Source organism: Sceloporus occidentalis, unplaced genomic scaffold (assembly GCF_023333645.1).
Source record: "Sceloporus occidentalis isolate IW3139 unplaced genomic scaffold, rSceOcc1.0.p SCAF_5, whole genome shotgun sequence".
In the NCBI taxonomy this organism is placed as follows: domain Eukaryota; kingdom Metazoa; phylum Chordata; class Lepidosauria; order Squamata; family Phrynosomatidae; genus Sceloporus; species Sceloporus occidentalis.
Window position 1 is genome coordinate 138,068,472 of NW_028316985.1, and position 102,935 is coordinate 138,171,406.

At 39.8% G+C, this 102,935-nt stretch overlaps 1 protein-coding gene and 1 long non-coding RNA gene across 2 annotated transcripts; one reads left to right on the plus strand and one right to left on the minus strand.

Annotated features, from left to right (window-relative positions):
* Nucleotides 1-7,134: 7,134 nt before the first annotated feature.
* Nucleotides 7,135-49,873, minus strand: RXFP1 (relaxin family peptide receptor 1). Its single transcript, XM_089527016.1, has 18 exons — nucleotides 49,711-49,873; nucleotides 41,120-41,275; nucleotides 33,052-33,141; nucleotides 31,165-31,270; nucleotides 28,843-28,914; nucleotides 26,418-26,489; nucleotides 25,925-25,996; nucleotides 19,384-19,455; nucleotides 17,459-17,533; nucleotides 17,106-17,177; nucleotides 16,788-16,859; nucleotides 15,619-15,690; nucleotides 14,572-14,643; nucleotides 13,884-13,955; nucleotides 11,879-12,108; nucleotides 10,572-10,982; nucleotides 9,996-10,214; nucleotides 7,135-8,396 (listed from the first exon to the last, which is right to left on the minus strand). The coding sequence occupies exons 1-18, from the start codon at nucleotides 49,757-49,759 to the stop codon at nucleotides 8,095-8,097; spliced, it is 2,286 nt and encodes a 761-aa protein (XP_089383142.1). The 5' UTR covers nucleotides 49,760-49,873; the 3' UTR covers nucleotides 7,135-8,094.
* Nucleotides 41,089-61,809, plus strand: LOC149312877 (uncharacterized). The gene is made up of 3 exons (XR_016281439.1): nucleotides 41,089-41,182; nucleotides 41,664-41,743; nucleotides 61,737-61,809. It is a non-coding gene; the product is annotated as an uncharacterized LOC149312877 (long non-coding RNA).
* The last annotated feature ends 41,126 nt before the right edge of the window (nucleotides 61,810-102,935 follow it).

A 102,935-nucleotide genomic window follows, 5' to 3' on the forward strand; every position in this document is an offset into this window, starting at 1 on the left:
GGAGTTGGAGTTCTGGGAGTGGGAAAGGACTCCCATTTTTGTCACGTGACGTGCACTTTCCCCTCGTTGCATGCTGGGAGTTGGAGTTCTGGGAGTGGGAAAGGACTCCCATTTTCTGTCACGTGAGCTTAGCTTTTCCCGCTTTGCATGCTGGGAGTTGGAGTTCTGGCAGTGAGAAAGGACTCCAATTTTCTGTCACGTGAGCTTAGCTTTTCCCGCTTTGCATGCTGGGAGTTGGAGTTCTGGGAGTGGGAAAGGACTCCCATTTTTGTCACGTGAGGTACGCTTTTCCCTCGGTGCATGCTGGGAGTTGGAGTTCTGGCAGTGAGAAAGGACTCCAATTTTCTGTCACGTGAGCTTAGCTTTTCCAGCTCTACATGCTGGGAGTTGGAGTCCTGGGAGTGGGAAAGGACTCCCATTTTTGTCACGTGACATGCACTTTTCCCTCGTTGCATGCTGGGAGTTGGAGTTCTGGGAGTGAGAAAGGACTCCAATTTTCTGTCATGTGAGCTTAGCTTTTCCCGCTTTGCATCCTGGGAGTTGGAGTTCTGGGAGTGGGAAAGGACTCCCATTTTCTGTCACGTGAGGTACGCTTTTCCCTCTGTGCATGCTGGGAGTTGGAGTTATGGGAGTGGGAAGGGACTCCCATTTTTGTGACGTGACGTGTGCTTTCCCGCTTTGCATGCTGGGAGTTGGAGTTCTGGGAGTGGGAAAGGACTCCCATTTTCTATCATGTGAGGTACGCTTTTCCCTCTGTGCATGCTGGGAGTTGGAGTTCTGGGAGTGGGAAAGGACTCAAATTTTCTGTCATGTGAGGTGCGCTTTTCCCTCGGTGCATGCTGGGAGTTGGAGTCCTGGCAGTGGGAAAAAACTCCCATTTTCTGTCACGTGAGGTGCGCTTTTCCCTCTGTGCATGCTGGGAGTTGGAGTTCTGGGAGTGGGAAAGGACTCCCATATTCTATCACGTGAGCTTAGCTTTTCCCGCTTTGCATGCTGGGAGTTGGAGTCCTGGGAGTGGAAAAGGACTCCCATTTTTGTCCAATGACATGCACTTTTCCCTCGGTGCATGCTGGGAGTTGGAGTTCTGGCAGTGAGAAAGGACTCCAATTTTCTGTCACGTGAGCTTAGCTTTTCCCGCTCTACATGCTGGGAGTTGGAGTCCTGGGAGTGGGAAAGGACTCCCATTTTCTGTCACGTGAGGCGTTCTTTTCCCTCAGTGCATGCTGGGAGTTGGAGTTCTGGGAGTGGGAAAGGACTCCCATTTTTGTCACGTGACATGTGCTTTCCCGCTTTGCATGCTGGGAGTTGGAGTTCTGGGAGTGGGAAAGGACTCCCATTTTCTGTCACGGAGGCGTTCTTTTCCCTCTGTGCATGCTGGGAGTTGGAGTTATGGGAGTGGGAAAGGACGCCCATTTTTGTGACGTGACGTGTGCTTTCCAGCTTTGCATGCTGGGAGTTGGAGTTCTGGGAGTGGGAAAGGACTCCCATTTTCTATCACGTGAGGTACGCGTTTCCCTCGGTGCATGCTGGGAGTTGGAGTTCTGGGAGTGGGAAAGGACTCAAATTTTCTGTCACGTGAGGTGCGCTTTTCCCTCGGTGCATGCTGGGAGTTGGAGTCCTGGCAGTGGGAAAAAACTCCCATTTTCTGTCACGTGAGGTGCGCTTTTCCCTCTGTGCATGCTGGGAGTTGGAGTTCTGGGAGTGGGAAAGGACTCCCATTTTCTGTCACGTGAGCTTCACTTTTCCTGCTTTGCATGCTGGGAGTTGGAATCCTGGGAGTGGGAAAGGACTCCCATTTTTGTCACGTGATGTGTGCTTTCCCGCTTTGCATGCTGGGAGTTGGAGTTCTGGGAGTGGGAAAGGACTCCCATTTTTGTCACGTGACATGCGCTTTCCCTCGTTACATGCTGGGAGTTGGAGTTCTGGGAGTGGGAAAGGACTCCCATTTTTGTCACGTGACATGTGCTTTCCCGCTTTGCATGCTGGGAGTTGGAGTCCTGGGAGTGGGAAAGGACTCCCATTTTTGTCACGTGACATCCACTTTTCCCTCTGTGCATGCTGGGAGTTGGAGTCCTGGGAGTGGGAAAGGACTCCCATTTTTGTCACGTGACATGTGCTTTTCCCACTTTGCATGCTGGGAGTTGGAGTACTGTCAGTGAGAAAGGACTCCAATTTTCGGTCACGTAAGCTTAGCTTTTCCCGCTTTGCATGCTGGGAGTTGGAGTCCTGGGAGTGGGAAAGGACTCCCATTTTTGTCACCTGACGTGCGCTTTTCCCTCATTGCATGCTGGGAGTTGCAGTTCTTGGAGTGGGAAAGGACTCCCATTTTTGTCACGTGACATGTGCTTTCCGGCTTTGCATGCTGGGAGTTGGAGTTCTGGGAGTGGGAAAGGACTCCCATTTTCTGTCACGTGAGGCGTTCTTTTCCCTCTGTGCATGCTGGGAGTTGGAGTTCTGGGAGTGGGAAAGGACTCCCATTTTCTATCACGTGAGGCACGCGTTTCCCTTGTTGCATGCTGGGAGTTGGAGTTCTGGGAGTGGGAAAGGACTCAAATTTTCTGTCACGTGAGGTGCGCTTTTCCCTCGGTGCATGCTGGGAGTTGGAGTCCTGGCAGTGGGAAAAAACTCCCATTTTCTGTCACGTGAGGTGCGCTTTTCCCTCTGTGCATGCTGGGAGTTGGAGTTCTGGGAGTGGGAAAAGACTCCCATTTTCTGTCACGTGAGCTTAGCTTTTCCCGCTTTGCATGCTGGGAGTTGGGGTCCTGGGAGTTGGAAAGGACTCCCATTTTTGTTACGTGACATGCGCTTTTCCCTCGTTGCATGCTGGGAGTTGGAGTTCTGGGAGTGGGAAAGAACTCCAATTTTCTGTCACGTGAGCTTAGCTTTTCCCGCTTTGCATGCTGGGAGTTGGAGTTCTGGGAGTGGGAAAGGACTCCCATTTTCTGTCACGTGAGGTGCGCTTTTCCCTCTATGCATGCTGGGAGTTGGAGTTCTGGCAGTGAGAAAGGACTCCAATTTTCTGTCACGTGAGGTTAGCTTTTTCTGCTTTGCATGCTGGGAGTTGGAGTTCTCGGAGTGGGAAAGGACTCCCATTTTCTGTCACGTGAGCTTAGCTTTTCCCGCTTTGCATGCTGGGAGTTGGAGTTCTGGGAGTGGGAAAGGACTCCCATTTTTGTCACCTGATGTGTGCTTTTCCCGCTTTGCATCCTGGGAGTTGGAGTTCTGGGAGTGGGAAAGGACTCCATTTTCTGTCGTGTCAGGCTTTTTTCCCGTGGTGCATGCTGGGAGTTGGAGTTCTGGCAGTGGGAAAGGACTCCATTTTCTGGCCTGTCAGGCTTTTTTCCCGTGGTGCATGCTGGGAGTTGGAGTTCTGGGAGTGGGAAAGGACTCCCATTTTCTGTCAGGTGGGGTGTGCTTTTCCCTCCGTGCATGCTGGGATTTGGAGTTCTCGGAGTGGGAAAGGACTCCCATTTTCTGTCAATCACATTAGGTGTCCTTTTCCTGTGATGCATTTTGGGAGTTGGAGTTCTGGGAGTTAGATAGGACTCCGATTTTCCGTGGGTCACGTGAGGGACCCTTATCCTGCGGTGCATGCTGGGAGTTGCAGTTCTGGGAGTGGGAAAGGACTCCCATTTTCTGTCAATCACATTAGGTGTGCTTTTCCCGTGGTGCACTTTGGGAGTTGGAGTTCTGGGAGTTGGAAAGGACTCCCATTTTCTGTCATGTGAGGTGTTTTTCCCCGTGGTGCATGCTGGGAGTTGGAGTTCTGGGAGTGGGAAAGGACTCCCCTTTTTTGTGAGTTACATAAAGCGCGCTTTTCCCGCCGGTGCATGCTGGAAGATGGAATTCTGGGAGTGGGATAGGACTCCCATTTTCTGTCACTTGAGATGCGCTTTTCCCGCATTGCATGCTGGGAGTTGTGGTTCTGGAGTTGGGAAAGGGCTCCCATTTTTTGTCACGTAAGGCGTGTTTTTCCTGCGGTGCATGCTGAGAGTTGGATTTCTGGTAATGGGAAAGAACTCCAATCTTCTGTCACGTGAGGCGCACTTTTCCAGCAGTGCATGCTGGGAGTTGGAGTTCTGGGAGTGGGAAAAGTCTCCCATTTTCTGTCATGTGAGGCACGCTCTTCCCGCTGTGCATGCTGGGAGTTGGAGTTCTGGAGGTGGGAAAAAACTCCCATTTTCTGTCACGTGAGGTGCGCTTTTCCCTCTGTGCATGCTGGGAGTTGGAGTTCTGGGAGTGGGAAAGGACTCCCATTTTCTGTCACGTGAGCTTAGCTTTTCCCGCTTTGCATGCTGGGAGTTGGGGTCCTGGGAGTTGGAAAGGACTCCCATTTTTGTCACGTGACATGCGCTTTTCCCTCGTTGCATGCTGGGAGTTGGAGTTCTGGGAGTGGGAAAGAACTCCAATTTTCTGTCACGTGAGCTTAGCTTTTCCCGCTTTGCATGCTGGGAGTTGGAGTTCTGGGAGTGGGAAAGGACTCCCATTTTCTGTCATGTGAGGTGCGCTTTTCCCTCTGTGCATGCTGGGAGTTGGAGTTCTGGCAGTGAGAAAGGACTCCCATTTTCTGTCATGTGAGGTGTTTTTCCCCGTGGTGCATGCTGGGAGTTGGAGTTCTGGGAGTGGGAAAGGACTCCCCTTTTTTGTGAGTTACATAAAGCGCGCTTTTCCCGCCGGTGCATGCTGGAAGATGGAGTTCTGGGAGTGGGATAGGACTCCCATTTTCTGTCACTTGACATGCGCTTTTCCCGCATTGCATGCTGGGAGTTGTGGTTCTGGAGTTGGGAAAGGGCTCCCATTTTTTGTCACGTAAGGCGTGTTTTTCCTGCGGTGCATGCTGAGAGTTGGATTTCTGGTAATGGGAAAGAACTCCAATCTTCTGTCACGTGAGGCGCACTTTTCCAGCAGTGCATGCTGGGAGTTGGAGTTCTGGGAGTGGGAAAAGTCTCCCATTTTCTGTCATGTGAGGCACGCTCTTCCCGCTGTGCATGCTGGGAGTTGGAGTCCTGGCAGTGGGAAAAAACTCCCATTTTCTGTCACGTGAGGTGCGCTTTTCCAGCAGTGCATGCTGGGTGTTGGAGTTCTGGGAGTGGGAAAAGTCTCCCATTTTCTGTCATGTGAGGCACGCTCTTCCCGCTGTGCATGCTGGGTGTTGGAGTTCTGGAGGTGGGAAACGGCTCCCATTTTCTTTCATGTGGGGCGCGCTTTTCCCGCGGGTGCATGCTGGGATTTGCAGTTTTGGGAGTGGGACAGTTTCAGCATCTTAAACCTTTCACTGATACTTGGCTTCTGTGCAACTTATTTCTACTTCAACAAAAACAAAGTGCAGCTGAAGTAACCTATGTGCCTTCCAGTAGATAAGCATATTTTTGTTTATTATGTAGTTTCTATACTTGTGTTCAGGATTTTTATTGTCTATGAAGTAGAACATCTAATCTTTCATCAGTAAATTAAACCACCGAGGAAAACAACACCTATAGTATATTTTCCCTTGGAAACCTATGAAGACATAGGCAAAGAAATCCTGATTCACGGTGACATGCAGTTACCAACTGTTCAATATAAATACCGTGTAAAATTTATTTAATAACATAACTGCTTCAAATAAAAAAAAACCTAACTGGTATTCTCTTAATAAAGTATATTTGCAGGAGATTGGAATGGCCTGTCATCTTTTTTCTAACATTTACAATTAAGTAGCCAGTGCTGCTGATAGACATTTTGTAGTTCTTGTGATTAATTCAATTTCACCTTGGCAGTTGCCATGCTACAGTTTCTGCAATTGTAGCCTATTCTTAAATTTGGCTGAGAATGTAATTATGTGGATGTCAACACTGCTAGCAACAGACCTGTAGGTATTTTGAACCTCGAAAGCAGTGGTTCATAACCTTTTGCGAGAGACACCCTTTAAATATCTTTTGTTGCTGGGGCTCCGTAAGACTTAACTCAAAATTTAAAACCATAATAATAATAATAATAATAATAATACAACACTGAACCATTTACAGTTACGCCATCTATGGAGGACTTTTCTCCTGTTCTTCCCAGCAGTTTATAGGTGGAGCTGCTTGAACAACAATGTTCAGGCTTAGCCAGCCAGGCTACTCTACTGTGAGGAAGAGGAGGGTTCAGCAGCCTTCAAGCTTTCCTGGACCCCCTATGAGGACATTGTGAGAGAGTCTGCATGGTGTGGTGGTTTGAGGATTGGACTATGAGTCAGAGACCAGGGTTTGAATCTCACCTCCAGCACATAACGCCACTTGGTGACCTTGGGCAAGTTATGCACTCTCAGCTTCAGAGGATGGTAATGGCAAACCCCTTCTGAAGAAACTTGCCAAGAAATCCCCATTATAGGGATGGCATAAGTCAGAAATGACTTGAAGGCACACAACAACAACAACAACAACAACAACAAAGGGGTCCATCGACCACAGGTTAAGAACCATGGCACTAAAGTCTTATTGAATTCAACAGATCTTTTTCCAGATGAGTTTGCATAGCATTGAAGCCTTAATGCCTTCATGCTGACCTAGATTAAGGATATAAAGAATATTCACACTTTTGAAACGTCTCTACATTTCAAGACGTATTGGCAAAAACTTCATTTGCACATAAAACCTCCAGCATGATGTTTTTGTCCAAAGCGTTTAATTAAAATGTGTTTGTAAGCCATGTTAGGTTCCATGCCAGGAGAAAGACAACATATTCAATAACTAATTGGTCAAAATACATTGACTTTTGCACAAGCTCTCACCAAACACTTTTGAAATTGAAAAAAAATGTTTTAAAATTCATGAAGGCTCTTCTAGACTTGTCTAGCTGTGGAAAGATGTTTTCAGTGCAAACATAAAATAAGTAAAGCTTTATATTCCTAACTCTGAGTAAGGCAGAGAGAAAATAGTATTACTCTGAAGACAAAATAAAGCAAACTTAACATTGCCTTCCTAATTAGAAGCAAAACTGAGGTAACTAATCCACATTTATGTTAAACCATATCAATGCTTTGTACATTCCTGTTATTGTTTAAAACGAAGAAACAGCACATACCTATTTTTGTGTTAGCTTTAACAAGTAATGCATAAATCAGTGTCTACAAAAACAATTTAAATAGTATACTGTTGATCTTTCAGGGTTTTTTAAAACACGCACACCATTGTTACAGGTCCATTCCCCAGAGTGTACTTTATTTTCAAACACAACGATATTTATACATATTAATAGAAATTGGATACAAAATAACCTTGGTTTATAGCCAAGTTCAAGGTACTGCAAAAATCTGTAAACGTTCAAGTGCAAGTATGCAACTTTTGTTCTTTTACACTTCAGAACATCCAGTGCAAACATGAATAAATTCTTTTGCAACCAGTAAGGCCATTGCTATTTTCACGGTGCTTTATATTGCAAACCTGAAGTCATAAAAATGTGGTTTCCCATATAAATCACTGTTGTGCAAGGATAGAAATCTTGCCAGCTATGTAAAATCGATTACCTTTGTTCATTCTCCAGATATTCAGTAATCCAAGTCATTTTAGCTTTTCTATGTTACAAAATGCAATCCTATATTTGCCTTGCTCCCAGACAAGAGGATATAGATTTGTAACCTCACGAAAAACACTCCCTTGCTTACATTAATATTGCTTATTGAGATCGTGGTTGTTTTTTTCTGTGTCCGTAAACTTTACAAGTTAAATATTACACTTGAAATTGAAGCTGCAAAACAATCCTTTGGCCATTTTTATTCCTTTGAAGTTCTGCTAGCCCGCTCGTAAGTACATTTTACCCACCAGTACATAAGTAGCAAAAACAAAACAAAAACCTGTATCAAAGCCTAATACATTTATTATAGTATAAGCCTTTGTTGACCATAGCTCATTTTGTTAGTCTTCAAGCTGTCACAATAATAAGTATCTTCCTTCCCACCCACCAGCACCTTAGGATAGTTCTCCCAGAAAGGCTGTTAATAGATTCATATAGTCATATATCTTGCCATACTTCAGTCTGGAACAGTGAGTCTGCTTTTTAGGTGGTCAAGTTTTCATGATAGGAAAGCTGAATGTGCAAATTTTCATAGTCATGTAATGACTGGAATTATCTTCACGTGTATAAACTTTGTCTTTCTGAGTGTGTAAACATCGATCCTTCAGAGAAATCTGTATAATAGGCAGGTTTTGTTAGTTTTGGTGAAGTCTCTTCTATAGGCCACATCTCAACACAAATAAATGATGGTCCATACATTTTCTGACTATCTTTGCTTCCTGAGAACCTTCTTTGCTTGTAATTGTGCCAAATTTGATGAATCATTTCTTTGAAAGGTCTAGTGGTCAGCGTATACAGAAGAGGATTTAAGGCGCTGTTTATTGGCAGTATAAAAATCACAACCCAGGAAGTTATAGAACCTATAGGAAGAAGAATATTTGCGTAATAGTACCTGTAAAGACCCTCCAAATCCATGGACTCAAGTACAATCGGCCCTTCTTATACACGGATTTTTTATACATGGATTCAAGCATCCATGGTTTGAAAATGTTCAAAAAAAGTATAAATTTCAAATATCAAACGTTGATTTTCCATTTTTTATAAGGGACACCATTTTACTATGTCATTAAATTTAATGGGACCTGAGCATACATGGGGGATTTTGGAACCAAACCCCAGCATATAACAAGGGTCCACTGTATCCACGGTCTGAAAATATTAAAAAATAAATAAATTATAAATTCCAAAAAGCAAATCTTGATTTTGCCATTTTAAATAAGGGACACCATTTTACTAGCTATAGTATCTAACGGGACTTTAACATCCACAGATTCTGGTATCCCCTGGTGTCCCGGAACCAAAACACAGCTGATACCAAGGGCTCCTATATTTTAATGAAGAATTTATTTGTTGTAATTATGGGATCTTATTCAACCAGTTGCTCTTAGTATGAGTCTATGCGAGCTTTTGTATACTACCAAATATTCTATTAGACTAAAACTATGGAGAAATTCTACTTTCAAGAGAGTGAATAGCTATTTTTCTGGTACCCTAAGATGCATGGAAGTTAATAGGAATCCATTCCTCTAATAATGGATAAAGAGTGTTGAAAGAATTTAAACCTAGATGGTGCACTGGAGAAATTGGCTCAGGGAAATGCACGATTTGCACATATACATAAATATGCATTAAGAACCCCCACCAAAAATGATCTGGTGAGGACTGAGCATGTCAGTAGACGTAGGATGTTGCATGTCAGCTTGAAAAGAGAAAAAGGCAATGGGTCAGGGAGAATGGTTTGCTTGAGTTCCTAATCATAGAATCATAGAGTTGGAAGAGACCGCATGGGCCATCCAGTCCAACCCCCTGCCATGCAGGAAATCCAAATCAAAGCATCCCTGACAGATGGCCATCCAGCCTCTGTTTAAAGACCTCCAAGGAAGGAGACTCTATCACCCTCCGAGGGAGTGCATTCCACTGTCGAACAGCCCTTACTGTCAGGAAGTTCTTCCTAATGTTGAGGTGGAATCTCTTTTCCTGTAGCTTGCATCCATTGTTCTGGGTCCTGTTCTCTGGAGCAGCAGAAAACAAGCTAGCTCCCTCCTCAATATGACATCCTTTCAAATATTTAAACAGGGCTGTCATATCACCTCTTAACCTTTTCTTCTCCAGGCTAAACATCCCCAACTCCCTAAGTCGTTCCTCATAGGAAATGAGGAACCCTTCCAGACCTTTCACCATTTTAGTCACCCTCCTTTGGACACACTCCAGTTTCTCAACATCCTTTTTAAATTGTGGTGCCCAGAACTGGACACATTATTCCAGGTGGGGCCTGACCAAAGCAGAATAATGAACATGACTGGTGGAGAGCTAGATCTACTGGAGGGAGGGCAGTTGAGGATACACTGCAGCATTTTGTTGCAAGTTGAACTTCACCTTTTGTGATCTTCTATTTATGCTTCCCCCCCTTTTTGCTGTGAAAAATAAAACAGAACAATAGCAAAGGAAATTGTCAGTACCTGGAATTTCTACTTGAAGTAAAGAAAGTAGTTTTAGTATAAATATGGGTATCCAGCATAGTGCATCTGTTAATACGATGAAGAAAAACCGTTTGGCAAGCGTAATCTCTTTCTTCACATGATTCCGGATTTCCATTGCAGTAATAGCTGTCTGATGAACACTATAAAACATACTTCCATAGGAGAACACTATGATGATGAATGCTACCAAGTTAACACCTGTTGCAGAAGACAAGATGTGTTGTAATTTTATTTAGGAGCTTGCTATAGCAAATTACAATATAAACTCATTGGATTATAACTATAGAAGATAATGGTTTGCCAGTGTAAAACTGGAATTTAAACAAAGCACACAAATCCTTACACATACAAATTTACTCCTGCTTCTCTCCAAACTTTTGTGATTTAAGCAGCTAACATAGGAGAAGAACAAAGCTTTTTGTTGTCACTGCTGCTATACCAATGAGAAATGGAAATCCTTGAGGTTAACGAGTAGATCCTGATCTACATCCTGCCCACACAGTTACTATTCTGCCTATTCTGTAATAAACTAGCATGGACATGAAATTTACTTACCTAGGAAAATGATGACAGAATAAATCTGTCCTCCAGTGCTTTCAGACTGCTCAGAATGAAGGGGGAAACAGACCCCATTAGTACCATAGTAATTCTGAAAAAAGTCCTTATTGCTTAGTGGAATTAAAGCCACTGCAAACCCTATAAGCCATATGAGAACCAAAATTGAAATTGTTCTGTATTTTCCTGGCTTCAAGAATCTAAAAGGATAAACTATGCAGATGTATTTTTCCAAAGTTAGGTAGGTTAACAGTAAAACTGAGACTTCTGTGGATAAAATGGCTAAAGATCCCAGCAGCTGGCAATGGATACTGTCCATCCATAACTGAGCATGCTTATTGTACTCTCCGCGATATTTCAAGTCAAAAGCAGCAATCACAAATAAATATATGCCCATGAGGCAATCAGCACCTATTGGAAAAAAATGTGTGTTAGTTTTTCTTGTTTGTGAGTATTGAATTTTATTATTAAAATGCTTCTTGCAAACAATAGAAATCTCTGCAGATGATCAGCTTGTTGGGAATACTTGGTTGATAAGGAAGTACCACTCCGTTGTCAGATAGCACTTTCATCAGTGGGCTGCATTTCCACCTTAGAAAGCATTTGTATTTGTAGCTATATAGCTGACTGTGGTTTTTGCTGGTGGCAGTTACTGATATGGTGTGTTGTGGGCAAACCTTAGAAAGTTATGTCACTTGGCACAAAGCCTAAAAAAGTAAATCAATGCTGTTGATGTTACAAAAAACATTTGAATAAATTACTGAAGAAGATGAATTGATTCTGAAGTGTGTGGGGGGCAATCTTTGATTTTCAAAATCCAGAGCCCTTGGTTTCCCCCAACATGGCTACAGATGAGGCTCTCAAACTACATCACCAAAGAACTGGCATTGTTAAGTTCCATTAGTGTCTACATTGTGATGAAAAACAAAGCCCTACCACATCCCTCCTTTTTTAAAATCATCAATTTCTGTTTGTCATGCAACTGTTACGATCAGAAAGCCTTTCTCACCAGACAAGGTAGCACCTCCAACAGCTTTCTTTCCAATTTATTTGTAATACCATAGTCATAATTATATTGATGATGAAATCAGCGGCACATTTACAAAGATTCCAAAGGCCAAGCCTGAGCATTTCCCAGAAATACTACACAATCTTATTCTGTCTGAGGTTTGGTGTTTATGGTTAGCCATTTGGGGTCTGGGAACTAGTATCTATTTTACTTTATTTTTATGACATGCAGTTTTGTTAGACTGCGACAAAATTATAATCCTTTTTATGATGCTTCAATCATGGAGGAGAATACTCACAGCAGAGTGACATTATTGATAAAGCATGGAGTTTGTTTTCTGATCGAATGTAAGGCCGCATGCAGATCACAAAGATGTTTCCAAAGCAAGTAACAGCAGATACGACCCAGACAAATACTCTCTGTATAATGCTAGCCAGTAGGTTTTCAAAGGACGAGATTCCATCAGTATTTGGTTTACAACTGCGTACATGTGGGGCATAGCCACAATATTGGAATTTTTTAAAATATCTGAGAATATAAAAAGGAGAGTATACTTTTTAGTATCAAGTTAAGGTAGATTTGTAACAGAGAAATACACTCCTGATAGAACTTATAAATTAATCTAAATTTTCAGTGTATATCATATAAACGTACATAAGTTATATAGGATTTTAAACCTTTTGCAGAAATTACTATTACCCATACTTTCCAACAGCAGTGTGTTCCAGGAGTAAAACATTCCCATTTCTGAACACCGAGATGAATACGCTTGCACAGGAAGAACTGTGTGTAGTGTGAAATGCAAGACAGTTTGCTTAAAAGGTTCATGTGGCTCAAGTTTGATTTTCTATATGCAAGGTTCCAGTAGAAGCTGCTAATGAAATGTGAGACGCTGTCTTATATTGAGTCAGACCAGTAATCAAATAGGGTCACTGCTATCTATACTGACTGGCAGCAGCTTCTAAATTTTCAGATCACAGTCTTTTCCACACTAGAAATGCTGGGAAATGAAGCAGGGACTCTAGAATGCAGAGTATGTAGTGTACTGCTGAGCTGCTTAGTAAGTGAAACACAATGTGTGTTTCTGTACAATACATTTCCATCTCATCACATAAAAATATACATTGATAAAAAAAATAAACCACAGATTTAGAGCAAACATTTAAATATCAATCACTATAACTGAATCACCAAAAATCAAACATAACAAATCACCAGAGAGGAACTGCTGGACCTCTTACTCTTTCCCTCCACCACTCCCTTCTCCTTTTATGTCATGTCTTTTTAGATTGTAAGCCCGAGGGCAGGGAATCGTCTAACTAAAAAGATTGTATGTACAGCGCTGTGTAAATTTACAGCGCTTCATAAATAAAGGTTAATAATAATAATAATAATAACCAGACAGCAAGTCTTTGGTGCTCCAGATGTTTTAGCCTACAACCCCAAATTGTGCTCATAATAACAGATTGTGGAGACGGCGAAAGATCCCACCCCACCCCAATTCAGAGGCAAGTTAAAGTCAAGATAAAACCCTTATATAAGTGTGTAACTAGTATGCTCTGAGGAGGCAAGGCTCTTAAGTTATGAACCTGTTCAGGGCATCAGATGTCACCTGGCCCGATTTTAATGCCTGTCATAGAAAGAAGGGGGTGGTGGAGAACACAGTAGTGGCATGTAAGGAGCATCTTCCACCTACTGGCATGCATTGAATAGTTGTGTTTAAATACAATGAAATAATAATAATAATAACAACAACATAAAAACCAGACAATTATTAAGATAACTTTATGCAACATATTATTAAGGAATATGGTATGAAGTAATTTAACATGGGATTGTGCAACACAGAATAAAGTTAAAATTCCATAAAATGAGTAGTTACAGTAAAACTAGTACAAAAGTTGTAAAACAACTAAAATAAATTCCTGATGCATTTTACATGCAACTGCACAAAATTTAGTGACTTTGAAAGACTTTCTGACCTGAAAGAAGTAAAGAGACTTAAAATGTATCTGAATGGGATGCTGCAAATGCAGAGTGGTACTACCCCACTGCTGGAAACAAATGCAAACATCCCAACTCACTCACTCCTTGGGAGTGCCTCCCAAAAGCTGACATATTTGCATGGATTCCTGTTTTGATGAATATGCGTAAAAATCCTATATAACTTTAAAAAAATTGACATTGCACTGCACAGAATGAAGGCAGACTTCTGTCTCTTACAATAATTTGCTATGGGAGGTTGTTAGAATTCCGATACATATCTGTGATATTAAAATAAAAAAAATTTATAGGATACTTACATATGAGAAAGCTCTCTAAGTGGGTTAAACATTCTTCTTTGGATATTTGTAATCTCAACACCTTCCAGGCTTCTAGATACATGGATATAGAGGGGACAAATTTTAGGTATATCAATGAGGGAAAGGTTTGGGAGAAATGGCTGAAAGCACATGAATATTTCTTATATTTAAAATGTACTGCACAAACAAGAGGAAAAGTAAAAACTACAGAATATAGTTAATAATAGCCTTTCAGTTCAGTTCACAGTCAAGGCTATGATGTCCATTTACTTTGACAAACTGATCCACTACATGTCTATGAAAAAATAAGACCTACTGGATTAAATGGGGCACACTATCAGGTATGTCAATGTAAGGAGTGTAATTTTCTTTGGCTTCACTGGCTTTTTCCAGTAAAGGTACTTAGTGAGATACCAGCTGCTTTAGAGACCTAAACAATAAGGCCATCAACAGTTGTAGAACTGTAAATAATTCAATTTATAAAATATTCTAAATAGCAAAATATCCTTGCTTTTTTACATAGTTCCTAATTTGTGATATCTAAAAATGATGGGGACTACATTAACAAATATCATTATATATGTCTCCCTTTTCTAATAAACTTTGTCTAACTATAATTTCCCCTTAAAAGTATCTGTGCATAGGCTCAACATAACGAAACTTTAGCACAAGGACAACACACACTTACAGTGAATTGAGTTTTGTAAGATAATCAAACTGATCTGCTAGAACTTTCTGGATCGGATTGTATGAAAGATCTCTGCCAAAGAGAATGGAATAAATCATGACTTAAATTAAAATTTTATAGTTACCTTACATTTGCTAAATATTCCCATGCCTTAGTTACACTGATAGATAAAGCGCTATATAAGAACTACCTGTTATTTTTTTTTTTACATTGACCTGAATAACAACTCTTGAAGGAACTGTAACTTATTGAATTCATCACAGGGCAATTAAAAATAACAGCTAAACTAGACATTTTAATTGAAAGTGCATCTCTGTTGTAAACAGTTCCTTTATCTACTCAGTATACATACCTGAAGAACAGTTCATAAACTGGCAGAGAGCTCTCTTCTGGAGATATGAAAGTTATTTTTGAATAAAAAGCTTGAAGTATTTATTCTTAAATATAAAATGGTTGGATGCTCTGGAGGAGAGTTTGTCAAAAAACATTCTTTTGAGCTGTAAATATAATGAGAGCCAGTGTGGTATAGTGGTTTGAAAATTGAACTACGCTTTTGGAGATCAGGATTTGAATCCCCACTCGGCTATGGAAACCCACTGGATGACCTTTGGCATGTCACACTCTCTCAGCTTCAGAGGGAGGCAAAGACAAGCTCCCTCTTAACAAATTGGCCAAGAAAACCCCGTGATTCAGTCAGGTTGGTTTAAGGTCACCATAAGTCAGAAATGTCTTGAAGGCACACAGCAATAGTAGATATAATAATTTTTATGCAGGGGATCCCTGAGACCTGAAAATTATTTCAATGATTTCTTGCAGTAAAAAGGTTGAGAAAGGCTGCTTTGGAGTAATGGGATTTGATCATGCCATCTTGTTAAATTCAGCACAATTAAATCTAAACCAGAATTCACCCCCAAAATAATTGAAATAACTAATATGTCAAATAACATTAGTGTACCTTTTCATTTTAACATGATTTCCCTTTTTTTCAGGAAAAGAAAACAAAAACATTTAATGAATATAGTAATTAAGTTATTTAAAAAAACTTACAATTTTGAGAGTTCTTTCAGCTCCTTAAATAGTTTTGGAGGAAGCCATTCAATCTTGTTGTTAGCCAAATCTCTGCGGAGGAAAAAACCCAGAATTTGGTTCATACTGCTGCAAATTTTTAACATCTTTGGCCGGTTACAGACAGCCAAAATAAAGCTGCTTCGAGTCACAGTGGAGGTATGGTGTTTCAATGATGCATACGTCCTAAGAGTCCAGAAGTCGCACCAAAGCCATGCTCCAGTCCTTAGGGCTGGAGCATGGCTTTGGCGCGACTTCTGGACTCTTAGGACTCATGCATCATTGAAACACCATACCTCCACTGTGACTCGAAGCAGCTTTATTTTGGCCGTCTGTAACTGGCCAAAGTTTACAACTTAAGGAGCAACTGAATTCCATGTTATTTCCAAGTAAAATGAAATGGGTTGCCGTTTATGTGGACACTCAGAGAACCTGGTAAGTGAACTAATGTCAGAATGAAAAATAAGACATCTACTATTAGCTGCGGCAATTTCATATTTTATAAGATTAGGCATGGAATGAGTAATAGCATTCCAAAGCAGCTCTATGGAAGTCCATTGGGACTTGGCATGGAATGTGTAAGCAAATCTTTCCACTTATAACGTGGCCACAAAAGTTCTCATTTTTACCTAGGCAGACTTAGATCTAGCCAAATAAGCCCCTTTCTTCCTGGGTGCCACAATCTCAATCCTTATTATTAACCACATCCCCAGCGACTGTTGTTTGAGGGTTTTAAAAACAACAACAACACAGCTACATGAGAGGTAAGCAGGCATCATATATTGTTTTTTGTGGGTTTTTTTGGGCTATGTGGCCATGTTCTAGAAGAGTTTCTTCCTGATGTTTCACCAGCATCTGTGGCTGGCATCTTTAGAGAAACATCATGAATAAACCCTTCTAGAACATGGCCACATAGCCTGAAAAACCCACAAAAAACTATGGATGCTGGCCATGAAAGCCTTTGACTTCACATCCTATATTGCTTCATTCCTTTACTTGACTAATTTTCAGAGAGGCAGCTTGAGTCCAGTGCTTATGCCTGACATCCTTTCTTACAACTACATGCACTATATAACTAAATACAGTGACAAAAAGGGGTGAATTTGCTCTGAGAGAAATAATAATAATAATAATAATAATAATCCACTTACAGTTCAGCTAATCTTTGAAGAGCAGCAAAGCTATTTTCATTTAGAGAGGTGATTCTGTTTCTTTTCAGAACTCTGAAGGAATACAAAGATATATTCAGTGTATTTTACAAAATGATTTTCAACAACAGCATTCTGTAGTCTAAGAGAGTTAGCTCAGGCCCCTGTCTCTGTGCCTCCTGTGCTAATGGCTAAGCTGATGTTTATATGGACTCCTTTCCATGGTATTAATCTGTTTTTCCCCATGAAGACCAATGCAAATACTGTAGGTATTTAAGATCCCCCCCCTTTTTTGTTCAGTAACAAATGTTTCTTACTTACAGCACTGTTAAACTCCTACAGGACATGAAAGTGGCATTTCTTAAATTGTTAATATCATTGCCCTCAAGGTCTCTAGGAAAGAAGAGAAAACACTATGTTAGTTCTGATAAAATTCTGGTATTATTTTCATGTCATCTTTCATACTTTCAGGACTATTCTAATTGTATTCCACCATCGCCATCTAAATTTTAATGAAAACAAAGCAACTGCTTTTTAGAAACTCAAAGAATTGCTACATTTTATTTTCTGCATTGTAGAAAAACTTTGTGAATAATAAAGAGATGCGTAATGTGATTTAAATAAAATTTACATTTTGGAGGGGGAGGGGAAGAAATGAGGAAAAAAGGACTCACAGCCAATTCAGCCTTGACATATGTTGACAAAGATGTCTGTCAGGCAATTGGGCAAGCGTATTGTACATCAAATCTCTGGAAAAAAGAATAAGAATATTATTAGGCTGATGGTAATGAAAATGTGGTTTTTGGGATATATATTTCTGAGATTGATAGACGTTTATCTGTTTTATCTGTTGCTGACACACACACACACACACACACACACACACACACAGCGCAACAGATAAAACAGACAAACTTCTAAACCTTCAATGTGATAAATTTTAATGTGCCCCAAATCAGAATTGAATGATGTGTGACTTATATATGATTTTATGTATAGTAATTTTTTAAAACGTACTGGTAGGTAGCACATTTGTATTCCGTACAAATGGTTCCCCAGATGTGAGAGCTGTTATCACTTTACTGTTAGACATATGGTCCTAACTCAACATTTCCCGACTTGGTCTTTAATCCTTGTGAACTGCACAAGGACAAACAGCACAATCTATCAGGACTGAGCAATGAACCTGTACTGAGTTGACAGGTGCTGTTTGTATGTGTTATGAAGGCAAGAAATCCTTTGATAACAGTCAAGCAGTTCAAGTAACCAGGAGAAAGTACAGAAATGCATTTCATAGCATTTCTGTTATATTTGTTTACACTCTGATGTGGTTTGACACCTTCTTCTTGAGTCTTCTTATGATACCAGTGCTTCTACTTACATATGAAGGGCCAATGGCAAGAAAACAACAACAAAAGAAACTGATATTACAATTCCAAGTGAATGACAGCCATACCAGCTTTGAAGTAAAGTTATTCACGGGAGACAGAGCTACTGTAGCACTTGAATCCTAACAATCAAGAAACACCAATATACCATTTGAAACAGCACATTGCTAGAACTTCTGTTGACTAATTTATTCAATAAATCATCTTTGTGTATTCTGTTTCATTGCACTAGTAGACCAAAACACCATTATATTCCTGCAGAAACAACTGGGTGTCTATGGGAATCCATACGCAGGATATGTGTGATAGTAACTTTCCATTTATGTCCCCCAGCAACTGATACATCAGGAGGCATATTGAATAAATTATTAGTTTGGAACTGGAATGCTTAAATACTTGGTTTGATTCATAGTTCTGGGCTAACACTTGAAAGGATATAAGAGAATAAATTGCATAAAGGACATAGATCAACCCACTTTGTACAGTACAGTACAGTATATCAGGCATTATAGGAAAATGTAGCTCTTTAAATTTTATGGTAAGAAATCGAAAAGGTGGAGCATAAATTGGGGACAAACTCCTGAACTGTAGCTATCTTGTAGCAGCATGCTCTGCTGCAATAGACTTTTTAATATAAATACTTTTCTTTTAACACCATTGTTCCTAAAATTAATGATATGAACTGAAACAGTCATAGTCTGTGTCTGTGCAAGAGAAACATAAAGAGAACAAAAAATACAAAGAAGACAATGTGGAAGTAGGGAGCCAGTAATTCAGCACAAATTGTTCATACTGCTATATGAGTGTTAAAACTCCATAGGGGACGATTCCTTTCTATAATGAGAAATTTCCATGATGAGCAATTATTAATAATCTTTAAATATCCTAAACAGTTAAATTGTGCTATTTCACATTCTGTCCCCTACTTTTATTTGAATTTAATTGTAATCTCATTAAGACTGGTAGAATGGTCAGAAAGACTTAAGTGTATTATTGGTGTCTTCAGCTGATGGAATATCATCATCATCATCATCATCATCATCATATCACTTGTAATCATATAGAAACCAACACTTATTCTCAGTTTCTGGATAAGCAGTTCTAAATTACTCTTGTATAACTCAGCACCTGATACAAACATTGCACAACATAGTTCTTTATGCTTTAAAAATATGTTATTGTGTTTTTAAAATTATTTTTTAAATACTTACAGGAGAATAAGTGAGTTCAAACCATAAAAGGTTAATGGGGTGACACATTTCACTGTATTGTTTTCAATTATACTGTAAATCAGGAAAAAGGTACATCTTAGGCAAAATTTACTATTATTTGAAATTAGCATTCCCCCCCCCCCACACAGTTTTATCCATTTTAAAATATATAAATGGCTTCCCATAATATTCATTTTCAGAAAATGAATACTTAAAGTGGAACCATATCACCACTTCTCGTGTCAGGTCTGTAGGACTACAACAGCTTCCCAACCTAATGTCTCACAGAGTACATAACAGTTCAACTTTAATATAGTTCAACTTGTAGCTTGTACTGAAAGTATTTGTATGATTTTGTTGTAAAAGGCAATCATATTTTTTTTAAAAATGCTAATTTGGGGGAGAGCAGGTAATTGGTTGATATTGGCCTTGTGAATAAAGTTGGGTGAGAAGCAATACAGGTCTCTCTATTAATGTTCTCAGTTTCTTGACAACTTTACTTCTGTTCTTTTTTCAAAATGATGACAGGAACATTTTTAACTAGATTCAAAGTACTTTATTTTTTGAAAAATAGTCATGTGAGCAATTATCTTGTCAGTTTATGCCATAATTTGATTAGCTCTTTGTCATTTCAAAGAATAGTATTATGAAGTTGCAGTATATCACAGAGCCCCCCCATAGGATAATACTTCACAGAGGAACTATTTGTCTTCAGAACACTGACAGATCTGTCATTGACATCTCCAACTCTGCCGCTTGCTTCTAAATCAAGATTACTAGTAAAATGAATTTTCTCTTAACATAAAAATGATAATAATGTCACGATTTCTAGCTAATCTGTTTTTCAACAAGTGTAGAAGCAGACCTATTCAGAGGCACAAATGAGAAAGGCAGACAAAACTGTCCAACTACATTCTCTGACCAGACTAAACATTAGCTGAGATCCATTTCTTTCAAAAAAAACAAAAACAAAAATGTGAATGAGCAGTTGTCCCTAAAGAATGCTTCTACAAAAACAATGTGGACAAACTGCAATCAATGTTTTAGTGCAGCACCAAATTTCCATGAGTTCCTTTTTTTTTTTTTTTATTTTTTTTTAAGTAAGGTGCCACATCTAGAATTGCAAAGCCTTTTCAAAGAGGAGTGATCATCTAGGTGTAAAAGGGCTTTTCTAAGATCTTCAGAAAGCATTTGCCAAGAGATGCGGGAGAGATAGTATTGTAAATTTCTTCATTTGTCTGTTTGGAAATAGGTTTCATGAATTCAATGGCACTTCTTTCAGCCCCTATTAGTGTTATCTTAAACATTGTGATTAATTAAATAAAAACAACACTTCTGTGCCTTGCCATACTGTTAGCAGTGAGATTTCCCAGGAGCACAGCACTAACTCAAGACTGGTTCTCTTTGAAAGAGTGCTGCTAAAATCTTATAGTGTACTGTAATAAATCAAGTTTATTTGCAAGTGTACAGACTGAGCAAATATGGAAGTAAAGTATATTAAGCACTCCATCGAGTATATCACACAAAGGAGATCAGGAATTTATTCCATTGATATCCTGGAAAAAATAACGTAATTATGCGAAACAATTTTACACGACATCGCACAAAACCTGCCATCAAAGTGGTCACAAAGAAACATTAACATGTATCTTTTTACTTTTGGAATTTCAGCAACAATGCATTTCCATTATCATTTTATTTGTGCAATTGCATGTGATAACCATTCGTCAATTACTTGCCATTTTTGCTTTATTTGCGGGATGCTTTAAATGCACTTTAATCTCTCTTTAATGCAGAAATTAGCCCCAGTGTGATAAACTCCTAGCATACATCCAAACTCGTCTACTCTCACATGAGATCTCCACAGAGGAAAGGGACAGCACCTCAAACAATGGTGCCCCTTACCCTATCACGGACTCAGTCTGTACAAAATGGCGGCGCTCTGTTCATATGGGCACCGCCATTTTGACGTAGCGGACGCTCTGCGTCCACACGAGGCGCACCAGAAGTGACGCCATGAGTGCGCCCTTTGGCACTCACGGCGCCTCTTCCGGGGCCTGAGAAGGAGCGCGATTTCCGTGCTCCTTCTCTGCAGCGTCCGGGAGCTGCGCCGTTTAAAGGCTGCGGTTCCTGGACGCTGCAAGCGGAGGCAGAGCCAGACCGCTGCTTCTCAGCGGTCTGTAATGCGTCAATGTTTTCTTACAGAGTGCCTCTCTCATGTCCTATGGGGGAAAAAATTTCCAGTAGTGGAATAGGACAATCTGGAGTGGGTTACTCTTCCTTGCTACTCCAGTAGGCAGTTTCAGCCAGTCAAGTGCCAATGGGCATATTTCTTTAAAGAGAGAGGTTGGAGCTGCATATAGCTTGTGGTGGGTAGTTCCCTGGGCAAGTGTAGGTGGGGTCAAGGAAAGGGATGGTCAGAGCATTCCTTCTCTCTCTATCTGTGTCTCCCTCCATTTCATGCATCTTTCTCTTTCAGTCATACAGAGAAACACACCACAGTGATCCTAGTGCAGCCAACAAACAATGCAAATTTAGAAACACCAGTCTTAGGTGTTTATCAAACGGGGTCTTTGCAGCTCAGATCTGGGGCGTCTGCGGATTGGGCAATTCCCATTCACGTGATAACGAGAATGTATTTTCATATTTGGTTGCTGTTCTGTTGCCCTTCCGAACTGACGGGGAATCAAATCGAAGGAAGTCATGTGATGCGGATTCAGGCAAAGCGGAGTCAGTGCAAATTGTATTTCCACACCGGTGCATACCATGGGGGATTCAACGATTCAAATTGGGACCCTTGCGCATGCCCAATGGGGCCCTGAAGGCATCCTGAACCTTTGCACTTCTGGGGTTAAGAAGGGAGCCTGGCTCCACTTTCACGGGAATGACAGCTTCCCTTTTATTCCTCCCTTCTATTTTCCCATCCCTGGCAGCCAAATTCAAAGGGTCCTCCGTGTCAGAGCCCCCATCCATTTCATCCACATCTACATCTATCCTCTTGTCATTCTCCTCATCTATTTCGGCTACATATATCTACATCCATCCTCTTGTCATTCTCCTCATCTATTTCAGCTATATATAACTACATCTATCCTCTTGTCATTCTCCTCATCTATTCCATCTACATCTCTCCTTCCCTTTGTAGCAGTTGCCTTCTCTTAGGTTGCATCCACACTGGGTAGATAATCCAGTTTAACTCCAGTTTAACTGTCCAGGCTCAGTGCTATGGAATTCTGGGAGTTCCATCTCTCCCTCCAGCCTCATGTTTCATTTCCTTCACATCTATAATCTCTACGTCTGCATCTGCATTAGGAAATAATCTATTTCAAAAACATTAATATACATCCTTATATATGTTGAACCTCTGAGACCAAATGCATCTGAGGCAGCAGACTTTAGGAAAGCTCATGCTGCCAACTTCTTTCTTTCAAATAATAATAATAATAATAATAGAATTCAAAGACATATTTTGGAGCACCTAGATGCATCCGAGGAAGTGCTGCAAGAGGCAGCAGTGGAGGGCGAGCAGGGTTTGATCCCTTACATGGGTGTAAAAAAAAAACCAACTGCGCAAGTCACACTGTCTCAGCCTCAGAGGATGGCAAGGGTGAACCCCCTCTGAACAATCCTCCCAAGGAAACTCCTTGGGCAAGTCACACTCTCTCAGCCTCAGAGGATGGCAAGGGTGAACCCCCTCTGAACAATCCTCCCAAGGAAACTCCTTGGGCAAGTCACACTCTCTCAGCCTCAGAGGATGGCAAAATCAAACCCTCTCTGACTAGGGTTGCCATAAGTCTGGAAATGACTTGAGGGCAGACTAGAGTATGTGAGTGTGTGTGTGCATGTGTGTATATATGTGTGTATGTGTGTGTGTGTGTGTGTATGTATGTGTGTACATATATATGTGTGTGTGTATATGTGTGTGTGTATGTGTATATATATGTGTGTGTGTGTGTATGTATATATATATGTGTGTGTGTGTATGTGTATGTATATATATGTGTGTGTGTGCGCATGTGTATATATATAGTGTGTGTATGTGTATATATATATATATGTGTGTGTGTGTGTGTGTGTGTGAGAGAGAGAGAGAGAGAGAGAGAGAGAGAGAGGGAGGGAGGGAGGGAGAGAGCGCTGGCTGGCCAGGCTGCTCTGCAGAAGGTGCAGCAGGGAAGGAGAGGGAAGGAGAGAGAGAGCTCCAATGGAGCTATGATCACTCCCAAGCTCCGGTTGCCCTGAAAGCGAAAAGGGCCACCGGAAGCAAATGGGGCAAATTGCAGCAGGGCATTATGGGAGATTTGCAACCCGGGGGTCTTGCGAGGGTGTTCAGAAACACAATCAAATTGGAATTCCACACCAGACCAATTCGCACTGAATTTGAACCGAGCCCCAATGCGAATCGTGTCAATCCACTTATTTAGCGCACTCGCCAAAACTCGTCAAAATGAGGAGCCAGTGTGGATTCAGTTCAGAGGTCCCGCGGAAGGGGCTCACATTTAAAGCAACCAGGTATGAAAATACATTCTCGTTATCACGTGAATGCGAATCACCCGATCCGCAGACGCCCCGGATCTGAGCTGCAAAGACCCCGTCTGATAAACGCCCCAGTTTCATCAGGATCAATGTAGGGTGAGGAGATTTTAAAGCTTGATTGCACTGGGGTTACTGGTGGGAGAGAATTTAAAGCATCTGTTACCCGCTCCCAATGCCATAAGAGCAACCACTCCTTGCTGTTTACAGCAGAGCAGGCAAAATAATCTGTTGATTGTCATGCAGACAATGGAGTTTATCAGACTCAAGTTTTGGACCCTGCAATTGCGCTAAGGAAGTGTAAAGACCGTTGCGAAATTACTGTTTCGCGCGATGTCTTACCACATTGCTTGCTTTTCCGTCATTCCCCCATAACGTTATGTTAGCACTACAGTTGCGCTACAATTGCGCGAAAGTTGCGATTTCTGTGATGGGGCCCCTTTCATTTACAGCCTCCTAGGTGTCCTTGCAGGATGGAGGAATGGGGCTGGGATGGATGACCCCTAGGGACCCCTTTCATTTGCAGCCTCCTAGTTGTCCTTGCAGGATGGAGGAATGGGGCTGGAATGGATGACCCCTAGGGGACCCTTTCATTTACAGCCTCCCAGGTATCCATACAGGACAGAGGAATGGGGCTGGGATGGATGACCCCTAGGGGCCCCTTTCATTTACAGCCTCCCAGGTGTCCATGCAGGAAAGGGGAATGGGGCTGGAATGGATGACCCCTAGGAGCCCCTTTCATTTACAGCCTACGAGGTGTCCTTGCAGGAAGGAGGAATGGGGCGGGAATGGATGACCCCTAGGGACCCCTTGCATGTGCAGCCCCCCAGGTGTCCATGCAGGACAGAGGAATGGGGCAGGGATGGATGACCCCTAGGGGCACCTTGCATTTGCAGCCCCCCAGGTGTCCATGCAGGAAAGAGGAATGGGGCAGGAATGGATGACCTCAAGGGGTTCCTTACATGCAAGACAAGGCCACCCCCCTCTAAGGGGTTGTCCTGAAAAAGGAAGGCCACCGGAAGAGAATGGGGTCAAAAAGCAGCCCAGCATCATGGGAACTTTGCAATCAGTAACTTGAGCGTTGCGTTGCGCTGCTGCCTACCACACCAACCATTTCGCAACAGATTTCGCGAGGATAACGGGAGACCATGGCCTGGCTTCCCTTTTTGCCCGCAATGCCCAAAAAGGGGAGGAATGACGCTTAAACTACGGTAGCGTTGCGCAATGGGCTCCCATAGAAATGAATGGCATCTGGAAGGACGTTGCGCTTTCACGTTATTGCGCAACGTTGGTGACGCTAACACTGCGCAATAGGCAGGAAAAATCACCAAAAACTCACGTCTGATAAACCTCAATGAGTGATCAGTTGGGCAGTGGAGGACTACATGGAGCACATATGCTTGCATGGAGAACTGCCACAGGATGTGAATTCCCCATTTGTGTTCTAGCCCTTAAATAAGTTCATTTAACAACTACTTCTCATGAAAACAGATCTGTTGGCAGTTTCACTAATAAATGAAGAATTTGGCAACATTGGCAGGACCACTAAGGAGTTTCCGACAATATATTTAGATTCATTAACATTGTCCTGTCCAAATTCACAACAGAATAAATTTCCCAGTGAACATTCAGAGCTCAGAAACAACAGTATCAAGTCACTCTCTCTCAGACTCAGAGGATGGCAATGGAAAACCACTGTGGAGAAACTTGCCAAGAAAACCCCATTATAGGCTTGGCTTAGGGTCACTATAACTCGGAAAAAACTTGAAGGCACATAACAACAACAAAAATATGAAGGTGGAGATGAGGAAAAAAATATTTCACATACCTGATGTTTGAAGAGGCTCAGATTTGGATACAACACATTCTATAAGTTATACATATAATATGCATCTCCATCTTAAAGAGCAAGCATGCTTATTCAGAGGTTATTTCCTCTGACTCAAAAGACATCTATTCCCTATATTTATTTGGGATTGCAACATTAATCTGATACAAAGCTGGTACATACAGCCATTCTAGCTTATGTAAATCTTCAAAGACATAGGGTTTCAAAAAGGTGATCTTGTTGTGACTCAGATATCTGAAATAAGACCAAAGACAGCACAATGGTTAATAACATTGGATTAGAAGATCGTTGAGCAACTCTTGGTTATTCATTATTCATTCTTATTTTTGTTTTTGTCCTTGATCCTTCCAGTGAGTTGGTCAGAATGGTATTTGAAACTCTGTGATAGAACTGGATTTCTCACAGCTACGTCTGATGTTCTTGGCATATATCACAATGACTTTGTAAACAAACTTACCTTTAGCCATGTATCAAGGGTTATTGGTTGACACCCTCAAGCTGTCAACCAATTCATTGGATAATTTTGAAAATGTTATTAAGAAAGGAGAGATGGCATTTTGTCTGTAACAGTGAAGCCCCTGAATGTACTTTCTGAAATTATTTAAGTGATGGTATATGGATTTTTCTATCACTAAATGGCTGAGTCAATACCTACAGCTTTGTCAGATTGTAGAGTCCTTTGAAAGCATGTCCCGATACAACACTTATGTTATTATTTTGGAGATACCTGTGAAGATAATGACAGTTGCTGATCATTAAAAATTCTTTAGATAGCAAAACCAACATATCTACATTTTTTAATAAAAAAAAATCTTAGTTCAGTTCCTCAGAGATCTTAGCAAGACTGTCAAGTGTGCCTTCAAATCATTTTCTGACTTATGGAAACCCTCAGATGAATTTATCACTATTTGACAAAAGATTTGGGGAGAATAAATGAATAGTAGGAATAAGACAATTTACATTGTCTTATAAATGTCTTCTCCATGCATTAAATGTATGCACATGTGTGGATGAAATGTAACTATAAGTACCTGAATGACATATAATTCTGATTTGGCTACCTCCCTGGAATTGTGTGTTTTCTTATGCAGCAAAAAGCTTTGGCCTCTCGCTAGTGAAGCCTGCTGCTGTGTTTGTTGTGGTATCTTCTTGAATGGCTGATAATGAACTGAGCTGACATAGGCCTCACTCCTATAACACAACCAGCTGGTATTCTGAAGATGGATCTTGAAACAGAGCAGAAGGAAATTGTACTAATTCATTTCCAGGCTAGAAATAAAGGTCCCAGTTTAGGGTTTCAGCATGATCCTTGCTGCTAGTTACATTTATCTGCTCCAGTTTCAGAGCTCATTATCCTGTTATGGGCAGAGGTTTGCTGCCAGCGAATATATCTGGGAAGGAATTTTGCTCACAATAATGACTAGATTGTGTCTGCCTTCTAACTTTGGCGCAGGACAGACCGCCCAAAAAGGCCTGTCTGCTGATGGCCTACTTCCCTCTAGGAACTAGGAGATGGATTTGTTATGGGATGATCCTCTTAAATTAGGGCTGGGAAGATTTTGGCCCTTAGAGCACATACAGCCATCTCTTTTGCAGCCTCCAAACCACCTCACCCCATTTTTTCAGGTTCAGGGTAATTGTCTGTTATAAAGTTGCCCCAAAGTAACCAAAACCTTATACATAGGCAGCAGTTTTCTTCCCCACCCAAACTGTTCCTAAATGCTTTCCTTCAGTTGAAAATGGCAACTGGAAGTGGCATGTTGGTCAGGTGACGGGTTAAAAATAGCCCCTGCCATCTGTGCAGTTTCCCAGCCCTGTATCAAAATATTTTGCATATATTAATGAATGTCCCAGTCTAGCTTGAATGTTGCTACACTTTCCTACAAGATTTCAGTTGATTCAAGTGACCGTGAAATTCTTGTTATGTCCGTTCACATTCTCCACAGCATAAATCTGGAAGATAGCCCTCTCTGAGATGTTATGAGCTATAAACAATAAAGTTGTGGCCATTGCAAAGCTACACCAGTTTGTACATAGTTCTTGTTCTTTCCCTCACATTCTAGACTGCAAACATTACTATAAAATGTAATGTCTTGTTTTGCCCTAAAGAAATATTAATGGATTTACTTATTACATGAATTACATTACTTCATCAGATACACCTTTTCATTCACCTTTGCTCTATATGTGCACAGAGAGACTTGGAATTCATTTACTAGAAGGGGAAATTCATCTCCTCTTCTGCAGTTTAAAATAATAACCATTATTTTAAAACAGATTATTTTAAAGAATAATGTAATGGCTATTAAATCAAAATTCCTCCCCCCCTCAACATTCCCTTCTCCTTTTGTGTCATGTCTTTTAGATTGTAAGCCTGAGGGCAGGGAACCGTCTATTATCCCCTCTGTTGTAAACCGCTCGGATTCCCAGTGATTGGGCGGTATATAAATAAATCCTATTATTATTATTATTATTATTATTATTAAAATTCATTTTCACATTTTCTCCCAGAAGAAAGGATACCTATCTATATAGAGAGATTTTCCCCTTGTTTTGCTAAACTTATCTTCTTTGTTGTGTACACCTGTATAATAAAATCTAAATTATACTTCATAATACACTGTGGCACTCTAGAGTTTACAGTTCTTATAGGCTTTTCTACTCCAGATTTTGAAAATTCATATCAGTAGGTACATCTTGTTAATTTCAACACAACTTATATGTACATAGGATGATTAGAATCAACATTTTACAGTACAATTCTGTAACATCTACTTATAAGTAAATCCAGTTGAATTTAGTGAGGATTGCTCCCATATAAGTAGTTTACAACCTCAGGGTGAATTCACACTGTTGGTTCAACAGACTTCAAACACCAAATAGAGCTATCACCTCTCAAAAGCCTGTTTAACAGAAGACAGGAAGAATAATGACAGGAGCAAATCAGACACTCAATATCCTAGTTATCACATGAGAAATATAAGCTGTGAACTCACCCTTAGTCACTACACCACAAAACAATAGGTTTTGTGGCTGATATTTGCAATAGGTTGATATTTGAAGTTAAAACAGTGTCTTACAGGTATTTTAGATCCTGATATTTTTTGAAGCCATTGGCAACCAGCTTTGTCAGCAGATTCCTTTGTAGGGATCTGTAATGAAAACAAAAACAATAATATTAATGGCTAAGAGTATACATGGAACTATTTTCAGCTGACTTATGCCAGAATACTAATGGGGCATGATGTTTGCATAAAAATAGGTGTGGAAGTGGTTGCACATTCTCAGATGTTGCACATGTACAGTCCATAGTGCAGTCAATGGTTCATAAGCACACACAGACACTGTGGTTTCTCACTTTTCACTTTATGAGTGGGGCACTATTTCATTGTTGCACATCTAGTGAGCTCAGGGTGTAAGCACCAGTTGTATAATCAGTTGTGCAATTGTAGCATTCAGTGTGATTACACTGGCATGTAATTATGCTACCCTAAAAGTTAATAGGATCTTGATCATAACTTCCATTTTAGGGATAATGAAGTTATTCCATTGTCAGGCATTTCTCTAAATCAAAATAGTCCATAGAGATTAGCTTCATCGGCAGGAAATTCTGTAAATCAAATTATTCCATGGAGATGGCTGTGCAATATTAGTTTAAACCATCATGTGAATGAAAACACTAAAGCTGATGGAAGCTGAAATTATACTGAAGAATGTCAACTTTCCAGATTTTCTGAGTTAGCCAGTAATTGCCACCAAATATTTCCTAAAGGCAAGTCTTGCTTCACATTTTTTGCACTGAACCATCATAAACCCTAGAGGGCCTTCCAGTACTGCAAATAAATTGGGCAATGCACTCAGGGTTTTCTTAAAGCATCTGTTAATTGCTCTATGTGAGACAATGGCCCTATACAGACAGGCCAAAATAAAGCTGCTTCGGGTCACTTTGGAGGTATGCTGTTTACATGATGCATGCGTCCCAAGAGTCTGGAAGCTGCACCAAAGCTGTGCACCAGTCCTTAGGACTGGATCATGGCTTTGGTGCGGCTTTTGCGCTCTTAATATGCATGAATTATTTAAACAGAATACTTCCAAAGTGACTCGAAGCAGCTTTATTTTGGCCTGTCTGTATAGGGCCAAGTACTCTTTCATGACTAGATAGAACTACAGTACATTCTGCTCTAAGAATCCTAGACAGCATAAAAATTAAAACTAGTGTCTTGTGAAAAAAGAGACAACAAGTCCAAGATAAACAACTGCAGCCCGGGTCCTTGGTTACTCTGAAAACAAAACCTTAAGTATACTTTTAATTGCATATTTTCACATGAAGTAAGCCTTGCAACTCTTAGTGTTTGAGTCTCAACAGAAAAGTGCCATTTCAACTACTTTCAACTGATATTTGATTTAGAGCACAATCCTATATATTTCTACTATATTTTTTCTACTTTAAATGTTGTTGTGTACCTTCAAGTCGTTTCCAACTTATGGTGACCCCTAACAGGGTTTTCTTGGCAAGATTTATTCAGGGGGGTTTGCCTTTGATCTCTTCTGGAGCTGAGTGAATGGGACTTACGCAAGGCCACTCAGTGAGTTTCCATGACAGTGCAGGAATCCGAACCCTCCTCTCTAGATTCACAGTCCCATGCTCAAATCACTAAACCACGCTTACTCCTACTTTAAATGTACAGCTCATCTATTGAATTACTCCAATGAAAGAATCAGAGGTTCACACTGCTGCACATTTCTTGCTTTACACTGTTTTTGACAAATTATTTTTATCTTTCCTGCTCTCCTCATACTTCACCACTGGCCAGGCTAGCTATGTGTTTAAACCATATACTTAAACAAAGTATAATAACATGCTCCCCTGAAGCACATAGCTTGAGAGATGCCTTTTCTTTCTATCTGCAAGGCCTGCAAACATCTGTCACTGGAATCTGGTTCAATCTGAGCCTGAAGACTGAACAGATCTTTATACAGGGAAGCCACTGAAATCCACAAACACCTGGACAATTTCAACAGGAAAGAGGAAACCTTTAACATAAACAAGGTTTGGCTACCAATCCTGAAATATAGCAAATGAGAAATCTCCCAGCAGACAATGAGCACTATCAAGCAGACACTAATCCTCTTTTGCAGACCCTCCCACCCTGAGGCCTGCCATTAGCAACAGAACAATACACATGCAAATCACTCCTGCCTTCCCAGGTCACACAATATATACACCCAACTCCTTTCCAGGCAAGCATTCTCTGAAGATGCCAGCCACAGATGCTGGCGAAACATCAGGAAGAAACTCTTGTAGAACACGGCCACATAGCCTGAAAATCCCACAAAAAACTATGAAAAATATTATTATTATTGTTGTTGTTGTTGTAAGTGAAAATGCCTTCTTTACTTACATCATTGTTATATTTGAAGAGACCAAAGGAACGGTGTGCAAACTGGCATCATTGCAGTCTAACTCTAAGCCACGGCACAAACATTCTTTGGGCACAGAATCAACCACTAGATAAAGAAAATGTCATAGATAAGGCAGGTTTTGGAGAGATGGGAGATACTAACTAAGGGCAAGTATAGAAAAAAGAAAAATAAGGTTAAACACATACACCATTGTATAATATAGTACACCACTTATGTCACACACACACACACACACACACACGGACGGACGTTAAGACCCTCTTCAGGTGCTCTACTGGGGGCAACACTTTCAAGGGAAACAAGGTTGTTCTGCCACCATAAAAGGCCACCACAGTAGTGACACCCCAGCTTCAGGACACCCCATGTACGGGAAACTTGACTGATGCCTTCATTCACACCAGCGTTTTACATCTGAAGACACATGAAGTACCTTTTCCCCGATGAAGACCTTTGGTTGAACTATGTTGGTCAATTTCCACAGAATAAATAACAGCTTTGAAACACAAAGTTTGAAGTCTACACTTTCCTTCTCTCTGCAAGCCATGCTAACCAACTACCACATATGTTTGTGCTGTAGGAAGTTGCAGTATGGTGCTTACTCAAACAAGATAGGGGAAACTGAAGTCCAAATTCTCTTTCGTCTGTCAGAAATAGTTTCAAATAACTATTTGGCACATGGTGCCTTTTTAAAAAACTCATTTTGGTGCTTTTAGTGTAGCAGAGATCCAGTATCCAATCATATATCAAAATAAACATCAATACGAGCCCATTTCTCCACATTTCAAATGCTGTCATGACAGAGACATTATATTCCAAATGACTGCAAAGAACCACCCTTTGTCAACTTCAGAGGAGTCTGTGGCAGGCCACATACTAAAAGAGAAACTGTAGACATAGCATTGCACAGTTATAGCAGTTTGAGACCATTTTAACGACCAAGGTTTCATCTTCAGGGATCTTGTGGTTTGTAGTTTAAACAAGCAACAGTTCCCAGGATTCCACTGGAAGAAGTGATGACAGTTAAAGTGATATAAAACTGTTATAACTTTGAATTGTATTGGTAGTCTAATTTTATTTTAAATTTTATATGATGTGAATGTATAGTGCTATATGTTTCAACTTAAACCATCTTAGGACCTTATAACATGGGGAGGCAAAGCGACCAAATCCCATGGATAAGCAGGGTTTAAATCTCGGGAATATTCCGCAAAAGTGGGATTGATTTCAGACACATCGGGCTAATTGAGCATTAACATGAGATTAACCTGTGCAGAAAGTGGGCAAAATCGCTCTGCTTTTTACTTTCAGAATGCTCAATTAGCCCAACATCATCTGAAAACAATCAATATTCTTGGATTTAAATCCCATTTATCCATGAGATTTGGGCACTTCCCTCCCATGTGATAAGGTCCTTAGTTTCATGGCTGGGGGAAGGCAAGGAAGAAAGTAAGAAAGCAATCATAATACTAAATATAATTCTGCAGTATAGATACATCCTGTGTCCTTAGGAAGAGTGGCTAATGTATCCTATACAAAGATGTACAAAGTGACCACTCATATTTCCTTATGGAGGCCAATTAAAAAAAAACAAACCTCAATGAAGCTGGTCTCAATAAATTTTAAGTATCGTATTTATTAGAATCTATCTACCTATCTCTGAATGATCTATCTATCTATCTATCTATCTATCTATCTATCTATCTATCTATCTAAACAGCTTTATAAAAGAGAATTGAAATGTGCATGTATCTTTTGAAGCTTATTTCTGTTTCACCATCGTTGAACCAGCTCAACGGTGACATCCTTCCAGGGTGCAATGGTTTCAGCTTCTACAGGCAGGCATGCATCTACCCACCCCTACTTACAGCAATCTTCAGTTTCCTCTTCAGAAGCATATTGGGATAACCTTATGTTGTAAATCACATCCAGTTGCTGAGGCCATCCACTGTTATCACCTATTAAAAATTATACAGAGAATGATAAAGTAATCATTATTTGATATTTACAAATGCACTTTAAAGGCTAAATCCAATTGCCAGTCTTAATCAGTAGTGTGGTGAAGACAGGACTCACAGGATTGAAGACTTCAAACATTTTGATTCACAGTGACTTTGATATCATCTGCCACCTCCTAAGATCTTCCTGCTCTTTCTTTGGGCCTGAACAGACAGGCCAAAATAAAGCTGCTTCAGGTCACTTTGGAGGTATGCTGTTTAACTGACAAACACTTCTTAATCGGCCAGAAGCTGTGCCAATGCACTCCAGTCCTGGAGTGTGGCTTTGGCGTGATTTCTGGCCTCTTAGGATGCATGCATCATTTAAACAGCACACCTCCAAAGTGACCCGACGCAGCTTTATTTTGGCCTGTCTGTTTGGGCCTTCAGTCTTGTTGCAATGCCCACAGTAACTGAGGGGGAAATAGATTTTTCCTAGCAATGATGTGTGTTGCTATGCACCTGTTATAATCTAAAATATTTACAAAATATCTGTTCCTGGTTGAATGTAAAACTGTTAGAATTTGTTTTCCCAATCTACACAACCATCTGCATAATTAATTAATTGTTGTTGTTGTTGTTAACTGTTGTCAAGGTGACTTTGACTTATGCCAAGCCAACCTCCAAATTACCTTCTCACCAACAGCCTTGATCAGATCTTGCAAACTCAAGGCTGTGGCTTCCTTGATTGAGTCTATAATAATGAGTCTAATAATGTGGTCTTCCTCTTTTCCTACTACCTTTTATCTTACCAAGCATTATTGTCTTTTCTAGCAAGTGTATGATTTATTCTCATGATATGTCCAAAACACATTTAATCATCTTGGTTTCTGGGGAGAGTTCAGGCTTGATTTGATTTATTTGTCTTTTTAGCAGCCCATGATTTCTGTAGAATCTTTTCTAGCACCACATTTCAAATTAGTTGATTTTCTTCCTACCAGCTTTCTTCGCTGTCCAGCTTGCACAGCCATATATAAAAATGGGAACTATAATGGTACGGACAGTCCCAACTTTACTATTCAATGATACATAATTATACTTCAAGATCTTGTCTAGTTCTTTCATAGCTGCCCTTCAAAGTCCTAGACATCTGATTTCTTGATTGCATACCATTCTGTTTAGTTACTGAAGCAAGGTATGGAAAATCTTGAATTATTTCAAAGTTTTCACATAGACTTAAAAGTTATGCGAAACATATATGGTCATTGTGTTTATTTTCTTAATGTTTAACTGTACACCAGCTGTTGCCCTTTCTTCCTTGACTTTCTTCAGTAATTGTTCCAAATCTTTGCTATTTTCTGCTAGTAGTATGTATATCTTAAATTGCTGATATTCCTTCCTTCCTTCCTCCAATTTTCACACCTCCTTCCTCCAAGTCTAATCCTGTTTTACTGTGCTATGATATGTTCAGTGTACAAGTTGAACAAATAGGGTAATAAAATCCACTCTTGTCTGACCCCCTTGCCAACTGGAAACCATTCCATTTCTCTGTGTTCTGTCCTGATGGTAGCTTCTTGTCCTGAATATAGTTTATGCTGCAGGACAATCAAATGTAGTGGCACACCCATTTCTTTAAGAGTGATTCATAGTTTTTCATGATCTAGGTTACTGCTTTAGATATGTTTAGCTAAATCGTTTTAGCCAAGAGCATGTGGATGTCACAATAAAGGTTGCCATATTAGGCGTGAAAGGCCTAGAGGGTAAAGGAAAGTCGAAAAGGGTGAGTGAATGTAGTAAGGTAGTTATGAATGAGAAGGTGGAGTGGGAAGAAGATGATAAGGTGGAATGATAGGAGGTAGATTTAGGAAACGGAAGAATATAAGAGGAAGAAATTACAGGAATATTTGGGAAGGAGATCCTAGGAAGGGAAAGAGAAGAAGATGTGAACTAGAGATGGAATGTAAGAAATATACTAGCAACAAATCAGTACATAAGAAATACTTTTCTTTATCCATGAACTGTTCTGTATCTGTGTTATGATGTTAAGGATATAATATTTTGATGAGACGGATGTAATATTTTAATTTTAAATTGTTTAATAAACTTTTCCTTAAAAAAAAAGGTTGCCATATTGAAAACTAGAGAGTGTTCCTGTGCTTGTAATGGTTGGGTAGAAGAGAGAATTTCAGCAAATGTTGCTTGTTATGCAACCAAGTGACACCTGCTGAAGCTTCTTCATCTACACAACCATTAAAGGTACAGGAACCCAGTCTACTTTTCACTTTGGCAATTGTCACAATAGATACATAAAAGTAAACAGTTTCACTTTCTATCTTCTACGCTCATATTGTTGAGTGGTGGCAGTGGCGGTGCTTCCAAAATAGAGAGAAAATGGACAAGGAATACTTTTTGAACAAAGTCACCATGTGGCATGTTCAAATACCCATAGGAACTGGGCTACTAGACCAGTTTAACTATCAGACATATAGTAAAACCCAATTCTGGCAGCAGCCACTGCTTCTATATTCCAGTGTGGATGATAGTCCAAAACACACTGTAGAAATAATCCAGTTTAAGACTACTTTAACTGCCTTGGCTCAGTGCTGGGGAATCCTGGGAATTGTAGTTTATTGTGGCACCAGACCTCTCTTACAGAGAAGGCTGAATATCTCACAAAACTACAGTCCCAGAACTCCCTAGCATTGAGCCAGGGCAGTCAATATGGTCTCAAACTGGATAATTTCTTCAGTGTGTTTTGGATCCATGTGTATGATACATAGAGAGGCAATTGCCTAATACAAGAACAATACACCACTCTCATTCATCATATTCGTGTGATTTTCTAATCTACCAATTTCATTCTCTGAATTTTATAAACATATACATTCAAGTTACTCTTTCTGGCATGCACAAGGCAGCAATCTATGTAAGAAAAAGGACTCCTTTGGTATTCTGAATTCTTAAAATTTAGGGCTAAATTCACTGAAAAAGTCTTCTACACAAACATGACTGAATGAAGTAGGAGGCGCAAAATAGACTAGATAGGGTTGCTACTATTTATATTGGATATAGACTTTTAAGGTTGCAGTCCTATAGACATCTACCTTGGGAGTAAGTACCATAGAAGTCAATGGGGCTTAATTATGAGTAGACATACACAATGTAGGCTTGCACTATGGATCTTGCAGTCCACCAAACAACAGGCCAACCACAGCTGCCCTTTTCCATCCAGTCCTCCTTGCTTTGATCAGCAGATCTCCATCAAGTCAGTGATCATAAAGGCAACACTTTTGACTTCATTACCAGGAATATCAAGAAATACACAAGTAAGTGCATTTAGGGAAAGAATGCAATCACTGAGGTAAAGCATATTGGACTCATAAATCATGGTGGTCTTATTTATCTTTGATTTACAGATTAAAGATTTGATCACACATTGATTAGATTAGAAAATGTTCTCTCAGTACTGCCAAAGGTGAATAATGACCATGCTGGGTTTCTGATTTCATATGGCTAGCGGCAACTCAGATGCCTACAATATTATTTCTTTCTAAATTATTTAATTGGATGCAATATTGGCCAGATATTGGCTTTGATCCAGAAATACCCCACTGCTAGCAGAAAAGATTTTCCGCCAGCAGTAGAGCTGTTTCCAAGTGAGCAGAAGCTCATTACATGCCCAGTTATCCCAGTTTCACAGATGTTCTTCTATTTGTACGAGACTTTTCATAAATATTTTCCCCAAAAGGTTGGCCTACTAATGTTCCTATGCAATAGTTTTTATCCAGTGCAAGTGGAACAGTCAGGCAGCACATATTGTTACTTACAACCAATAAGTGAGAGCTCCCTTTGTTCCCTGGCTTTGCATGGTATATGCCTATGGAGCTATGGTTTGCTGAAGCCACATCGAGTGGTTAAACTCAGCCATGAGTTTAATATTTTTTAGACACAAAACTTTCTCTACAGTGGAAAGTGTGGACATGCTACCCTGGGGGGAAAGCAATTTGTATTTGACTCTTTCTTCTGTGTTCTTCTCTGATGACACAATAATTCAAAGGCAAGAATAGGTGCTCTGCCAAAAACAGCTGGCTCTCTACCAAGAAGCAATTCTGCTGAATTACACTAAATATGGGATGATAGCCAGGTGTCTAATCATTGACATTGTTTTTGAAGCGTTCAGACCATTTTGGACACATGAACTTTTCCCAGAGCTCCTGCTGTGGATCAAACAGGGGAGGAGCCCTTTATATTTTGGAGCAGCTGGGTGACATTGATTGGGAATGGGAACTGAGTCTGTGGTGTGAAAGACCACTGGGAATAGGATGGTTCCTGAGGATTCAATTCATAGAATCATAGAATTGTAGAATTGGAAGAGACCTCAAGGGCCATCCAGTCCAACCCCCTGCCACGCAGGAACCCTCCATCATAGCATCCCTGACAGATGGCCATCCAGCCTCTGTTTAAAGACCTCCAAGGAAGCAGACTCCACTACACTCCGAGGGAGTGTGTTCCATTGTCAAACAGCCTTTACTGTCAGGAAGTTCCTCCTAATGTTGAGCTGGAATCTGTTTTCCTGGAGCTTGCATCCATTGTTCCGGGTTCTGTTCTCTGGAGCTCCCTCGTCAATATGACACCCCTTCAAGTATTTAAACATGGCTATCACATCACCTCTTAACCTTCTCTTCTCCAGGCTAAATATCCCCAGCCCTCTAAGTCATTCCTGACAGGGCATGGTTTCCAGACCCTTCACCATTTTAGTCGCCCTCCTCTGAACATGCTCCAGTTTCTCAATAGTTTGTGATGCCCAGAACTGGACACAATATTCCAGGTGGGGCCTGACCAAAGCAGAATACAGTGGCACTGTTACTTCCCTTGATCTAGACACTATACTTTTATTGATGCAGCCTAACATTGCATTGGCCTTTTTATCTGCCTCATCACACTGTTAACTCATGTTCAACTTGTGATCTACTTGGACTCCTAGGTCCTTTTCACATGTAGTCTCGTTCAGCCAGGTGTCCCCCATCCTGTATCTGTGCATTTCATATTTCCGCCCTAAGTGCAGTACCTTACATTTCTCCCTGTTGAAGTTCATTTTCTTAGCATTGGCCCGGCTTTCTAGTCTATTCAGGTTGTTTTGAATTTTGATCCTGTCCTCTGGAGTATTAGCTGCTCCTCCCAATTTAGTGTCATCTGCAAATTTGATAAGTATGCCTCAAATTGAGTATTTGAGAGTCAGTGTGGTTTAGTGGTTTCAGTGTTGTATTAGAATTCTAGGGGAACACAGTTCAGAATTCCTTCCCATTTATGGAAACCTACTGGATGAATCTGGGCAAATCACACTCTCTCAGACTCAGAAGAAGGCAATGATAAAACTGTTTGAAACAAATCTTGTCAAGATAACAGAGTCGCCATAAATCGGAAATATCTTGAATACACAGAAAGTAGCAGTAGTGACAAATCTCTAATGTACACAATACATTTAGATCTTTTTCTTACACAGTCCACTCACAGAGGAATCCCAGTGTCAGATTTTGAGTCAGGACCAGAGATGGGATATCAGAAGGAGAAGAAAAAACATACTTAAAGGCCCGCTCTGCTTGTGCCAACAGAACAGAAGGGAGAGAAAACATATTTCTCTTTTGCTTTTCTACCTTCAGTCCCCCCTCCCCCATGTTTTCTCAGCTTACCAAATGGTCTGTGCCAACTTGAGGACACACTTAGTTTTCCCTCCACTCTAAGGATGAATCTTTAAATCTTTAAATGCACAGCTGCTTCCCTCACGCTCAAGTAAATGCCTAGTGCCTAATGCCTACTAGGTTCCATGTCAGTGGAGCAGTGCATCTACTCCAGGTTAGGGCCCCATACAGACAGGCCAAAATAAACCTGCTTCAGGTCACTTTGGAGGTATGTTGTTTAAATGATGCATGCATCCTAAGAGTCCGGAAGCCACGCCAAAGCCATGCTGAAGGACTGAAGTGTGGCTTTGGCCCAGCTCCCGGACTCTTAGGACACATGCATAATTTAAACAACATACCTCCAAAGTGACCTGAAGCAGCTTTATTTTGGCCTGTCTATATGGGCCCTAAGTCTGAATTCTAAGGCAGCTGTCCAAGGTGCTGAATCCCATTTCAAAATAGGTTTGGTACTTTGAACAACTCCTATAAAATTCAGACTAATACCCAGAGTGGATTCATCATTCCACTGGCATGGGAGCCACCACGTATTACTGAAAATGCTCCCAAACCCAGAACGCCTTCTGTTTGCTCTCTCCAATTCAGAATTCCTATGTCAGAAAGTCACAAGCTGCAGTCCTTTTGACCAGTGTTTTCACTGGCTGGGCAATTCTGGGAGATGTAGAAAAAAGAAAGAAAGAAAGAAAGAAAGAAAGAAAGAAAGGAAAACAATAAAGGAAAGAAAAGGTCCAAGTTCTGAGGTAAGGAGATCTCATTTTCATTTTCCTATCTAGAGCAAGTCTTTCTATGTTCATAATTTAGTATTCCCACCACATTAGTAAGTATGTGTCACAAAAAAAATGAGGTTATAAATTTTTATAACCTTGTGGCATTTGTAATGGATATTCTCAATATTTTCTGTACACTGAAGAAAGGATGGCCTGTTTGAGACTGAAATCACAGAGGGAAAAATCCACAACTACTGAAATATGGAGTGAAGTTACATTAATATACTCAAATTCAAAGCATTATACTTCAATTGTACAGAGACTTTAGACAATTCTCTTACAAAATTCTCTTTATATTTTCTCTTTATATGATATCCTTAATCAGGCTTTTAACTTTTTATTTCTATTGAAGTAATGACCTTTTCTTTAAGCAGTCTTCTTGGTATATTCACTCAGCCACAGGACTATTGCACCACATTATCTGAAACCACCATGTGCAATTTTGCACTTCTGACCGAGTTTAACATGCTAAAACACCCATCACTAATGAGAGAGAAATGTGCCTTTTATGCTTATAGTCTAGAACAGACTTATTCAGAAATAAATGCTAATAAAGTCAACATCACCATGCAGTTCATAAGATGAATTTAATTTAGTGGTATATAACTTCAAATAGATGTGTACTGGATTGTTCTCTTTATATAATTTTTACAACTTGAGTCTCTCCTATCTAGAATTCCAAATTCCAAAATATTCCAAAAACCAAAACTTTTTCATGGGTGGCTGAGATAGTGGCACCTTTGCTTTCTAATGGTTCAGTGTACACAAACTTTGTTTCATGCACATAATTACTGAAAATATTGTATAAGAGTACCTTCAGGCTTTGTGTATAAGGTGTATATGAAGCATAAATGAATTTTGTGTTTAGATTTGAGTCCATCTCCAAGATATCTCATTATGTATGCATATGCAAATACAGATGTTCCAAAATCCAAAACACTTCTAGTCCCAAGCATTTTGTATAAGGGAGACTCAACCTATAGTAGCAATTTGATAGCCATTGTTTTAGTAATAAGTGTTCACTTGATAAGTATGCTGTCTTCTACTACAAAAAGTTGTTTTTTTATATACAGTTCTTCTAATACAGGAGAAATATTTCTAAGTAGCTTCTATATTAGAAGAAGAAATGAGATTAGGGTTCCTATTCTCTGACATGTTATTAGTGTATTAGTGATGTATGGTGAATGGGGCTCCTTACCATCTTTTCTATTATCATAATTTACATTATAACTAGGGCAACTATGCAGATATACAAGAATTTGCTCCCCTTAAGAAACGTTTATTATACATCAGATTGAGACTGACAGCCAGCTGAGTATGGTGTTTAGGACATTGCTAAGGCTAGGGTTGGGGATATCCAGGTTCAGATCCCAATCTGATCACAAACTTCACTCACAACACATAAGAAATTTGGTAATTATTGAGTTTTACAAACATTACTCAGCTCTAAAAAGTGTTTCTCTTTGAAAATATAGATTATGCTGATCATGGCTTTGTGAACTCATCACAGTGAAAGCTACTTTGTGATGAACTTACCACAGTTGTCTTCATCAGCTTGATTCCCACAGTCATCTATCCCATTGCAGTGGAGGAGCTGAGGTAAGCACTTTGTGGTATTCCCACAAGGGAAGTAGCCAAGGGGACATGGGACACCAAACCCCAAATCATGAGTTCTTGAAGCAGCATGAATAGCTATTAAAAAAAAAAAAACACCAATAAGACTTTATTTAAAGAAGTTAAACTTTGACCAAGTGATTGACTGACTGATTTTGATTTGACTGACTCATGAATTATTCATCAGTCTGCAATAATTTTCTATAAAAAAAAATAGGCCATGAATTTCAGATATAATAATTTTTCAAACCAAGAAGTGTATCAAGCCATGGCTGCTGGGTTTTGTCGGGCTTTGTGAGTCACATTTTCTGCAGGCTTGCCCATGCTAGCTAGGGGATTCTGGGATCTGCAGTTTAAAAATAGTAACTCTTCAAGGTCTTGACTTTCACTTCTCTTTGTATATTATGTGTATCTCTATCTGTGTGTATCTTGACAGGGATTAAAATTCTACTCATTTACCTAATAGAAACACAGCTGTATGCTCTGGATGTTGGGCACAATGGTTGAAAGGAGATGAACCATCTATACAGAAGGATTCAGAAACTGGTGAGTTGCTGAGACAATATATACTCAAACTAAAGGTGAGCAGTTGGTCCCATCCACTACTAGATGTTTCCTTGGTGTTCATGAAAGGGCCACAGTTCAATAGAAGGATACATGCTCTGCATGCAAATTGAGAATATAGCCACCATAATTTTCAAACCATTTATTAATGGTGAACAAGTAAAAGGAAGATTTTGCCACTGTATCCATAGGCTGAATTCTATATATGAGCATAGGCTTCAAAATCTGAATTAAAAAAACAAACTTTGATCAATGAAGCCATTTAAAGCCATAAGCAGAAGTGAGAGCAAATATTTACATAAGGAAGCCATCTGTACCCTATTGGAGAATTTGCAACATTTGCTACAAAAAAGGATGAAACTCAACCAGAAAAAGTCTGTTTTTATCTAGCATTTGTAGCAAATATTTCCTCCCCTAGGAAATAGCATTCAAAATGTTGATCAGCAAATGTCATAATAGGGTAGTCTAATTCATGACATGCATTTCAGAAGTGGCCTGTGAGAGAAACTGTTTATCCATATAAACATATCTGAAGTGAATTTTTGAATCCTATTGCTCAAACAGAGAGAAAAAAAGAGGAGGAAATGGAGACAAGCAAAGGAATATTTAAACAGATGTGAACAGACTGAACAAACACTTTCCTTGCTAATTCATCTGCTAGTTGAAACACAGTTATAAAGACTCAGTATAATTGTGAGCCTAATTGGGAGTAAAGACGACTTTACTTTTCCTAGACCATCTCTTCTAGATTCAGCATTTCTAATAACTATTACCCCACCTACTCATTCACCCATATTATTTACCTCATTGGCTTCTAATGATCTGCTTCTTCTGGTCCCTTAGAGCAGTGGTTCCTGAATTATAGTCCTCAAATGATGATGGACATCAGATCTTAGAAGTCCAGCTTACATGATCAATGGTTGGGGGATTTTGGGATTTGTTGTCCAACAGCTTCTGGTGACCAAATACTCCTCAAGGGGGAACATGCACATCCAAAAAGGATGCAACCAGGGTTCTTGTCAGGAGCAATGATGCCATCACAGCAGGATGAAAAGGGCTATGGGGAAAGTCATAGCCCTCCACATCATCTGCAACAGTGGCATGACTTAAGGACTGGCGTCTCCTCCATCTCTTTCAGGCTTGTGACACTGCAGTTGTTAGAGTTCCAACTCTGGGAGTTATTACCTTTAAGGTTCATTAAGTGATATTTGACTTCCATCAATCAGCAGAACAAATTGTCAATCACTTTGCTAATCAAATATAATTTCTAGGGTCCACTCCATTGCTCCAGTTCATTATAATGATTGACTTCCTCAATGAACTTTAAATAAGTCTCACCATTAGCTCCTATCTTAGTTCTTTTACTTTTTTGAGTCCCCCCCATGACTCTGCCTTGACAAGCTAGTTTTTTAAAAATCAATCCTATTTACACTAATCCTGTATGAGCAAATCATTAGTTTCTTCCTTATGATCAAGCAATACTTGAGACCAAAATAATACTGCAGAAGATCCCAATGGAAGTTTTAATTCCATATATGAAACTTGGGCGGGATACAAACCGCCAAATAGTACGTCATCAATACATACTAGGGTTAGGAAGGGGCGGTGCTTCCGCACCCCCCTAACCCTAATACGTATTGAATACGTACAAGATGGCGGTGCCCTGTTCATACGGGCGCAGCCATCTTGACGTATCGGACGCTGAGCGTCCGTACGCGTCGCGTCCTTTGTGATGTAGCGAGTGCGCCCCTGGCGCCTCGCTACGTCACAAACGCAACTCCAAAAGAAGCTCCATTTTGGAGCTTCTTTTTTGCTCCGTGCGGGAGCCGCGCGGTTTGGCTGCTGCAGCTCCCGCGCAGAGCAAACGGCGGCGGCGGGGAAGCGCCGCAAAGCGGCGGTTTGTATCCCGCCTTTGACTAGCACCAGGTGAATTTAGAATGAAGAATTATAAAATTTGATAATGGTGGGATACAGACCGCCCCTTCCCCTCACAGTGGCAGTCCCGGAGGCCCTGATCCACCGCTTTTCCATGCCTCTGGGAAGCAGCAAAATGTCGCTTCCCCGTGGCCTGGAAAGTGGTGTCCTTGGGGCGACAGCGGCGGGGAAAGAGAGAAAGGGGCCACTCGGCCTCTTTCTCTTTTGTATTGCTGGCGCAACCGCTTGGATGCGACATGGCCATTTGGCAAATAGCAATTAATGATAAGTTAACTAGTGAAATTAAGTTTAGAAGAGGAATAATCAAGAGAAATGATTTCGAAGCAATATGGGAAACATTTGTACAAAAAGTTTTAGGAAAAGAAGGAGGTGTTTTACCACCAGAGGAAGAGTTACAATTCTGGAGATAGAGTAATAAGAAGACAGGCTCGGGTGATGGGGAGCACTTGGGGGAAGGGGGAAATTATGAAAAATATATGATGAAAAGAAATATGAATTAAAGTTAGATAAAGTAGTAAAGAATGGAATATAAAGGGATATATTATATGTATGGGGAATATAATGTAAAAGTCTTTTTTATATATTATTGTAAGGTGAATTTAATCAATATTTTATCAATTTATTATAATAACATGTATTAATTTCATTCTACCAATAAAATAATTAAAAAAAAATAAAAAAAATGGATGCGACATGGCCATTAGGTCAAAATGGCGGCGCCCATGTAGACAGGGCGCCACCATTTTGATGTCCTGGTGACGTACTAGGGTTGCGGGGCATATATAAGCAACGCCCTGAGGCAACCCTAGTACATTGCCAGGACGTGCTATCAGGCCCATCTGTACAGGGCCAATGGGTTTTAAAACTGAGCCAGCAATCGCTCATTGACTTGTTGAGGCTCAGACTTTTTTTTTCATTTTATTTAATTAAAACACAAATAACAAATAATGACACATAATAACAAACTAACAAGCATTTTACAAATAGACATTACGTACATATATCTATACATATTATACATATTATCAGTAATTCTCTAAAGCTAAACACTTCCATCACTTCCAGGAAGCCAATTGGTATCCCCCTTTTTTTAGTTTTAGCAAATACTACCAAGAAAAAAGAAAAAACTGTATTAGTACATATATCCTTTACAATATCTTTTCCCAGAAAGATATATTCCATATATGAAACTTTGACTAGCACCAGAAGAAATAAGAGTAAAGGGTAAAATTCATATAAAATTATAAAAATACATTTTCCCTTCATCCATTCAATCGTTTAAGCCAGAGAAAACGAAAAACATCCTATGTTTTAATCTCTTCATTGAATATTAATTATTATATATATGCTATATTTCGCCTAACTCCCTAATTACACTGCTTTCATTCCATCATATATATTTAGACAATTCCATTCTTCCTTAACCATATCAACATTTTTATTTCTCAGGCTGGTGGTAAGTATATCTAGACTTTTAGCTTCCCTGATTTTGACCAACCATGCCTCAGCTGTTGGGGTTTGCGGGTTTCTCCAAAATTGGGCATACAAAATTCTGGCCGTGGTGATCATATACAAAATTATACATGAGGCTTCCTTTGCCTTTTTGTTTTCCAAAATTCCAGTCATATTTAACAAAAACAGTTGCGGGTCAAGTGGGATATCTAATTGTAAAAAATTAATCATCAATAATCGTATAGATCTCCAATATTCCCTGGCTTTGATGCAGGACCACCATAAATGGAGATAATCACCTTCATGCTTATCACATTTCCAACATGTTTTCTTCACAGTTTTATATATCCTATTCAATTTAACAGGAGTCATATGCCATTGATACATCATCTTAATATAGTTCTCCTTAAAGTTTTGACATAAAGTAAATTTTCTAATTACTCTCCATGATCTTTCCCATAATTTCAAGTCTATATTTTTTCCTAAATCTTGCAACCATTTCACCATGCAATTCTTTACTATTTCATCCTCAAGATCTCTACCTTTCAGAATTCTATAATATCTTGAAAGATGTCCTTTCTCTTTATTTTCTATAATTTTATTCAATTCATTAGATCCCATGATAATTCCAAAATTGACACAATCTGATTTAAATCTTTCCGCTATTTGAAAGTAACTAAACCAATCTATTATAATATTCTCAAATTTCAATTGTTCCCTTGTTTTTAAGGAGATCATTCTATCATTTCCCCTGAAAGCAATATCAGAATATCTAAGCCAAGTCCTATTACAGATTTTAGACCTTTGCTGAAATGCTTCCTGAGGAGACACCCATTTAGGCATTTGTCTAAAAAACAAAGGTTTTACGTTATTCCATATCAACAATAAAGATCTTCTAATGAAGTGATGTTCAAAATCTCTGTTTTCTCTTACTTTGTTATACCAGAGGAAAGCGTGTAGACCAAATCTCAACTCATTACCTTCTAAAGATAGTAATCTTTCATCTTCTAACTTGAACCATTTTTCTAACCAACACAACCCAGATGCAAAATAGTACCATTTAAGATTAGGGAGGGCGCAGCCTCCCCGATCACAATTGTCCGTTAGAATCCTCCATCTTACCCTTGCTCATTTTCCTTCCCATAGAAACTTAGACAATTCTTTTTGCCATACTGAGAATACTTTCAAATTAGATATTATTGGTATATTCTGAGGCTCAGACTTTTTAAAGTACAACTTTCTCAACACAGTGGTGGAAGAATGCCATAAAATATTTTTGATTGGATATCTGATTGGATATCATCATCTGGTTCTTCTTCAACCAGATAGCACACAGCTGCCTTACAACCCTTACCCTGAACTGTTGGAGCTCTTAGTGAATGGCAGGCCAGTCCAAATACAATCTCATCCATGATTTAATTGTAGGTGGAAGGGCTGATGGTTATTACTGAGAGCTGCATTGTTGTCTCCCAGCTGTACCCTTCTGGATACTGGGTACAACATCAACATAGACTCAAGGATCAGGAGAAGGGATTGTACTGTGCTGCAGAAATTCCATCTCCCCCTTTAGGTTTCATGTTTATTCCTGTGTCTGTTCCAATCACCAGCATTTACCATTTTCATGTATTCATAATTTGAATATGATGAAAGGTGCATTTAAAAATTATTTTTAAAGATCATTTTCTTTTCTGTTTGTTCCTTTAAATAATATTTACTTTTCACCGTGAAAATGACATTTATGAAGATGTTTCATGCTGGATGTCTTTATTTCCAGTTCATTTCCTTACATCGTCTGAGTAACTGACATGACATTTGCACATCTCTTTTGTCATGCAAATGAATAAATGAATGACTTCAAAAATGGTTCACAGACCTGTTGAGAAAATGGACTTGGATAGGAAGAGTTCTGGGAAACAAAATTAAAGTGGAGGATTCACTGCTTGAAACACGAGTTTTAAATTTATTATGCACTTAAAATGTGCTACCCAACATCAGTTGAGGAAAAAGTCTTTCTAGCTACTCATGACAAGTAGTGGTGTGTTCTTACATACATATATATTGGAATATCTTGAATTACATCTCCTTGATTATTTGGATTCCATACATATGGAGTTAATAACATAATTCAGCAGCAAGATACTATAACTAAATAAGGGGAGCAATGTTGTACTTTGCTGAAGTGGGAGGAAAATAACTTTAGTGAAAATGAGCTATAAATATGGTGCAAAATCTCAGTCACTGTTGATTTTGTAACCCATTTTTTTCAGAATAATGGATTCTACATTTAGATCTCTTCATTTATAACAATTTTAAATCTGAAGGGTTGCTTCATCCTATGACAGGGACCAGCTCCTCTGATCTTCAGCCAAGCATTTTCTTTCCATTTTAGCAGTGGAAGGATAGATGATCGATACACTTATTCAGAATCCTTTGGAAGATCTGATAAATTGAATCTTCTGTTTTGTTTTGTTGTAAAATCTGTTTTGATCCTGCTTTTGTCTTATTCCCTTGATCTAGATTAGAAGTCAGCAAACTTTTCAACCTGAGAGTAACATACAAAAATGGCATTGCACTGCAGGTGGGTTTAACCCCAGCACCAGTCTCCAAATAGAGCTGACCACAGTTGACTGCCATTATGTCTGTCATTCATGTCTCCATTTTCAAGATCATCTACATGTACATTGCAGAATTAATGCAGTCTGACACTGCTTTAACTTCCATGTCTCAGTGCTATGGAATTCTGGGATTTGTAGTTTTGTGAAGTTATTTAGCCTTCTCTTTTGGCACCAGAGCTTTCACAAAATGAGAAAATCTAAAATCTAGAGCTCTGGTGCTAAAACAAACCACAAATCCCAGAATCCATAGGATGGAGCCATGGCAGTCGAAGCAGTGATGTGTTTTGAAATACAAAAAACAAAAACAAAACAAAAACAAAAACCAGTAATAAGATGAGATGTATCTTTTTACTCCCTTCTTTCTCTCCTTATTCCACTTCGCAAAAAGTGGCCAAGGGATTCTCTTCTTCCTCATCCCACCTTGGTTCTCTCTCATCCTCCACTCCATTCTCTCCAAGAAGTCTTAGATTTTTACAAGTCACCCAGATCAAGATAATCATGAACTACTTCAATTTTCACCCAGATTTTTGGTGGAATTTCACTACACACTGCTGCATAGTACATACAACCACCCGGCAGAAGTTATGAAAGAGAGACTTCTTTGGTGTGCACTCCATTGGAAGTAAGAAAGACAATACATAAGACACAGTGATGCTTTTGAATACAGAGGTGCCCCACTTTCCTTCCCAACAATAAATGCAAAGGGATGTTGTAGCATCTTTGCAACTGACAGAAAAAGAGAAGTTGGTCCCGTAAGCCTCCATAGGTTACGTCTACTTCCTCAGACACATGAAGTGATGTTCCTGAGAATGGATTGTCATAAGCAAACTGTGGGCAAGAATAGCAATAAAAATGCAAAACCTGTGGGTATGGTGATGAGGTGACAAGTTCAGTTTTAATGGCAGAAGGAAGGATGTTGCCTAGGTGCTTCACTCCATGCATCTGAGAGAGCAGAGTTCTTCAGAAAGGTAAACACTGGTATCATAAACTTTCATAGTTATAGGTCTAATCTTCACTGCAGAAATAATGCAGTTTGATGCCACTTTAGCTGCCATGGTGCAATACTATGAAATTCTAGGATTTGCAGTTTTTTAGCCTTCTCTGTCAAAGAGCTCTGGAGCTACAACAAACTACTGAACTCAGGATTCCATAGCATTGAGCCATGGCAGTTGAAGAAGTATAGTCAACTATAGCTATAAATGTCTATCTGTCTCTCTGATTTTAGAAAAATAAACGAAATAAAATATATTGGTTTTAATAACAAACCTGAATACTATAGAATGTGTCTAGACTGGTTATTTACTATCTGATGTGCCACTTAAGAACAGAAATTAATGTTATCAGGATAAAGCACATTCATCACAGAGATCTTCAAAGCAATTTCAAGCTCCTAACAGAACCTGGAAGCCTCCTTTCAAACTAGAATATTTAAAAAAACACAATGAAGCTTTATAAAAGTAATCAATGAAAAACTTCTGTTTTTCTCCAGTTGCTATTACACCCTGCAGTGAATCCAGTTTTGTCCTTGATAGGTTCAACCAAACAGGTATACACATTACTTTGAAGCAGAATATTAATACCACCCAGTGAAAAAGTGCTCCTAAGAAGTAATGAGTTAAATACAAATCAATCTGAATGCAGCTTGCCAGTCAATCTGAAGCTGTTTCAAAGATCTGAGCTGGGTTCCCCCACCCCCCTTCTGAACCAAGGGTACATTTACACATTATTAAAAGAATGTTACATGCTGACATCCTAGGTAGGGTATAACAGCTGCTGGACATACTTAATACTTGCATTGCTAAGTGCTCTGAAATGTCAATATCTCAAACACCAGGAATTCATCAGAGAAACATTCTTTTTTTGCAATATCACAAAGAGTAAAGAACAATCAGTTCATGGAGTTTGCTTCCTATTTACTTCAATAAAGAAAGAAGAAAGGTTACTCACCATTTGTTTCAATGGCAAAGACTATGTAGAACAGGTAATCAAGTGGCATCTCTTTCTTGTAACACAGAAACAGAGAACTAATGTTGTCCCCCAGATCCCATGCAAAGCCTCAGCAGTTTCTACTGTTGGTTAGGCAACTCTGCACAGGAAGCTTCGTAGCCATTCCTTGCTTTCCCCTGTCTTTCTCCTTTGCAACTCCTTCCTTTCCCTCCCTCTCTGTGAGGCATAGGCACACACTAACCAACAGAAAAAAAGAGAGTGAAGTGGGGGCGGAAAGTTTCAAGGAACGAACAGTCTCTTCTTCTCATTTATTCTAGGTTTCTCTTTCTGTGCCCCTGGCAGCCTAAAGATGGGACAGTACCACTGAAAAATGAATGCTTTGATCAAGGCTACCATGGCCAAAACAATATGTCATTTGATTAAGTGATTGGTTAACTAAGAGGGTGTTCCCACTTGCCTATAAAGCGGATCATGAAGCGAATTAAGAGGTGTCGTTCCCACTGATGCCCAAATTAGTTCCTCAATGCCCCAGAATCGTTTCCACTGCGATTCGATTCAAAATCAAATTATATCGTATAATTCGAATTAGATGCCTATAAACCAGTTTAAAAAAATAGTAGGTTATAAAGCGGGTTATTTTTGAAAGCGGTGTACGATTCGCTGTATCCGAATGGGAACGACAAGGGTGTCTGATGCGGGAACCTGGAGATGGGAGGAGCAGCACTCAAGGGGCTGGCCTGGGGGTGTCACCCTCTTTGGTCTCTTTCTGCATCGCCAGCACCATTTTCTTCAATTCACATAGACTTTCCCCTGGTGGATTGCAACCTCCCCTCTGCTCCTCATTCATAGACTGATGTGTGAGAAGAGCCATTGAACACCATTTTAAACTATTATTCTTTCTTTTTTTGCCTCTGCCTGAGTGCCTGAGCAGCAGATGGGCTTTGCAGTACATGCCTGCTTGATCGCCCCCCCAGACAGCCCAGGGAGCAATGGGGGAGGCAAAGCGATTTTGGGGAAAGGAGGCTCCTTCCAGAGGAACTATGGGATGGGCTTTGCAGGACATGCCTGCTTGATCGCCCCCCAGACAGCCCAGGGAGCAATGGGGGAGGCAAAGTGATTTTGGGGACAGGAGGCTCCTTCCAGAGGAACTATGAGATGGGCTTTGCAGGACATGCCTGCTTGATCGCCCCCCAGACAGCCCAGGGAGCAATGGGGGAGGCAAAGCGATTTTGGGGAAAGGAGAGCCTGGACGCCCAGGGATCTGAGGGGGGGGGATCGAGCCTTATCTTCTCTCTTCCCCAAAGATTCTCTCCCCAATAATGAAGCCTGCTGCCTTCTCCTCCTTGATCCAATTTGCCAAGCCTCCTTCTAGTCTGGGGAGACACAACAGAAGAGCCTTGGATGCAGCCAATTTTCATTGGCTGCCCTAAAAATAAAAAAACCCCTCGACTTGTGACGTTTGACGCCTACGGGCTTGATCGACAGCTTGTGGACACAAATGGGAATGGGGAGCAAGTTAATCTGTTTTAAAAGAAAGTGATTTAAAATAAATGGGAACGAAAATAGGGTCTAAATGAATCGAGGTAATTTGCCCCTTTTGGTAATGGAAACGATGGAAAAAATTCGAATTATTCCCGGAACATAATTCGAATCAGAATCACGCCAATATAATCCATTTTATCTGCCAAGTGGGAACACCCCCTAAAAGTTTCTTTTGCTGTTGTCATCTAATACCAGTTGGGGAATGATCATTAAAGCATAATTTTATTTAAGTGGGACTGTTCTTTTTTGAAAAAAGCAGTATTTTTTGCACAGAACCTGCTGCATGAAATGAAAAGAAAGTGAGCCTGTAGCTAGAACACTTGTGTCCATAGGAAGAGCAATTCTGTGGGGGAAGAAGAGGAAGAAATAGGTGGAAGAATCTCTTTTTCTCTGTGCCCTCTTGGCTCATGCTGGAAGTATAAGTTGATGTCCGCTGTTTTTCAAAAACAAATTGTATTTTTTTGCTGTTTCTGATGGCCAATGAGTTTCATTTGGCCCATGTGATTTTTAGCTTAATTTCCTAGACATCTTTGGTGTTAAATTGTACTGGAGATCATACTAGGATTTTGAAATGCCCTGAAACTATGATGTCCTGCATTTTCATCAATGTTGAGCTGTAGAAAATGATGCACAATGTATCTTTGAGTACAAGCACTTGTGAAGCTTAGTAGGGGACTTGAAATTCATCACAAGGTCTGTTGAGATGCTCTGGGGTTCTTCAAAATCATGTAATATAACCTCCTGCTTTCCCAAAGAAGTTCTTTCTTTCTGGGAAATGGAAATAATGGCAGGAAAAGAAGCTGAATTCTTTACTTTAGCTGGTATGGTTAGTCCCTGCTTTTAGCAGTTTGGGGGTGGGGGATCGGTAGGGAATATGAGCTGGGGAAATATTTATTTTGCAAGAATCTAATTCATTCACTAAAATGGTTCAGTGAAAAGTCACAAAAATCCAATGGATCAGCAAAGACAGTTTTTGCCTTGTAAAGCGTGTTTTTAGTAGGAGTGCACCAGCTACTAATGTTAAAAAAAGAAGACTCCTTTCATACTGTAAAGCCATAGCTTCTTCGGTTGTTTGTCAACCACACTGCATCTTATTAATTTTACTTTGTACTTCCTCCTAATTTCTTGAATACTTTTGAAACTGAGCATCTATTATTATGGTTGTAAATGGCCTCCAAATACCCTAAAGTGATTTGATCCCCTTGATTGTCCTTTTCAAATTCCTTTGGAGTTCTTTTGAGAAGCTCTTTTTTTTGGAATACATGTGATCATGATGGAATTTCTGGCGAAAACATGTAATTGTGACATGCTTTAGAGAAAAAGCATGGTAGGTTCCTCTTTTCAAAGCTTATCCTGCACTAAATCAAATATGAAAGCAATCTCCTTTCAGCAGCTTGTAAACTCATTTCAGAATCAAACTTTTAAATTCAGAGCATCTTTCAGTTGGTTTATGAGCGCCTTAAAAAATCCAATACTTTCTAAATTTAATAGCTGCACAAGAAGTGGAAAGCAACAAGAGTAGTTCTCTTTGGTTCCATTCTGTGAGAAAATTCAGTTGTTGAAATGCCCAGCAAATTTGTGCATAAGAACATTATTTTAAGAAATAAATCTAATGAAAAGATGAAAGCACTGTTCTATGATCATTAAATGGAGACAGAGCAAGTAACCTCAGGTTTCAGAGGCAAATCAGATACAAAAGTTATTTCCATGGGATAATCTATGAACAGGTGACCACCTCTATCTTCAGAAAAACAAGCCATTGACTGTAAGTTAATTTTCAGAGTTTTCATTTGTAAAGGTTTTAAAGATGTTTATTAGGTCTGGCTTTTAACTGACATTTAAATGGATTTATATTTTGCATTATCCCAGTGAATATACATTCTTGAGGAGTCTGAAGGAGGAAAACAAGTTGTTTCCAAGTAAAGTATAATTTATTTTTTAGCATGGAATGATCACTTGCATGTTTAGCTTTTTCTCAAATTTATAAATGAGGATTGTAGAATATTACTTATTAATATGATGTGAGGGCAACAGGATAGCTTCAAAACAATAAACATTTTGAGCGTACTAGAACTGTGGAAGATGAATGTTTAGAAAACCTGTTGAATTGAATTAATATGAGAACTGTCAGCTCAAATTACCCTTAGGCCTTATTGTTACAAGAAAAGTCAGATTACGTTTAGCTTGTAACAGACAGTACTAGACACAAATGGGAGGAAAACAGATTTGTGTCTTTTTCTTCTTATGCAAATTTAGCACAAGAACAAGACAGCTGGTGCAGTCGTGTGTGCCACATAGGTTTGTCAATACCCTCAAAAGGACATTCTGGTATCAGTCCTGGGACTCAGGAGCAGAATTAAATGGGATCAAGTGGTAGATCAGAAACAGTATATCCAGAAAGTAGAGCCTAGTGGTAAAGAAGCGCAACACATGGACATACACAGCACTAATAATGTCAGTTATTTTAGTGTGCCTATCAGTCTTCTGCCAACAATCAATGCATGCATCCATGATACCCAAGGATATAAACCTGTGTTGGTGAACCCGTTGCTGACACACGAAACCATCTTGATGAGGCTCAAGCAATGATCAGTTATGCATATAGTATAGACTAATAGAAACAGTCCATATGTCCAAAAATAAATAAAATAAAAGAGTAAATACATTAACTTTTAATGGATTTAAAACATGCCCTCTACAAACAAAATCCAATGAGTTTTTTTTAAAAAGAAAACAACACAATGGATATAGTCATCTAGAACTGTGACTAAAAACAGGCTGAAATTAATAAAGAAACATATACTATTTACTATAACTAAAATAAATCATGTAACTAAATGTTGCTTGATTACATAATTTATTCAGCTACAGAATCTAATGCATTCTTATGGTCAAATGTTGGATGTTTAGTGCCAATTTTCACACTCCTGGCTCGTTCCTGTTGGAAGATACCATCCCAAAGCAATTAACATTTAAATAATAGTGTGCCCTTTATCTTTTGCCCCGAACAATTTATTTATTGGCTTCGAAGAACAGTTTGCAGCAAGGATAAAAGATCATTCAGACATTTGGAAAATCAGTCCAGGAAGCTGTGCCTGATGCTAATGATGGTTCATTTGGCTGCCTTTCTTCTCAATGTAATTAAGGAAATAAAAGACCTAATTTGGTTTCAAAGTCCATTAAAATAAATCAGAGGGAGGCTTCTACTAAAATAGAACAAAATGATCACTTGGATAGGCAGACCATGCAAAATGTTATGGGATGGGTTGGTAGGCCTGATAAGAAGCATGAAATAGATGGGAGATGTGAGCCCCAAGTGTGATGTTCCTCTAAATGTTGTGGGATGATGAGTTTTAGGTACCTGGCTGTATTTTGCATGGAACCAGAGATTTAGGGGGAGTGATACATTCATTGCAGTAATTCTGTTTTAGTAGAATTTTCTAATAGTTGCACTTTCTTTGAGCCATATGAAAATATTTTAAATATTTCTTCTTGTTGGTAACTGTCCTCAACTTGAAGACCCTACATATGAGAGATCTCCAAGTCAGCCAGTTCTTAACCATCCTGCTCAGCTCTTGTAGATTCATGGCTCTGGCTTCTCTGATTGAATATATCCATCTGCAATGTAATCTTCCTCTTTTCCTATTGCCCTCATCTTTACCAAACACGGTAGTCTATTCTAGTGAAGCCTTTCTTCTCATGTTATGCCCAAAATATGAACAACCTTAGTACAGTTATCTTTGTTTCTAGGGAGAGTTCAGGTCTGATTTGTTCTAGGACCCATTTATTTGTCTTATTAGCAGTCTACAGTATCCTCAGAACTCTTCTCCAGCTCTGCATCTCAAATGAGTTGTTTTTTTTCTTGTCAGCTTTCTTCACTGTGCAGCTTTCACAACCATACATAGAAATGGGAAATATGAAGGCATGGGCAATCTTAACTTTAATATTTAATTGTTTGTCTTTACATTTCAAGATCTGGTCTAGTTTCTTCATAGCTGCCCTTCCATGTCTTAGGAGTTTATCCCATACAAAAATAAAGAGACTTACCCCTGCTGTGATACAGTTGCTTATGGGATGCAATCGTGAATTATCACACAAAAAATGCAGCTGAACGACTGCATCCTGCCTACATCCAGGCTCCCAGTTATGCTCAGCTCTGATTTGCAAATACTAAAAGTTCCTGTTTTTGGAAAGCAGTGGACTAAGAGCAGCTGGGAGCTAGGATGCAGCCGGGATGCAGTTGCCTCATGGCATCGGCGGCATTTTTCATGAAATAATTCCCAATTACATCCTGTAAATGACTGTATCCTGGCAGGGGTAAGTCACTTTATTTTTCCATGTGATAAACTCCTTAGTCTTCTGATTTCTTGGCTGGGGTTTCCATTCTGATTGGGGATTGAGCCCAAATATGGAAAATCTTGAACTATTTCAATCTTTTTATCATCTGCTTTAAAATTATGTAGATCATCTGTAGTCATAATTTTTGTTTCCATTGATGTTCAGCTGTAAACCTGTGTTTGCACTTTCTGCCTTGACCTTCAATAATCTTTCCATCTCTCTGATATTTTCTGCTAGTATTATGATGTCATCTGTATTTCTTGAATATATTAGCTAGATGTTTGTTATATTAGCATTTTCAATGGATCTTATCCAAAGTTTTAGAAGGCCAGCCAAGGTGTCTTAAAAAATAAAAGACCACCATAGTGACATGCCGCGGAGGTGAATGGTAGCACGAGACGGAGGCTCCGCGCTACCCCCCTCAACTACAGCAAGCCTATTAGTGGCGGGGATATCCTGGAATGGGGGAGTCCCAGGATACGAGGCTCGTTGGAAACACAAAATCTTTCTCTCCAGTGACGGAATCCCAAGGGATGAAACCAAAGGAAGAAAGAATGGTGTTGGAGGGCATTCGTTGCTGTGGTGTGTTTCCGTAAGGTAGCGGCCGAAGCGGCAAACTTTTTCTGGCAGAGTGGTGAGGAGGAGTGGAGAGTTAACCTGTTGTGGATTAGTTATCCTCCCTTGACTCTTTGTAATTTCAGAGCAATATCTCCACGTCATTATCAATTTATAAAGAGATAGCCCTATCTCAAAAGAGCAAAATTAATGCACTTTGTTTTTTCTTCTTCTATCGGAGTGCCTCCAAGGGATACCGCTGTGGAAAACTTGCGGAGGATACTTACTTTCTTCATTCCACCTTAGTTTGGGCAAGCGTTATATTTAAAAGACTATCTATTGCCTGAATTACTCGTTTCTGTTCCTTTTATAAGTTTTACAGCTGCAGTGGACAATTTTTTCTTGCTGTCTAAAAAGTGTGTTAAAGAAGGACAGTAAATTGTAAGCTGCCTCTTCAGGAGCTGTGTTTGAGTATTTTGTCTTAATCAACTTTAAGAGCCCGAAGAGGCGACATTTGGATTAAAAACTAAAGTGAAGTGAATCCATATCTCTTAATCCAAGGAAGAGCTGTGATGAAATAGAAATAGGACTTGAAGCGAAAACAGGAGATGGGAGACGAAGTGGACTGTAACTGTATTTGCTGTTGGATACAAATTGCTATTTTTGGAAGGAAAGTTTAACTTTGAAACTCAAAATAACTGTGTTACTTTAGTTTGATACATAAATTCCTGTAGCCACAGATATTTTTTCTTTTTGTTCTGAATCCCATCGCAACTGGTATCTTCAGATAACTGAATTCCATTGCACCTGAGGGGATAAACCGCAGCTGTAGCAACTAGAACAGCTGAAACAACTTCACCGAAACAACTTCACCGCGTTCTGCTGCACCTTTGAGAGAGACAAATAGCATGAAAGACCGGAGAACAATTCAAAGAATTATTAATTTAATAGCGACTTAGCGAACTAATACTTCTCTGAGAAGGTGAAGTAAAGAACAACATTAACTCCGGAAACTTGAGAAAGTGAAGTCTTTTCTTAGGGTGATGTGTGATTATGTTAATTAATCTTTGAGTTTAAAAAGAACGCATTGGTTTGGCTTCGCTGATACACTTTTGTTTAGTGGAAGATATAGCGCCTCCTTCTTGTTGAAACAAACCTGAAGGTTAGGGATACTCAAAGGAACAACTGGTATAGTGCATTACTGTGTATTGCTGAGTGAAATTTAGTGAAATTAGAAGGCAAACTGTTATCATGGGGTAATACATTAATAACATTGATTCCTAAAGAAGGCAAAGACGAAACTATAATTAATAACTATAGGCCAATAGCCTTAATGAATAATGATTACAAGATATTTGCGTCCATTTTGGCAGGAAGACTAAAAACACTGTTAGAGGAAATAATCCATAGAAACCAGAACGGATTTATACCCAGTAGAAAAATTCAAACCAATACAAGAAATATTATTAACATCCTAGATTATTATAATACCCACAACGAAAAGAAAGCTGCTCTCCTCTTCATAGACGTGGAAAAAGCGTTTGATTCCGTGAGGTGGGAGTTCATGTTTCAATTATTTAAAGCAATGAATATGGGAACCAACTTTGTTGCCAACGTAATGGAAATATATGATAAACAATCAGGGAGGTTAATAGTAAATGGAGAACAATCAAACACCTTTAATATTAGTAGAGGGACGAGACAGGGCTGTCCCCTGTCCCCCCTTTTATTTATCTTAGCCTTGGAATTTTTACTAAATAATATAAGAAACTCAAATAAAATCAAGGGTATCAGGTTAAAAGGTAAAGAGCTTAGAGTGCAAGCCTTCGCTGATGATTTAATGGTGGTACTGGAAGACCCTCTTAGGAATATTAAAAACTTAATGATGGAATTAAACCAATTTGGAAGATTAGCGGGTTTCAAGATAAATAAAGAAAAATCTAAAATATTGGTTAAAAATATCACTAATGGTGAGAAAACATTATTAAAGGTCAAATCTGGGTGTGAAATAACCAAAAATGTGAGATATTTAGGAATAAATATTTCTGACAATAATATGAACTTATTTGATAATAATTATAAAACTCTCTGGAAGGATATTAAGCGAAAAATGAACAATTGGAAACATTTGCACCTATCTTTATTAGGTAAAATCAATGCGGTTAAAATGTCCATACTTCCGAAATTGCTATTTTTATTCATGAATCTCCCCATCGATATCAATAATACAATAATAGAACAATGGAATAGGGATCTGAGAAACTTTATATGGAAAGGGGGCAAGCCCAGAATTAAATGGAATTATTTAAAAGAAAAAAAGCAAAACGGGGGCTGTGCGCTGCCTGATATTAAAACTTATAGATTAGCTTGCAATCTATCTTGGTTGGAAGATTGGGTGAGATTAAAGGACAACGATATCTTAAACTATGAAGGAGCAGACCTGCGGTACGGATGGCACGGTTACCTATGGTATAACAAAAGCTCAGTGCATAAAGATTTTTACAACAACCCAATAAGGAGGGGACTATTTAAAACCTGGAAGATTGTCAAAGATAAATTTTATTCCAAAATCCCGGGGTGGGTTTCAACACAGGAAGCTTTCGCCAACAGATGGGACACGCAAAATAACTGGGTTAGATACAGTGATATACTCGAAAACAATGTTAGTATGGGCTTAACTTTAAAATCCAGAGAAAAATTGATAGCAGAAGGAATCATAATAAACTGGTTCACTTATCAAATTAAGAACAGATTCATTCAGGATATTAAATCTCTTGGTGTAGATACCAAATTACTGGAAATTGACAAATTACTTATGGAAAATGATGAAAAGAAGATCTCTAAATACTATACTTTGTTGAGAGAAAGGGACTTTGAACAAGAGCCAATCAAGCAGTATATGGTGGACTGGGCGAAAGATATGGGGAAAGAAATACCACTGGAAGCGTGGGAAAAGGCCTGGACCCGCACAAATTCCTTCACCCAATGTATAAGTTATAAAGAAAACTTTATTAAGATCAGTAACAGGTGGTATTACACCCCAGCAAGACTTAAAAAAATGGGTAAGCTAGAGTCTGACAAATGCTGGAAATGTCAGGAGGCTAAGGGGACAATGTTGCATATGTGGTGGGGTTGTGTAAAAGTTAAAACTTTTTGGGAAGAGATCCACAGCACAATTCAACAAATCTTTATTATTAGTTATAAAAAGAGACCAGAACTCTATTTGTTGAATATGACCTTCTTTATTAAAAATGAGGATGAACGCAAATACTGGAAGGTAATACTATATTTGATAACCACTGCTAAATTGATCATAGCAAGTCATTGGAAGGATACAAAGGCATTACAAATAGAAGAATGGCTTTTTAAATTAAATACTATTACACAACTGGACTTAATTTCTAATAGTCTAAAAGGGGAAAGAAATGAAAAAGTGCAGCTGGAATGGAATAAAGTGGTATCTTACCTAAAAAAAAGGTGGAAATTGGAGGACAGGCTGGCTGAAGCTCTTTTATAACTAACAATTAAGGGGGGGGGGGACTCTTTACAGTTACATAGATATGTAAATAATATATTTATGCATGACCGGCTCGTATTTCGATTTGTCATCTTAATTAGAGTTATTATTATTATTTTTTCTTAAATATGGTTGGGGAAGATACTATGAATACACCATATGAATGGTTAAAATAATGGGAGTAATATATCAACTTGTGAGTGTATACCCATGCTGGCATGAAAACATGTATAATGTCGGGAAAATTACAAGGGAGGAAACAAAGCTAGGAAGTTTAATTCACCTTTGTTGTTGTTATTGTTATGTATCCTGGATTGTATAATCTTTATATACGAAAGCATGATTATGTATTCAGGAAATGTTTTGTTCTTTTTTGAATTCAAAACCTTAATAAAAATTATAATTTAAAAAAAAAAAGAAAATTTACTTTTAAGATGAATGAATATAATGACATGCTGAAACCACCCATAACTGAACAATGGCAGAAGAAAGATGCTCTGGTTGCCATTTCAGTTGTTACATGTTATGTTCATACTTCATAAACATTCTATCCAGAAATAGAATGATAAAGAATGAACAAAAATTACTTTAAAAATAAAATGAACATATAGAATGGCAAAGAAAAAAAAAAAACAATCTTTAGAAATAAATTAAATGAGAAGATGAGCCTATAAAAGAGTACATGATAACATGTCCTCAAATGTCCATATGGCTGTATAGAAAAAATGTTATCCAAAGATATAAAATTTATTTTCTGGAACAATTTAAAGGAAACCTATAAGATGATGATAGATGTGGTTATTAGTAATTTTAGTAGGAGGGCCTGTAATGATAGAATAACATTCCCCCATCTCCTCTTATTTCTCTTCCATTTTATTACAGTCAGGATTTGGAGGAGCGGGATCAAAGGCCTACTATATATTAGTTGCATGTTGTATGTTCTCCCTTCTTTTTCTCTTTACTTTCTTTCATTTTTCTCTTCATCTTTATTTTCCCCTCTGGTTTCTTTATCTTTAATTATTTTGATTGCAAATTGCATTATTTGTGTTAAATTTTAAAAGGTAAAAAGAAATGTGAAAAACAGCAGTAAGTAATAGTAATGACTTCTTTTGCAAAGTAATTTGCCAAACTATGCTGTTATATGTAAAAGGGCAATAAAATAAGAGTATATCATTCTAGAGTACTTGAAATAGTGTTGTTGTTGTTGTGTTCCTTCAAATCAGTTCTGACTTGTGGCAACCCTAAGGTGAATTTTATCACAAGGTTTTATTGGCAAAATTGGTTCAGAGGGAGCTGTTCTTGCCTTCCTCTGAGGCTGAGAAAGTGTGACTTGCCAAAGATCACCAGTGGGTTTCCATGGCTGAACCCTGGTCTCCCAGTGTCCTAGTCCAGCACTCAAATCAATACACTATGGCTCTTTTCAAATAGCATGACTTCAAATTTCTCAAGCCATCAAGCCAAGCCACATGCAACAAATAAAGAAGCTGTATGATATTTTTGGCAAGCCAGCCTGGCATAGTGGTTTGAGTGTTGGACTATGACTCTGGAGACCAGGGTTCAATTCCTAACTCGGCTATGAAATCCACTGGGTGACCTTGGGCAAGTCACAAGCTCAGCCTCAGGGCAAATGTCCTCTGAACAACTTTTCCCAAGAAAACCCTATGATAGGGTCAACTTAGGGTCAAAATAAAGCTGCTTTGGGTCGCTTAGGAGGTATGCCTGTTGAAATGATGCATGCGACCTAAGAGTCCAAAAGCTGCACCAAAGCCATCCTCCTGTCCTAAGGACTGGAGCACAACTTTGGCACAGCTTTTGGCCTCTTAAGACGCTTGTGTCATTTAAACAACATACCTTCAAAGTGACCCAAAGCGTATCTGTTCAGGCCTGAAGTCAGAAACAACATGAAGGCACACAAAAACAACAATGAAGTTTTGCATTGGCCAGCTAACAAATTTCAGTCATGGCATTTTGGAGAGTTCAAGCACTTATCTCACATTCAGTTTCAAGTTCATTCTTAACTATGGAGGTTGTGCCTTAAAAACCCAAATAATCACCAGATCATGTTGTTATTCAGATTATGTTCCTGTTCCTGGACTTCAGTTTCTTCTCGCAGCTTTTCCAAACACTTTCAGCCTCTCTAATCCCTGATGACAGATGAAATTTACTTCCAATTAATATGAATTTGGCCAAGAACAGTAAAGCTCTTCATCTGAGTTCCTTCATCCAGGCAAGTCTATTTAATGACTTTGTTCTCTTTTAAGCCAAGTCAAGTCAAAGGTTTGATTAAATTTTTTGCCCTTGCCTTTTTTTTTAATCTGTTAACTGTTGGCAGCTTGCTTCATAAGGATTTTCTACCCTGTTTTTTTTAAAATGAGTGATGGGTAACCTGGCTTCCTATCTTTGCAATGTAACAGGATTTACATCTTACATTTGGTGGTAAGCACCACTGCAGTATGTGTGTTTTTGATGGGGAGGAGGGAGAAATAGAGGGAAGGAAGGTGAGAACTTGTCTCTCCCACTTTCAAGGAAATGTACAGTAGGCAATATTGTATCTTTATGTATTAGAGAAAGAGAGAGAAGGGGGCCTCATCCGCACTGCAGAAATAATGCAGTTTGATACCTCTTTAATTGTCATGGCTCAATGCTATGAAATTCTGGGATTTGTAGTCTGGTGAGACATTTAGACTTCTCTCAGCTCTGATGCCACAATGAACTACAAATCCCAGGATTCCATAACACTGAGCCAAGACAGTTAAAGTAGTGTCAAACTGCATTATTTCTACAGTGTAGATAAGACTGCAAAGAGAATGAGAGCAAGAGAGAGAGCATCCTTTTTGCAAGTTACTATAGCTTAAGTCCAATTTACATACACCTCCTTTTGGTTGTTGTGGAAGTCAGTACTAACCATGTAGCAGCATAAATCCCTCCAATCCATACTTGCTCTGCTGCAAACAAATTTCTGACAGCATTTTGCTTGTAATTCAGCAGCAAGTTCTAAATGAGACTCGGCGCCACTGACTAACTATATGCAAGGTGGCCTTTGAAGATAGCAATTTTATTCATTTGTTTTACTTGGTATTAGTAATACCAAGTGGTTTGAGGGTGAAATCAAGGGTTGGTTTCAGTTGCTTCTAATCCTCTTACTGATACACTGATACAACTGAGTGCTGCTTAGAATTTCAACTACTAGGGTATGCATATTTGATGGAATTCTATCAAAAAATAAAAATGGTAATACCTTCCATTCCATCAAAAATAAAAATAAAAGTGGTAATACTCTCCCCTAGCAGTTGAAATTCTAAGCACCATCCCGTTGCATAAGTGCATCGGAAGCAATAGAAATCAACCCTTGATTTCCAAGGTTACATTTTATTCCTGAAGATGAGCTATCTTTCTGTCCTGCAAGCACAAAAATCAAAATGGCATTTCAGAGTTTTTTTGAATGCATTAAATGATACTTTGCATGTAACATATATGAATGCCACTGTAAATCAAGGATGTCACATTCTTGGCAGGCCTTGCCAATCAAGAACTGGCCTTTTTATCTATGAGAAGAATTTAGCAGAAACAAATGTTTTATTGTGGGATGCCACATTTCCAGTTTATGGAGGCAGTGGCTTGATATATGACCCACTATATTACTAACAGCAGTTCAGTTTACATGATCTTGCAAATGAATAGTTCTGTAATGATGAGATGGATCCTCTCAAATTATCAAACTGCTTTGGATTTTTTCCCCTAGAAATCACCTCTAGGGCAAACCTTGGAAAGAACTAGTTAAGAATGGCTGGATTATCTCCAGTTCATTAAAAAGTGCAAAAATGATTTTAAAAATTATTAAAATAATTAAAAGACAACATAAATGCATCAAATGATGATTAATAGACCATGTTTTTTCAATTAACTGCTTGGTCGTAGGGGGATCATTTTGTAATGGTGATGGCCATTTTTAATATGATGGCCTTTTACATTTAAAACTAACATTTTATAAATATGTGCACACTTCCATTTTTTTGCTAAAAGAGTATAAACAGATCCATTGTAACACCAATGTTAATATTCTATACAATTCTAGTGTTTTCAAGCTCAATTGTAGTGTTAACTAGTCAGATGCAATGGAAGAAGAAACTTCTACCTACCTACCTACCTACCTACCTACCTACCTACCTACAGTATCTATCTGTCTGTCTGTCTTTTCTTTTTTAAAAAAAGTATGCCCCAATTTTCTTTCCTCACTGGATCCCAGGTGACCTACAAGAAATTAACACAAAGTACAGCTTAAAAACAATAAGTATAGAAGTTTTAAAAAATTAAACAAGACATTAATTAAAAACACAAAGTGTAAAACAATTGTTAAAAAAATATTAAAAGCACAGCACATCTATTAAAAGTCCCCCCTGCCACATATTGACCTAAATAAAAAGATATTGGTCCTGCAGGGGTAAAACAGCACAATCTGGAAGCAGCTACCAAGAAAACTGTCTCCCATGTTCTTACCAAATGTGCTGGTGATGGTGATGGTACCAAAATGAAGCTATACTGAAATATCTTAAAACTACAGTAGTCTCGTCCTTTTAATGTGAAACCAAGTCATGTAGGGCTATAAAGGTTATAACCAGTGCTTTGAATTCTGCAAGGAAATGGACTGGTAGCCAATGAAGCTGTTTCAACAAGACAGTTATGTGTTCCCTCTAACTAGCCCTAGTTGGCAGCCTGACTGCAGCATGTTAGACTTGCTGAAGTTTCCAAGTGGTTCCCAAAAGCAGACCCATGTAGAGTGTGTAATCCATCGTGAAATAGAATCCACCATGAGATATAATCAGTCATGCATCACCATAGGCAGATCTGACATCTCAAGGAAGAAAATTTTAGGGGGCGTGTACATCCAGCACAAGGTGAATCCCTATCCCCTGATTTTACAACTGACCAGGAGTATCACAAAGTTAACTCACAGTAGTGATAACTGAATGTCTAATGGTAGGCACGGACTGTGCAACAATAAAAATGCCTCCTGTTTGTCTCTTCCATTGTTGTTGTTTCTCTCATATCAAGATTTTGTTACACTCCTTTCACTGACCTGTAAGAAGCTAATTACAAGGCATGGATTAATGACTGAGTAAGAAAATAGCTCAGATGTGGAAAGGGGTGAGTATGCTTGACTACACAGGATGCCTATAAATCATTTATTCCTGCCTGCACTCTGAATAAACCATTTGCTTTTAGAAATTATTTATTGGCCATCACATCCAACATCTCCCTCTACAGACCAAGTTCTTTTAATTGGTATCTTCTATAGTTAGTTTCCAGAGTATAATCTGAGTTGTATCTTTTATTTAACAAAACAATAAGCTATTTATGGGGAGATGTGTTTAGTCACAAAATAATTAGTTGTGATATAGAAACACCTTTGTATCTGTTTTCTTTAGACAGGATTGTCAAATTGGACTTTAATCTAAATGATCGGCTGCATGCAAAGTGATGTGTTCCGGAATCCTTTGTATGGTGGTCACTAATCTCAGATGGAGGTAGTTGTACATAATCCAAGAAGTGAACACAGCAGAATCAGTCCAAGATATTTACTCTTGGGGAAAAAGACAGGATGGTGTCCATTCCACGGTCTACTCACAGAAGCTAGCTGGAGTGGCTACAGAACTGGAGAGGTAAGTGAATCTTTATTTGGCCTTACTTCACAGAGAGAGGGATGTCCACCGCTTCCCATACTCCAGGCTGGTTCAGTCCTACCCTATCCTCCAGACAGGTTGGGTGGCATAGACTGTTCTTTTCTCCAACAGACGAAAATAGAGAGTTTATGAGAAACAGCCAAGGTATTACCACTGCTCCCTTGCAGCATCTGCTGCCTGAGATGGTTGCCTCACTCTGAGTCTAGGACCAGTCCTAGAGCAGATCGTCCCCTTAAATGGTGTGTATGTGTGTGAGAGAGAGCAAAGTGTGATTGATGGGCCATACATGTTGCCAAGAGGACCTAGTGTGGCCTGCTCCCATGCTCTTTATCTCAATTATTTACATTAAAAAAAAATGAAAAAAGCCTTTATGTCCTCTAGGGTTCTTGGAGAGCAATTGCCAGGTTTTGGGGAACCAGACATTTGTTTTAGGCCCAGGAGTTTTCCCCCTCAACATTGGAAGTGATATTCGCGGATAAAATCTCTCGGATAAGGGCTGATCTTGACGCTGTTATTTGTTCAGAATCGAGAGTAGAGGCGTCCAGAGCTTCCGTGGACTCAGTTGTACTGGATCATTTTGAGTCTATAAGTACCGAGGATGTGGACAAGATCCTCAGTAGCGTTAGGAAGATGACGTGCTCTCTCGATCCCTGTCCTTCATGGCTGGCAGTTCAAGGGGGAACGGCGGTAACAGAGATGTTGTGCCGAATTGTCAGTTCATCTCTCAGGGAGGGCTAATTTCCATCCAGTCTAAAAACGGCCATTGTAAAACCTCTATTAAAAAAGCCCTCCCTTGACCCCCTAATTCGAAATAATTATCGGCCTGTTTCACTGCTGCCATTTCTAGGAAAGGTGATCGAGAGAGCGGTTGCCTCCCAGCTGCAGGGAATCTTGGAGGATACGGATTTTCTAGACCCATTTCAAACCGGCTTCCGGGCAGGCTATGGGGTTGAGACTGCCATGGTCGCCTTAGTCAATGATCTCTGTCTGGGCATGGACAGGGGTAGCGTGTCCCTGTTAGTGCTTTTGGACATCTCAGTGGCCTTCGATACCATCAACCATGGTATCCTTCTGGATCGCCTGGGGGAGTTGGGTATTGGGGGCACTGCTCTGCAGTGGTTCCGTTCCTACCTCTCGGGTAGATTCCAGATGGTGGAGCTGGGGGACTGTCGCTCCGATAAGAGGGCCCTTACATCTGGGGTCCCTCAGGGAGCGATCTTGTCCCCTATGCTATTTAACATTTAAATGAAGCCGCTGGGAGAGATCATCCGGAGACACGGGGAGCAGTGTTATCAGTACGCTGATGACACCCAAATAGTCTTCTCTGTGTCTCCGACTGATGCAGTGACTAGGGATGGCATCTCTCTGCTCAATGCCTGTCTGGAGTCGGTAATGGGCTGGATGAGGGAAAACAGACTCAGCCTGAATCCAGAGAAAATGGAAGTACTTGTGATAGGTTCCCCTGGTCCGGGGATGGAAATTTTTCCACCTGTCCTAAATGGGGTCACGCTCCCCGTGAAGGACACAGTTCGCAGTCTGGGTGTGCTTCTGGACTCGTCGCTTCACCTGACTTCTCAGGTGGATGCGACAGTTAGAAGTGCCTGTTATCAGCTTCGGCTGATACGCCAGCTGCGACCCTTCCTGGGCCGGGGGGACCTTGAAACAGTGGTACATGCACTGGTAACCTCTCGACTCAACTTCTGTAATGCACTCTACATGGGGCAACCCTTGTACCAAACTCGGAAGCTACAATTGGTCCAGAATATGGCAGCTAGGCTGGTCACTGGCAACTCCAGAGCCAGCCATATAACACTGGTATTGAAAGATCTTCGTTGGCTGCCAATCCGCTTCCAGGTGCAATACATGGTGTTGGTTTTTACCTATAAAGCCCTAAATGGCTTGGGCCCAGGGTACTTGGAGGACTGCCTCTCTCCATATAATCCGCCCCGCACTCTCAGGTCGGGCGGGAAACAACTTTTGAGAGTCCCTGATACGAGATATGTGGTGTCTGCACATAGGGCTTTTTCTGCTTCGGCCCTGCAGACCTGGAACTCTCTGCCTGACGAGCTCCGCTCAGCCCCCTCCCTAGAGTCTTTCAGGAAAAATCTAGACTCACCTCTTTCGTCAAGCTTTCCCCCATGTTCCCTAATTCCATTCTTCTCCCCTTGTGTTGCTGTATTGTATTGGATGTAATTGGTGCTTTGGTTTTTAACTGTTTTAACTGTGATTGAATGATGGATATTTTATTGCTGTACTGTATTGTTTAATGTGGGGGGGATTTCTTTCTATTGGATTTTGTAGTTTCGGTATGTTTTTATTACTGTTGTAAACCGCTGTGATCATGGGAATAGCGGTATACAAATAAAGATTCATTCATTCATTCATTCATTCATTCTGATTTAATTTTAAAAAGTGCTTCCTAAGCCAAAATTATGATGGGAGGACATGGCCAAATTGTCCCCCACAAGTCCTAGAAAGCTTCTACCAAAACTGATGTAGTCTGGAAAGGAGGTTACAGAACTTTGTATTCCAGGAGAGAGAAATACTGTAGGTAGAAATCTTAGAAGGTATGGCTTCTAAGGAGACTGGCCTATGCCATCTGCCACCTGAGGTGGTTTCATTACTGTGTCTAATGACAGGACTGGCCTTGTTGAGCTAACATTTCAGAACAGTGCATACTACTGTATTCAGAATTGCACTATAATCCTTTGATCTTGGAAACATAAAACAAAAAGCTTGCCATTTGAGGGGGTGGTGGTTTTACTGCACAGTCTGAAAATTGTGTAACACTTCTAACTCCTTGCCTTAGGTTGTAAAGATTTTCAGATGTTTGTCTGTTGGACAGCGCAATTTTGGGCAATTTGTTTTCCTTTTGGTTTGGCGTTTCAACTGTACACTACTATTTGTTCTGTTTCAAGTGATGGGTGTAGCATTCTTAGAGTTTTTGGTGTGCTGGGGTTCATGGTAAGAGTTCAGATTTCAGCAAGGCATCATCCAAGTTCTAAGTAGCACCCTGGATCTCTCCTTGTGTTGCTTGTGCCATACAGTGCTCATGTCAAAAACTCTGTGTGAGAAGAACAACCAGATCTCTTAAGAAATATACAAGAGAATTCCTATATGGTACAAGGAAAAACAAAACAGGTGCCCTCTTGGAGAGTCCCTTTTTTTGGAGCAACATCATTCTGCAGCAGACCTAAGATTCTAGTCAATTGAGAAGGCAAACACTATTGATGAGAAGGTTCTGTAGAACAAGGAGATGAAGTAGAATTTAAAATGCAAATCTTTCATCCCCTAACTAAAGATTTTGACCTTGTCCCATTCTTGTAAAAATTTGCTAAAATTGTAGATGATTCCCCCCCTTTCGCCCAGATATATCCATGTGCCCTTCAGTGTTACCTAGTTTTTTCCTACCATCTGCTTAATACACACACACACACACACACACACACACACACACACCCTTTGTCTTTGCTCACATATTTTCATTTGTGAAGTAAATAGTTTGAAAGTTCCTGGTTCCAGAATTTTAAAGTTTAATTATAAGCATGGTGTAATGTTTTGACTACTACTCTGGTGATCAGGGTTCAATTCCCTGCTTGGCCATGGGAACACATTAGGTGACCTTGGGTGAGTTACACATTTTCAGCCCCAGAAAACCCCATGACAGGTTCACCTTATGGTCACCATTATCTGGAAATGACTTGAAGGCATACAGCAACAAAGGTACTGCCTACAGGCAATTTACAAATGTAATATTGATTTTCAGTAATGTGATATTATGTATTTATACAGTTCCCAGTAGAAACTTGCTGGGCTTCTCTACCAATAAACAACCATTTGTACATTTTATGACGTCTCTTGATTCTTATGTGGTTTCCATTGGAAGCTCCCCAGATTTTGTGTCTTCTATATAAGAGTGGTCAGTGGATCTGCTCCCGTGAGTATGGCGAATCCACCAACAGTCTAACTGGCACTGCTCCTGCAGCAGATCCAAAGTGTATGGGAACTATGCTGGCGTAAGACTTCATCTGTTCAGAGGCTCAGCACCCTCAAAGCCCCTGTGGAACTTGGATCTGCTATAGGAGAATGAGTGATAAGATTAAGAAAGTCTTTGCAACTCCTGTTGCAGAACATCCACCAATCATATGCTCCCAGATTAATTTGGCTACAATTTGTAAAAGGAGTGGGGATTGAATGTCATTTCTTAGTGGGAGGTGAAATGACATGTGCCAATGAAATTTCCCTGATTAATTTTTGCTCATCAGATGAACTGCTGGTTATTCTTTTAGATGGATATATACTGGGCTGGTTAACTTGCTATTTTTGAATTCTATTTTCTTATGTTGTGATTCTGTCTGTTGTATTGTAGCTCCCCTTGACAAATTCTTTTGTGAAGCCGTATACAAATGAAATGAAATAAATTAGATACATCTTGTGGCTAGCACCACCTTTAGCTTCTTCTGGTTAAAGGCCCTCCTCTGGCATCTCCTCAGATATCTGGAGTGGCATAGGAACTTATTAAAAAACAGCTATAATAAGAACAAAGGGCTCACCTAGAAGGGGGAAAAAGTCTCTGAAAGTACTGAGAGTTTTCAGTTCTTTTTGTTTTGATTTACCTGCACATTCTCAAGTTTACATCCAAACTCTTTCTTGAACTATCCCAGGATTCCATCACTGTTGTGTTCTTTCTCTTCCGCTGCTTACCTACCACATCTTGAGTCATGTAACATTTCTGATTTTGATTTTCACCAATTTCCACTCAGCTTGCTTAGTTGTTATGCAGGAGTTATAGTCAAAATGCTAAAGTACTTTAGTAATTTATACTAATCAAACATTAGGATCATTTTGTTTTGGTGCAAACATTCCATTTTCTCTTGCTTGTAGGGTTGCCATAATGGAGGACCTCCAAACCGGGACAAATGTAGGACAAGGTTTGAAAATGTAGGACATTTTTTAAAAAAATTTCCTGGCTAGGAAATTAAAAAAAAAAGTCCTAGATTTTTAAACCTTGTCCTCCTCCTCCTCCTGGCCTGGGAGGGAGCCTAGGCCTGCTCCCAGGCCGGGAAGGGCGCGGGGAAGCTTGGCATCGCGGCGATCGCTGCGGTGCCAGGCTTCCTCCTCCTCCTCCCGGCCTGGGAGGGAGCCTAGGCCTGCTCCCAGGCTGGGAAGGGCGCGGGGAAGCTTGGCATCGCGGCGATCGCTGCGGTGCCAGGCTTCCTCCTCCTCCTCCCGGCCTGGGAGGGAGCCTTGGCCGGCTCCCAGGCTGGGAAAGAGGCAGGGGCCGCTCCTCATCGCGGCGATCGCCGTGGTGGGAAGCGGCCTCCTCCTCCTCCCTGGCCTCACGCAGGCCTTGGAGGACCCTGCGGCCGGAGCTCCGACCGCAGAGCCGCCTCGAAGGCCTTGCTGGGGCCCGGGAGGGAGCGTCTCCGCGGCTGGAGCTCCAACCGCTGAGAGCCTTCCCAGGCCTCAGCAAGGCCTTGGAGCCGCCGCGGGGGCTGAGGTGGCCGCGGTGGGCGGGGCCGTCCCGGTTTGGGCGCCAAACCAGACCGGGACCGGGTTGGCACCGCCCAAACAGCGATTGTCCCGCCCCCCGGCAGGATATGGCAACCCTACTTGCTTGATCTCTGTTGAATCTATATCTTGGAAACATAGTTGTGTTTACTGGTAGCAGCCATCTTAGTTCCAGGATAATACAAACAAAGAGCCAAGTAGAGATACAACTCATTTCAGAAAAAACAAAGTTATTTTAAACCAACCTGGGACGTAGGAATGAAAAGTCTTTGGTACTGCCAAGAGTTCTCAGGAAATACTTTGAGATAAAGAAAACATCATGTGAATCTCCAAAATAAAATTGGTTTGTACAAGAAGAAAATATAGGATTTTTTTCTCATCTGGAGGAGTTCAAAGAGGCCTTTGCTTTTTCACAAAGCAATGACACAAACAGCATGTGAAATACCATGGTTCTGCTAAGCCATCTGGACTGGAGTCTGAGTCTGGCATCACAAGCTTTTCTGGTTGTCAGGATGATGGAAAAATGACTTTTTTTTTCTTACACTGATGTTTCTGGGTTACTGAAAATCCCAAGAACTATATCCTCTACTTGGGGCAGTGGTGATTCTGAGAGCAATATTGTCTATCTTTTTGGAACTCCAAGAAGATCAGCTCCTTACAATGGAGTGTCAGGGATGGGGACAGTGCAGCCCATAGGCCCCAGGCAACTGCCAAGCCCAATTTTGTGGTCCCTGAAGACCATTTGGATATCTCCAAAGCTACTGAATCCTTCCAATTATAAACACTTCTCAGGCTGATTTGGGGGCAATTCTTAACCCCAAATCACCCCAAAACAACCTCAGACAGCTCACAAACATGGTGGTTTAGCTCATACATCCCCAGTACTCTGAAATAATGGAAAACTGCCAAAATTGGCTGAAAATTGCATAATATGGTAGTACATTTGGGATGTAAAGGTATGGCTAGTGGTGTGGAGTTATGGAGACAAAAAGTAGGCCCCATCCACCATACTGTAGCTCACTTCTGTTCTAGGAAAATCTAGGATCATGACCTAGTTATAAAAGGATAAAAAAGGCTATGAGCACATAGAAAAATTGGGACTAAGAACATTAATACTCAACCTATTTTACAGTTGGCAGATCAGGGGTCTGCATCTGCTTTGCTGTAACCTGGCAACAATAAACTATTACTAGCTGGGGAAATTGCAAATCAATTAAATCACATTTTCAAGTTGCTGGCATGGACAATAGCCATCTAGCTTCTGACAAATGAGAAGTGGGTTCTAACTGTTTTTATTACAATGGCAAAAGGCTAGATTTCCTAGTAGAAATCTATTTTAGAAAATAAAATTTGTCTTTCATTTTGCTAACTATTTGTCATTTGAAACGCTCTTAGCAAATTAGATTTCTGAAGAAATCTGTACATGTGACACCCCAATGAGTTCAATTGGACTTACCTCCAGGTAAATATGCATGAGATTGCAACCCCAGGCTCTTTAGGGTGACAATTTACAGCTTTCTAATGTGACAGTTCCTTTTCTGAAAGGGTAATGAGGGCTGACATTTACTGCCTCTGTTGTTTCTTTTTCAAGACCTCTAAGCACACACTGGATATCTGGACACACATGCACACACCACATACACACTGGCTATCTTTGTTGTCAAAACCAGTGGCATTAAGCACAATAATGCATATAACAAATTATAGGCTGGTCCAAGTCTTTGCTGAGTATATACTATATTAATCAGATATCGATATATCCATATTCTCTCAGGGAATCATTTTGACTGGAAATAGTGGCGTAAAATTGAAACTGCAGACAAAGGAAAATAAAGTGGCAACATTTGTAAACAGCAGCTGTAGCAGATGGATGTCATAAGAAATGAAGGAAGAAAAGAACCAAGGAATTCCTTTTTAATGTGATTTTTTGGGGCTCTACCCTTCAGTCCCTACTGTACATGGTATGAATGGGAGAATTCCAAAAATCCCATTGACAGATTTTAATTTGATGGAGTAGAAAAATTTATGGATCCTTCCAATTGTTCTTTCTTCCTCCAACTCTGTCTGCCTAATCTGATCCAAGGTCATTTGCTGTCTTAAAAGATTCCACCAATTCTCCTTTCCTGCCCTTTCTGCCCAAAACTCTCTCTGTGGGGCATACATCTTTCTACTTGTAGTCCCATTACCTTACCAGTTTTTAGGCTTAAAACTTCCCTAATCTCTCTCTGGACATATCCCAGGCCGGTTATAGACCGGCACTTGGGACGTCCGCAGGACGTCCCATTTTAAAAAAGGGGCGTCTCTAATACGGACTCTGTCCGTACAATATGGTGCCGGCCGTTCCACATGGCCGGCGCCATCTTTACATATCGGACGCTGTGCGTCCGAACGTGTCGCGGCGTCTGTGATGTCGCGAATGCGCCCCTGGCGCCTCGCGACGTCACAGAGGCACCGCAAGAAGAAGCTCCATTTTGGAGCTTCTTTTTCGGTCCGTGCGGGAGTCGCGCGGTGTGGCTGCTGCGGCTCCCGCACGGAGCAAACGGCGGCGGCAGCAGACCGCCTCAAAGCAGCGGTCTATAACCCGCCCCAGTTACGTGCATGCATACATCAGAAATATTATTGTCACTATTTAGGTATGCAGCTGGGCTTCTATTCAGTCCAATTTGCAATGATTTTTTTCTCCCACCAGTCTTCAAGCTGTCATCCATCCTGTTTCATTGCTCTCAGCTGCTTGTTAAATTCCATGATTTTAAAGAGATAAGAGAATAACCTGCAATCTCTCTGTGCGGTTGAGTCCATAAAATTAGAGTAAAGGAGAAAGGTATAACTTATTGGCAATCTACCTTGCGTTTTTAAAAAAAATTAATACAAACAAATTACACAAAATGGAACTACAAATATTAAAGAGAAGGTAGCATAATGTACTTACTTATTTACTTTATCTGTTTGATCTATATCCCAATTTTCTTCTGAAATTGAGATGCAATTCACACTGAATTATGTGCTCTCTGTTATGAACATTTAATGTCATGTGAAATTAGTTCTGCCAATTTTATTAGTCTTTGCTTTGGAGGGAGAACTGATTTTTAACAAGGGTGTGGAAATTACTTATAAAAATGTATCCACATAATATAAAACACTTAAATGGTTTATTAAGTTTAATAATAGAAATTGTTTTTGAGCCTTAAGGGGGAAAATTGCCTTCTGGTCAATGGAGATAATTTCTTTGGGAACCTGCTTTGGCCTCATTCCTAGTTATTGCAGTTTGCATAATATATGCATTTTAATCCAGCCATGTTTTTGCATGTCTAATATTTGTGACAAATAATTTCCTGTCTCAACAGTACGTATTGCACTAGACTGTCGAGTACTTTAAAAATTATTCCAACTGGACCTCACTGTTCGAAAGGCTCAGGTCATTTAAACAATCAGTCAGACGATATCAGAAAATGTACTGTGTCAAAAAATTCTTTGCTGGTTAAAGGCCTTCACTGTCAGCCATGTTATGGCCACCAGTCAACACATTCCTGAACTATTGCCATGTTCTAAATTCAGAGACAGTTAACATAGGAAGACACGAGGACGTTAATGGTCAGAAGCCGCAGATACACTAGGGAACATTTTAGATTATCTTTGGCGTGTTACAGACCACCGAAAAGTGGCGGCTTGTACCCGCCCCTTTCCCCGCCGGATCGGGGCCTCAGTGGTCAGAGTGGCAGCCGCTGAGGCCCCGATACGCTGCTTTCCAGGCCGTGGGGAAGCGGCAAAAGCTTCCCCGCGGCCTGGAAAGGGGTGTCCTTGGGGCTTCAAGCCCCAAGGACACTCCGCGGCGGCGGGGAGGAGGAGAAAGGGGCGGCTTGGCCCCTTTCTTCTCTGTGTCTTTGGGCGCAGCCATCTAAAGGCTGCGCCCAGCGACGCAAACCTGGAAGGAGCTCTGAAACGGAGCTCTTTCCGGGGCCACGGAAAGGGCACACTAGGCGCCCTTGCGCGGCCCCACTACGTCACAACCCGCCGCCCCCTTTAGAAGCGGCGCGGTCGTGATGTAGTCATGGCGGCAGCCGTGTGGAACGGCCGCTGCCATTTTGTGCGTGCTCCGCACATCCTAGGGTTGGGGGCGTCTGGAAAGGACACCCCTTTCTAACCCTAGCACGCGCGGAGTGCTCACTTTTAGGCCCATCTGTAACGGGCCATAGTGACATATAGTGCTAATATCCTAAAAGTAGCTTGCTTTTAGAGAAACTGTGTGTTCACGTTGCTGAATAATGGACTTCTAACAGACTGTCATAATGTCCACATAAACTTTGTTTTTTCAGAGGATTTATCCCAGGAAAGACTTTAGTGCAGGAACTTAATTTAACAGAAGGTGGGGCAACTGTACTAATTTTGGCTTTTGTATCCCTCTGGTGGGCTGTATGGACACATTTCAGCCAACCTAGAAGTGATGCAATTCTTTTCAATTTTTATTTTGGCTGAAAATCAACAATGGGGTGGGTGGGAAAACTGTCCCCAATTGTTGAGGCATTTGGGGCAGGTTTTTCCCCCAGTTATTTTTTTAAATTGAGCTGTGGTGGCATGGGGTTTCCCAAAGATACAGGGGCACAAAATATAGGTTAGGGGATGCATACAGCCTTGTCCACACTTCTCCTATCCATGTCTTACTGGGAGGAATTCACTTTCATTAACCAGCAGCTGAACAATACCCATGAAAGTTTTATTTATTATAATTGAAACCTTCTAGTCAGTGTCTTGACTGCTTTTTAGGCTTCCTTTAACACTTTTGTGTTCTTTCATGCACTTTTCTACTCCACATTTGGCAAATTCCTAGGCCCTGTCTGCACATGCCAGATATACCAGCCTCCATGTGTCCCAATGATAATGTCTGGGGTTTTCTTTGAATAACAACACTCTGGCTATATTTCCTGAAGTAGAAATTTGTCTATTTCCCCCACCCTTTGCTAAAGCCAGATTACTTTAGCTTTTCTTCATGGTCCAGTGAAAGTTTCTAGGTGAATTGATTAGCCAGGCATTCTAGATGTCCAAGACTGAATGTCCTGAATTATGCCTGATGAGATATAGCTGAACTTTACAACACAGAGAGAAGTATTTTCTCTTTGGTGGCTGCATATATGGTGGAATACTACAGGGCAAAGCAGAACAGCATATAAAACAATGATTTAAAAGTATATTGAAATTATGTTACTAGTCTGAATACAGCATTGGATTTATTTTAATAAGGCTTTCAAAATTCATCATCCAGGAATTACACTGAGCATATGAACACACAGAAGTCAGAAAAATAATAGAAGCATATATGTTGTACCTGAGGGAATGCAACTGTCTGAGCAATAAAACACTGTAAGAAATACAACATATTTTCTAAGTTTTATAGTCTTCTGTAATTAATATTTTCTGTTAATCTGTGAAGGATGGCAAATTGTTTCTGTTCTTACATATGGTTCTGAACCATAATTATGACATGCAAGCCTCTTTTACAGAAGTTGTTTATGGGGAATATAGCAATGAAGGAAGAAGTAATTTGAGGTATTTCATAACCTTAAAACATCTTAGTAATATATTTCATGGAAGATAATAATAATAATAATAATAATAATAATAATAATAATAATAATAATTTATAGCCCGCCCAATCACGAAGAATCCAGGCCATTCCATAAGATATGGAATGACTCAACAGCTATAATGTCTTATTGAGAAAGAAGCAGACGGAACAATAGTGAGAATCAGAGAAACTGAATAGTTTAGTACTTGCATTTATTTATTAATTATTGAAGGTAATGATTTTTTCAATGTGGGAAGTGATCTTAAATTCAGATATTTACTGTATTTTTCTAAACCTGATTGGATGACTAAAGGGTGGTCAGGTTATTGGCATGCATGTTTTTGGCAGCATTAGAAACCTTCACACATTGAGCCTGAAGATAAGACCATAGTCAAACAAACATGATTACAGATGTCCCGTGACTAGAAGTTCTAGTAGCTCTGTAACTAGTTTCACATGGACACTGTTGTATATGCTTGCACACTTTGAATTCAATACATGTAGGGTTGCCATACCTGAGGACCTCCAAACCGGGAAAAATGTAGGACAAGGTTTAAAAATATAGGACCTTTTTCCTCTTTTTAAAAAATTTCCTGGCCAGGAATTTTTTAAAAAAAAGGTCCTACATTTTAAAACCTTGTCCTCCTTCCTGGCTTGGAAGGAAGCCTCGGCCTCCTCTCAGGCCAGGAAGGGGCGAGGGGGCTGCCCGTCATTGCGATTGCGGAGCCACCTCCAAGGCCTGGCTGGGACCTGGGAGGGAGCGTCTCCGTGGCCGGAGCCCCGACCACAGAGAGCGCTCCTAGGTCTCAGCGAGGCCTTGGAGGCCCCGCGGCGTGCGCATGGTCGGAGGTGGCCGCGGGTGGTGCTGTCCCAGTTTTGGTGCCAAACCGGACCGGGACCAGGTCGGCACCGCCCAAAGCGGGATTGTCCCGCCTACAGGCAGGATATGGCATCCCTAAATACATGAACATCACCAATGTTGTCTGAATGAGAATGCCCAGGTAACGGGTGGGTCTTACACCTGTACTCAGATCTCCAACACCCATTCAGCCCTCTGAATGCCTGAACAGCATTAAGTTTCTCTAATATTGATACTGCCCTATTTAGAAGGCTACTTTGGACACCATCAATTGAATGCTACATGTGACTTGCAGCTGTTAATAAAAGTCTTTACGTAAGAATCTAGGATCATTAGATTCAAAAGGATGAAGAAGCATAACTTTAGGTGGTATCAATGGGGTCCAATGTGGAAAATTCTTAGAAGTGCTCAGCATGCATGTTCAAAGATTCCTTTTACTATTCCCTCCAAAAGTAAAAGTATGACTTGATCTGTATGTAGGCTTCCAACCATAAAGACTATTTTGCATATATTAGGAGACACCTTGCAGGAGCAACAAACAATTTACTGAAAGCTTTTAAATGTTCCAGAACTTTATATTCTTTACTACTTAATATTTGTGTTGAATGATATAGATGTAGAAGTAGTCCAGATCTTTCTTGTTTTCAGGAATAATGAAGCCAGTCTCCCATGAAGGCACAATAACATCTACAAAGGATTTTTAAAAATGAGTTTGTAAAGTTAGAGGGTATCTGACTGCCTGCTTTATATGAAGCTGGCTAAGAAGGTAATATAACTGTAGATACAGATTTTTTAAAAAAAGAATATGGTTCTATTTTCCTCCAAGACAGATGCATTAGAGAGAAGTTCCCTTTAAAAAAAAAAAACAAGAAAAAACAACACTACAGGTTTTTGCTACTGTCCAAGTGCTTACTTTAGAGTAAAAATTAAAAGTCATAGTTTTCCTGCATGGCAAGGAATTGGATTAGATGGACCTTGTGGTCCCTTCCATCTCTAAGAAGCTTATCTCATCGCGTTCCGAGAACGTTATTGGAACCCGATTGGAACAGAACACTTTTAACTTTACCGCACGTTTATGTCCCCATCGGGTTCCCATCACGTTCTACATACCCCTCAAAGCGTTCCATATGTGTTCCTCGGAGGGAACAGATGAGAAAGTGATCCAAGCTTGTGGAAACGTTTTTAAAACGGTCCAAGAAATGTGAGAGCGGTAATGTAACCGTTCTTACTTCCGTTCTCATGATCTGCCTTGTTTTGATTGGCTGAACGGACTTCCTGCATTCCTCCCCATTCCTAGAGCGTTGGTTTTCTTGCTCTCCCTGGGACTCATCGAGTAAAATAAATAGAGAAAAAAAATCAAGCCCCACCATTTGTGAGGGCTATGTGTAGATAGATGTGTGTATAATTATGGTATTATATATATGTATATGGAAAACTCTCTCTCTCTCGCTCTGTCTCTATCTCTATATATATACATACATATGTACATACAACATATATATATATCTATAAGAAACATGTGAAATATGTAATAAATAGAAAACATGTTTTATACACACACACACACACATATATAAATGACATCTATATAGATTAGTAATATCAATGTTTGTATATATAGATAACTGGCAATATATATGTATATTTATATATTATATCTATATTACATATATATGTATATGTGTGTATGTGTAATATTATATATATATATATGTGTGTGTGTGTGTGTGTGTGTGTGTGTAATATATATATTATGTATATATTACATATTTATGTGTGTGTGTGTGTGTTTGTCTATATGTGTATATAAAAAATCAAGGCAGTGTTTGAAAACAATTTTTTTCTGGGAAATCCTTTCCTTCTGTGCATGTGGTACTCATGGACAATAATACACTGTATGTCATCTTTATGTATGGTCATAAAGATGATAGTAGCAGTTTTTTTGCATTAATGATTAGTTGTCACAATACATGATGGACGAGATAATAAATAAAACAATGTGGTTGAGGTATCATTTCAGTAATAATGGGCCAAAACTTAGTACTGCAGCAAATAGGTCCAATACGATCAAAAGCTGTATTACTGGTATGTTGTACGTGGTGCGTAAAATATGTAAAGTGTTGATGATTGTTGACTTCTTATCTTGCACCTTTCTTAGATTTTCATGTCATCCATAATATGTAACCTTATCTTAGTAGTTAAAAAGATCCTGACATGGAGCTTTTTTTTAGGAAAGTGAAATTAACTAAATTTATCACAACAATCCTCAAGATGAATTGTGTGTTAATGGATGGTCATGACCACGGTATTCCCTGATGACATGGATCAGAATACTATGCTTTCATTGTAAAAATGGAGTTTTTTGCATGTCAAGGAGGTAATATAATAATGTAAGGTTGAAAAAACATGAGCCAGCAGAGGCTGGTTACAACAAAATTGTATGGGGACGTTATATTTTGTGTCTTTTTAATTCTTTCTTCACATCCATAATGAAGCATTTTCTAGCATCATGGAGTAGGAAGAGTCCACAAGGGCCATCCAGTCCAACACCATGCCATGCAGGAAATCACAATCAAAGCAATCCTGACACATGGCCATCCAGTCTCTGTGGGAAGACAAAAAGAGTTTCTTTGGGCATGCGGAAATTGGATATCCACATTTCATTATCCCAATTTTGGAGGACTTCTGTGCTCCACCAGTTGGAACGCTCGCGGGGTCTCACCCACCAGCGAGGGATGCGAGGCCAGGTGGACATCCATGCGAGACAACCGGTAATATTTACATTTCCACTGCCAGCTAAAATTAACAATTTTCTTAAAGCAGCTTTTCGTCGCTTCAAGAGAAATAGAGTTTTTGCAGTGTGACTTCTTCTCCTCCGTCTTTGCTCTTCATCAATCTTTATAATACTGCACAGTAGCTCCAAAAACACTTCCTTAGACGCCAACTTTACACCCCACAAAAGGTCACCCGATTCAGTTCTGGGTGAAAAGGAACAGTAGAGTGATTACGTCATCATTACAAGGTCCTCCGAAATAAATACGCATGCGCGAATATTGAAACGTTCTCATACTTATCACGCTTCCTATAAGGACAAATGCGGTAAATTGTGTTCCCGTTATGTTCTCGGAATGCTTTACATTTTCGAATGCGATAATATCCGTTCCCATAACGTTACATCTTGAAAGGTTTTGGGAACAGAATAGAAACGTTTCAAGCACTGATGCGATAACCTTCTAAGATTCTATAGCTTCTGGCTACATGTTTAAACTGAGGTCTGCTTTGACCCTGGGTTTGGACATATTAAGTCATCTAGAGGTAGTTGATGAGTATCTGTTGCTTTGTGTGGATCTATTAAGATACATTAATGAAAGATGAATATATTCTACCAGAAATCTTATTTGAGAGGAAGCATAACATAACATATTCTTATATCTGATACTGCAAGACTCCCCCCCCCCCCCCACTTTGGGTTCTACTTAGTAGAATCTTGGTTTCCATCTTGATGACATCTGACAATAACATGTTCCATTCAGTCAGGGTTGAAATAGGTAGATGAAATAGAATTGTTTGAAGTAAAATACAAATCTAGCCTTACTGAAGCCATTCTGGCTGCTTATCCCTGCTTAAAGGATTGGAGTGAATTTGTGCATATAAAGGCTGATAATTCAGTTTACATAGTCTATGCAGTGTAATTTTTGCGCTTCTTAATTAATCTTTCCTCACATTATTAATCAATGGAGCTTACATAAGTATTGCCTTAACAAGCCCCACTGATTCTGTTGGGCTAATTAACAATTAGTTTTGGTCTAAGATTTCCCTGCCAGCCATGACAAACCCTATAAAAACTATGATTGTTATTTCCTGGGAGGTTCTACATAATACAAGAGTACTGGAAACAGGGATACTGTATATGTTGGGAAGAAAACTGAAAAATACCAGGGGAGATTTGAGAAAGTGATGTTTGTCCAACTTTCTTCCCTTCCATTCCTTCAGCAGCCGTTGCCTCTAAGAATTCAAGGTCTGGAAGCTGTTGATGCCATTTGAACAGACCCAGTATATTTTGCTGACTGAGGTGAAGCTTGATAGTCTCTTGTTGTCTTCCATGTCCAAAATCCCACTGGAAAGGGTGTAGAATCTTTTCTCAATTCTGGGAAAGGGACACCATCCTAGGCCACATGTGAAGGCAACAGATTAGCTTAGAGTGCATAGAGGTTTTTCCTCTAACACATACTGTACCTGTAGCCTGTCAGTTCTTGCTACCTGAGGCAAGTGCTTCAGCCTCTAATCATAAGTCTGGCTCTGAATGCCATCTGCCCAGGGCAGCAATGAGTTATGGGCAAAACACTTTCAGACTGGGTAGAATATTCTGAAGGACATGTGTATTGAGGATTTCATTTTGCCCTCACTTCCTTTTATTGAAGGAACAGAAGAAAGAATCACAAAATATAATTTGACATTAATATTCTGAACTGCTTGGAGTAGCATAATGGTAGAAAAGTGGTATATAAATATTGTAAAATTTAAAAATTAAATATAACCTCAACAAAGCAACTGAAACCTCAGCTGTATTCATATTTTAAAATCTGGCACCTTGAAATACGTAATATGCATTTTCAGTGACTTGTCCGTTACAATATGGACTTTAAAACAATGAATTCCAGAATTCAGGTCAAAAACATCCTATGAAAATGGTGTTGACTTCTGAACCTGGGATTCCTGTTATGTAAGTTATTTTGACATCTCCCACCTGCCAAGTGGTTGAATCAGAAGTCAAATGCATCATTGAACACAGGACAGCAACAACAGAGTAGCAAAGATCTTGCTTTATGCTATAATTTCAGAATGTCATTTGGGCTTTTTGCAAGTCCACATGCTAACTGCTGCTTGTTTTTCAAAATGTCATTTCATCCCAAGAAAAGCAAGAATAATTAGAAGGTAATATAGTGTCCCAAACCATTCTTTTATTGAAATGCATGATTTGAAAGTTCTTTAATTGGGACTAGTTTTAGTGGCAGGTGAGCAGCTGAACACTTTTGTCTGAAATTTGAGCTTTGCAACACTGCAAAACCTATACAGTCAAACTAAGTGATACTTAAATCGATCTCTGAGAAAGTTTAGTTTTTACTCACAAGAAAGTGTGAAGAGCCTATTACAGATTTAAACCCCCCCTCCAGTGTGCAGGTAGGGTTAAACCTCCCTTAGCTAGTTTATTTAAATGTACCATTTGAGAATAATAAACTAAAGAAAATCTACAGACAATCTATTAAATTAACACTTTTAAAGCCCATTTGATTACTAGTGATTTTGGCCAGAAACCTGATGGTGACTTGTCCTGGCATAACTATTGGTTATACTAGATCAGTGCCTTGTCAAGCATTGCACCAGGAGGTATCCAGTATATTTCCTTGCACAATGTCTTTGCCTCACCTGTACTACATGGCTCCCATGGGCTGACTGTTGATTGGTTGAACAGTTGGGGAAGAAGACTAGAAGCATATGAACACAGCTTTATACTCTGCCAGTGGACAAATAGGATCTTAGCCATTCCTTTGGTATTTGTTTGATAAAGTATTTTGGTGATCTATAACTGTATCACAAAAAGGATATAACAAGCAGTCATGTTTAAACTGTAATTATTTTGAGAAGACGTTTCACAAGTTGGTTTTTATTTTTTGACTTTTTCCTGGCATGCTTAATGCTATGCTGGCTACTTAAGCACAGAGGCATCTTCCAGGAGCTTCCAGAGATCTCCAGAGGCCCTTGAAGATAATGTCAGCATTGTGTGTTCAGGTGTAGAAACGCAGCCAGATACTACTTGGCTACCTTCTGTTCTCCTTTGGTTTTCCAAATGGTTGTGGAGATACAAGAGGAAAGTGAGTTCTCCTTGCAGGATGGGTCATTGCATAAAGGAGATACAGGCTGAATATTACTTATCCAAAATGCTTGGGACCAGAAGTGATTTGGATTTTGGATTTTTTTTAGATTTCTGAGGATTTGCATATACAGTACACAATGAGATATCTTGGAGATGGAATCCAAGTCTAAACAAGAAATTCATTTATGTTTTGTATACACCTTTTTTTGTATAGCCAGAAAGTAATTTTATACATAATATTGTTAATAATTCTGTGCATGAAACAAAGTGTGTTTACAATGAACCATCAGAAAACAAAGATATTCCTATTTCAGCCATCCATGTGGACAATTTTCAATTTTGGAGAATTTCAGATTTTGAAATTCTGGATAAGAGATACTCAGTCTGTATTGAATACCTCCTCCTACATGACTACAAAAGGTCATACACAGGTGTAATTTGACATTACCTCTTTATATCATCAATAGGATATTAGTCTTGCAAGGTGCCATAGATCCTACAATCTAGCAACCATGCCTTCACTAGTGACAAAACAACACACTTTTTGAGCCCTCTCTCCAGCACATCTGGTTTTTGTGTATGTGTGTACATTTTTAAAAATGAAATTTACCCTTTTAAACTTATATTATTCTAAGGTGAAATTGCTGAGTTACCAAGTTGTGGACCCAAGTAGTTCTGCTCAGGTGCAACAAAATACTCATTATTTCTTAGCACTTTATAATTTGTTTTTGACTTTGCAGTCACCAATACTTTGTGTCCAGCACTGCAAGGGACATCACATATTTTCCCCTTCCTATCCTGCTACATTCAAAACAAGTATGGGCAAGCTACAACTTCAGTTTTCCATAAGTCTCTGTTTCAGTGAGGCTTCACATAGAAGAGCCCACAAACAGTGGCAACCGAAGATTCCACCTGTTCAAAGCAATTAACTTGCAATTGTTTGCTGGCCTTAAAAAAAATCCATGAGAGGTCTCAAAATGCTTTTTCTAAAAAAGAAAAAGAAAAAAAAAAAGAAAAGAAATGTATCTAGCACTTATTAAAGCCTGGAAGTTATGGCTCAGTATGCAGAAACTTGCTGAAATAAAATAAAGCCAGCTGTTGGAACTTTGAAACTCTATTTGTTTTGCAGGCATTTCTTCAAAGACTAATTGTGCACAGAAATTCAGCTGAGCTTCATAATTCATCCATTAAAAAAAAAAAAAGAAATAGAAGAACAATGTCATATTGAACAGTTATCTGGTTAGTTTCTGGTTGTTCTGGGTTAATCCAAGACAGCAACACTGACAAAGTTTAATTCTTTTTCTTTTGGTTTTGTTCATCAGCTCCTATCCTATATGTATGTATGTATGTATGTATGTATGTATGTATATATATCTTTTCTGCCATTTGGTCTCTCTCTTTTACATCCATCTGGGGTATACGTGATGCTATTGCCATTTGACAATCGCACACACACACACACACACACACACACACACACACACAGCATAGAACAACACATAAAACAAGTATCTGGCCCAGCCAACACAGAAGTGAAGAGAAGAAGTGTGCTTCTCCTTTTTCACTGTTGCAAGAATGGAACCCTCAACATATATGAATTTTGAGTAATAACGACATGGATTAAAACAAATTGCATGGGATACAAGGTTCCAGACTATCCCCAAAACAGGTTCATCACCTTAGATATCTCCTTTAAGCTCTGGAATAAAACCCAGAACAGATTCATAGCACCACTGATCTGGAATCTTCCAACAGCTCTTAAGGTGGAGTGCCATGTATCACAGGGAATTCCCTGCCCATTTTTGCTGCTCCAAAAGCCATTTCTGAGGCTTAAAGGAATGCCCAGAAAAGTGCATAATGTGGTGATAGTGAAGAGTATGTGGAGAAGAGAATAGGTTGAAAAAGGATGACTCCATCTCTTGTCACCTTCAGCTCACAAATGGGTCATTTAGGTCAAGCCAAATATCTCAAAGGCACCAGATCCCATTTGATATGGAAGCTAAGTAGGGTCTGCTGTGGTTAGTACTTGGATGGGAGACTGCTAACAAATATCGGGTGGTGTAGGCTACATTCAGAGGAAGGAACTGGCAAAACCACTTCTGAGTATCCCCTGCTTAAAGGATTCACTATAGGTACAGGTGACTTGAAGGCATACACATACACACACACTGTTCAAAAATCAATATGATAGCCAAGTAGGTAAAGGCAACAATGTACATAACCAAATAAAGTTGGGTACTGGTTTCAGTGTTGGACTAGGACTCTGGAAGATCAGGGTTCAAATCCCCACTCAGCCATGGGGACCCAGTGGGTGAATGTGATGTCACTCTCTCTCATCCTAAAATGAAGGCAATGGCAAACTTACTCTGAACAAATCTTGCCAAGAAAACTGCCCTAATAGGTCCACCTGAGAGTTGCCACAAGTGGATATTACTTGAAGGCACACGACACAAACAGCAAAAATTGTAAATTGGAATTACTTCTCCTAACATATGAACTCCACAGGCTGCAAGATGAGATTTCTCTCACTGTCACCACTTGAATTTTAGCGAAGGAAAAAGTGTGTAAAGGCAAAATGAAGCAGTTATTCCCTACATGGGTGAAGAGAGACCTGTGAGAAGCTTTAAGTGCAGTTCTACCCAATCCAGTTCCATAAAGCACTGGAGGCCTAGGGGATTTCCAGATGGCAGTTAATTTTCACCTTCTGTTTTGCTGGATGTTTCTAATAGTTATGTGAGTTGCTAGCAGCATTTCTTGGGGTATAGTACTTGTGTGTGTACGTGCCTTCAAGCTGTCAACTTATGATAACCCTGTGAATTTCATAGGGTTTTCCTAGGCAAAGAATACTCAGAGAGCCCACATGCCCAGAACAAAAGTGGCTGGGCACTGTGCTTGCAAGCTGAAAAATTAGGACTAAAATTAGGAAGCATTTCCTAGGGAAAACTAAGGAAAACAGGATTATATGACATTGCTTTGCCAGCATTTACAAAATAGTTGCCCACCATGGAAAGAAATAAACAAGGGCTAGTATGTTTGTTTAAAGGTTAGTCGTGTCCAATTGTAGGTAGTGGTGCTCATCACCTTTATTAAGCCAAGGGAGCCAGCATTAACTTGTCAAAGACAATCCAATGGTCATGTGGTTTCATGGCTACACAGAACCTTCTGACTGAAGTGGTACGTATTTATCTACTTGCACTTTTACATAGTTAAGCACAAAATGTCATTAAAAAGATACAGCCAAACCTCTCTGTGTACTACACTACTGTGTATTTGGTTGGTGGGTGATCACCTAGGTCGAGAGGTCACCTAGGTCAGATGGTCATCTAGATCATCTGGTTGTTCCTGCCTCAGAAGGGTAGCTCCCTTGTTTGTAGTGGCACCCAGTGGTCCTTTTTGGGGGGGAGGAATTGGGCACTTGTATGTATTGTAATTGTAATATAGTTTATTCGGTCTTTGACCAGTATAAAAATAAAAGAAAAGAAAAACAGCATCAGTATAATTTAAAATATACATTGTACATACCTGGGCATGAATAGTACTTAAACAATTACAGTTACAATAATGCCGGGTCAAATCATCTATGCAGCAGTAAAATTTTCATTTACCAATTGAGGGCGGACTTTACACACAATGTAGCAGAATTTGGCCACCTTATGGATCATACTAGGGTCACGACTATCCAGAAGGAGGCGTAAGTAAAATAGATCGGTATTACCTGGGAATTTGTTTATGATCAGATAGATCAGTTGGTTACGGACATCCCTATAAAACGGGCAATAAAGGAGAACATGTTTGGTAGTTTCAATGGCGCCTAAGTCACAATGGCATAGTCGGAGTTCGTATGGAATTTTCTTAAATCTTCCTTCTAATACAGCTGTGGGTAACATATTAAAACGTGCCAGAGTTAAAGCTCTTCTGAACTTAGGTAAGGTGACATGAAACAAATATGGAGCTGGAGAGGAAACCAAGACCTGATCACTAACCACTATATGTTTAGGGAAGGAAGCAGTTTCCATTTGACCTTCTATGTCTAGGATTTTTTGTTTAATAGTAAATTTGGCTTTATCTACATCGAGTTTTAAGATTACATCTTTGTTAAAGCCTAGCTCATTCAGTTTCTTAGTTATAGCTGTTTCCCAAGAGGATTTATAGGAGTGTAATAGGATTAAGTGTGTCAATTCTCCAGATGTTTTCTGCAATTTCAACCAGTAATTGAATATAGTAATCCATAGACTAGATTCTATTTTATTAATCCCAGCGTCTCTCCTAAGGACAGCATTTGGGGCACAATGAGCAACTTGGAATATTTTCCTCAGGAACTTAGTTGGTACACGTTCAATTGCATTTATATTGCTATATGGCCCTAGTTGAGCTCCGTATAGGAGTTGTGGGCGAACTTTGGCAGTAAATAGCTTGATTGTGGCCGGGATAAAGTGGGCACCTTTAGCAAAGAAGAAATTAAGGATGGCAGTTACAGTTCTTTGAGCGTTACGGATGACAAACTCTGAATGAGCAGTTCTTCTCCAGGAGGCATGGAAAACAATACCCAGGTATTTAAAGATCTTGACCTGTTCAATGTGTTGCCTTTCCATACTCCATTGTCTCAGTTTGGGATGTTGAGCAAAGATGAGAATCTTGGTCTTAGAGGAGTTGATACTTGTATGTACACATTTGCAGGTCAGCATTTCACCTCTTCCTTCTCTGCACTTTATAGATGTGTATGCAGGTGGGCAATCAGAACAAAGAGAAAACAAATCTATTTGATCAAGCAAATATGCAAATATATGCACATGTTGTGGGGAATTTAAAACTATCTGGTGACTGTGGTTGTGTGACCAGACATAAACCGATAGAGCAAACACATGCACACAGTGTAGGCACAGAGTAGAAACAACCCCTTGAACTGATTTCAGTTTGGATTAAAACAGGTGTGTGTGGCAATAAAAGAGTCAAACCAGGGCAGGGATACTACACACCGGAGCTGAGATGTAGCCCTCATGTAGATTAAGCGCAAGATGCAATAGCGAGAGGCATGAGTTTGCAGCAGAGGCTAAGAAAGTTATTTTTTGGGGACTACAGCTCCCAGAATTACCAAGTCACCATATGCTGGCTGGGTGATCTTGGGAACTGTAACCCAAAACATAATTTCCCCAAGCTCTAGATGGTATTGACAAACTCTTTGGAGTCCTCTGAGAGGAAGGCTATGTCTTTATCCAAAACTATTGTGGCTGTGCTTCCTAATATCAGCCAGCCTTTTGAAAGATTTGGGGTGGGCAGTCTGGACCCTATCCAAACAGAGTTTTCCACTGCTTTCTATGTAGGGAAGATTGAGTGATCTGCAGACACTAATAAATACCATATTTCTGTGCCACATTCTGACCCTTTCTCCCTATGGTTTTTATTAATACCCACCCTTTTCCCAACATTCTTGTCATATTGGCCCAGTACAGATTGCCGGAAAGCAGCGGTCTAGGGCCGATTTTAGGGCTTGGGAGTGCAGAATGACCGCATGCTCCCAAGTCCTACCACACATCAGTGGCGCCATCATGGCTCGGCCACATGGGGGCCGCCATGATGATGCAAGCGTGGTGCAGCATCTAAATGTTGCTGCACCACACATGCGTCATTGCCGCATGCAAGTGAGCCATTGGCGCAGTCATGGCACCCACCTCACAGACTAAAAAGAACCCACTTTCAGCAGGTTATTTTTAGTCCTGATGGAGGCCGCACCATTTGTTTGCTGCAGCCTCTGTCAGGAGTAAAAACAGGCGGCTCTAGCCCGCCCTTTTGGGGCGATCTGTCGAGACCCATTGCGGTTTTTCCAACCCACATCTGCTTCACCTCTTTGGTTGCTGGTAGTACAGGCAAGGAAATGTATGGTATCTTGAAATCACAGTGAAGGATTAAATCTGAAAGAATAGGCAAAACAGAATCTGAATTTAAGGATACAAAAGTGGCAGGACCCATTGAGAAAATGAAATGAGTGATAGTACTTTTCACCTGGAAGTTCCCATTCTGTAGTGGGGGGGGGGAAGAGCTCTGTTTATGACAAGATCAGCAAAAAGTTTTGAAATGAGTACAGTTTCACTGACAGTTAATGAATTTTACATGCCCAAGAAATAGCTCTGGCAGAATTCTTTCATGCATATGCTTGAACTTCTAGATCAAGAGCTAACAGTTATATTCATCTTGGATTATGTGCAGCAAAAGGGAAGAATGTGAAAAATGTCATTTGTCCTTCTTCCAACATAATTTAAAATAGATTATTGAAGTTTATATTTTTGCCCAAAGACTTGGCATAAATATATCAGAAACCTTGATCTTGAAACCAATTGAGTTTTCTCAATTGAGTTAAATGGGGCCAAGATGTTAGGCTTTGTCTTAAATATGAATGATTCACAAAACATGAGCAAGCTCTAGCTAACATGATAATTAATCTTTCTATGGCTGGGCTGTTAATCTAACATAGAAATCCAGTCATGCCTGCACTGTAGAGGTTTGATCACTCCCAAGTCCAATTGCATTAGAAGAACTCAAAGGCCCATTACAAACGGGCACCCTAGTACGCGACGAGCGCGTACTAGGGTTAGAAAGGGGTGTTACTTCTTGACGCCCCTAACCCTAGTACGGACCTAGTCCGTACAAAATGGCGGCACCCTATACAGATGGGTGCTGCCATGACTACGTCACCACCGCACCGCCTCCAAATGAGGCGGCGCGGTTGTGATGTCGTTGCACCGTGTGAGGGCGCCTAGAGCGCCCTTTCCGCGGTGTGAGAAGGAGCTCTGAAATGGAGCTCCTTCTGTGGTTTGCGTCGCTGGTGCAGCCTTTAGACGGCTGCTCCAGGGACACAAGGGAGAAAGGGGCTGTGCGGCCCCTTTCTCCTCCTCCCTGCCGCCATCGGGTGTCCTTGGGGCATGAAGCTCCAAGGACACCCCTTTCCAGGCCACGGGGAAGCGGCCTTTTGCCACTTCCCCGCGGCCTGGAAAGCAGTGGATCGGGGCCTCAGAGGCTGCCGTTGTGGCAGCTGAGGCCCTGATACAGCGGAGAAAGGGCCGGTTACAGGCCGCCCCAAAGGGGTGGTCTGTAACACGCCAAAGGCCTCATTCCCACTATATAATAAACCGTTTTGCAAGTGGATCTGAACTGGTTTAAATAGCCCTTGTTCACACTTGAGCCAATTCCCTGACATGGTTTGTCAAGATACCCCAGCGGTAAACCCATTTAAAGTACTTTTTCCAGAACCGCTGATTTCCCCGTGTCTTTTGCAATAATAATAATAATAATAATAATAATAATAATAATAATATGTTTTATTTGTATACCGCTTTTCCTACGATCAAAGTGGTTTACAGAAGACATATGGATATACAGCAGAACAAAGCAAATAACAAGTTCAATACAAGCATAGCAGTAATACAAAATCCAATATTACAATAGTACAGTTAAAATACAATTAACAAAGATAAGAAAAAAGAAAAAAAACATTATACTAGCTGATACATGCATACACTTACATCCCATATCCAATGAATCGATTCAGTGCTAGTGTGAATGAGATGCAGATCTGAATTGGTTCCCAGTGATGTCATCGAATGTGGGTGGAGATGGAAGTATGTAGATGCGATTGCCTTGATAGACAGGGGAAAAAAAACCCAGCCATTGAATAGAATCCATTTTGAAGCGATTCATTGACAAATGTGAATGTGAAGTGGGTTATTTTGTAAGGTGAAGATTCAATTGGTGCCAAGGTAATGTGAACGACAATTCGCTGTCAAACTGATCCATCAATTCGGATTGCAAACTCATTTATTTGTAAGTGGAACGAGTCCAAAGAAGTGCTGTGTACAGCTATAGCACCACTGCCAGCATGTGAATTTAACAATTGGTGGGGACAGAGCAGGGGAAGATGTGACATCTGTAACAATCATAGCCTTGTTCAGAAGTCAGTCCTGTCTTCAGTGTTGTAGTGGAGCCAAGGTTCACAGGGTCAAAGCCTTGGGATTAAGAGGTGCTATGGCATCATCTGACAAATCCTTGCATCAACTTCATTGTCTCTTTTCAATTTAGCTGTAATCCTCACTATTTTTCCAACTATTTATTATTTTATTTTATTTTTATCCCGCCTTTCTCCCAAAGTGGGACCTATGGCGGCTAACATATATAAAACATAGCAATTAACATTATACAATTAAAATAATAAAAATACAGTTATAAAATTTGTAATCTTCTTCTTGTAATCCAAAGTAGCTGAGGGGGAGGTTTGGCAGTTTGGGTTTGAATGGACAACTAAGAACCATTAGCTTTATAAAAGATGTGTCCCTAGTGGAAGATAAAGCTTCTAGGATTGGTTCTGAAGCATGTGATGGTTTTTGCAGGTGCAGGGGTTTATATACTAGACTGATCACTGAGTAGTGAATGCTTCACTACAACAAGGGAGGTTTCCATCTTGCCTAAAAGAAACTGTGATGAGACCATTATTGGGAAAAAAAATCCTCCCTGGACCCCACCAGTCTCCTATATTCCCTTTTTGGGCAAGGTTCTAGAATATTTGGTGGCCTCCCAGCATCAGGGGTTATGAATTAAATAAATTATCTAGATCCATTTCAATCTGGCTTCAGGTCTGGTTATGGAGCAGAGACAGCTTTGGTTTCCTTAGTGGATAACTTGTGCCAGGGGAATGTGTTGGTTCTGCTGGGCGTCTCAGTGACATTTGATACCATTGATCATGGTATCCTTCTGGGCTACCTCACTGGGGGGAGGGGACTGGGAAACAATATTTTGCAGTGGCTCCAGTCCTTCCCAGAGGAGCAAACCCAGAAGGTGGCACTGGGAAGACTCCTGTTCCACTCTTTGGCCACTGGCCTGTGAGTTTCATCAAAGAGATGTAGCCATATTGCTAATGAGTACTGGTGACAGGAGCACACAGGGCTATGTTTCTTCCCCATGCCTTTTAACATACACACAAATTAGCTGCGAGAGGTTGTTTGGAGTTTTGGGATCATGTGCCACCAATATGCTGACAAATCCCTGCTCTATTACTCCTTTGCATCTAATTTCAAGGAATTGGTGCATGGTAGCTGTAATACAGTAGGTGAGAGTAAACAAATTGAAGTTTAATCCAAACAAGATTGAGGTGCTCCTGGTCAGTCAAAATAAGGAAAAGGGATTCAGCCTGTGTTGGCTGGGGTTGCACTCCTCCTGAAGATTCTGGCTTGCATGTACTTCTGAATTCAGCCCTGATCCTGGAAGTTCAGGTTTCTATAGTGGCCAGGAATGCATTTGCACAGTTAAAGTTACTGTGCCAGCTGTGCCCATTACTTGGGATGTCTGATTTGGTTGCAGTGACACATACTCTAGTTATACCCCAACTGGATTATTGTAATACACTCTATGGGGTCATTCTGGCATTTGAGGATTGGTGGGGTCCCCCATTGATGGTTGTGAGCTTGTCCTCCCAATTTTGGGGGAAAGGTGGGCTAGAAATACATACTGTATAACAACAACAACACTAACAGCTGCACTGACTGCCAATCTGTTTCCAAGCACAATTCAAAGTGCTGGCTTTGACCTATAATGCCCAATACAGCTCAGGCCCAGGCTGTTTGAAGGACCGTATCTTCTCATATGAGGCTGCCTAATCTTTAAGATCTGCAGAGGAAGCATTTATTTCTTTCCCACTGCCTAACTGTTGTAAAGTAAGGTTTTAATTGGTTTTAATTTTGTTGTTATTTACCTTTAATTTTAATTTCAATTTTGTATCTTTTAATTATATGTGTTTTATTGGATTTTCTGCCTTTATTTGGAAAGTGTGTGTGTGTGTGTGTGTGTGTGTAGGTTGTATGTGGCCTTCTAGGACACACTGCAGAGCCAAAGTAACTCATCAATCCTTGGCAGTTGAACAGGATGAGGGCCTTTTTGTCAGATTTCTCCTACCTCTGGCCTGGTTTAGATCAAGAAGAAATGGTTTTTAAAAAAGGAAGTAAAGTGGAAGTTGATTTTTATTTTATTTTTAAATGACCTTGCCTAAGCCTAAATCAGCTGGGAGGAAGGAACAGAGACAAGAGACCTAAAGCAGAACACAGTTCTATAGTTTAGGTAGTTATTATCCTTCTGATATCGAACACTAGTCACAAGAACTGAAGCAGCTGGGGGGAAACCCACTACATATATCATATAGATATAGGCTGCTTTATTTCCTCCACTTTACCAGCACTTATCTGGAACTATTAACAGAATGTAGTCTGACAGCTGTTTCATATCAGCAGTTTGTGAGCTGATATGATGTTCTCTCAGTTTAGCAGATGAAGAATTAATTGGGGGATATAAACTCACACACACACACCCTAGCGGAAATGCTTAGATCTTTTCACCATGTTGCTTTTATTCCTAATGTTGCTCAGATTTCTGAAATGCATGCACACAAATGAGTATGCATTGCAATGGTTTGAAACCGCCCACACTGATTATGAGGAGGGCAGACATGTTACACAGATCTTGTCATAACAGCATTTAGAAGCAAGCCTACTGTGGGCCAGTGTATAAAGCATGTATATAACACACAGGCACCTGAGTTTTTGCAAGTAATCTACAGAAAATTAATGCACAAGAGGAGCCACTTTACAGTTTTCAAAGGAACTAGGGTAGTACAAAAAGCAGGACTCCCATGCTAAGGTGAAAAAGGTGCCTGAATAAATCCAAATAGGTTTATTTTCATATTTTCTCAAGCTGGCAAAGAATACTAATCTATCTATCTATCTATCTATCTATCTATCTATCTATCTATCTATCTATCTATCTATCTATCTATCTATCTATCTTATAACCAGTAGTCTGATGGGTGTGTGTGTCTCATCCCAAGATTTGCCACTAAAACCAAGAGCTGTGGGATACTTGTAATACAGCATCTCTCTCTCTCTCAAACACACACCCATAAGATATAGTTATGGTTTTTTTTGCCCTTACAATTGATCACATAGCTGTGAGAGTACAGGCCCTTAAGAAGATGAGAAAGGAGGGACTTTCTGACCTTTGCTATAGTTAAGTGGACCATGTATTCAGCACCAACTACAATACCAAAACATTGCTCAGGATTCAATTGCTCTGGAGGATGAATGCCTATCTCTTTGGGTGCTCAAGCAATTGTCACATTGCCTGCTGGTCTCACTTTCCCTTGAGAGAGTATGCCTGCCAAAGTTGATATGCGTGAAAAAATAATTAGGATGCCCCAGAGGTTCACAAAGTAAATATTGGGTACTAGATGTTAGGTCAGACCACTGTACTCACCCCCTCCAAATCACAAGGCAATTCACCCTCATGTTTATGTGTAATTCAACAACAGTCATAAATCCAAATGTATGTATATAGTTATAGCAAAATATATAAAAAAATTGAAATTATGTGCCACATTACCCTGTGTGAATGAAAAAAATAACTGCAGCCGTTCAAACCAGTTTTTGTGAAAGCTATAGAGTGTAGATTTTAAGCCTGACCATCATAAACACAGCCTCCAAATTTGGTGAAAATCCAGTGAAAAAATAATTGAGGTATCCATAGGTTCCCTCTACATCATGTATGCCATATTCTATATTTTTAATCAGACCATCCCCAAAAGACCCACCAAATCTGGTGAAAATCTATCTGGTTGTTTCCATGTGAAGTATTAAGAAATACACAGATAGGTAGAAATGTAATGTTATTCAGACAGATAACTCTTGTGCTATAATTAGGGTTCCTGAATCAGCCAGACTGTTAAATACCAGAGAAATTGAGGTAGGGAGTAAGAAAGGCACAGAAAACAGAATAATAATGCTGGAAGCAAAGCCGTATTTGAGGATGCTACTTGGAAAACATGAAATGCAGGCAGGTCAGAGGCCAGAGGGACAATTTTAACATGTAGATGTGTTTTGATGTGGTGAGAAATTTCATCTTTTCATTTTGAAATGGAAAGATGTGGCTGTGTGCAACAGAGGAAAGAAACTGATGTATGCATTCCATTTTTTGCAATTACCATTTCTATTTCTTTCTCATCAAATTATTAATTTGAACAGTTTCTTTTTCTCTCTCTTTTGGTAGGAAAAAGTTTTTTCTTTATGCTTATTCCTGCTTCTGACAGTTAGGAGAGTCTTCACTTTTATAACAACAACAACAAAATATGTTTCCTGTTTTCTAAATTTGTTCTGCTATAAAAGGAACCCACTCTGTTGTCATGGGTACATTCTTAGAACTCCAGTCTCAACAGAGCTCATACAGAGCTGAGAAGACTGAAATCACTCCAGTCAGAAGGGTTATGAATTTACACTGTGCACTTCTCCTGGATTGTTTCTTTATGGGATTTCAACATGTACAACTGGAAATGTTGCTAGGCAGTCAAAAATATGTAGGATGGAGATTTCTAGGACACAAATTTGCATTAAATTTTCATATGTTCACTGCGGTTTTCTTTCAGTGTACTAATTGGTGGTTTGGGGCATGGTTTCAGTTGCTTCTTTCCCTATCTTTCCAGCTATTGCCGAGATGTCAGAAGGGCCCAGGACCTTTAGTTCAGGACATGGTACAAAATGGAATACAGGCTCCTCAGTCCCCACAATAACTCACCAGCATACCACCTTGGACTGTTGGACTGAACACAGCATCTCTTTACACATGTGATTATCCTACCAGCTGGAATTACTTCCAGGATGGATGCGTTCATTAGGGTCAGGCACTTGTAAAGCAAGTATGGGATGTCATAACCCTGTAAGTTTAGAAATTAAAGTATGTAATACTATATAGTCAGAGAAACCAAAATTAAGAATATCTGTTTATTGAAAATATATAGATAGCAGGTGTTTGAAAGGCCATGAGAAGATAATATTCTGTCCATTTGATTATTACTATCATGAATACAAACATCATAGATATACATTACAACACAACTTGCAAAAATTCCTGATTTGGATTACAGCTCCCAGAATCTGGAATGACCAGTATTCATGTTCTTTGAGGGATCCAGGGAGTTTTAGTCCCAAAAGTAACATTTCCAAACTATAACACACCCACTTATTTTTTTATTTTTCACATGTATACTCCACCTTTCCTCCAAGGGCAGTGTAAATGGTCCTTTCCCCCATTTTCATCCTCCTCCAAACCCTGTGAGGTACTGTAGGTTATGCTGAGAGATAATGACAAGCTCAAGATTGTCCTCACCTTTATGGCTCAAGTAGGTTTTAGTCCAGTCCTGTACCCAGCGAGAGCCAGTGTGGCATAATGGTTTGAATGTTGAATTATAGCTCTGGAGACCAGGCTTTGATTCCCTGCTCAGCCAAAACTCAGTGGGTGACCTTGGGGAAGTCATATGCTCTCAGCCAGATGGAAAGGCAAGGGCAAAGCTTCTCTGAATAAATCTTGCCAAGAAAACCCATGACAAGGTCATCATAAATTGGAAACTACTTGAAGGCACACAACAACACCTGTACCCAATACTCCACACTGCTAGGTTCAGCCATTCTCTCCAACTGTGGCAATTCCACTACTCATTCTTTTTGACTTCTAGGTCCACACTAATTTTGTCTACATGATATTCAAATATGTTTGCCTATTTTTACTTTTTATGTTCTTTTCATCTGCCTGTAGATATAAAAGCATACAATATAAAATGTTAGTATAACCGCATGAATATATCTGTGTTATATCTGCTCCCTGTGACCACAGGATTTTCAGAACATTTGTGCTTGGTGCATGATGTCTCTCAGTCCATCTCCTGGACCTTCTTGTGAGTCAGAAGTGGCTTCTCTGAATTAGGTTAATCAGATTAGGAACCAATTGAAAGGTATTTGGAAAAGCCAGTCCAAATATATCAATCTACTCTTCCTGTGAAGCTTAAATGCAAGTCAATTAACCAATATTAAGTGCTGAAGTAACACCTGCTGCAATATATGGCCTTACCTAATGCATTAATGTGCTTAATTATCAGTTCATATGATTCACTCCACTCACACTAATTAGTGTTAAAAGAAGTTCATGTCATATCTCTGCTTTCCATGATTAAATATTAGCTGCTTTCTTACTACAATTACAGAATCTTTCTTTGTTGATCAATTTAGTTCAAATGAAGATATATGAAGTAAAAAAATCTTTTGTTCAGGCAAACATCCAGTGAACTAATGAAACAAACCTAAGTGGTTCAGGGACTGCAGGATGATGAGTTTCAAGCAATAATACATGCTCCAGATGGTGCCATTTTACCTGCCAGTAGAAGTAAGACCATTAGCCAAGTACTTCTCTTTCTTTATTTCTCCTCACCGTTTTAGTGTGATTGATTGAATGAGTGGGAGAAAGAATGATTGATTGCAATTGTAAAGTGTACAGTTTGCTAAATTATAAGATATAATAATTCTGACTGAATAAGCAGAATATAAAACCAAGATGCAAAGCAGCAGAAGACAATACAATATTTTATTACCACAGAAAACAAAATTAACATCAGCAGCATGATAACAACACAAAGGTACACTGACTTCCTCTCCAGGTTCTTAAAATGCTGATGAAAATGAAAAGATCTTCATCCAGTGATCCAACAACCATAAAATTGGACTCTGGAATAGACTGCCAACTGCAGATTTCAAAGGATTGGCATAACAAGATCATATTGAACAGTTTCAGATAGCAGGTTGGCTGCCCTGTTTTGGACCAAATACAGTTTCTGCATCATATTTAAGGCACTGCTATCCCACTATTACATTGCAACAGTCTAAAGCAGGAGTTTACTGGAGAATACATAACATTTGAAAGGTTATTTTGGTCCAGGGATACCACTGGACTACTATAACTACTGGCACATCCAGATTGATTAAAAAGACAAGAACATTCGAGATTTTGTTTCTTAGGCTGCAGATTTTAGACTGATTGAGAAGTCCCAAGTTTTGTTCCAGTTCTTTTCTATTTTATTTTGGAGATCCATAAATGTTTTGCTTATCCTAGAATATTTTTGTCAGCTTCCAGTACCATGAGAGATTTTTTATATTAGGTTCCCATGTCAGGGGAATCCAGTATAAAATCAGAAAGAACAGGGACAAAGTCTGGAACTTGTCATAGAATAATAGAATCATAGAATCGCAGAGTTGGAAGAGACCACAAGTGACATCCAGTCCAACCCCATTCTGCCATGCAGGAACTCTCAATCAAAGCATCCCCATCAGATGGCCATCCAGCCTCTGCTTAAAGACCTCCAAGGAGGGAGACTCCACCACTCTCCGAGGGAGTTTGTTCCACTGTCGAACAGCTCTTGCTGTCAGGAAGTTCCTTCTAATGTTGAGGTGGAATCTCTTTTCCTGGAGCTTGCATCCATTGTTCCGGAGCCTGTTTTCTGGAGCCGCAGAAAACAAGCTTGTTCCCTCCTCAATATGACAATATGTCAATCAGTCTGGATGCACCCAAAGAAAGAAGGGCTAGCCCAATATGGATCTCCCAGCTCTACCCACTACCTATGTGGTTCCTCTTCCTAGGACTTTCTTTTCCCTCTTTCCTAGGTTGGAGACAAGAATTATGAGTAAACCAAATGAAAAAAAAAAAACCCCACCACATTACCCTTCCCTCTCCTAGAGGAAGAATGAAACCTCAGTCTGCTGAATAGCCAAAACTCCTCCAAGGTGTAAAGAAGTTATGCAAAATAAGTAACACTTAAAGATACTTTGGACTAACAACCCTCTAGGAACAAAACAAAAATACCTGATGCCTCTGAATAAAACGGTCCTTTGCCACTTTGTTACTTTACCACAGATGTAGGTATTCTGTTTTCAGTTTTTCCAAAGATAAGAAAACCTCAACCAGCCCTCCTTATGATAGCACCCACCTAGAATAAGAGAGCGCTTGAGAGGAGAGGGAGACCCGATGGGTCCAGGGACTAAAACCTTGACCTTTAAAATTCCAGATGTTTTAGCTTCTCTGTAACTCAGGGGAAGCTTGGTTGGCAAAAACTTTCCCCCCTAATCCTACATAGCCTTCTGCCACCCTAAATGGTAAATTAAACTCTTGTTAACTGGATGTAATTTTCATAGCCACTAGATAGCACAGCCTTATCACAGTGGCATTATCACAGTACATCCATGCATATTCAATGCAAATTACTCCCAAGGTAACTATGCATAGGACTGGAATTATAACGATGGTAGATTGTCAAGTATCTCTTTTTATGGATATGTGTTTCATCTCCACAACTATTTCATTAATTCTTTCTACGTTTGATTTGACACAGTCCCATCTGTTCATCATTTGTTTAGTGCCTAAAGAACAAATAGGACTTTGCCAAACAGAGGTCTTTGCTCACATTAAAAGATACACTTCATTTCTTACTTTGTTATAAACATATGTTTTTCTATAAATTGAAAATTCCTTCCTTCCTTTCTGATACTTAGATCCAAAAACATTGCATTAAAAGTCTTGAATGTCAGTTTGTTATGTTCTCATTGAATAGATCACCCATTTTGGGGAAAAACCTTAGTAGTTCCTTTCCATATGAGGAAAACCTGATGAATATATTTTTAGCAATAGCAGTATAAAGTACATTTCTATACTGCTTATCAGTGAACTAAGCAGTTTACAATGCATAATCCAATTGCCTCCAAGAAGCTGGGTGCTCATTTTTCTGACCTATGAAAGGATGGAAGGCTGAGTGGACCTTGGAGCCCTGCCTGGGATCGAACTCACAACCTTGTGGCTGCAGTAATGTCATTTAACCACTGTGCCACCAGGGATCCTTTATATAATAATATAAATATTATTATAATCTATAATAATAATATGTAAAGAAAAAAATTCTGGAGAGGCTATCATAGTTTCATAAGTTTCCATGTAAAGGTTAGTCTCCTGTAGTGCTATATGGCACTTCGTGGCTTAAAATTACTTACTTACTATGTACACCGCTTTGATCACTGCGGAAAAGCGGTATAGAAATACATTTTATTATTATCATTGTTATTAAAATAATACTTCTGTAACACCATACTAAAATCATATCAATCAACTCTGCAGGAAATGGGGTTGGTAGAAATCAACCCCATCCTTTGTCCAAGGTTAGTTTTGTAATTTATAGGACTTGGTCCAGAGGTGCCTCGTGGCTTCATTGGTTCAGTAAATCCATATTTTGAAGATACTGCTCAGGATTTTATATGAATTATCCAAGGTGCTTAACTTGTTTTGACAATAGGGTTCAGATAGGGGAACTCCTATATTGGTCGAAAAGTGCGATATAAGAAAATAATAATAATAATAATAATAATAATAATAATAATACCTTTTGTGAATTCACCTCCCAAAAACAGCGGAGCCATTTGCTGCCTCTGGCCTGGTCCTGTGGTATATCTGCATATAATATTTCATATCTATGATTAGCAGAATGTCCTGTGACCTGAAGTTACAGAATCAAATTTATAGCTTTTAGGGTTCTCTCTCTCTCTCTCTGGTGTGTGTATGCTATACAGTCATACAGTTACAAAGTTTCTTCATCCTTTCTTCTTATTAAAAGCATCCAACCAGGTACTTGTGAACTTCACAATGGCTGAGATCCTACATCATCCTGTTGCAGTGTGAGACTGTGCCAGCATAGTTGCAGAGAAGCTGGCAATAGCCACATAGCTGGCTGAGATCTGGCATCACCGTGTCGGATTGTAAACCTCTGCCAGCATATTTACAATGACTGAGGTGGCAGAGACTGCTCCCTCATCCCAGCTGTTTTCCTTGGCATGCAGCAACAGCTGGGGAGGCAGTAAGGTGCAGTTTCATTCCTCTGACCAGTTACTAGTTTTGGGGATGTGCCTAGGCCTGTTCTGCTTGATTTTGAGCACAGAGGAGAGAGAGAAAGAGAAAATTTCCACCTGGAATGAGCTCAGTGGCTGAGGAGATGGAGTTGTGTCTCCAACTAATGTACACTGGGATTGGAGCTGGGGGGGGGGGGCTTACAGCAAGGGCTGCAGGCCACCTTCTGCAAGATCTGAGAAAATACATATGTAGGCATTATCATATGGACCCACTTTACTGAGCAGGAGTCCACCTAGTTCAATGTGTGAGCTGGACCAGGGAAAGCTGTTTGCATCATATTTGATCACCCTGTTTCTTCCTAAATACTAGGCTCAGTGCCTATATGAATGCACTTTTAAGAAAGCACTTAAAATGAATGAACCTCAAGTTGATACACCTCTGACAAGAGGCAAACCTATGGTTGCATGGAAATTATAGTTAACAATCCAGACAAATTTGGTATCTTGATTTGTTAACTGGCTGTATTTTATACAAATTCATTGTGTCATGTACTCAGATTACTTGGAAAGCAGACCTTTGTTACAAATAATGAATGGAAGCTTTTAATTGTATAGAGACACCATAGAAGTGTCTCTATACAATGGGGGTACAATGAGTAACATTTATTGATTATTACTAATTCTGGAGCAGGAAAAAGTTGCCTGAGCTATACAAGGTGGCTGGAGGAATCCCCCCTTCCCTGCTTTCTTTCTATTTTAAACAGAGATCCTGTGTCACTCAAAACCCTGCTTGCTGCTGGCTGCATACAGTCCTTCACAATATATTGTGATGCAGTGCTCTGGCTAATCTCAGAAGTGTGGCTGGCAGCTGCCACATTTTTTTTGTAAGAGCAAAGCACCATCGTGCACTTAAACAGGGATTCAAAAACAGTTTAGGGGATGCCTTAAGCCTCTCAAACACACATAATAGGTGTCTTGTGACTGGAGCTGCCTTGAAACACACACACCCTGTTACGGAAAGCCAGGCAGACCAGCTTCAGAGGAAGGAGTTGCTAAGGGCCAGGAAGAGTCAAACTGAGACAGATAAAATGCCTGCAGAAGCTATTATAAATACCCAGGGAGTCACAAAAACAGCTTCTTTACATTAAAGAATCAATGTATGTCCTGAGAAAGGAGGACAAGCGATTTGTTAAGACTGGATGGTTTAATTATTTAGATTAAGATGTGGAAGAGGGCAACGATTAGAATATTTTTGTTACACTCATAGCCAATTATCTGATGGGGGAAAAATCAAATATAGGATTTAAAAATTGAGAAAGGGAAAATACCTGGATAAGAATGGAAATTACCATATAAGGATAAGTTCCAATATATGGAAATGCAAGGCTTTGAAGCTCCTCACTTTAGAGGATCAGTTAGGCCTCTCATAGGCTCATTCATGTTCTAAAAAGCATGGAAATTGTAGATTACGTTAGATTAAATGGCTACTTGTAGATTGTTAAATTAAAAGCACTGAAGATATTATGTAACATCACACATTGCCTTTGCCTAGAATGCAAGTCAAAATATAGTATTTCTAATATATTTTTAATGTGGAGAATCGGCAGCAAATCTGTTATCATCAAGGGAATCTGTTTAAATGACAAGCTTTGGATGAAGCATTGACAGGAGACAGTGTTCTGGTATAGATTTCTGGAACGTAAATTGAGTCTGCATCTAGCTGAGATGTTATGTTCCAAGGATGTGCTATGGTTTTAAAACAAACTGTCCATGTTCAGCACACAGGGCATGGTGAGATAATTAGGTCATTTGAGGCAATGCCAGCAGCAGATCAGTAGCCATCTGGTTCATCTATCTAAACACCAGATATGGTGACCAAGAAAAAGCCATAAGACCAGTACTCAAACCACAGGAATAAACAACAGACCCACTCTCAAAGCTTTTAAAAAGCCTTCTGAAAGTGGGGAAGCCTATATCTTCTAACCACTATAGAATCAGAATTTGGAAGCATCATGTTTTTGGATGACAACTCACAGAATTCACAAAATGGCC

Coding starts and splice junctions, on each gene's coding strand:
- RXFP1 (XM_089527016.1), bottom strand. CDS start 49,759: ATGCCACTTGATTACCTGTTCTACATAGTCTTTGCCATTGAAACAAAT. Junction 31,271..33,051: donor AGAGGAAACTGAAGATTGCT/GTAAGTAGGGGT, acceptor TTCTTTATCTAG/TGGTTGATTCTGTGCCCAAA. Junction 12,109..13,883: donor CTTAGAGAGCTTTCTCATAT/GTAAGTATCCTA, acceptor TTATATTCTCAG/ATATTTTAAAAAATTCCAAT.